The following is a 144,179-nucleotide window of genomic DNA, read 5'->3' on the forward strand; positions in this document are numbered from 1 at the left end:
TATTTTCCTCATGCTTATCTTTACGAGGCTTTTGCCATCTTAATTGGTATCCCTCGTCTTGATGAGGCTTTCATCTTCTATCTTCACCACGGGTTGTGTCGTGGGTTTGTCACGGCAGATGTCCTTGTGAAAGGACTTAGTCGTGGAGCCATCGCTATGGGTTAGCTCCAAGGGGTTAAACCGGACAAGGGGACACGGGGGTTTTATACTAGTTCGGTCCCTTCAAGGAAGGTAAAAGCCTACGTCTAGTTGTGATTGGTATTGCTAGGGTTTCGAAGGCCAGGGAGCGAATCCGCTTTGTCTGGCTCTCGAGTTGTTGTTGTCTCCCCTAAACCGCTGCCGTGTTGTCCCTTTATATACATAGGTTGGCGCTCGCCGGGCTACGGAGTCCCGCAGCCGGATCATAAATGTGTCCGGTTCGGTCTCTACTCTTCCTATCTTACAATACAAGTTACATGACTAGGTCGGTTTGTATTTACAGGCTGTAACCCGCCTTTGGGCCTTTGGCCTTCGTGAAGCACCATCATCCTTGCATCTTCATGGCCTTCTAATCTTCAAGGAGTTAACCCGACTACATAAGGCCGGTTTACCTCCAATAGTAATATCCCCAACATTAGGCCCCAGATTGGTTTGAACTTGTTCATGTCAATCTTCTACACTTAGAAAAATTCTTCCCTCATATCTTCACCTTGACCTTGTAAACCGCCGTGACGTCATACTCCCAGATTATGATAAACCGCCCTGATGTCATCTATCCGTTGATGTCGACGATTACCTTCATTTAATGTATATTCAGCCACCGATGCGACGCTTTTATTAATTGATCCATTTTTGGGCTCCTCGATTTTCGCACTTGCCGTTTTATCATTTTGCCTTATAAATAGGGGCAGAGGACCCCTTTATTTTCTTTCTGCTACCCATTCATCTCTTCTTCTTCCTCTCGACGACCCCACACTCGAGCGCCGCCGTCATCTTCGAACCTCGCCTCTGCTTCACCGTCGGCCGCTGCATCAACCTGTTCGCACCAGAGTTCCACAACGCCCTTCCGCTGCTTCCACGGTCGTAGTAAGTCCTTTCCCCCTTCTTTCCTAGATCCATTAGGGTTTCCTTGCTCTTGGCTGTTCTCGAGGTTCATCAGAGCTTTTTGGTGTTCTTCTTCCTTGGCCTATAGATGAATACTTCGTACTTATCATATCCCTTGCCGTGATGAATCTTCTGTTACCCTCACAAATCCTTATACACAAAGAACAGTTGCAGTCCTTCATAAACTGTTTCAGGTCGTACCCTTTTTAGGTCGAAATATTTTGCTTTTCTGTCTTACCTTAGATCCGAAATTTTTATACATCTCTGTGAAATTTGTTTCTCTTCACACCATCATAAGCGGTTTAACTTTGTATAATCAATCTGTACCATTAGCCCTCTGATAAACCGGAGGAGCCCTTTACCTTTACAGTTATACTCCGGTTTAACAATGTCTGAATACTCCTGTCCTAGTTTACATTGGTCTCCGGTTTACGCCATTTCACATATCAGTATGTTTCTTACTCCATTGTATCTTGCATATCATCATGCGTGATTTATAAACCGGCCTTTCCTTTTCAGCTTGTTTGTTTCGCAATGGCCAAACAATTCACTGCTTGCAACTGGGCTCGTTCCTGGGTTACTGAGACTCAGTTGAATGAGATGGTCAGCATCGGCTCCCTGCCTAAGAAAACTAAAATCAAATGGCGAGTTCCAGGAACAGAAAATCCTCCGACCCCAAGGCAGGGCGAGGTGGTGGTCTTTGTTGACCACATAAGCCATGGCTTCAAACCGCCAGGATCAAAGTTTTACCGGGATGTACTTGCCAATTTCCAACTCCATCCACAAGATATTGGGCCGAATTCAGTATCCAACCTATGCAACTTCCAAGTCTTCTGTGAAGCATACTTACAGGAAGAACCGACTGCAGAACTGTTCCGGGATTTCTTTCACTTAAACCGGCGCACAGAGTTTGTAAATGGCCCGAACACAGAACTTGGTGGTGTCTCGATTCAAAAGCAGAAAGAAGTTGAATTTCCTCATGCCAAACATTATAGCCACCCAAAGGAATGGAACCAAACTTGGTTTTATTGCAGAGACACTTCGCTTGAAGACGAAAATCCCCTTCCAGGATTTCGTGAACACCGACTTCCCAGTACCCATCCGATGCCGCAACATTTGAGCTCTGCTGAAAGGGCGAAATATTCCCCTCAACTCGCCGAACTCCGGGCCTTTATGGCCAATGGCTTAACATGTGTGGATTTCGTGCGTTGTTGGATATCTTGGAGCATCTTGGCTCTAAGCCGGTGTCCCGGTTTAATGTGTGAATATACCGGTGAGGTTGACGACCCTCAACGCCATTGCAACCTTCAATTATCTGATGAAAAAGTTACTGAAGGTGTAATGAAATTTCTGAATGAATTGGAACTGGCTTGTAGTCAAACCAGTCTGAGTCCCTTCTATGCCAAGAACAAACAGCCTGCTGTAAGCATTATACTTCCTTTTCATCTCGAATATTTTTAGTTTATGCAACCTGTAATCCTTCTTCTATGTATGTAGGGTGATGACCCCTTCTGGAAACGGAAAACTGTAGAGAAAGCGACAAAGTCGACTGGGGATAAGGTGGTCAAACCATCCCGCCCCAAAACCAAAGCCGTAAAGCGGACATCAAAACGGAAAACGGCTGACCGGATCAACATGGAGCTTGATGATGACACTGATGATCCATAAGTTGAGGTAGAACTTGACTCACTTGGCTCTCTTTTCATGCATCTCATTAACAATGATCTTCCTCGGGAGGACGCAGAGGCTAGTCAAGCTGATGATGTAGAGGTAATTACCCTTTCCTCCGGTTCAGACTCTATGCCAACACAAAAAACTCGCCAAGCAGTCCGGAAAGTAAGCTTTTCTCATCCCCTTGCTCACTTGGATCCAACATTTATTTTGAAGACTCAGCAGCATGAAGCTCGTCGGACAACCTGGCACAGTGGCCAGCAGGTCACTTCAGCCGGTTTACCTGATACCCCGGTTCGGAAGCGCCGGTCTGAGGTCTCTCCTACTTCTGACCATTCTTACCCCAAGGCAGGTTATTTCAGACAGCCTCTTAATCCGTCTGATTCAAATTATCAGGTGACACCTCCTTCATCTTCTGGTGAATCAGCAGCAACTCAACTTCCCCCTTTGAAAACTGTGGTAGGGTAAGTTGTAAAAACTTTTCCTTTCAATGCGTCATAAATCCTTTGAATAGGATGTTAATCCTCTTTTATTCTGTTTGCAGGGCCAAAGCCAGACCCAGCAAGAAAGCTCGGGTCACCAATCCGCCCGAAGACTCGGTCGCCGAAGAAGAAGAACCAAGAGGTGAACCGGAACAAACTCGTGAACCGGAAGGCCCTCATCCTGAAGCTACTTCTGATAACCCGCCCCTTGAAGGCCAAAATATTGATGAGCCAACAGATGCTGAGCCTGCTGAGCACGATGCTGAACCGACGGAACCAAACCGGGTTAGTCCGGTGAAAGATGCTGAAATTCCAATATCATCAACCAAAAACCCTGAAGGCCAAGGTGATGACGTTATTATTACTGGAATAGGCCATAGCTCTCCTGGCCATCCTGTAGTTTTGGCTCAACACAGTGCTAAGGAAGAGCAGACTGCTAGAGAAAAAGGCAAATGGAGCAGTGATTTGGCAAGTTATGCTCATCTCAACACAGAGGAGCTTCACTCTGGCTTCTTGAATCGCTTGCACACAAACCAGGATTATGAAGCCAGTTTGGTAAATTTGATGAAGGAGCGATATGAGGTATTTTCTTCCTCCTTTGTATCTTGATTCATAGCCTGAAAATGCTAGCCCAAATAGCCCCTAAGGGTCGGGTTATAATGTGAATCATAACCCGGGTCTTCGTAGCACTTTAAACCACTGATAAGAACCAGATTTACCCTTTAGCAAATAGCTAGCTTTCTGCCGCGTATCCCTCAAAGGCTGGTTTAACTCTAGCAAGTTAATCCGGGTTTTAATCCATGCATCCGTTTTTGAATCAACATACATTAGCCCCCAAGTGTCAAGGATAATGTTTACATTGTTCTGGGACTTGTATAAACTGTAGCAATTTAGAGCAAATAGGCATTAGCCCCCAAGTATGAAGTGCATAACCTGTTATGCAGTTTGTACTTAAGATATGATCTTCAATGTTTGCAGTCTGATCTGAGGAATAAAGAGACCCGAATCGTTGACTTGCAAAACAATGTGAAGTCCCAACAAGAAGAAGCCACCAAAACCAAAGAGGAGCTAACGAAAGCCCTAGCCGCCATGGAAAAACTCAAAGAATCTTTCAACAAAGACCGTGCTGAATGGGAGATCGAAAAATCCGGTTTAATAAAGAGTGCCGAAGACGCCAAGGCTTCCTTGAAACCGGTTGTGGAAGAACTGGCTGGTTTGAAACGGCAAATTAACGCCATGACTTCTGCAATCTTTGGTAAGTGTGCCCTTTATGTATTTGGTATAACTTGTGGAACCTTATCTTTGATCAGAATGCTGATGCTAAACCGTGACAGGCACCCGGATTGCTCATCTTGGTACAGATATGCGCATGAAACTCAAAGCGGCATATACATTGGTTGAACAGCTGTACTCTGGGTCTCAGCGGGCTATTTGCATGGCAGCTTATAACAAACCGGCCCCAACTATGATTAAAGAAACACTTGAGAAGTTGGCCATGTTACCAGCCCGTATTGCCAAATTGAAGAGGGCAGCTACCAGGTCCGGAGCTTTAACCTCACTTATTCGAGCCAAAGCCTGGATTCCAGACCTTGAAGCGGATGATATCATTAAAGGATATCCAGGTGTGAAGGAAGACGGTTCAAACTTTGATAACAATGACCTCCGGCGGCTGACCAAGTAGATGCGGCCAGTAGCCAGCAAACTGGCCGATGATACAGACTTGTCCCATTTTCAACCGGTTTATGCGTTGAAGGGAAAAGACAGCCGACCGAGATCCATGAAGTTGAAGAATTTGTGCCTCCGATTCGTAAGCACACTTATGCTCCTGATATTAGCCCCTCCAATCTTATCCATGAGGAAGCAGTATTTCAAGCTTTAGCTAGAATCGATTGGTCGACGGTTGATTTCCAGCGTCTGGGGAGGGATGAAGAAGTGCCCACACCAACTGACCCTCAACCATCAAACCGTCCAGACGAAGCGTCGTAAACCAGTCGCCGGTTTACTGGCCACCGTGTGCCGATCTTTTGAAAAACAATTATGCCATTGGAGCCGCTTTGAAGGCTTCTTGTAATAGGATAGACAAAACTCCATTATTTGCCATGCCATCGAGCATGTTTTGTAATGCCTCATGACAACGTGTGCCACCCTTTGGGATATATTTATGCATAACCCATGATGAATTGTGTTCCTATGTTGAACAACTTAAAAGTGTCTAGTAGTTTACCGCTAGACAGGTCAGTATATCCAGGAAGTGTACAGTACATAGATGAAATAACCAAAGTGTTTGTACAAAAAGCAATATACATAACATACCTCATTGGTTGACCAACGGTGTATACGACAAAGGTGTTAATACCAATCCAGAACGTTGATAACCCCATCTTTGTACTGCCGGTCTATATATTAAACCGGACCGGGATAACCACCGGGTTTTCTTTATAATACTGGTGATTTAGTCAAACCAGACTGGGTCAATAAACACCGGTTTATAACTGATCATATGCCAACAACTTTGAGTTGAAAAGCAAACCGGGTCAAGGACGCCGGTTTATCAAAAAATACTTATGAACTTTAACAAATAAAACTCAAAAAGGAAAATATGCAAGGCTTTTTACGAGCTGCCAGGCTCCAAATCGAGGCTTTTCATGGGCTTCCAGGCCTCTGAGTTAAACCATTTAACAAAGCCTTTTAAGATGGGCCTCCAATTAACCAATCATCATTTTAACTTTGACAAGTTCAGGGTCTATAAAAGATTGACATGTCAAACGTTCGATGGGACATACCAGGATTACCTGGACAAGAGTGGCTTACTTGATGAAGGAAGGTTGACCCGGGGTTTTAGGTGAATACACCAGGCTTCCAAGCCATGGCTTGATAGCCAATTACCAGGGTTGTTGGTGTCAAAACCGGCGGATCTCGGGTAGGGGGTCCCGAATTGTGCGTCTAGGCCGGATGGTAACAGGAGGCAGGGAACACGATGTTTTACCCAGGTTCGGGCCCTCTTGATGGAGGTAAAACCCTACGTCCTGCTTGATTAATATTGATGATATAGGTAGTACAAGAGTAGATCTACCACGAGATCAAGGAGGCTAAACCCTAGAAGCTAGCCTATGGTATGATTGTTGTGTATGGAGTTGATTGCCTACAGACTACAACCCTCCGGTTTATATAGACACCGGATAGGGTTAGGGTTACATAAAGTCGGTTACAATGGTAGGAGATCTTGAATATCCGCATCGCCAAGCTTGCTTTCCACGCCAAGGAAAGTCCCATCCGGACACGGGACGAAGTCTTCAATCTTGTATCTTCATAGTCCAGGAGTCCAGCTGAAGGTATAGTCCGGCTACCCGAACACCCCCTAATCCAGGACTTCCTCAAGGGTCCTTTCAAACTCTTCGTTGCTTTGCAAAAAGAGCCCCCAAGTAACTTTGTGAGTTGTGCTCAGTGTGTGCCCATGTTTGAGTCTGTGCTTTGTGCAACACTCTCTTTGGCTCCACAAATTTTTCTTTTGTGGCCTAAATGCCTATCAATAGGTGTAGCTATGGTGTGATAACAACCAAGCCCCCTAGTGAGATCCCTTTGTGGTTTCAAAACCTATCAAGAGGTGTAGCTATAGTTCAAATATGACCAAGCCCCCTAGTGATTTTCTTTATATCCGTGCAACTGCTAAGACCGGATTAATAAAACTCCGCTTTGTCAGTTAACTCGTATAAGGCACACAAGATGTAAAAAGAACAGATACCCCGCTTATAACGGAGGCTCTAGTTTATTATATGATATATACACTATCATAAATATGTACAGATGAAGAGCATGTGGCTTCAAGTATAGTAAGGCCGAAGGAGAGCTATGTTCCATGGCCGCTTGGTCTCCTCCTCCGATTGACGTGAGTCTTTATGCTCTCGAACATCAATGAGGTAGTAAGACCCGTTGTGCAGATTTTTGCTGACCACAAAGGGTCCTTCCCAAGGTGGGGATAACTTGTTTATATCAGTCTGATCCTGGATGAGCCGGAGCGCCAAATCGCCTTCTTGAAAGGTTCTGGTTTTAACCCAGCGGCTGTGATAACATTGGAGATCTTCTTGATAAATCGCCGATCGTGCTGCTGCAAGATCACGCTCTTCATCCAACAGGTCCAGAGAATCCTGACGTGCCTTCTCATTACCAGCTTCAACATAAGCTGTCACACGGGGTGAGTCATGACAGATATCACTAGGAAGAACGGCCTCCGCTCCATAGACCATGAAGAAAGGTGTGTAACCCGTAGACCTATTGGGTGTGGTGTTGGTGCTCCATAACACAGAAGGTAGCTCCTCAACCCAACAACCCGGTGTCCGCTCTAAGGGAACCATAAGCCTGGGTTTGATACCCCGTAGAATTTCTTGATTCGCCCTCTCTGCTTGATCATTAGGTTGGGGGTGAGCCACCGATGCTAGATAAAGCCGGATGTGCTCACGTTGACAAAATTCTTCCATCTCCCCTTTTGACAGGTTAGTACCATTATCAGTTATAATGTTGTGTGGAAAGCCAAACCGGAATATCACCTTTTTGATGAATTGAACCGCCGTGGCTGCGTCACACTTGCTGACTGGCTCTGCCTCCACCCATTTGGTGAATTTATCAACTGCTACTAATAGATGGGTCTTTTTGTCCTTGGATCTCTTGAAGGGTCCAACCATATCAAGCCCCCAAGTCGCAAACGGCTACGTAATTGGAATCACCCGCAACTCTTGAGCCAGAATGTGTGCATGGCGGGCAAATTTTTGACACCCATCACATCTCTTGACTAAATCTTCCGCATCAGCATGTGCCGTCAACCAGTAAAAACCGTGGCGAAAAGCTTTAGCAACCAAAGACTTTGAACCGGCGTGGTGACCGCAGTCCCCTTCATGGATTTCTCTCAAAATCTCACAACCTTCTTGAGGAGAAACACAACGTTGAATTGCTCCTGAAACACTGTAGCGATGCAACTCCCCGTTGAGTATGGTCATGGACTTAGAATGCCGGATTATCTGTCGGGCCAACGTTTCATCGTCTGGTAACTCGCCCCGGTTCATGTAAGCCAGGTAGGGGATTGTCCAATCCGGTATGGCATTCAGAGCTGCCACCAACTGAGCCTCCGGATCAGGAATAGCCAGATCTTCCTCGGTTGGCACCTTGACTAACAGATTATGCAATACATCAAGAAAGACATTGGGCGGGACCGGTTTACGCTGGGAACCAAGACGACTTAAAGCGTCCGCTGCTTCATTCTTCCGCCGGTCTATATGGTCCACCTGCTAACCCTTAAAGTGACCAGCCACTGTGTCCACCTCTCGCCGATATGCAGCCATGAGTGGGTCCTTAGAATCCCAGGTGCCAGACACCTGCTGAGCCACTAGATCTGAATCGCCAAAGCACTTAACCCGGCTCAAATTCAGCTGCATTGTTAGTACACGGGAACAATAAACGGAGGACATAACAAAACTTGTCACCTCGTGGGGAAGTTAGTATGACTCGAGCCCCCGAGCCCTCCAACTATCTGGACCCATCAAAATGAATAGTCCAATATGTATTATCTGGCTTCTCTTCAGGTGCCTGTAACTCCGTCCAATCATTGATGAAGTCCACGAGTGCCTGGGATTTGATCGCTGTGCGGGGTATATATTTGAGCCCATGAGGTCCAAGCTCAATAGCCCACTTGGCAATCCGGCCAGTTGCTTCTCTGTTTTGAATGATATCACCCAGAGGAGCTGAACTGACCACTGTGATAGGATGGCCTTGAAAATAATGTTTAAGCTTCCGGCTTGCCATAAATACTCCATACACCAGCTTCTGCCAATGCGGATACCTCTGCTTTGACTCAATGACCACCTCGCTGATATAATAAACCGGCCATTGAACCAGATATTCCTTGTCAAGCTCCTTGCGCTCTACCACAATGGCTACGCTAACAGCCCGGGCGTTAGCATCCACATATATTAATAATGGCTCTTTATCGATCGGCGCCGCAAGCACGGGCAGTTCAGCTAGCTGCCTTTTCAGATCCTCGAACTCTTTATCAGCTGCCTCGCTCCAGACAAAGTTATCTGTTTTCTTGAGCATCTGATATAAGGGATGGCCTTCTCTCCAAGGCGACTGATGAACCGGCTCAAAGCTGTAATCCGACCGGCCAGATGTTGAACATCGTTGATACACGCCGGTTTAGCCAAGGATGTAATTGGTGCAATTTTTTCCGGATTAGCCTCAATGCCTCTGTTTGACACCAGAAAACCCAAGAGCTTGCCTACCGGGACACCAAAGACACACTTCTCTGGATTGAGCATCATCTTGTAAACCCGGAGATTGTCAAAGGTTTCTCTAGAATCATCTATCAATGTCTCCTCCTTTCTGGACTTTACCACAATATCATTCACATATGCACGAACATTGCGCCCAATTTTCTTATGAAGGCAATTATGAGAACATCGCTGGTAAGTTGCCTGGGCACTCTTGAGTCTAAAAGGCATGGAAACATAGCAGAAGGCTCCAAAGGGAGTTATGAAAGCTATCTTCTCCTGGCCCTTAACTGCCATCTTGATCTGATGATAACCAGAATACGCATCCAGAAAACACAAACGGTCACAACCTGTCGTTGCATCAATTATCTGATCAATGCGAGGGAGAGAAAAGGGGTCTGCAGGGCAAGCTTTGTTTAAATCTGTGTAATCCACACACATACGCCAAGTGCTATTTTTCTTAAGAACCAGCATCGGATTAGCCAACCACTCTGGATGAAAGACCTCTACAATAAACCCTGCGGCCAACAGATGGGCTACCTCTTCACCAATAGCCTTACGCCTTTCTTCATTGAAGCGGCGGAGAAACTACCGGACCGGTTTAAACTTAGGATCAATGTTAAGTGTGTGCTCAGCGAGTTCCCTCGGTACACCTGGCATGTCAGAAGGTTTCCATGCAAAGATGTCCCGATTCTCATGGATGAACTCGATGAGCGCGCTTTCCTAGTTGGGATCCAGGTTAGCGCTGATGCTGAACTGTTTGGACGAATCGCCGGGGACAAAGTCAACCATCTTAGTATCTGTGGCCGATTTAAACTTCAATGCCGGATCGTGTTCCATAGTTGGCTTTTTCAAAGAAGTCATGTCTGCCGGATCAACTTGCTCCTTATAGAATTTCAGCTCCTCCGTGGCACAAACCGACTCAGCATAAGCCGCATCACCTTCCTCACATTCCAAAGCGATCTTTCTACTTCCATGTAATGTGATAGTCCCCTTATGACCTGGCATTTTAAGCTGTAAATAAACATAACATGGCCTTGCCATGAATTTAGCATAAGCCAGCCGTCCAAACAAGGCGTGGTACGGACTTTTGATTTTTACCACCTCAAACATCAATGTTTCTGACCTTGAATCATAATCATCTCCAAAAGCCACCTCTAAAGCTATCTTGCCAACAGGATATGCAGACTTACCAGGCACCACTCCATGAAAAATGGTATTTGACGATTTAAGATTCTTATCTGTCAACCCCATACGACGGAATGTGTCATAATACAGAATGTTGATACTGCTTCCGCCATCCATGAGCACTTTAGTAAACTTGTATCCCCCGACTTGCGGGGCTACCACCAGGGCCAAGTGACCCGGATTATCAATCCTAGGTGGGTGATCCTCCCTACTCCACAAAATGGGTTGCTCAGACCAGCGTAAGTACTGAGGCACTGCCGGTTAAAAAGAGTTTACTGCCCTTTTGTGAAGTTTCTGATCATGCTTACACAAACTAGTGGTGAAAACATGATATTGCCCGCTATTTAGCTGCTTGGGGTTGCTCTGGTAACCTGACTGCTGCTGTTGCTGCTGATTCCCCTGATGGTTGTAGCCTCCCTGGTTGCTTTGGTGCCCTTGATTGATGTGTCCGGTTTGGTTGCCTTGAAACCCTGAACCGGAACCACCACCTCCGTAACCCGGCCCGTGGAAACCACCTCCTGAACCGCCGGGCGGGCCATTATCATACTGGAACATATTGGAATTCTTGAAATCCCGCATGATATAACAGTCCTTCCAAAGATGCGATGCCGGCTTCTCCTTTGATCCATGCTTTGGACAGGGCTGATTTAACAGGCGCTCCAAATTGGGGCCTGAACCTCCTCCCCTCTGGGGTTGCTTGCCCTTACGGCGCTGGCCATTCTCCTGAGCATTGGTGTTAGCAACAAAGTCCAAGCTGTTGTCGGCCTTGCGCTTACCGCTGTTCCCATGGCCTGCCGGATTAGGATGCTGACCCTTGGCGTTGCCGTTCTTTTTCCCTTTCTCCGGTTTGTCCTCCTCTGAATTCAGGTCCTTGGTGTTATCTGAATCGGTGTATTTAACCAAAGCGGACATGAGCGTTGACATAACGTTGCAGTGACGTTTGAGCCTTCCTAATTTCTGTTTGATCGGCTTGAAATGGCAATTGCCCTCTAATGTTAATACTGCGGTGTCTGCATTGATATGATCTGATGAGTGCAAAATCACTGAGACCCATTTAACCCAATGGGTCGTGGACTACCCTTCCTCTTGGACACAAGCGGCCAGATCCACGATTGACATTGGTTGCTTACAAGTATCTTTGAAATTCTGGATAAACCGGTGCTTCAATTCGGCCCATGATCCGATATAGAGTTAGTTGGCAAGCTCTTCAACCAAGTACGAGCTGTTCCTTTAACATCATGGTGAAATATTTAGCACACACTACCTCATCCACATCTAACATCTCCATTGCCATCTCATAGCTCTCCACCCACGCCTCTGGTTGCAAATCGGCGGTGTAATTTGCTACCTTACGAGGTCCCTTGAAGTCCTTGGGCAGTCTCACGTTACGCAAAGCTGGGGTGAGACACGACACCCCTAAGGAACTGAACACCACACCTGGCTCTACTGAAGCCATAGGGTGAACCGGAGTATGTTGTCATGCTCCATGTCGAGCTGCCAACTCGGCCTCTCGACGTGCGCGGCCATGGTCCACAACATCCTGCACATTAGCGCCTCCCCCTGCCGGGTTGTTTCCTCGCGGTGAATTTCAGCGACGTGCACTGCTGGACACAGCCGGTTCGTCCTCCACGTGTCTGCTATAGCTCCGGCTTGGACGGGGAGTGGAATGAATCCTCTCACAACTGTGTGAATATGCCTGCTGTTGATTTAGCGCTGTTTGAAGGAGATCCCTGGCCCGACGTGCTACCACCGCAACTGGTGACTCGCCGTTGGTTGGGAGTGCTGCCAGGCGTGAAGCGGCGGCCACAATATTGTCCAACGGGTTGGAATAATGCCCGGGAGGTGTTGGTACATACCGTGGCACAATGTTGTTCAGGCGAGGCGGGTCCATCATGCGCGGCTGAACCGGCGCTCCTGTTCCTGGTGCCTCCGCCCGGTTTAGTATGGGTTGGTTGCCAGCTCCTGCACCTGGTGTGTTGAAGAGATTCTGCGGATCATAAACCGATGGGAGATGCGATCGGTACCTTCTTCTCATGACTTCCTCTGAAGCATTCTGATCCAGCCTAATCTAGTAGGCATGTGCTTCTAATTCAGCCCGCTCTGTAGCCATTCTAGTGTTCTCTGCCGCCAGGTCCGCTTTAGCCTGAGCTATCTGATCTTTCACCTTTGCAATCTCCGCATTGTGCTGATCCCTGGCTGCTGCATCCACCTCTACGGCCATCAACGTTGCCAAAGCGTCGAACAAATCAGACAGGACTTGGGCTGGAGGTGGCGTAGAGCTTCCTGCCCCTGCCAGTGTAGTCGTCGTTGAACCGGAGAGTATTGTTGCGGCGGTCGATGAATGAGGCGTTGATTGTGTGCCGGCCATGAAGATGGCGGACCGGTTTGGCAGATCAGGGGAATCCGGAATACTGTTGCCCTCGAATCCTCCATCAATCCGGCCGTCCTGCAACTGATAAAGCGATTCGATCTCTCCAGAAGATTCGTCATCAGAACAGACCATGGTTTCTCCATCGGACACCGGCCCGTCCTCGTATCTCGATCCATGGATGACACCCACGAAAACATGCCTTGCCTCGGGCTGAACCGGCGAAGAACTTGCACGCCGAGCCGTTTCGATGATGTCGGTGCAGATGTCCGGCTCAGGTGCCGGTTCGCCGATCTTGCCGATGAAGACATGAATCCCACCGAAGGGGACCCGGTACCCGTACTCGATTGAATCGGCCTCAGGACCCCATCCTGCATTGTCGATGTAGAGCTTGCCACGACGACTCTTCGTCATCCGGCCCATAGCATATCCCTTAAGTCCATCAAAGCTGCCCTTTAAGAACTCAAAACCATCGTGCGATAGCCCCACGGTGGGCGCCAACTATCGTGGGTTTGTCACGGTAGATGTCCTTGTGAAAGGACTTAGTCGTGGAGCCATCTCTATGGGTTAGCTCAGAGGGGTTAAACCGGACAAGGGGACACGGGGGTTTTATACTAGTTCGGCCCCTTCAAGGAAGGTAAAAGCCTACGTCTAGTTGTGATTGGTATTGCTAGGGTTTCGAAGGCCAGGGAGCGAATCCGCTTTGTCTGGCTCTTGAGTTGTTGTTGTCTCCCCTAAACCGCTGTCGGGTCGTCCCTTTATATACATAGGTTGACGCCCGCCGGGCTACAGAGTCCCAAAGCTGGCTCATAAACGTGTCCGGTTCGGTCTCTACTCTTCCTATCTTACAATACAAGTTACATGACTAGGTCGGTTTGTATTTACAGGATGTAACCCGCCTTTGGGCCTTGGGCCTTCATGAAGCGCCATCATCCTTGCATCTTCATGGGCTTCTAATCTTCAAAGAGTTAACCCGACTACATAAGGCCAGTTTACCTCTAGTAGTAATATCCCCAACAGGTTGTCACAAGCATAAGTTCTTTATATGCTTATTAGTAAGCTTGTGAACCCATTTGCTAGTTGTGTGTGGGAATGATAGGCCTTGCATCGTGTGCCTCATTCTTTCAAGACTTTATTGATGCTTAATGCTCATCCGCACATTAGTCTTCTCAAGTGCATTGCCTTGACTCACACACATCATTTTGGTTGAGCCCATTCTTAAGTTGCCTCTTTTACTTGTTTCTCAACCATGTGTTTGTTGCAAGTACTAGGCTTTGTTTCCTATATGCTCACTTGCACTTGTTGTAAGTTTCTATTGATTTTGGGGGAGATATGATCCTATTTTGTGCACTTTGAATCCAAATACAAATATTCTTATGTGTGCACAAATCATGGGGAGCTTCTCTAGTTTCTTTAGAACACTCCTTTGCTCATATCATAATATCCTTTATTCATGTGGCTCATAGGATCTTTGGTCTAGTGGGTTCAATTGACATCCTTTGATTGCTTGCTTCAATTGGTATCTTTTGATTGCTTGATTTCTTGTGTCTCTCTTTGTTATGTCCTTGTGGCATATCATTCTTTAGCAATCTTTGTGCCTCAATATAGTTTGTGTTCCTCCAAGTATTTACCTTTGGATATGTGTATGGCATTCCACTATCTTGTTGAGAAATACAAAATTTATGGAGGAACACTTTTTATATTGGCCTTCTAAGCTTTTCGCCCATTTTGGCAATCGATGCCAATGGGGGAGAGGTTTCAGAGAGTTTTGTGGAGAAGGTTTTCAGAGTCTTCGTTTCAGAGAGTATTGAGGAGTATGTTTTTCAGAGTCTTCTCCTTGCTTTGGTTTTGTTCCTAAGCATTTGCATCTCATTCTCCTGCATCATTGGTTGTTGCATTGCATGGTGATGCATATTTCCTTATATAAACTCTCTTGAAAGTGATTGTCATCAATTACAAAAATGGGGGAGATTGAAAGGACATGTGGTGCCTCCATGTGTGGTTTAGGTAATCGATGACATTCTCTATGGACTAATGGTTGCATTGAGTTATATTTGAAGGATTTGTCCATAGACATTTCATGAAGTACATGTGTTGGTTTCAAGGAGTTTATGAGTTGATCAAGGTGATATTAAGGAATTATCCAAATATTGGTCATAGAGTTGGAAAGAGTCAAGGTTGATCAAGACTAAGTATAGAGAGTGATTCAAGTTGATCAACACACAAAGCGTAGAAGATACACCGAGTGGGATCAAGTGATCTCATGGTATGGTAAGCATTGTCCATTGTGCTTTGTGTACTAACCCATGGTCTATGTGAGAGTTCTATGTGGGGTTAGGTACGTGTTCATGGGCTTGCGTCAAGAGGAAGATATCACTCAACCAATGGAGAGGATGACATCAAGTGGTGATCGTCATCAAGAATTCCATGCGCAAGTTCAAGTGGAGCATCACGAAGAGATCAAGTGCTTGATGCTTGACATCCATTGTGGTGTCAATGGACTTGTGAAGATGTGCCGAAGAGTGGCTCACCCATAGTGGAGTATGGGGAAGCAATCTTCTAGTCTTCATCGACCCAACGCAATCAAGAAAGGTGGTCCAACTTGAGGGAGTCAAGATCATCATCATCTAGCTCAAGTGGACTTCATGCAAGGCAAAGGTTTGCCCTTGATAGGTTTTACATTTTACCGGTATCATGGTGATAGTTTGGAGACCGGGTTATAGGATCGATAGCTGTACTATCAAGGGGGGCTCTCAAGTGAGTAGCGTGATCGTATCGTTTGTCGAGAGCTCAAACCATTGCATCCTTGCATCATCTTTCTTGATTCTTATTTGTATTTTATTTTGAGATTTTAGATCTTGTGGTTATCTTCGTGACAAGCTCTAGTACATCGAAAACGGATTTCATATGCTTCTTCTATCGCGTTTTTGGTATTGGAGGTTTTACCGGTCTTTTTCGAGGAAGGGTTCTCACCATTTTATCTTGGGCCTTTTCTAATTTCCTTCCTATTGTTAGTTCTTTCAAGATTGTGTTAGCCCTTGTCGCTAGCTTTCCAACAAGCTTGGTTTCGTTGAATTCGGAATCCGTTTGCAGAAGTTGTGGCAGTTTTGGTGTTCTGAAAAGGCTGCAGCGGTACTACCGCGGACAGGAGCGGATGTAATTTTTTACTACCGCTCAAGAGCGGTACTACCGCGGCTACTACAGTGGTAGTACCGCTCCGGACCAAAAACTCGTCACAAGTCCAGCGGTGGTAGGCATGAATGTATTTTTTAGTACCGCTCGCAAGCAGTAGTCCCGCTACCCTTTGAGGTAGTACCGCTACCCCTTGCGGTAGTACCGTGAGGTCGAGTGGTAGTACCGCTCTGTGAGGGTTGTGAGCATAACAGTTGGGTATTTCCCCACCTATAAAAGGGGGTCTTCTTCCCTAATGAACTTTATCCTTTGAGCTCGTGTTCTTCCCCCATTGTTGACCTTCTTCGAGCTTGCTAACTCTCAATCCTTGCATGGATTCTTGCTAGTTTTTGAGGGAAAAGAGAGAGGAGATCTAGATCCACATTTCCACCAATCACTTTCTCCTCTGTGTGAGGGGAACCCCTTGGATCTAGATCTTGGAGTTCTTGGTGTTCTCCTTCTTGTTCTTCCTCTCATTTTCCTCCCTAGCATTAGTTGCTTCGGTGGGATTTGAGAGAGAAGGACTTGGGCACTCCGTGTGCCCTTGCCATTGCATTTGGTGCATCGGTTTGAGCTCTCCATGGTGATACGTGGAAGTTACAAGTTGAGAAGCTTATTACTCTTGGGTGCTTGGTACCCTTGAGCTTGTTCCTCTTGGGTGCTTGGGCGCCCTACACGGTTGGTGGTGTTCGGAGCTCAATCATTGTGGTGTAAAGCATTGGGCAAGCGTCGAGGTATCCAATTAGGTTGTGGAGATCGCCCCGAGCAATTTGACGGGTACCGGTGACCGCCCTCAAGGGTTGCCAAAGTGTACGGGTTCATTGACCGCCCCCAAGGGTTGCCATTTGTATGGGTTCGGTGACCGCCCTCAAGGGTCCCTTACTGGAATCACGGCATCTTGCATTGTGCGAGGGTGTGAGGAGATTATGGTGGCCCTAGTCGCTTCTTGGGGAGCATTGTGCCTCCACACCGCTTCAAACGGAGATTAGCATCCGCAAGGGTGTGAACTTCGGGATACATCATCGTCTCCGCGTGCCTCGGTTATCTCTTACCCGAGCTCTTTATTTATGCACTTTACTTTGTGATAGCCATATTGTTTCTTGTCATATATCTTGCTATCACCCAGTAGTTTATCTTGCTTAGCATAACTTGTTGGCACACATAGGTGAGCCTAGTTAAAGCTAATTTAGCATAAAGCTAATTTTTTCCTACAACAAAGGAATATATTTTATTTAACTAGAAAGTTTGTTGAAAATTATTGAGAAGGTTCCTCCAACTCAATCCCAAAATAATAATTATAACCCAACAAGTTAATTAAGTAAAGTGATGAGATCAAAGCAATAATTCAAGTACCAGATACTCAAGATGTCCATAACCGGGGACACGGCTAACCATGATTAGTTCATACACTCTGCAGAGGTTTGCGCACTTTTCCCCATAAGACTCGATCTCCTCCGTTGAATTTCTCGCACTGCATGATCTTTGAGAAATGGATGACTAAGACATAGTCTTTCCGAAGAGGTCCCCTTAACCGATAGATAGGCCAGTACACCTACAATCCCCTACATCTGCTAGCCCATCATGGAAAGGTTTCCCATAACTTACTCAACTATGCCAGAGCCCATAATGGCTTGTGGCTGCACACAGAAGTTTCTAGCATGAATAATCTTATGATCCCTTTGAGCCTGGGTGGCTTTCCATAGGGTGATCACATGGGTACTCCGGGATCCCCTTGGGCAAGCATTGGGTTCTCCAGGTGCCCGGGCAAACCACTGGGTGCTCCAGGGTGCCCCAACCAATCCACTCAGATGTGTATTAAAGTAGCCACCTTAAGTTTCCCTTAGTTAATAACAACTCTCACATCTTTCATGAATCTCACAAACCAATCCACTTCTACGACCATAGCATAGCAGTGCAAGCATATCGCAATAGTACCCTGGGTTTGAATGCAAGACAGTAGGTTCCTACCTCATCAACTATTTCCCAATACCCACATGTTATCAAATCCTACTCATGCAATGTTTGAGAGTTGAAGCTAATGCATAAAAACTGGGTAGGAAAAGTATGATCAAAGTGTGAACTTGCCTTGTACTGTTAATGAAGATGATTCACACTCATAACTCCTGATAGTTCTACTCGTCACACTCCGGTCAATCTATCGTAAGCAATCAATAGTAACAACACATAAGCAATCATGCAAAAGAATAGAAGAAAAGATCTCAAAAAACTTCGAAGACAAGCAATTAACTCTTCCAACATAAAACAATTTCTAACAGTACCAAAATTGGGTGAATTTGGTCTTATCAGAAATTTTAGGTCAAGAGCTTCAATTAGCAAAAAGAATCAACTGAATCGGAGTTATAAAACTCAAGTTATAAACAAACGAAGTTCAAATACAAAACTGTTTGCATTCAAAATTAAAACTTTCAAAAACATCTTTAAGTTGATTAATGGATAGAGGGGATCATAACGAAGAAGTGGGCATTGGTTTCATTGAATTTGGATAAACGAGCAAGAAGTAACGAAGGTTTGAAGACCAGGGACTAATCTGTAAATAAAATATTCACGAATGGGTCCATGGCCGAAAATAAAAAGAAAAAGAAAGATCTAAACAACGAACGTGCACTACTGAACCCTAAACTATGAACACGTTCGCTCTAGAGGTTTAGACAACGAACGCTCTCTAAATAACCTAACTAAATAGTAAAACCAGTTTTAAAGAAAACCAAAGAAAACCTAAAAAATAAACCGGACCGGGGTGGTTTATTACCGGTTCGGGCAGTTTTCGTCGAAAACTGGCGGCGGCGGGCTCAGGTGTGTGCGGCGGCTTCGGCGAGTGCGAGCGACGGTGGCTGCGCGAGGCGGTGGCGTGAAAGGCGGCGGCGAGGTGCGGCGGCGGCGCGGCGACCTTCGGCAGTGAGGGATGCAGCAGCGGCGGGCGGTGAGATGCAGCGACGGCAGCGGCGTGATGCGAGGGCGGCGGCGCGACTCGGGAGGAGAGGGGCTCCAAGCCTCGCCTTTTATAGGCGGGGAGGCGTGGGGAGGAGGCAAAGGGGGCGGCGGCCGGCGGAGTCCACGTCGGGGACAACGGCGGCGTCCGGCGCGCGCACGCGAGGTAGGCGGCGGCGTCCTGGGCCGGCTGGGCCTTCAGCCCATTTCGGTCTGTGGGGAGTTTTTTTACAGATAGACAAAGAAACAAAATAAAGAGAAATAAAAACAAAATATACTATATGCATATTATATATCAAAATTTTCAGAAAAAGATTTTCTACAACGTGAACATTTTTCTAACGTCAAATAAAATCCACAAAAAATTTAGATAAAACTAAGAGTGCTACTGCAACAATAAAATCTCATAAAAATCATTTTCAAAAATACGAAAATAAATTCAAATTTATTTCACTCCAATTTTCTAATGTAGGGAATCATTTTACCCAATTTCCATATATTTTATTTTTGGAGAAAAATAATTTGAATAAAATCCAAATAACTCCAAATTGAAAATAATCTCAAAGGGACTTTAAATTTGATTCTTTGAAACTTCCAACCCATATTTCATACGATTTGAAGAAGTCATTTTATCTTCTCTCAGGAAAATCATTGAGTTGCATAAAGTTTCTGAATTTGAAATAGTTCCAAATGGAATTCAAATCTTTTCAAAACCCCTTTTCATTTATTTAAATGGAAGAAGTCATATTATCTTCACTCTAGGGTTTTGTTTTTGAAAATAATTTGAATTCATGGAGATCATAAATGCAAGATGAAAGTTTGGGAAAGTCCTTTTATTCCCTCTCATTTAACTTTCAAAAAGTTTCAATTTTCACTCAGTTTCACACAAGCAACCACACCACAATCAAACAAAAAATCAAAACTATTTATTTAATATAATACTCCAAAATTTAGAATTTTGGGATGTTACAAACCTACCACCCTTAAAATGAATCTCGCCCTCGAGATTCGGAGATGCTAGAAAGAAATAGGTTAGGTTCGGGGTCTTCTCAAAATCCATCGGTCGTCATTGGCAGTCTGGGGTGCTACCACCCTTAGAAGCATGGTTACGGTTCCATCAATACTCATATACTCCATCCTTATTCTTGACAGTGTCAGTCTCCTCGATTCTCAGGAAATTTCCTTCTCCGGCTCTTCCGGTAGTGGCATAACCTTTTCCTCAATTCTTCTGTCCTTTTATCTTGGTATGGTCCTCCTATGACTGGGTCTTCTTAGCTGACGGGTATGGCGCCAATACGAAACAACTATCGATATCTCATGGTGGTCATCAATTTATGGTTTCTCCTGGAGGAAATGGGTCTGGGCTTCATCCTCACCATATGACCTACGATTGGCAACAGTTGCCTTGTACAAGGGAAATTTTTCATACCATCCTAAGGTTTAGACAAGGTTTTGATCATCATCGCTCTACTATGGGTAAGTCACTCAGATTTGCCATCCCTTATAGTAAGGCGAATAATAAGAGTAAGTCGGTATGGTGATCAATCCATCCCGCACCCAAATCATTACCTTGTATATGGTTTAGCGAATCTCACATTCTAACACTCGGTCATCCTCACAAGCATTGCAGAATTTCTCTTCTCGACGAACTAAGTTCGGATAAATCCACGGATTCTGCTAGCCAAACAAACATCTATCGTTCCTTCACAACTCTCAGGTTTTGCGTTACTCCTATAAGATTGTCTATTGATAAAGGCATATCCTCTTCCAGGGTTTTTCCTTTAGCAAGAGTGTGCTTGCTTCTTGGCAGGTCATGGGGCCTGTGGGTTATGGCCCATCTCATCACTTGCAAACCATGAAATCATCATCGGGGCAACTGATCATTATTCCAACATCCAGCTTCCTAGCAATCTTAAATCCATCCAATTGTACTGTCTCCCTTTCATTCTATTTGTACCAAACTTAGACGTGGTTACTCAGACTCATCGTGGGGTTACACTTGCTCCATATTACCAACATTATACCTCCTTTATATCCAATAGTACTTCATCCCTTCATACTCTTGGGGTATCCCACATATCGAGATAAAACTCGTACTTACTTTGTCTGAAGTCCACTCCGTGGAACATCATTATCTTTTCCAGGGGTCAAGTGTCCTCACAGGGTACTACCATCCTTGAAATACACAAATTCTTCCATAGACCATATTTCTCATATCCTCGCTGTGACGCCTCCGATTTGACCGTACACTAATCATACACGCAAACGTGTACAATCAAGATCAGGGACTCACGGGAAGATATCACAACACAACTCTACAAATAAAATAAGTCATACAAGCATCATATTACAAGCCAGGGGCCTCGAGGGCTCAAATACAAGAGCTCGATCATAGATGAGTCAGCGGAATCAACAATATCTGAGTACAGACATAAGTTAAACAAGTTTGCCTTAAGAAGGCTAGCACAAACTGGGATACAACTCGAAAGAGGCGCAGGCCTCCTGCCTGGGATCCTCCTAATCTACTCCTGGTCGTAGTCAGCGGCATGCACGTAGTAGTAGGCACCTCCCGAGTAGTACCAGTCGTCATCGACAGTGGCGTCTGGCTCCTGGACTACAACGTCTGGTCGCAGCAATCGGGTATAGGAAAGGGGGAAAGGGGGAGTAAAGCAACCATGAGTACTCATCCAAAGTACTTGCAAGCAAGGAGCTACACTACATATGTATGCATTGGTATCAAATAGAAAAGGGTAACATATGTGGACTGAACTGCATAATGCCAGAATAAGAGGGGGATAGCTAGTCCTATCGAAGACTACGCTTCTGGTAACCTCCATCTTACAGCAGAAGAAGAGAGTAGATGGTAAGTTCACCAAGTAACATCGCATAGCATAATCCTAACCGATGATCCTCCCCTCGTCGCCCTGTGGGAGAGCGATCACCGGTTGTATCTGGCACTTGGAAGGATGTGTTTTATTAAGTATCCGGTTCTAGTTGTCATAAGGTCAAGGTACAACTCCAAGTCGTCCTATTACCGAAGATCACGGCTATTCGAATAGATTAACTTCCCTGCAGGGGTGCACCACATTCCCCAACACGCTCGATCCCCTTTGTCCAGACACACTTTCCTGGGTCATGCCCGGCCTCGGAAGATCAACATGTCACAGCCCTACCTAGGCACAACAGAGAGGTCATCACGCCGGTCTAAATCCTATGCGCGCAGGGGTCTGGGCCCATTGCACATTTGCACGTTGCGTGGGCGGCCGGAGAACAGACCTAGCAACCTCCATTACAAAGGAAGTTGTGTTACGCGGTCCAACCCGGCGCGCGCCGCTCAGTCGCTGACGTCACGAAGGCTTCAGCTGATACCACGGCGTCGAGTGCCCATAACTGTTCCCGCGTAGTTGGTTAGTGCGTATAGGCCAGTAGCCACACTCAGATCAAATACCAAGATCTCGTTAAGCGTGTTAATTGAAGTATCCGCGAACGCCGACCAGGGTCAGGCCCACCTCTCTCCTATGTGGTCTCAACCTGCCCTGTCGCTCCGCCTCAAAGTAACAGTCGGGGGCCGTCGGGAACTCAGGCCCACCACTACCTGGATGGAGCCACCTGCCCCTTCAGCCCCCACATCAGAATCACTTGCGGGTACTCAACGAGCCGACCCGACTTTAGTCACCACCTGTATAGTATGTATATATGTATGTATATACCCGTGATCACCTCCCGAGTGATCATGGCCCGGTAGTATAGCATGACAGACAGGCAAGAATGTAGGGCCACTGATGATAAACTATCATCATATACTAAGCATTTAGGATTGCAGGTAAGGTATCAACAGTTGTAGCAAGAATGACAGGCTATGCATCAGAATAGGATTAACGGAAAGCAGTAACATGCTACACTACTCTAATGCAAGCAGTAGAAAGAGAGTAGGCGATATCTGGTGATCAAGGAGGGGGGCTTGCCTGGTTGCTCTGGCAAGAAAGAGGGGTTGTCAACAACATAGTCGATCGGGGCACCAGCAGTGTCGTCAGTCTCGTAGTCTATCGGAGAGAAGAGGGGGAAGAAACAATGAATATAATGCAAACAGATGCATGTCGATGCATGACATGACAAGTAGCGGTGCTAGGGGTGCCCTAACGCGGTATGAGGTGGTATTGGTGAAGGGGGGAACATCCGGGAAAATATCCCCGGTGTTTTGTGTTTCCGGACAGATGAACCAGAGGGGAAATTTGCGTGTTCGCTATGCTAAGGATGTGTGGCGGACGAACGGGCTGCCTATCCAGATTCGTCTCGTCGTTCTGAGCAATTTTCATATATAAAACTTTTTCATCGGAATTACGGTTTATTTTATATGATTTATTGAAGTTTTAATTGATTTTCTAAGACTATTATTATTTCAAAAAAAAATAACAGTAAATCCTACGGGTACACCAAAGTGTACCCAACATGAGCACTAAAGTGTTAGTAACTAAGCCTAGACATACTAAACAAGGGCCGGCCCGGTGGCACAACCGTGAGGCTGGTTGTGCACACACGCACACACCACACACGGCCTTGGCCATGGCCGTGGCCGTGGCCACCAGAAGCAGCAGCCGGCGATTGCAGGCGGCAGTAGTAGCAGCAAAACAATACTAGCAGCAGCAGCACGCATCAGAGCAAGGAAGCAACGACGGCAGCGCAAGAGCGGCGGCAGCGACAAGCAGTGGAGCCATGGAAGGGGGCAGAGCAGCGAAGCAGCGAGCAGCCACAGCGGTTGGTGAGCAATAGCAAGCCGCGGCGAGGCCGCGCGTGTGCACAGCAGCGGCAACAACAGCGCAGGAGCATCAGCAATACACACGTACGTACATACGCGTACGCGTGAGCTCCGACAAGCTCGGGGACGGAGGCTACCGCAACGAATCGAGGGGACAAGCAAGGGGAATGGAGGAGGAGCTCACAGAGAGTTAGTGGGCGCGGTCGAGGAAGCCCGGGGTGGACCGGAGCCGTGGGAATAGTCGATGGCGGTCGGCGATGTACGCGACAGACGACGGTGATGGCGAGCGTACGGGGCCTCCCCGGTCAAACCCAACGGCATAGACAAAGGGGGCAACAGTGGTGAAGCTCCCGGATGCGTCAGCTTGGCGGGGGAAGGCCGGTCGCCACGAGGACGACGGCGGCGCGGTGACGAGGCTTCGGGCGAGCGGGTGTGGCGCAAGGAGGAATAGGGGAGAGGCAGGGGTGTCCTAGGGTTCTAGGGGGAGGGGTGTCGTGGTCTTGTACGCGAGGGGGAGCCGGCCGATGGCTGCCACCGCGGCCATGGCGCCGTGGATGGCTGCCACGGCCCCCTCCGCCTCCTGTAGCGAGAGGAAGAGGACAAGTGGGGATGGGCTGGGCCTATTTTTGCTAAATGGGCCAGGGGTCCAGTAGTTTAGGTCCCCTTTTCTTTTTACTACTATTTTCCATTTTCTTTTCTGTTTAATTATTTAGCTACTATTTTGTACTAATCCTAGAACCAAATGGCTTTTGTAAAATGTGGAGCTTTGACATATAAATACGTACTATACATTATTTAGCACCGCCACAATAAGTTTGAGGATTAAATGAATCCATTTGAATTTTGTTTAAATAGAAAGATTTATTTTGGGGATGTGTGGTCCAGTTTAAAATAGTTTAAAGGCATTTTAATAATTCCAATAATGTTGGATTATTCATGATAATTAGTTAGTAACTTTTGGAACCCAGCGAACATTTTTGTTTTACCGCTAGAAAAATAATAATTTTGACTCTATTATAATTTGAATTTGAATTCAGTTTGAAACAAGTGAGGTTAGCAAAATTTTAATTATGATGACCTGACATCATTAGCAGGGGTTTACTGTAGCTTAACTATTGGGGTGTCACACTCGAAAATGGTCAAAAATTTTCTTCATAGAGTAACTACTCATAAAATCCAAATCAGTACCGACGATGCTAACTTTATTGATTCTCACATTATTACAATCTTTTGCATTTCTCATACATGCCTCAACTCAACACCTGAATACAAAAAGAATGTTCCCACTACTACTACTATCTTTCTCACAGGCTCAACTATTTAACACAAGCCTCCTTCTCTTTGGGACAATCTCTGGCAAAGTGTCATGTTTCATTACAACGGAAACATATTACTTTTGACAAGTCTCGAGGTTTCCTTGTGATTACAAAGCCTCCTTGGGTCCTCGGCTTCCTTTTTGGGCAACCACTAAGGTAGTGCCCTGACTGCTTGCACCCGAAACAGGTGACATGACTCAGGTCCTTCCTGGAATCCAATCTATTTCTGTCCCTGGAATTTTCCGTTCCAATCAGGGCTTCTATTTCATGTGGGCCATACTCTACTTCCTCTGTTAGGAATTCTACTAGATCCCCGTTCAGACAATTCTAGGAGATGTGTCCTTCTTCTCCACATGAATAACACAACTTGGTGCAGGGTTTAATTGGGTCTTCTTTGGGTGTGTCCTCCACCTCTTCCTTCATCACATGTTCTTCTAAAATTTCCATGAGGACTCCTTTCATTGCTTCTTACTTCTGCTAGATGGTTCTTTGTACCATGGGGTAAATGTGACACTAAGTAGGGTAGTGGGTAGTCCCTTCACACAAGAAACAGGTAATCTCCCTAGTTGGGCATTCTTCCGCTGGGTGACTTCCTTCACAATTAGGGCATTCATCCTTGTGTTCTTTATGGTTGTGCCCTATTTCTCCACAAAGCTTGCATGCACAAGGTTTCTTCATATCATTTCCATAAGGCTTCAATTTCTAGGATACAAACCAAGACTTTGGCAAAGTCAACTTAAATTATTTCCAAGTGGTTACTCTTTGCCATCCATTGATGGTTTGGTACATCCTCCACCAAGTAGCAGCACCTCTTTCAAAGCACTAGAGAGCATGCTGGGCTACATCCTTTCCGTCTATAGTGTTATTCTCCATATGATCTTCCATGTTCTGAATCCATTGGTCTGTGTACAATTGACTTATCGGTCTAGAAACATGAGTTCATCTCCATTTATCCTCTATTGGGTCCATGGGTTTGGGGTGAGTTAAGAGAGATAGAGAGGGATACACACAATACAAACAATAGTTTTGAAAAGACATATTTTATTTGTGGTTGTCGGAAAAACATCAAACAAATGACAGCTCACAATCGTCGCATCTAACGTAGGTATATAACAGGGGTTTGGTCTTCTAAAGGTCAATAAATCTTTAAGGTCACCAAACTCTTAAAGTCTTGTTCATGTCTCCGATGGCTTCTTCTGATCGTGCTTGTCCTTCTCAAGTTCTTTTTCCAGATCCTCTCTGTTGACGCGAAGTCTCTCATGACATCCTTTAATATTCTGGAGTTGCATTCCAACTTCTGGGTTTCAACATCCTTGGCATGAAACATGTCCTATTGTCCTTCAGTTCCTGACGAATCTCCGATATCTCAAGGTTTTGCTCCTCCAGCTTGGCTACTTTCAGCTTTTGGGTCCCGAGTTCTTCACGAAATCTTCCTTGTCAAATATGGCTTCCTACAGGATCATCTTAAAATCCTTGATGTAATACTCCAGATCCCGGTGATACACCGGCTATGGTTAAAACTTCGTCTTTGCTGATAGGTGCTCCATTAGCCTTATACCATCCAATCCTTCCGAAGAAATGCATTCTTAACTCAGCATGTTGATAATAGCATAAGCGGGCGATAACATCATGGATAGCCGTGTTTCAGCCCTTGTCATTGCCATGAGCTATCATTCCATAGTTGATATCTCATGTCTTGGGGTTTTCTTGACACCCAAAAATTTGAGTCTTGACGTTCCAAGTTCCAATCTTCCTCTGACACTCCCTGATCTTAGGTATCGGCAGCTTCAATAGTCTGACAAGTTCCATAAGGGTAGCCTTCCTAGGTCATACAAATCTGGAAATTCTTCAGAGCCTTCAAATTCTCCTAGTCTTCGGAGTCTTCAACCATTGTAGTTTCCATTATCATAATGCACGGCAAAATCCTCTTCATTCTAAATTGGACTTAGTTGTATGATATCTTCTCGGAGTGGTCGCATCAGTTGAATCTTCGTGGGGCCAAAAGGGGAAAAGGGGTATGGTCTAACTAAAAGGGAATATTTTGATAAAGCTCAAAAAAGAAGAGAGGAAAAAGATCTTTTTGAAAATAAGGTTCGAGAGAAAAATCTTTCCTATGGGCTTGCCAGTTTCTAGGGGTCACGTCATACAGTCAACATGTGCTCTGATACCATCTTGTAGTGAACCGACCCAAATGGACCAAGTCTCTGTGCTTAAGTGTCATCCCTGGATCGGTATGCTGACGCACACGATACTCGAGGATTTATAACACAGGTAAATCACATGTACAAAGTAAAGTAAATACTATTACCTCAATCCATATAGCGGAAGTAACAACAAGGTTGTGCATTCCCATCAACACCAATGGCAAAGTTGAGTGTAGAAATCGTAACCCTAACATATCACTTACTCGTTGTAAGATTCCTACAACATGAGACGTTGCAGCCATGTAGGCCAATACATTGAATGTACTGGCAATTTCACACTATAGAGCAATGCTGAATAATGGCTATCACTACATGCATATTTGGCTGGTGGAGGCTCTAAGTTTAGTTTTGCATAAAGCTAATTTTTTCCTACAACAAAGGAATATATTTTATTTAACTACAAAGTTTGTTGAAAATTATTGAGAAGGTTCCTCCAACTCAATCCCAAAATAATAATTATAAACCAACAAGTTAATTAAGTAAAGTGATGAGATCAAACCAATAATTCAAGTACCAGATACTCAAGATGTCCATAACCGGGGACACGACTACCCATGATTAGTTTATACACTCTATAGAGGTTTGCGCACTTTTACCCACAAGACTCGATCTCCTCCGTTGAATTTCTCGCACTGCATGATGTTTGAGAAACGGATGACCGAGACAGAGTCTTCCCGAAGAGGTCCCCTTAACCGATAGATAGGCCGGTACACCTACAATGCCCTACATCTACTAGCCCATCATGGAAAGGTTTCCCACAACTTACTCAACTATGCCAGAGCCCATAATGGCTTGTGGCTACACACGGAAGTTTCTAGCATGAATAATCTTATGATCCCTTTGAGCCTGGGTGGCTTACCATAGGGTGATCACACGGGTACTCCGGGATCCCCTTAGGCAAGCACTGGGTTCTCCAGGTGCCCGGGCAAACCACTGGGTGCTCCAGGGTGCCCCAACCAATCCACCCAAATGTGTATTAAAGTAGCCACCTTAAGTTTCCCTTAGTTAATAACAACTCTCACATCTTTCATGAATCTCACAAACCAATCCACGTCTATGAGCATAGCATAGTAGAGCAAGCATATCGTAATAGTACCTGGGTTTGAATGCAAGACAATAGGTTCCTACCTCATCAACTACTTCCCGATACCCACATGTTATCAAATCCTACTCATGCAATGTTTGAGGGTTGAAACTAATGCATAAAAACTGGGTAATAAAAGTATGATCAAAGTGTGAACTTGCCTTGTACTGTTGATGAAGATGATTCACACTCATAACTCCTGATAGTTCTACTCGTCACACTCCAGTCAATCTATTGTAAGCAATCAATAGTAATCACACATAAGCAATCATGCAAAAGAATCGAAGAAAAGATCTCGGAAAACTTCGAAGACAAGCAATTAACTCTTGCAACAAAAAATAATTTAAATGGAAGAAGTCATATTATCTTCACTCTAGGGTTTTGTATTTGAAAAGAATTTGAATTCATGGAGATCATTAATGCAAGATGAAAGTTTGGGAAAGTCCTTTTATTCCCTCTCATTTAACTTTCAAAAAAATTCAATTTTCACTCAGTTTCACACAAGCAACCACACCACAATAAAAACTATTTATTTAATATAACCTTCCAAAATTTAAAATTTTGGGATGTTACATAACACTTGTGTGATAAATTACACGTGGCACCGGATACGGTATTCGGGTTGTGTGTGCGCTCCACTTAGTCTTCCCGCGCTCCAGCGAATGCTTCTCGCGCTCCACATGGGTGAATGATACGTCTCCAACGTATCTATAATTTTTGATTGCTTCATGCTATATTATCTACTGTTTTGGACATTATTGGGCTTTATTATCCACTTTTATATTATTTTTGGGACTAACCTACTAACCGGAGGCCCAGCCCAGAATTGCTGTTTTTTTGCCTATTTTAGGGTTTCGAAGAAAAAGGAATATCAAACGGAGTCCAAACGGAATGAAACCTTTGGGAATGTGATTTTCTCAACGAACAAGACCCGGGAGACTTGGACCCTACGTCAAGACACAAAATCAGAAACAGAGCCAAAACCCTAATTCCACCGCCGTAACTTTCTGTATCCATGAGATCCCATCTTGGGGCCTGTTTCGGAGCTCCGCCGGAGGGGGCATCGATCACGGAGGGCTTCTACATCATCACCATTGTTGGGGAACGTAGCAGAAATTCAAAATTTTCCTACGCGTCACCAAGATCTATCTATGGAGAGACTAGCAACGAGGGGAAGGAGAGTGCATCTACATACCCTTGTAGATCGCTAAGCGGAAGCGTTCAAGTGAACGGGGTTGATGGAGTTGTACTCGTCGTGATTCAGATCACCGATGATCCTAGTGCCGAACGGACGGCACCTCCGCGTTCAACACACGTACAGCTCGACGATGTCTCCCACGCCTTGATCCAGCAAGGAGAGAGGGAGAGGTTGAGGAAGACTCCATCCAGCAGCAGCACAACGGCGTGGTGGTGATGGAGGAGCGTGGCAATCCTGCAGGGCTTCGCTAAGCACCTACGGGAGAGGAGGAGGTGTCACGGGAGGGAGGGAGGCGCCAAGGGCTCAGGTATGGATGCCCTCCCTCCCCTCCACTATATATAGGGGCAGGGGAGAGGGGGGAGGCGCAACCTTGCCCCTTCCTCCAAGAAAGGGGTGCGGCTAAGAGGGGGGGAGGAGTCCATCCTCCCCAAGGCACCTCGGAGGTGCCTTCCCCTTTGAGGACTCTTCCCTCTAGGGTTCCCTAGGCGCATGGGCCTCTTGGGGCTGGTGCCCTTGGCCCATGTAGGCCAAGGCGCACCCCCTACAGCCCATGTGGCCCCTCGGGGCAGGTGGCCCCACCCGGTGGGCCCCCGGGACCCTTCCGGTGGTCCCGGTACAATACCGATGACCCCGAAACTTGTCCCGATGGCCGAAACAGGACTTCCTATATATAAATCTTTACCTCCGGACCATTCCAGAACTCCTCGTGACGTCCGGGATCTCATCCGGGACTCCGAACAACATTCGGTAACCACATACAAGCTTCCTTTATAACCCTAGCGTCATCGAACCTTAAGTGTGTAGACCCTACGGGTTCGGGAGACATGCAGACATGACCGAGACGTTCTACGGTCAATAACCAACAGCGGGATCTGGATACCCATGTTGGCTCCCACATGTTCCACGATGATCTCATCGGATGAACCACGATGTCAAGGACTCAATCGATCCCGTATACAGTTCCCTTTGTCTAGCGGTATGGTACTTGCCCGAGATTCGATCGTCGGTATACCGATACCTTGTTCAATCTCGTTACCGGCAAGTCTCTTTACTCGTTCCGTAACACATCATCTCGTGATCAACCCCTTGGTCACATTGTGCACATTATGATGATGTCCTACCGAGTGGGCCCAGAGATACCTCTCCGTTTACACGGAGTGACAAATCCCAATCTCGATTCGTGCCAACCCAACAGACACTTTCAGAGATACCCGTAGTGTACCTTTATAACCACCCAGTTACGTTGTGACGTTTGGCACACCCAAAGCACTCCTACGGTATCCGGGAGTTGCACAATCTCATGGTCTAAGGAAATGATACTTGACATTAGAAAAGCTTTAGCATACGAACTACATGATCTTGTGCTAGGCTTAGGATTGGGTCTTGTCCATCACATCATTCTCCTAATGATGTGATCCCGTTATCAACGACATCCAATGTCCATGGTCAGGAAACCGTAACCATCTATTGATTAACGAGCTAGTCAACTAGAGGCTTACTAGGGACATGGTGTTGTCTATGTATCCACACATGTATCTGAGTTTCCTATCAATACAATTCTAGCATGGATAATAAACGATTATCATGAACAAGGAAATATAATAATAATCAATTTATTATTGCCTCTAGGGCATATTTCCAACAGTCTCCCACTTGCACTAGAGTCAATAATCTAGTTCACATCGATATGTGATTAACACTCAAGGTCACATCCCCATGTGACTAACACCCAAAGAGTTTACTAGAGTCAATAATCTAGTTCACATTTACCATGTGATTAACACTCGATGAGTTCTGGGTTTGATCATGTTATGCTTGTGAGAGAGGTTATAGTCAACGGGTCTGAATCTTTCAGATCCGTGTGTGCTTTACAAATCCCTATGCCATCTCCTAGATGCAGCTACCACGCTCTATTTGGAGCTATTCCAAATAACTGTTCTACTTGGAGCTATTCTAAATTGTTGCTCCATTATATGTATCCGGTATCTCTACTCAGAGTTATCCGGATAGGTGTTAAGCTTGCATCGACGTAACCCTTTACGACGAACCCCTTTACCACCTCCATAATCGAGAAAATTCCTTAGTCCACCAGTTACTAAGGATAACTTTGACCGCTGTCCCGTGAGCCATTCTTGGATCACTCTTGTACCCCTTGACTGACTCATGGCAAGGCACACTTCAGGTGCGGTACACAGCATAGCATACTGTAGAGCCTATGTCTTAAGCATAGGGGACGACCTTCGTTCCTTTCTCTCTATTCTGCCATGGTCGAGCTTTAAGTCTTAACTTCATACCTTACAACTCAGGCAAGAACTCCTTTTTTTTGACTGATCCATCTTGAACACCTTCAAGATCATGTCAAGGTATGTGCTCATTTGAAAGTACCATTAAGTGTTTTAATCTATCCTTATAGATCTTGATGCTCAATGCTCAAGCAGCTTAATCCAGGCTTTTCCATTGAAAAATACTTTCCAAATAACCCTTTATGCTTTCCAGAAATTCTACGTCATTTCTGATCATTAATATGTCAACAACATATACTCATCAGAAATTCTATAGTGCTCCCACTCACTTCTTTGGAAATACAAGTTTATCATAAACTTTGTATACACCCAAAATCTTTGATCATCATCAAAGCATACATTCCAACTCTGAGATGCTCACTCCAGTCCTCAGAAGGATTGCTGGAGCTTTGCATACTTATTAGCATATTTCAGGATAGACAAAACCTTCCGGTTGTATCACATACAACCTTTCCTCAAAAAACGTCGAGGAAACAATGTTTTGACATCCTATCTGCAAGATTTCATAAATAATGCAGTAATTGCTAATATAATTCCAACAGACTCTTAGCATCGCTACGAGTGAGAAAGTCTCATCGTAGTCAACTCCTTGAACTTGTCGAAAAACATCTTAACGACAAGTCGAGCTTTCTCAATGGTGACACTTACCATCATTGTCTGTCTTCCTTTCAAAATTCATATGTACCTAACAGCCTTACGACCATCAAGTAGTTCTTCCAAAGTCTACAATTTGTTTTCATACATGGATCCTCTCTCGGGTTTTATGGCCTTGAGCCATTTATCGAAATCCGGGCCCACCATCGCTTCTCCATAGCTCGTAGGTTCATTGTTGTCTAGCAACATGACTTCCAAGACAGGATTACGTACCACTCTGAAGTAGTACGCATCCTTGTCATCCCACGAGGTTCGGTAGTGACTTGATCCGAAACTTCATGATCACTATCATAAGCTTCCACTTCAATTGGTGTAGGTGCCACAGGAACAACTTCCTGTGCCCTGCTACACACTTGTTGAAGTGACGGTTCAATAACCTCATCAAGTCTCCACCATCCTCCCACTCAATTCTTTCGAGAGAAACTTTTCCTCGAGAAAGGACCCAATTCTAGAAACAATCCCTTATTGCTTTCGAATCTGAGACAGGAGGTATACCCAACTGTTTTGGGTGTCCTATGAAGATGCATTTATCCGCTTTGGGTTCGAGCTTATCAGCCTGAAACCTTTCCACATAAGCATCGCAGCCCCAAACTTCTAAGAAATGACAGCTCAGGTTTCTCTAAACCATAATTCATATGGTGTCATCTCAACGGAATTACGTGGTGCCCTATTTAAAGTGAATGTGGTTGTCTCTAATGCCTAACCCATAAACTATCGTGGTAATTCGATAAGAGACATCATGGTATGCATCATATCCAATAAGGTGCAGTTATGATGTTCGGACACACCATCACACTATGGTGTTCCAGGCTGTATCAGTTGTGAAACAATTTCCACAATGTCTTAATTCTGTGCCAAACTCGTGATTCAGATATTCATCTCTATGATCATATCATAGATCTTTTATCCTCTTGTCACGATGATCTTTCAACTTCACACTGAAATTACTTGAACCTTTCAATAATTCAGACTCGTGATTCATCAAGTAAATATACTCAACATCTACTCGAATCATCTGTGAAGTAAGAACATAATGATATTCACTGCATGCCTCAGCACTCATTGGACTGCACACATCAAAATGTGTTACTTCCAACAAGTTGCTATCTTGTTCCATCTTACTGAAAACGAGGTTTTTCAGTCATCTTGCCCATGTGGTATGATTTGCATGTCCCAAGTGATTCAAAATCAAGTGAGTCAAAACGGTCCATTTGCATGGAGTTTCTTCATGCATATACACCAATAGATATGGTTCACAGGTCTCAAACTTTTCAAAAACGAGTGAGCCCAAAGATCCATCAATATGGAGCTTCTTCATGCGTTTTATACCGATATGACTTACGTGGCAGTGCCACAAGTAGGTGGTACTATCATTACTATCTTTTGGCATGAACATGTGTATCACTACGATCGAGATTTAATAAACCATTCATTTTAGGTGTAAGACCATTGAAGGTATTATTCAAATAAACAGAGTAACCATTATTCTCCTTAAATGAATAATCGTATTGCAATAGACGTAATCCAATCATGTCTATGCTCAACGCAAACACCAAATAACAATTATTTAGGTTTAACACCAATCTCTTTGGTAGAGGGAGCGTGCGATGCTTGATCATATCAAGCTTGGAAAAACTTCCAACACATATCGTCAGCTCACCTTTAGCTAGTCTCCGTTTATTCCGTAGCCTTTTGTTTCGAGTTACTAACACTTAGCAACCGAACTGGTATCTAATACCCTGGTGCTACTAGGAGTACTAGCAAAGTACACATTAACACAATGTATATCCAATATACTTCTATCGACCTTGCCAGCCTTCTTATCTACCAAGTATCTAGGGTAATTCTGCTCTAGTGGTTGTTCCCCTTATTATAGAAGCACTTAGTCTCGGGTTTGGGTTTTACCTTGGGTTTCTTCACTAGAGCAGCAGCTGATTTGCCATTTCATGAAGTATCCCTTCATGCCCTTGCCCTTCTTGAAACTAGTGGTTTCACCAACCATCAATAATTGATGCTCCTTCTTGATTTCTACTTCCGCGGTGTCAAACATCGCGAATACCTCAAGGATCATCATATCTATCCCTGATATGTTATAGTTCATCACGAAGCTCTAACAGCTTGGTGGCAATGACTTTGGAGAACCATCACTGTCTTATCTGGAAGATCAACTCCCACTTGATTCAAATGATTGTTGTACTCAGACAATCTGAGCACAAGCTCAACAATTGAGCTTTTCTCCTTAGTTTGCAGGTTAAGAAAGTCATCGGAGGTCTTATACCTCTTGACATGGGCACGAGCCTGAAATCCCAATTTCAGCCCTCAAAACATCTCATATGTTTCGCGACGTTTCAAAAATGTCTTTGGTGCCTCAACTCTAAACCGTTTAACTGAACTATCATGTAGTTATCAAAACGTGTATGTCAGATGTTCGCAACAACCACAGACAACGTTCGAGGTTCAGCACACTGAGCGGTGCATTAAGGACATAAGCCTTCTATGAAGCAATGAGGACAATCCTCAGTTTACGGACCTAGTCCGCATAATTGCTACTATCAACTTTCAACTAATTTTTCTCTAGGAACATATCTAAACAGTAGAACTATAGCGTGAGCTACGACATAATTTGCAAAAACCTTTTGACTATGTTCAGGATAATTAAGTTCATCTTATGAACTCCCACTCAGATAGACATCCCTCTAGTCATCTAAGTGATTACATGATCCGAGTCAAACTAGGCCGTGTCCGATCATCACGTGAGACGGACTAGTCATCATCGGTGAACATCTTCATGTTGATCGTATCTTCTATACGACTCATGTTCGACCTTTCGGTCTCCGTGTTCCGAGGCCATGTCTGTACATGCTAGGCTCGTCAAGTTAACCCTAAGTGTTTCGCGTGTGTAAATCTGTCTTACACCCGTTGTATGTGAACGTTAGAATCTAACACCCGATCATCACGTGGTGCTTCGAAACACGAACTGTCGCAACGTTGCACAGTTAGGGGAGAACACTTCTTGAAATTGTTGTAAGGGATCATCTTACTTACTACTGTCGTTCTAAGCAAATAAGATGTATAAACATGATAAACATCACATGCAATCAAATAGTGACATGATATGGCCATCATCACTTTGCTCCTTTTGATCTCCATCTTCGGGGCTCCATGATCATCATCGTCACCGGCACGACACCATGATCTCCATCATCATGATCTCCATCATCGTGTCTTCATGAAGTTGCCTCGCCAACTATTACTTCTACTACTATGGCTAACGGTTAGCAATAAAGTAAAGTAATTACATGACGTTTAAGTTGACACGCAGGTCACAAATAAATAAAGACAACTCCTATGACTCCTGCCGGTTGTCATACTCATCGACATGCAAGTCGTGATTCCTATTACAAGAACATGATCAATCTCATACATCACATATATCATTCATCACATCCTTTTTGGCCATATCACATCACATAGCATACCCTGCAAAAACAAGTTAGACGTCCTCTAATTGTTGTTTGCATGTTTTACGTGGCTGCTATGGGTTTCTAGCAAGAACGTTTCTTACCTACGCATGAACCACAACGTGATATGCCAATTGCTATTTACCCTTCATAAGGACCCTTTTCATCGAATCCGATCCGACTAAAGTGGGAGAGACAGACACCCGCCAGCCACCTTATGCAACTAGTGCATGTTTGTCGGTGGAACCGGTCTCACGTAAGCGTACATGTAAGGTTGGTCCGGGCCGCTTCATCCCACGATGCCGCCGAATCAAGATAAGACTAGTAACGGCAAGTATATTGAACAATATCGACGCCCACAACTACTTTGTGTTCTACTCGTGCAAAGAATCTACGCAATAGACCTAGCTCATGATGCCACTGTCGGGAACGTAGCAGAAATTCAAAATTTTCCTACGCGTCACCAAGATCTATCTATGGAGAGACTAGCAACGAGGGGAAGGAGAGTGCATCTACATACCCTTGTAGATCGCTAAGCGGAAGCGTTCAAGTGAACGGGGTTGATGGAGTCATACTCGTCGTGATTCAGATCACCGATGATCCTAGTGCCGAACGGACGGCACCTCCGCGTTCAACACACGTACAGCTCGACGATGTCTCCCACGCCTTGATCCAGCAAGGAGAGAGGGAGAGGTTGAGGAAGACTCCATCCAGCAGCAGCACAACGGCGTGGTGGTGATGGAGGAGCGTGGCAATCCTGCAGGGCTTCGCTAAGCACCTACGGGAGAGGAGGAGGTGTCACGGGAGGGAGGGAGGCGCCAAGGGCTCAGGTATGGATGCCCTCCCTCCCCTCCACTATATATAGGGGCAGGGGAGAGGGGGGAGGCGCAGCCTTGCCCCTTCCTCCAAGAAAGGGGTGCGGCTAAGAGGGGGGAGGAGTCCATCCTCCCCAAGGCATCTCGGAGGTGCCTTCCCCTTTGAGGACTCTTCCCTCTAGGGTTCCCTAGGCGCATGGGCCTCTTGGGGCTGGTGCCCTTGGCCCATGTAGGCCAAGGCGCACCCCCTACAGCCCATGTGGCCCCCCGGGGCAGGTGGCCCCACCCGGTGGGCCCCCGGGACCCTTCCGGTGGTCCCGGTACAATACCGATGACCCCGAAACTTGTCCCGATGGCCGAAACAGGACTTCCTATATATAAATCTTTACCTCCGGACCATTCCAGAACTCCTCGTGACGTCCGGGATCTCATCCGGGACTCCGAACAACATTCGGTAACCACATACAAGCTTCCTTTATAACCCTAGCGTCATTGAACCTTAAGTGTGTAGACCCTACGGGTTCGGGAGACATGCAGACATGACCGAGACGTTCTCCGGTCAATAACCAACAGCGGGATCTGGATACCCATGTTGGCTCCCACATGTTCCACGATGATCTCATCGGATGAACCACGATGTCAAGGACTCAATCGATCCCGTATACAATTCCCTTTGTCTAGCGGTATGGTACTTGCCCGAGATTCGATCGTCGGTATACCGATACCTTGTTCAATCTCGTTACCGGCAAGTCTCTTTACTCGTTCCGTAACACATCATCCCGTGATCAACCCCTTGGTCACATTGTGCACATTATGATGATGTCCTACCGAGTGGGCCCAGAGATACCTCTCCGTTTACACGGAGTGACAAATCCCAATCTCGATTCGTGCCAACCCAACAGACACTTTCAGAGATACCCGTAGTGTACCTTTATAACCACCCAGTTATGTTGTGACGTTTGGCACACCCAAAGCACTCCTACGGTATCCGGGAGTTGCACAATCTCATGGTCTAAGGAAATGATACTTGACATTAGAAAAGCTTTAGCATACGAACTACATGATCTTGTGCTAGGCTTAGGATTGGGTCTTGTCCATCACATCATTCTCCTAATGATGTGATCCCGTTATCAACGACATCCAATGTCCATGGTCAGGAAACCGTAACCATCTATTGATTAACGAGCTAGTCAACTAGAGGCTTACTAGGGACATGGTGTTGTCTATGTATCCACACATGTATCTGAGTTTCCTATCAATACAATTCTAGCATGGATAATAAACGATTATCATGAACAAGGAAATATAATAATAATCAATTTATTATTGCCTCTAGGGCATATTTCCTACAACCATAGCCTATCCGATGAAGTTTGAGTAGTTCACCTCAGACCTACAGGTCCATAGTTATTAGCTAGATGGCTTATTCTCTCTTTTTGGATCTCAGTACAATGTTCTCCCCCTCTCTTGTGGAGATCTATTCGATGTAATCTTCTTTTTGCGGTGTGTTTGTTGAGACCGATGAATTGTGGGTTTATGATCAAGTCTATCTATGAACAATATTTGAATCTTCTCTGAATTCTTTTATGTATGATTGGTTATCTTTGCAAGTCTCTTCAAATTATCAGTTTGGTTTGGCCTACTAGATTGATCTTTCTTGCAATGGGAGAAGTGCTTAGCTTTGGGTTCAATCTTGCGATGTCCTTTCCCAGTGACAGTAGGGGCAGCAAGGCACGTATTGTACTGTTGCCATCGAGGATAACAAGATGGGGTTTTCATCATGTTGCATGAGTTTATCCCTCTACATCATGTCATCTTGCTTAAGGCGTTACTCTGTTTTCATTAACTTAATACTCTAGATGCATGCTGGATAGCGGTCGATGAGTGGAGTAATAGTAGTAGATGCAGGCAGGAGTCGGTCTACTTGTGTCGGACGTGATGCCTATATACATGATCATACCTAGATATTCTCATAACTATGCTCAATTCTGTCAATTGCTCAACAGTAATTCGTTCACCCACCGTAGAATACTTATGCTCTTGAGAGAAGCCACTAGTGAAACCTATGGCCCCCAGGTCTATCTTCATCATATTAATCTTCCAATACTTTGTTATTTACTTTGCTTTTATTTTACTTTGCATCTTTATCATAAAAATACCAAAAATATTATCTTATCATATCTATCAGATCTCACTCTTGTAAGTGGCCGTGTAGGGATTGACAACCCCTTATCACGTTGGTTGCGAGGATTTATTTGTTTTGTGCAGGTACGAGGGACTCGCGCGTAGCCTCCTATAGGATTGATACCTTGGTTCTCAAAAACTGAGGGAAATACTTACGCTACTCTGTTGCATCATCCCTTCCTCTTCGTGGAAAAACGAACGCAATGCTCAAGAGGTAGCAGTGAATTGTAAAATCCATGCCTATTCCCTCACCGGTTTCCCGCCACCAGCTAATGTCTTGTTGCATATAACCCTAGCGGAAATGCACCTCCGCGACACTCTACGAAGATCTGGTCCTCACCCATCTACCATTAGTTATTCCAAGCATGCTAGGCAACGACCAAAGCTTCGACGTTGATGCCTACCTGTGTTACATCTTCGGCGAGGAGAACGAGCCAGAGCAGGTCGGGGAGCAAGAGCTTCATCGTCTGGTGTCGGAACCATGGCCCATCGGCAGTGGTATCGGCGTCACAGTCCTTGGGAGCACAATCGACATATTGCAGAGGAGGTGTTATAGCAGTTTGCCATCCACCGTGCAAAAGATCTAGAGCTGCTCGGTGGCATGATCGACGACCCACCCGAAGAACCATCGTCACCAGTGCTCATCGAGAGCCTGATGCCCCACAAGGAATGGGTAGAGGACCTCTGCGATTCCGTCAAGACAATGGCAGCCTGCGGCTTCATCATTGCCCGCGGCGACCGTGTCAACCTCGATCTCGATGATGTGGTGGCCAGGCTCGAGCGCATCCTTGGCGGAGTTTACATCCCCAACGAAGTAGAACATCGCCAACGTGATATCTTGAGGATGCATGTGATTGACGGAATTTCCTACCAGGCCAGAGACATGGAAATGGAGCGGTTTCGTGGAGTTTTCATGCGCATGATTGCATGCTGTCAAGCTCTTCTGGAAGTGGCCCAGCAGCCCCAAGAGCCTCCCAGCGCCAGTAGCTCCATAGGCGGAGGCAGGTTGAGACACTCGGTGTGAACGGCCGCAAGGGTGCTATGCTGATCATGGAGTCCGAGAAGGCCATCATCGGAAGGCCGCCAGCTCAGCCTTTTAGCTTATATTTTATTATAACTAAACCCGTTGCGCCAAATGGCGCAGAGACCCACTAAAGACATGTTGTCGATGAAAATAGTTTTATTTTGCAAGGACAAATTCAATATTGGTAGTAGAAAGCCCATGTGTTAAATCATGCTATATTGAAAATATGTTTATCATGCCGAGAAATATGAGGTTGAAAAAAGAATCATATTTGTGTAACGTGTATAGACCAGTTAAGGAAACATTTTTTAGTTGAAAATATGATTAGCATCCTAACACATTAACTCATGTCTATTCTTGTTTATTCAATGTTTCTATTGTTGGTTTTGTTTAGTAATAATGCTAAAAATAACATTACTTGTTGCATGGCGCAAGGTCCCATTTCAAACCAAGAGTCATTTGAAAAAAATGCTTGACAATTTGAAAATAATAAGGATCCCCTTAATAATAAAATTTGAAAGAAAAAATGAGACCAACCCAAGGGCTAACCCTCGTTGGCATTTTTTTTATAGGAGAAACTCCGCAAGCACCACGCGTCTAAGTCAGGACTTGAACTCGGGTGGGCTGGCAGCAACTTCAGCTGCCCAGCCAACGGTTCGATACGTCGTCCTCAAAATTTGAAAGGAACATAGCCTCAAACTATGCGATCAAGTTTTCAAAATGCGGGCATTCTCTACAATTTTGCTACATTTGCTCGAACTTAGGAATCCAAGTCACGCTTTGTCTCTCCCCTCTCACTTGTCTGGAACCATAGCATTTTATCCTACCCATCCCCTTTATAGGTCTGATGCACTGTAATTCCTTCATTTTTTTAAAGTAGCTGAATAAACATTGCCTTGCACAACGTTTGTCATCTCTCAGCGATTGAGCCACTCTCTATAGCCATCTCTTCTTTTTTGAAGGGAACTGGTCAAACAATTTTTATGACAAGTTTTTCTACTAATAATAGAGGTGCAAACATGAAACAAGAAATCAAGTGAATAAACAAGGACATTGTCGCAATGGATGGGCAAACCAAGATTGAAAAATACGACACCAGCAACAAAAGTTTATGACAGATATGGAAGTGACAATAAACAACAAGTTTTCCAATATTTACAATGAACAAGCGGATTTGGCTTCTTTCTCTAAAATATAAACATCTAGAGCACTTACTTGGTGACAATCCCACCAATTCAACGAGAATGGAAATATTTTCTACCCTTCACTCCTTTGCGGCTTGTAGAATCAAAGGAGAAAAGGAAACACTTAACAACAGTTCTTGCATGAATGAGTCACCTGCGGCACTGGATTCTCATGTAAGTGGTTGAATGGATTAGCAAGCTTTCTCCCGGGCGCCACACACAACTTGAATATCCTAGATGTGTTTTCCAAGTTGTAGAATCCACATCAACCATCAAGTAATCATGTGAGTCTAATATACATAAACTGTAGGCAAAATTCAGCAGCAAAGGTAACATGCTTAGTGAGAAACTGGATAACAAAAGAAATACTTTCAACCAAGTCCAGAGGAACGCATAGAATGCCCGGGAACTTTTCACTGAAGTAACAATGCAATTATTCATAGCAGGTTTGTTCTAGAACCTAGCTATTGTTTAAGCAATTGTGGAGCCAAATTTATACAAAAAAGGAAGATACTCCTAAACCTTCCTAAAATTTAACCGGATTTCATATGATAACCTAGAGGTCGTCTAAAAGCTCCCCTTATTTTTTACCATGTTGTAGAATGTACGTCCATTAAAACTACAAGATTAGCAATTCTTTTGGTCCTGAGCACATAAAGATGGCAAATAAACACACTGAAATAAGACAAAAGCAATTGTGGCATAAGGTTAAAGCTGTGGAAATATCCAATGTTGCATCAAAATTGCATTGGAGTATCTCAAAGAATAAAAATGAGTAGAACTACTAAACCTTAATATCAGCTGTCATGGTGACCTTCTTATAACTTCAAAGCCGATGAAAATAAATTGCATTGGAGGAGTATCTTAAAGAATAAAAATGAGTAGAACTACTAAACTTTAATATCAATTGTCAAGGTGACCTTATAACTTCAAAACCGATGAAAGTAAATATATTACCATCCATAAGTAAACAATCATCGATTTTGTTATTATGCAACTCAAACCTAAATAAAAACTATAAATGTGGTTTCAAAACCGTATGAATCCTGAACATGACAAGAATCAAAATTACCAAGGCCGAAAAGCCTCGGTTTTACATTTCCAAAGTCACGCAATAACAGACCAAGATATACATTGAGCAAAGCAAGTAACAAGAAAAGAAGAAATTCATTGATGCAATTCTATCAAGCATCAAGGTCACAGTGTCAATTAGTGTCCGTAATCAACAAATCAATATTTGAAACAATAAATTCACTCATGCTTTGTATAGAAGTTGGAAGTCCCTAATAAGAAGCCTCTGAAATACCATCTGGAAAATAAATGGCAAAAAAATGATGAATCTAGACAACATTGAAGTGCCAGTAGAGTCAATCAATGTTGTCAACCCATTCTTATAGCTGGGTTTTTAATCTAGACGAACAACCAACTGTTTAGGTACGCTATTCTGACAAAAATTCGAGATCGTGCATACTGGCAGTCATCCAGACGAAAATAAGTGTTGTCACAGTTCAGTTTCCTAATATGTGTACTTTCTTGTTCCCATTGATCTAGATGAGACACTCAAGATGGCCTACATACTGGCAGCCATATCTAATTCAACATCGTGCATCATAATCCATTGGATTGACAAGTTCTTCAAAAATTTCATAGAGGAGGACAAGAAAATAAAATCAACAATAAGCCACCTGAAGAAGCTAACTGGCATATGTTAATTTTACAAATAGTAAAACATAAGCATTACCATTCCTTTCAGCATAGAAAATGAAAAATAGATATTTTATTTACAACAATTAAAAATCATTGGAGCAGAGCACACTGCATAAGCTTGCAGAGTTGCAGAGTTAGAGAGAGAGGGAGAGAGGAGTGAAGAAGGATTGGGTGAAACTCACCTTGACGTGTTGACATCAGCTATAACAGTTTTTTTTCCTATCAAGAATGAACTCTACAAATAATTAGTGACATATTTTGTATATACTGCTGCCATCTCCTAAATAGAAAGGTATAAAGGTTAGCTTAGGTGTCCCAACGCAAATAACTTGAATTTATCTAGAATAATCCATGTAAAACTAAATCTTGCCCAGGGAACCATGGGAACTGAATCTCTTAACATGCATACTCTTGAACAGCAACAAAAAATACATAAATTTTCCATATCACGGCAGCTATTTAATTAAACTATTTATATCATACTCGTCAATCTCTAGTATAATAAGTGTTGCTTATGAAATATTGCTAGCTTGATGGGCTATTGTTAGAAAGATAGCTAAATATATTCAAACAATCAGTAGGCTAAGAAACATGATAGTACATACAGAAACAACCAGTAGGATAGCCAACATGATAGTACATAAAGAAAGCAGAATAGGAAGGTAGACAGAGGGGAGATCATCAAACCTTGATGAGTAAAACAGAGACGAAGCAACGAGCAGAACATGGACGCAACAACGGGCGAGATCGTACAACCTACGAAATATAGAAAAGAACCAGTCAGAAAACAACCACGGCATGCAAAGATGCAAATGCAAGCAAGAACCACTCGTGGTTGAGAAAAGGAAAAGAACAACCTATTTACCAGGGCTGGGAAGGAAGAAAACAAAGAAAACAGACTAAACCGAAGAACAAATGTTAGCACAAACGCATTTCATCGAAAAGGTTATAGGCGAGCAGAAGTGGCGTGCACAAACATGAATGCGACGGACAGAAAGACTCACGCGTCGACGTAGGCGACAACGGCAAGTCAAAACAAACTGCACATGGGCGAAACGAGCCCATATATGCGAGATTAGTAGGCGAAGCAAAGAGAGAGGTGAGGTGAAAACACAAGAAGACGAGCAGGACGAACCTGAACCAGCATCGCCCATCGAGCAAACAAGGGTCATCACTATAGATCGCAGCAGAGTACAGTCGAAGGAAGCGAGACGAGCCGACAAGAGTCCAAGCTTAAACAAGCTAGCAACATATCAATTGCGAACTAATGATGGGAAATTCAAGCGGAGGCTAGCTTCATTTGTGTCTATATATACCTGGACGTCGAACTCGACCATGGCGACGGCCGCGTGGTCGGCGGCGCGGCCAAAGGAGAGCAGTGTGTTCTCCCGCTCGCTCACGGCCCCGATTTGCCCCCCGGCGGCACCCCCATCGTGTTCATCCCCATCCCGCGGTGGCCCCCACCAAGGCCACCACCATCCACTGCTCCGCCAGCAGCACGAACGGCAGCTCCCGGGGCTTCCCTCCAGCCGTCACCAAGATCGTGGACGCGCACGCCTCATCCTCAGGGGGCCTATCGCGCGCGACCACGCCACGGCGCTCGCACGTCGGTGTGGTCGAGTCGTGCATCAGCCACAATACGCCAGCAGCGAGTGAGGGGCAGACGCACGCAGCATACACCCATCCAACAGACAAATGGGACCGTTCGTCTACACGGGCCCTTGAGCAGTGGCGTGCGGCAAAAAAATGGTGATGAAAGACCAGAAAGAATGGCAATGGCCAATGGTAAACCACAGGATGAGACAGGACCTAGCGCAGGAGTCGGCTAGGCACCAAGCAGCCCACAGTGCAGCGCAACAACTCCTTCCAACCCGGACAAAGCGACTGGACAGGGACCGAATGAATACCACTCACCAACATGTAGGACCATAGATGAACCTGGCCCACAAGTCATACGATGGAAAGAATCCGCAGGCGCAGAAGCCGGGTGCACACGCACCGGCTGACCCCTCCGCTCTATCACCACAACGCACGACGTGCGCAGGGCGTGGGGAACGACCCACCAAAAGTGGTTGACCTGCAGAAACTAAACCACACTGTGTGACATGCAGCTAATGCAGCCGATGAGCGGGACCAAGGGCAGCGTAGGCCCACCCGTCATTGGTACAACACAGCCGCGGGTGCAGAAACAGGTGCTATGCGGCTGCCAACCAGCCAAAGGAGCGAACAGCAAAAGCGGGAGCGTACGACGCGCGCACGCGGTGCATGAGGAGAGGCCACGCGAACACCCAAAAATGTTTGACCCAGCCTATCGCCCTTTGCCATGAGCCCACAAGGTCATTCGCCTCATCGTTTTCATCGGCCGGTCAAAACGAGACGTGATGCAAGACGCGATGATCCAACGGGAAGCAGCACGCAGACGACCCAGTTGACCAGCATCCGACGGCCAACGAAGGCTGAAATCGGGAGAGCCTTGTCCATGCGAGTTGGCTAGCCTCTGTTATGTTTTAAAGTGTATGCATATGTTGGTCATGAGTGTTCTCGGCCTTGCCGCATTTGGCATTTTAAATTATCCTCGGTATGTAAGACAATTATTAAGGATTATTAACCGTTTCCATTGTAAATTTGCCTCAACGGCGGCAGAGCGTGTGCAAGGATGCCAGAGCGGAGTGCGCCGCGGCCGCCTCAACAGCGAGCAACCACGTGGTCAACCTTCTGCCATCAATAAATTTTGACCTTGTTTCTCATCACATTGCAGATTACAACGCAATAAGTAATTGCAAATATATTCACACCTATCAAACTAATATGTGTTCACACTTAGCACCGGGCTATAAAAACTACCCACTCGAGAATTACTTCACAGTTCCTCTCCTCATCACCCACAAAACTGGTTTTTTCTGTCAAGTCGTTCTGCCATGACCAGTAGGAGGAGTTTAGGGTGGACATATAACCAGGCAGCAAAGACCAAGGCCGCGGAAGCACTAGAGAGGTCCCGTCGTGAAGCCGCAGCCGCAGCAGAGATGTCCCGGCGCGCCGCAGAGCCCTCGAACAAGCTCTCATGGGCACGCGAGGGCTCTCACAAGAGCATTCACGGCGTCGGCCATCGCGATGAGCCGGCGTTCCTGAAGTCCTTCGCCGGCGACGACGACATTCTCGCTGGCGTCACTACGCAGGAAGAGCTGGTCGACGGCTTGATGAAGCTGCTCAAGATCAGTGATGCCTCGGTTGACAAGGCGACCGGTCTCGTTGAGCAATTCATGGGTGACAATGCGAAGCTCCTCAAGTTGGTCACCGACAAGGAGGAGAAGGCCACCGGCTGAAAGATGCTGCATGAGTAGAACAGTGCCTCGGAGATAACACTGAAAGCTATCATCGAGGAACTGATGGGTGGCTTGAGGAAGCTCCGGCTCGAGTGCGAGCAGGAGGTGGAAGAATCTGTGGCTGCTTTCAAGCAAAGTCGTGAGGAATTGAAGACGGAGCTAGAGGATTTCGCTGCCCGGCAATCCATCGACAAGTAGAGACAGTAGCGACCCAGATCGTTGTCTACAATTTCCTGATAACCCACAAGTATAGGGGATCAATTGTAGCTTCTTTTGATAAGTAAGAGTGTCGAACGCAACAAGGAGCTAAAGGTAGAACAAATATTCCCTCAAGTTCTATCGACCACCGATACAACTCTACACACACTTGATGTTTGCTTTACCAGAAACAAGTATGAAGCTATTTTGCAAGGATAAAACTACGAGTACTTTGCGAGAATAAAACTACGGATAAATTGCAAGGTAATAAAAGGAGATAGCTTTTGTCAACAAGAAAGTCATTTGTCCCTAGGCAATCGATAACAAGTACCGGTAATCATTCTTGCAACTTTATATGAGGGAGAGGCATGAGCTAACATACTTTCTCTACTTGGATCATATGCACTTATGATTGAAACTCTAGCAAGCATCCGCAACTACTAAAGATCATTAAGATCGTGAAACAAGACCATAGCATTAAGTATCAAGTCCTCTTTACTCCCATACGCCATAACCCACCTACTCGGGTTTAAGTTTCTGTCACTCTCGCAACCCAGCGTAAGCAAATCATGAACATATTGCAACACCCTACAACGGGGGGCCCTCACGTTTGTGCGAGAATAGAAGGCACGGTAGGACAACACCATACATAAAATATACAATCATACCAACCAAGATCACGATTAACCCACAGGACAAAACAGATCTACTCAAACATCATAGGATAACCATAGATCGTTGGGAAATAACATATGGAGTTGATCACCATGTTTAAGTAGATATTACAGTGGGGAGAAGAGGTGTTACACCGCTGCATAGAGGGGGAGAGAGTTGGTGTTGACGGCAGCAAGACTGTTGATGTAGATTGTCGTCCGATCGTTGCCCCAGTGGCACTCCAGCGCCACCGAAAGCGAGGGGGAGAGAGCCCCCCCTCCTTCTTCTTCCTTGGCCTCCCCCCTAGATGGGAGCAGAGTTCCCCCTATGGTCCATGGTCTCCATAGCGGCAGAGGGGCGGGAGCCCCACCGAGATTGGATCTCCCTCTCTGTTCTCTTCTGTTTCTCGTTCCCCAGATCTGGCTGAAAACCGTTTCTTATATTCCCGGAGATCCATAACTCCAATTGCACTGAGATTTTAACACAATTTTTTTCTGGATATAAGTTTCCTTGCGCCCGAAGTAGAGGTCCAACCGACGTACGAGGTGGGCACAACCCACCACCGCGTGCCAGGGGCCTCTTGCGTGCCCCGGTGTCTTGTGACCTGTGTGGGCCTCCGTTTGCGGTGATTCCAACTCTCAAAAATCACATATATATTCCAAATTAATTCTTCGTAAAATTTTATTGCATTTGGACTTCATTTCATATGGATACTCTGCGATACAAAAAACATGCAGAAAACAGGAACTGGCACTGGGCACTGGATCAATAGGTTAGTCCAATAAATCATATAAAAAGTTGCCAAAAGTATGTAAAAGTTGTATAATATTGGCATGAAACAATGAAAAATTATTGATACGACGGAGACGTATCAGCCTCCCCAAGCCTAATTCCTGCTCGTCCTCGAGTAGGTAAATGATAAAAAGGATAATTTTTGATGTGGAATGCTACCAAGCATAAACTTGATTATATATCTATTCATGGCATGAATATTAAGACATAAGTGATTGAAAGAAATAGTCTATAATCTTACATAAAGACATCAATAATCAGGCATCCCAACAAACAATCATGTCTTTCAAAATATCAATGCTAAAGAAAGTTATGTTGGGGAACGTAGTAATTTAAAAAAAAATCCTACGCACACGCAAGATCATGGTGATGCATAGCAATGAGAGGGGAGAGTGTTGTCCATGTACCCTCGTAGAACGAAAGCGGAAGCGTTAGAACAACGCAGTTGATGTAGTCGTATGCCTTCACGATCTGACCGATCCAAGTACCGAACGTACGGCACCTCCGAGTTCAGCACACGTTCAGCTTGATGACGTCCCACGAACTCCGGTCCAGCAGAGCTTCGAGGGAGAGTCCCGTTAGCACGACAGCATGATGATGGTGATGATGATGCTACCGACACAGGGCTTCGCCTAAGCACCACTACGATATGACCGAGGTGGATTATGGTGGAGGGGGCACCGCACACGGCTAAAAGATCAATTATCAATTGTTGTATCTCCAAGGGATTCCCCCTCCCCGTATATAAAGGAGTGGAGGAGGGGGAGGGCCGGCCCTCTCTATGGCGCTCCCTAGGGGAGTCCTACTCCCACCGGGTGTAGGATTCCCCCTTTCCTAGTAGAACTAGGAGCCCTTCCAAGTAGTAGGAGTAGGAGAAAAGGAAAGGGAAAAGAGAAGAGAAGGAAGGAGGGGGCACTGCCCCTCCCCCTAGTCCAATTCAGACTAAGCATTGGGGGGGTGCAGCCTCTCCTCTCTCTTTCCCCTAAATCCCAATAAGGCCCATATACTCCCCAGCGAATTCCTGTAACTCTCCGATACTTCGAAAAATACCCGAATCACTCGGAACCTTTCCGATGATCGAATATAGTCGCCCAATATATCAATCTTTACGTCTCGGCCATTTCGAGACTCCTCGTCATGTCCCCGATCTCATTCGGGACTCTGAACTACCTTTGGTACATCAAAACACATAAACTCATAATACAAATTGTCACCTAACGTTAAGCGTGCGGACCCTACGGGTTCGAGAACTATGTAGACATGACCGAGACACGTCTCCGGTCAATAACAAATAGCGAAACCTGGATGCTCATATTGGCTCCAGAATATTCTACGAAGATCTTTATCGGTCAAACCGCATAACAACATACGTTGTTCCCTTTGTCATCGGTATGTTACTTGCCCGAGATTCGATCGTCGGTATCTCAATACCTAGTTCAATATCGTTACCGGCAAGTCTCTTTACTCGTTCCGTAATACATCATCCCGCAACTAACTCATTAGTTACAATGCTTTCAAGGCTTATAGTGATGTGTATTACCGAGTGGGCCGAGAGATACCTCTCCAACGATCGGAGTGACAAATCCTAATCTCGAAAGACGCCAACTCTATAAGTACCTTCAGAGACACCTGTAGAGAACCTTTATAATCACCCGGTTACGTTGTGACGTTTGGTAGCACACAAAGTGTTCCTCCGGTAAATGGGAGTTGCATAATCTCATAGTCATAGTAACATGTATAAGTCATGAAGAAAGCAATAGCAACATACTAAACGATCAAGTGCTAAGCTAACGGAATGGGTCAAGTCAATCACATCATTCTCCTAATGATGTGATCCCGTTAATCAAATGGCAACTCATGTTTATGGTTAGGAAACTTAACCATCTCTGATTAACGAGCTAGTCAAGTAGAGGCATACTAGTGACACTATGTTTGTCTATGTATTCACACATGTATTATGTTTCCGGTTAATACAATTCTAGCATGAATAATAAACATTTATCATGAAATAAGGAAATAAATAATAACTTTATTATTGCCTCTAGGTTATATTTCCTTCAAGTTATCCCTACAAAACCATATAGTCTTGTCACGCTCTGTCTTCTTAACACAAAGTATTTATCATGCACAACCCCGATGACAAGCCGAGCAATTGGTTCATACCTTTTAACGCGCTTCAGCTTTTTCAACCCTCACGCAATACATGAGCGCGAGCCATGGATATAGCACTAGAGTGGAATAGAGTACGATGATAGGGGTAAATATAAAGAAGACAAAAAGTAGAAAGTCTCACATCGATGAGGCTAACCAACGTGCTATGGAGATGCCCATCAATCGATATCAACGTGAGGAGTAGGGATTGCCATGCAACGAATGCACTAAGAGCTATAAGTGTATGAAAGCTCAATATGAAAACTAAGTGGGTGTGCATCTAATCCTATAATGATGAATTCCCACTAGTATATGAAAGTGACCACATAGAAGACTCTCCATATGAAAAATACGGTGCGACTTTAAATATCAAGTGTGGTAAAAGATACTAACAATTTCCCTTCTCTCTTTGTTTATTTTTTCTTTTTTTCGTTTTATATTTTTTTTTCTCATTGTCCGGAGCCTCATCCCGACTTGTGGGGGAGTCATAGTCTCCATCATCCTTTCCTCACTGGGGCACTACTCTAAGAATGAATAATGATGATCATCACACTTCTATTTACTTATAACTCAAAAGAAATAAAAATTACAACTCGATACCTATGACAAAATAGGACTCTATATGAATGCCTCTGGCAATGTACCAGGATGTGCAATGATCTAGCGTAACATGTATGAAAAATGATGAACGGTGGCTGAGCCACAACTACTATGATAGCTATATGATCATGCAAAGCAATATGACAATGAATGCTCAAGTAATCAAATAGAAGCGGTGGAAGTTGCATGGCAATATATCTCGGAATGGCCATGGAAAAGCCATAATAGGTAGGTATGGTGGCTATTTTGATGAACATATAATAAGGCTTATGTGTGATAGGGTGTATCATATCATGGGGTTTGGATGCACCTGCGAAGTTTGCACCACGTCTCGATGTGAGAAAGGGCAATGCATGATATCATAGAGGCTAGCAAATTGCAGAAAGGTAAGAGTGTGTATAATCCATGGACTCACATTAGTCATAAAGAACTCATATACTTATTGCAAAATTTTATTAGCCCCTGAACCAAAGTATTACTACGCATGCCCCTAGGGGGATATATTGGTAGGAAAATACCATCGTTCATCCCTGACCGCCACTCATAAGGAAGACAATCAATAATAAATCATGCTCCAACATCATAGCATAACGAGAGACTATACATGCATGCTTCGGGAATCACAAACCTTAACACCAATATTCTTACAACCGTTTACTAGTACCTCTGACATATTATCATCTCTATATCGCAAAACTATTGCAAGGAATCAAACATATCATATTCAGTGATCCATAAGTATTATGTAGGATTTTATGACTAACCATGCAATTGACAAATTCATGTTGACTCTCTAAATAGATATAAGTGAAACATGAGATTTCAATTCTTTCCACAAAATACCATGCTCTAATAAATATAAGTGAATCAAAAGAGCATTCTTCAAACAATGGTTTTCTATGTGAAGAGAAATAGGCAATCCAAACTTCAAATGATATAAGTGAAGCACATGAAGCATTCTATAAAGCCATACTCAAAAGATATAAGTGAAGTGCAATGAGCATTCTATAAATCAACCATGGACTATCTCATACCAGCATGGTGCATAAAAGAAAAATGAAAAACTAGAAGTAAAAGACTCTCCAAGATTTGCACATGTCACGCGAACGAAACGAAACCGAAAACATACCGATACTTGTTGAAGAAAGATGGGATGCCTTCTGGGGCATCACCAAGCTTAGACACTTGAGTCTCCTTGAATATTTACTTGGGGTGCCTTAGGCATCCCCAAGCTTGAGCTCCTGCCTCTCCTCCTTCTCCTCACATCGAGACCTCCTCAATCTTTGATCACTTCATCCACACAAAACTCAACAGAAAGTTCGGTAAGATCCATTAGTATAATAAAGCAAATCACTACTCTAAGTAATGTTGCAAACCAATTCATATTTTGTTTTTGAATTGTAGATATTGTAATATAACTTTTCCATGGCTTACACCACCGATAAAAATTGATAGTTTCATCAAAACGAACAAACAATGCATCAAAAACAGAATATGTCTTAAACAGGACAGTCTGTAGTAATATGAACATTCACCATACTTCTGGTACTCCAAAAATTCTGAAAAAAATAGGAAAAATAAAAATTTGTATAGAAAGAGAGTTAAAAAAGTTTTAGAACCGTTTGACGTTAAAGTAAAAAAATGTAAAATCGCGCACTACAGCTAAAGCTTCTGTTTTGCACTGCACAAACCAACAAGCAATGTAAACATCCTAAAGGCAAATCTAGGCACATTATTTTTATAATACAATGGAATTGTACAAGAGGATAATTATTTTGTTGAAAATTTTCTGCAATTCAAGATTCACAAAGTTTCCATGGGCATGAACAAAGTTCAAGGCTAGCTCCCGCTTCCACGGTGCTCGTTTATCTCACTTTCACCTTTCTTTTTGTGAAGTTTTAAGTTCCCCTCTATATTTTTTGTTTTAAAACTTTATAAAAGCACTCAACGTAAATAAATGACTCTCTAAAAATTCTGGGTTGTCTCTCTGGCAGTGCTTTCTTTAAAGCCATTAAGCTAGGCATAAAGTGCTCAAGTAATGAATCCACCCGGATCCCAAGGTATATCAAAGCCAATTTGAATCAACAATGATTTTGCATTCAGTAGTGAGCACAAAGCAACATATATCAAGTAATGACGAAGTCTAACTCTCTTCCTATGCATCGGCATGTCATACAAGAACAATTCATGCACATCAAATAAAGGCCAATACATAGTATAAGAAGTTTCTTGCAATTTTTTCGTGTTGGAAACATAAAGAGGTGCAGATGTAGTTCCTCTCTCATAATAATTGCAAGTAGGAGCAGCAAGCACATGCATATTATATTCATCGAAATCATCATGTGCAACGGTAAAAGGCAACCCATCAATATAATCCCTAACAAGATAAAACTTCTCTGATATAGTGTAGTTGGGAGAATTCAAAAAGATAATAGGACTATCATGTGTGGGTGCAATAGCAACAATTGCATTCTTAACATAAGGAACTATAGCAAGTTCATCTCCATAAGCATCATTCATACTGGCATCATGGACACAAGCATCATCAAAAAGGGATATTTCAAACGAATCAATGGGATCATAGCAGTTATCATGGCAATCATCCTTCCGTAAGCAGGAAGGGAAATTAAATAATGTATGAGTTGAAGAGTTAATATTATTAGAAGGTGGGCACGAGTAGCTAATCCGATCCTCCTCCTTTTGTTCTTCGCTCTCCTCATCATCTTTTTCATCCAATGAGCTCATAGCTTCATCAATTCCTTCTTCCATAGACTCCTACAAAATATTAGTCTCTTCTTGGACAGCGGAGACTTTCTCAATAAATTCATCAATATCAGAATTGCATTTATAATTATCATAGCAATATTTAAGGATAGCAAAATTTTCAGGTCTATAAACTGAATCATCAAAATCTTCAAACTTTGCAAACAAAGATTCAATTTCATAAGCACCCTTAAAAGTAACAAATTCTTCTATTCGTTCCACATAATAATAATCATATATACCTCTAGCATAAGAAGCCAAAGTTTCATTATCATTAAATTCACATGAAAAGGGAAGATGTGGAGCATTCATCCTAGAGCAACAAGTATAATCATATCTCAAGCATAGCTCCCAAGCATACCATTGCAACATATGAATTTGATCCCATAACAATTTCCCTTCATGAGTCAAGCGATAATCCCTAAAGTATTCACGTTGATCCAACATTACTCCCATTATATAGTTGAATGGGGTTTTCTCAGGATTATCAAAGTAGTGCATAATATCTTTTACATAACGAGCATTGAGGGTTTTGGGAGTTTCCCCGTCTCCATGAGTAGCAAGTACCACTAATTTTTTTGGTGTTTCGTGTTCCATATCCATAACTAAAGATAGAGAACAACTTACAACAAGAAATAAAAACTACTTAGTGATAAAGCAAACAAGCACACACGAGAATATTCACCCCACGCTATTGCTCCCCGGCAACGGCACCAGAAAAAGGTCTTGATAACCCACAAGTATAGGGGATCAATTGTAGCCTCTTTCGATAAGTAAGAGTGTCGAACCCAACGAGGAGCTAAAGTTGGAACAAATATTCCCTCAAGTTCTATCGACCACCGATACAACTCTACGGACACTTGATGTTTGCTTTACCGGAAACAAGTATGAAACTATTTTGCAAGGATAAAAGTACGAGTACTTTGCGAGAATAAAACTACGGATAAATTGCAAGGTAATAAAAGGGGATAGCTTTTGTCAACAAGAAAGTCATTTGTCCCTAGGCTATCGATAACAAGTACCGGTAATCATTCTTGCAACTTTATATGAGGGAGAGGCATGAGCTAACATACTTTCTCTACCTGGATCATATGCACTTATGATTGGAACTCTAGCAAGCATCCGCAACTATTAAAGGTCATTAAGGTCGTGAAACCCAACCATAGCATTAAGTATCAAGTCCTCTTTACTCCCATACGCCATAACCCACCTACTCGGGTTTAAGTTTCTATCACTCTCGCAACCCAGCGTAAGCAAATCATGAACATATTGCAACACCCTACAACGGGGGCCCTTCACGTTTGCGCGAGAACGGAGGGCACGGTAGGACAACCCCATACATAAAATATACAATCAGACCAACCAAGATCACGATTAACCCACAAGACAAAACAGATCTACTCAAACATCATAGGATAACCATAGATCATTGGGAAATAATATATGGAGTTGAGCACATGTTTAAGTAGAGATTACAGCAGGGATAAGAGGTGTTACACCGCTGCATAGAGGGGGAGAGAGTTGGTGTTGATGGTAGCAAGATTATTGATGTAGATCGTCATCCCGATCGTTGCCCTGGTGGCACTCCGGCGCCACTGGAAGCGAGGGGGAGAGAGCCCCCTCCTTCTTCTTCTTCCTTGGCCTCTCCCCTAGATGGGAGGAGAATTCCCCCTTTGGTCCATGGTCTCCATGGCGGCGGAGGGGCTGGAGCCCGATACGTCTCCAACGTATCTATAATTTTTGATTGCTCCATGCTATTATATTATCTATTTTGGATGTTAATGGGCTCATTTTTACACTTTTATATTATTTTTGGGACTAACCTATTAACCGGAGGCCCAGCCCAAATTGCTGTTTTTTGCCTATTTTAGAGTTTCACCAAAAAGGAATATCAAACACAGTCCAAACGGAATGAAACCTTCGGGAGCGTTATTTTTGGAACAAACGTGATCCAGGAGACTTGGAGTGGACGTCAAGAAACAATCGAGGAGGACACGAGGCAGGGGGGCGTGCCCACCCACCTGGGCGCGCCCTCCTCCCTCGTGGGCCCCTTGTTGCTCCACCGACCTACTTCTTCCTCCTATATATATCCATATGCCCCGCAAACATCCAGCAGCACCACGAAACCCTATCACCACCGCAACCTTCTATACCCAAGAGATCCCATCTTGGGGCCTTTTCCGGAGCTCCACCAGAGGGGGCATCGATCATGGAGGGCCTCTACATCAACTCCATGGTCCCTTCGATGATCTGTGAGTAGTTTATTTCAGACCTTCAGGTCCATAGCTAGTAGCTAGATGGCTTCTTCTCTCTCTTTGGATCTCAATACAAAGTTCTCCTTGATTCTCTTGGAGATCTATTCGATGTAATCTTCTTTTGCGGTGTGTTTGTCGAGATCCGATGAATTGTGGGTTTATGATCAAGTTTATCTATGGACAATATTTGAATCTTCTCTAAATTCTTTTATGTATGATTGGTTTATCTTTGCAAATCTCGTCGAATTATCAGTTTGGTTTGGCCTACTAGATTGATGTTTCTTGCAATGGGAGAAGTGCTTAGCTTTGGGTTCAATCTTGCGGTGCTCGATCCCAGTGACAGAAAGGGAAACGACACGTATTGTATTGTTGCCTCCGAGGATAAAAAGATGGGGTTTATATCATATTGCATTAGTTTATCCCTCTATATCATGTCATCTTGCTTAAGGCGTTACTCTGTTTGAGGGAGTCCTGGATTAGGGGGTCTCCGGATAGACGGACTATATCCATTGGCCGGACTGTTAGACTATGAAGATACAAGATTGAAGACTTCGTCTCGTGTCCGGATGGGACTCTACTTGGCATGGAAGGCAAGCTAGGCAATACGAATATGGATATCTCCTCCTTTGTAACCGACCTTGTGTAACCCTAACCCTCTCTGGTGTCTATATAAACCGAAGGGTTTTAGTCCGTAGGACAACAATCACAACGTACAATCATACCATAGGCTAGCTTCTAGGGTTTAGCCTCTCTGATCTCGTGGTAGATCTACTCTTGTACTGCCCATATCATCAATACTAATCAAGCAGGACGTAGGGTTTTACCTCCATCAAGAGGGCCTGAACCTGGGTAAAACATCGTGTCCCCTGCCTCCTGTTACCTTCCGGCCTAGACGCACAGTTCGGGACCCCCTACCCGAGATCCACTGATTTTGACACCGACATTGGTGCTTTCATTGAGAGTTCTGCTGTGCCGTCGCCACCAGGAAGGATGTCTCATCCCGTCTTTAAAGATGACACTATTGCTAAGGGAGCTTTGGCTATCGGCCAAACTCTCCGGCTAGGTGGTTTTCTTATGAACGCCTGTTCGGCCACTGCGCCGACGATGACTTCTCGGGTCATCGAAAGCAATCTTCACGTCAACTTGGAACTCGCCGAGCAGTTAGATCCAATGGAGCTCTCTTCCCTGAACGAGCTCTTGGATTGCATCACCGCCCTGGGGGTCGCTACAGACTATGATCAGATTGGGCCTAAACCCGATCTGAGAGAGATCAACTCTCCCCAGGTCACCAATCATGTTGTAGTGGTGGAGGAACAATGCGGCAACCACTCATCTATCTTAAGGACTAGCTATGTCCGGATTCCTGATCCCTCCAAGCCGGATACCCGCAGAGGGGAGGACGTCACTCAAGGCCTGAACCTAGAATCAGGCAGCGGGCTTGATTTATCGGAAAACATCCAAGAATCCAAACTTCCGAGTTCGGAAACTCCTTGGCCCCTAAGTCTCAAATTGGGTGAGGATTCGGATTCAATTCCATCCACCCACCCAAACATACGCGATCCATCCCAAATTAGGCAAGAGCCCAAAGAAACAGTACACCATTACTGGGCCAGATTCCTCCTGGTCATGAACAGGATAAAGGACTATCGTGAGGAAGACGCAATTTCATTCTTCTGCGATAATTGCATGGACAAGGGAATACTCAACGCCATAAGTCGCTGCGAAATTACACGCTTTGCCGACTTGGTGTCCATAGTACCAAAGTACTGTGCGATGGAAAGCGCCTAGAAAACCAAAATAAATTTTTGGGATAATCCGGCCCTAAATACAAACCCAGTCCGAAATAAAAGGGTGCATTATCACAATACACCTGGGTTAACTACCAAAAAGCAAATGCCCTCTACGGGGCAAGGAACCGTACTGGAGGGATGGCTCAATGGACCCTACAAGATTCATAGTACAGCGGATGCAATACCAACGCACAGCCTTAGAGCATGTTGGATACTCCGGCAGGTGGCCAAAAGTGGTGAGGATCTACTCCTCCCAAATACCACAGAGCACCATCCCGTGGACAACAATAGGGTGTTAACGGTCTTTGAGACGTTCGCATCAAATAATAGACGCAAGCGAACACTCCGCGGCATGGCCGAAATCTGCCACATAGCAGAAGTAAATCCTAGGAGTGACACGGCTATTACCTTCAATGCCACTAGCGAACCTAAATTCCGAACAGCCCGAGCACTAGCCGCACTGGTCCTCAGTCCAAATGTGGACGGCTTTCAACTCACCAAGGTACTCATGGACGGCGGCAGCGGATTAAACCTCATCTATGAGGAAACTCTTCAAAAGATGGAAATAGACTGGAGCCGCATTGAGTAAAGTAGCACAACCTTTAGAGGAATCATCCCCAGTCGGGAAGCACGTTGTGCTGGGAAAATCACACTAGACGTGGTATTCGGCACGCCGGATAATTACAGGTCCGAAGAAATTACATTCCAAGTGGCCCCGTTCAGCAGCGGATACCACACTCTATTAGGGCGGGAGGTGTTTACAATCTTCCAAGCCATACCCCATTATGGGTACATGAAGCTCAAAATGCCCGGGCCCAACGGAATCATCACTCTTGCTAGTGATCCGGACATAGCACTCCGCGCCAAAAATAAGATAGCTGCACTGGACCTTGAGGCACTATCCGAAGCCCTAGCGGTCGAGGAACTAACCGCACTGCACTCCACGGTGAACAGGGATGACGTGATACTCGATAAAAGATCCAAGTCCACCTCCTTTAAACCGGCGGACGAAATAGTCAAATTCCAAGTCCATCCAACGGACCCTACAAAAATAGCTTCCATCGGGGCACAATTAAACCCTGATGTCGACGCCGCACTGCGAGAGTTCCTACGCGAGAATTGGGACATTTTTGCCTAACACCCTTCAGACATGCCAGGAATCCCATGCAGGCTGGCTGAGCACAGCCTAAATATCCTAAAAGGATTCAAGCCAGTCAAGCAGGCTCTTTGACGTTTCTCCGAACCTAAGAGACAAGCCATGGGAGAGGAACTAGCCAAGCTATTGGAGGCCGGATTCATTAGAGACATAAAACATCCGGACTGGCTAGCAAACCTGGTGATGGTACCAAAGAAGGACAAATCCTGGCGCTTGTGCGTCGATTTTAAGGACCTTAACAAGACCTGCCCAAAGGATCCCTTCCCCCTCCCCCGCATCGATCAAATCATTGATGCTACCGCAGGACACGATTCATTTTGTTTCCTCGACGCATACTCCGGCTACCATCAAATTAAAATGGCAGAGCCAGACCAAGCCGCAACGGCATTCATCACACCATACGGCCCATTCTGCTTCAACACAATGCCCTTTGGGCTCAAAAACGCCGGCGCAACATATCAGCGCATGATTCAGACATGTCTGGCAAACCAGATTGGCAAAACAGTGGAGGCATACGTAGATGACGTGGTCGTTAAAACCAAGCATGTCAAAACTCTAGTAGATGACTTGAGGCTCACATTCGACAACCTCTGAACATATGACATCAACCTCAATCCGGAAAAATTCGTTTTCGGCGTACCAGCCGGAAAGCTCATGGGATTCATTGTCTCCAGTAGAGGTATTGAAGCTAATCCGGCCAAAATCCGAGCGTTGTCACAGTTGGCTACCCAACAGACCTCAAACAAATACAAAAATTAACTGGATGCGTCGCGGCTTTAAGCCGCTTTATCTCCCGCTTGGGAGAAAAGGCATTACCCCTTTATCGCCTCCTCCGGCGCACCGAACACTTTGAGTGGACGGATGCCGCCACGGCCGGACTCAACAAAATAAAAGCCATATTGGCAGCAAACCCAGTCCAGGCCGCACCAAACATTGGCGAACCAATGCTATTATACATTGCGGCAACTCATCAAGTAGTAAGCGTAGTGCTCGTCGTCGAGCAAGAAGTGGACGGACACAAATTCCCCCTTCAAAAGCCGGTTTACTATGTGTCCACTGTCCTTACTCCATGCAAATCACGGTACCCGCATTATCAAAAGATAGCGTACGCGGTATTTATGGCATCCCGGAAGCTGCAACACTACTTTCAAGAATGTTCGATAACGGTAGCCTTGGAAGTACCACTTAACAATATTATAAACAACCGCGACTCGACGGGCCAGATTGCCAAATGGGCCATTGAGCTCCTCCTGTTTGACATAACTTACAAGCCACGGCGAGCTATTAAGTCGCAAGTTTTGGCTGACTTCGTCGTTGAGTGGACGGAAGCCGAACTCCCTAAAGAGTACGACACATATTCAAACTGGATCATGCACTTCGACGGCTCCAAAATGTTGGCTGGTCTAGGGGCTGGCGTTGTTCTGACGTCCCCAACAGGAGATACCGTTCAATACGTACTACAGATAATGTATACGGACTCTAACAACGCAGCCGAATATGAGGCACTTCTACATGGTCTCCGGATGGCAGTATCCATGGGCATTCAACGCCTAGAGGTGCGCGGGGATTCAAACCTCGCGATATCCCAAATAAATGGAGACTTTGATGCCAAGGATCCAAAAATGGCAGCTTATCGCAATGACGTCCTAAACATGTCAGCTCGGTTCGAGGGGCTCGAATTTCACCATGTGGCTCGGGAAAACAATCAGGCGGCGGATATCCTCGCCCGCATCGGCGCAAAATGCGACGCGGTCCCTCCCAACATATTTCTAGAAAGGCTCTTCAAGCCATCCGTAGCATGGGAAGGGGACACCGGTAACAACAGTCTGGACCCGGCCAACATACCCGATACCGAACTCTCTGACAAAATCGGAGGCTACGCCACCGAAATAACACATTCAGCCCATGAAATAATGGCCATTATTGCCCCATGGACAGAACCATTCCTGGACTACCTAACTAGACAGGAACTTCTGGAGGACCAAAATAAGGCATGCTGCATAGTGCGGCTATCCAAGGCCTACAGGGTCCATGAGGGAGAATTGTAGAAAAAAAGCGCTACCGGAGTCCTTCGAAGGTGCATCTCCGAAGAGGAAGGGCGGAACCTTTTGGCAGAAATTCATGCCGGACTCGGTGGTCATCACGCCGCAGCCCGAGCTCTTGTAAGCAAGGCCTTCCGTACAGGATTCTATTGGCCAACGGCCCGGGCAGATGCACAGGACTTGGTCCAATCGCGCCGGTTGCCAGCTCTTTGCAAATCAAAGCCACATGCCACCCACCGCCTCCAAACAATCCCCATTACATGGCCCTTCGCGGTCTGGGGGCTTGTGAAAGCACAAGTGCTCCCTATGTGGTTTTGAAAATTGATGACAACATATCTCTTGTTGGACTAACATTTCTATCTAGCATGTTTCAGATAAGTTCAACAATGGAGTGGCATGGACTAAAGGTTGTGGGAACTCCTTCAAGATGCTAAGGACAAAGGATTGGCTAAAGCTTCAAGCTCAAGACTCTTCATTTTACATTTTAGTGATCCAAGATCACATTGAGTCCATAGGAAAATCCAATACTATCAAGGAGGGATGAGGTGTTGCTTAATGAGCCTCTTGCTTCATGTGCTTAGTGATATGCTCCAAAACCCTCAACTACTTTCCCATATCCACATATGACCTAAACCCTAAGCCACACTCGGCCCTACCGATTCTTTCTATCCAGCGCCACCGAGTTTCACTTGTCATAAGCCACTGCCAAACCCTAGCAATTCGGTTCTACCGATAGGGATATCGGTCTCACCGAGATGGGATTGCAAACTCTCTGTTTCCCTTTCGTAACTTTTCGGTCTCACCGAAAGAGCGGATCGGTCCCACCAAGATTGCAATGTAAATTCAGTGTTTCCTTTTTGTAACTTTTCGGTCTCACCGAAAGAGCAAATCGGTCCCACCGAGTTTGCCTGACCAACTCTCTGGTTAGCTTATTACCAAACTCGGTCTCACCGAGTTTGTGTAATCAGTCTCACCGAGATTACGTTATGCCCAAACCCTAACCATATCGGTCCTACCGAGTTGCATGTCAGTCCCACCGAAAATCTCTAACGGTCACTAGGTTTACCTTTTCGGTCCGACCGAGTTTGTTGATTCGGTCCCACCGAGATTAGAAAACTGTGTGTAACGGTTGGATTTTGTGTGGAGGCTATATATACCCCTCCACCTCCTCTTCATTCGTGGAGAGAGCCATCAGAACACATACACAATTCCAACTCATATGTTCTGAGAGAGAACCACCTACTCATGTGTTGAGACCAAGATATTCCATTCCTACCATATGAATCTTGATCTCTAGCCTTCCCCAAGTTGCTTTCCACTCAAATCTTCTTTCCACAAAATCCAAATCCTATGAGAGAGAGTTGAGTGTTGGGGAGACTATCATTTGAAGCACAAGAGCAAGGAGTTCATTACCTACACACCATTTGTTACTTCTTGGAGAGTGGTGTCTCCTAGATTGGCTAGGTGTCACTTGGGAGCCTCCGACAAGATTATGGAGTTGAACCAAGGAGTTTGTAAGGGCAAGGAGATCGCCTACTTCGTGAAGATCTACCGCTAGTGAGGCAAGTCCTTCGTGGGCGATGGCCATGGTGGGATAGACAAGGTTGCTTCTTCGTGGACCCTTTGTGGGTGGTTGCTTCTTCGTGGACCCTTCGTGGGTGGAGCCCTCCGTGGACTCGCGCAACCGTTACCCTTTGTGGGTGGTTGCTTCTTCGTGGACCCTTCGTGGGTGGAGCCCTCCGTGGACTCGCGCAACCGTTACCCTTCGTGGGTGGAGCCCTCCGTGGACTCGCGCAACTGTTCCCTTCATGGGTTGAAGTCTCCATCAACGTGGATGTAGGATAGCACCACCTATCCGAACCACGGGAAAAACATCCGTGTCTCCAATTGCGTTTGAATTCTCCAAACCCTTCCCCTTACATTCTTGCAAGTTGCATGCTTTACATTCCGCTGCTCATATACTCTTTGCATGCTTGCTTGATATGTATTGTGTATGTTGAAATTGTGCCTAAAACTCCACTCAAACCCAAAAGGCTTAAAAATTGCAACTTTAGCACTAAGTGTCTAATCACCCCCCCCCCTCTAGACACATCTACTTCAAGATCCTACAAGTGGTATCAGAGCTTTGGTCTCCATTGCCTTGGTTTAATCACCATTGGAGGAAGATGGATGTGTCAACCTTAGGGAGTCTTAGACATAGAGTGCCTATTCTTGATGGAGAGTATTTTCATGAGTGAAAAAATGAGATGCTTGTAATCTTCAATCAATATCATTTGAACAAGTATATTGCTAGTCCTTGTGCACCTCATATTGATCCTTTGCATCCTACCCTAGATGAAGATATTGACATGATTCGCAATCTTAGAACTATTGAGCTCATCATTAGAGGATTGCCCAAAAATTTGATTGCTAGTTTGCCTACTCTTAATTGTGCCTATACTATATGGAAATTTCTTGAGGAACGATTTCCCGATCATTCCTTGAAAACTTTGGATGAAATTCTCCATAAATCTATTGCCTTGAGTAAGATGAACTCTAGTGATCCTAGTTTTGGTAATTGTCTATTTGAACTTACCAATCTTAAGCATGCTAAAGGAGATGTTGGAATCATTAGTGATATCATATTCGAAGCTATAAGAATTCATAAAGGTGACCACTTTGATGATCATTTATCTAATGAATTACCCTCTCTAGGAAATGATGAGTCACAAGATCATGGTGAACATGGATACTATGATGATGATGATGATGATAGTGACTTTGATCTTGATGATGCAATGAGACATTTTGGTCTTATGGCAAATCTTCGGGGATATGAGTCAGGAGGAAAGGAATGGGTTCTTGATAGTGGATGTACTGATCATATGACCGGAGATGAAGAGATGTTCCGTGAGCTTGCTGAAAATGACGGCCCTCGAAAATATGTCACCTTTGGTGATAATTCAAAGGGTAAAGTGGTTGGCCTTGGTAAGGTGGCCATCTCACATGATAGTTCCATTCAAAATGTCATGCTCGTTGAATCTCTTGGCTACAACTTACTTTCAGTATCTAGACTTGCTGATTTCGGTTTGAATGTCCTATTTACTGATGTAGATTGCCAAGTATTTCATCGAGACAATCATAAAATGGTCTTTATGGGTATGCGTAGAGGTGATCTTTACATTGTCGATTTATCTAAAAAGGCACAACCTAAAACTTGCTTTGTTGCTAAATCCTCAAAAGGTTGGTTGTGGCATAGACGACTAGGTCACGTTGGCATGAGAAACCTTGACAAGCTTATTAAAGGAAATCATATCCTTGGAGTTAACGATGTCATATTTGATAAGGATAGACTTTGCAGTGCTTGTCAAGCAGGTAAACAGGTTGGAGGAAGGCATCCCGTGAAGAACATCATGACCACAAGAAGGCCACTCGAGCTACTTCATATGGATCTTTTTGGTCCCAACGCCTACAAGAGTCTCAGTGGAAATTCTTTTGGTCTAGTTATAGTTGATGATTTTTCAAGATTTACGTGGGTGTTCTTTCTTAATGACAAGTCGCAGGTCCAGAAGATCTTCAGAAACTTCGCTAGGAAGGCCCAAAATCAGTTTGACGTGAAGATCAAGAAGGTTCGGAGTGACAACGGAACGGAGTTCAAGAACGCAAATGTGGACACCTTTCTTGACGAAGAAGGGATTTCACAAGAGTTCTCGGCTACGTACACACCTCAACAAAATGGAGTTGTTGAGAGGAAGAACCGGACGCTCATCGAAATGGCAAGAACGATGCTTGATGAATACAAGACGCCGAAGCACTTTTGGGCAGAAGCGGTTGAGACAGCTTGTCACGCAACAAATCGCTTATATCTTCACAAGCTACTCGGCAAGACGGCATACGAGCTTCTCACCGGTAACAAACCCCAAGTTGGATACTTTCGAGTATTCGGCTCAAAGTGCTACATTCTTGATAAGCATCGTCGTTCAAAGTTTGCTCCTAAATCTCATGAAGGTTTTCTACTTGATTATGGCTCAAACTCTCACACTTACCGTGTCTACAACAATTTCACCCGAAAGGTTGAAGATACGGTAGATGTGAAGTTTGATGAATCTAATGGCTCGCAAGTAGAGCAATTTCCAATTGATGTAGGAGACAAAGACCCTTCAGAAGCAATCCAAGACTTGTCCATTGGCAAAATTCGTCCAACGGAGGTGAAAGAGAGTACTTCATCCGTCCAAGTGGAAGCTTCTACTTCACGACAAGGTGAATCAAGAATCGACACGGAAGCATCCACAAGTGGGACACACCAAGATGAAGAAGACAAGGAAATGCATCAAGACGAACATCAACAACCTCTTTCTCCACCACGACAAGAGAACGACGACGTCAACAATGAAGAAGGCCAAGAAGAAGAACAAGATGAAGAAGATGTTCAACGAAGACCCAAGCAAAAGCTCTCACGAGTTTGAGCGAGAATTGCCAAAGATCATCCCGTCGAGCAAATCCTCAATGATATACAAACCGGGAGAATCACTCACTCAAAAACCCGTTTAGCTAACTTTTGTGAAAACTATTCATTCATCTCTAGCATTGAACCTATGAAGGTTGAAGAAGCATTGGAAGATCCGGATTGGATAAACGCTATGCATGAAGATCTACACAATTTTGAGAGAAACCAAGTTTGGACATTGGTTGAGAAGCCCGACAACAACCACAACATCATTGGTACCAAATGGGTGTTTCGCAACAAGCAAGATGAAGATGGACAAGTGGTTCGCAACAAAGCACGTCTCGTCGCCCAAGGGTACACACAAGTCGAAGGTATGGACTATGGTGAGACATATGCTCCCGTTGCTAGACTTGAGTCCATTCGCATCTTACTTGCCTATGCTAATCACCATAATAGAACCTTGTACCAAATGGACATTAAAAGTGCTTTTCTAAATGGTGAAATAGAGGAGGAAGTTTATGTCAAACAACCTCCCGGTTTTATCAATCCTAAGAAACCAAATCATGTTTACAAACTTCACAAAGCTCTTTATGGTCTTAAACAAGCTCCTAGAGCATGGTATAAATGCTTGACCAAGTTCCTTACTACAAGTGGTTTTGAAATTGGTAAAATTGATTCTACTCTTTTTACTAAAAGGGTTAATGGAGAACTATTTGTATGCCAAATTTATGTTGATGATATCATATTTGGTTCAACTAACCCTCTCTTTAGTGAAAAGTTTGGAAAGCTAATGTCAGAGAAGTTTGAGATGTCTATGATGAGTGAACTCAAATTCTTTCTCGGTTTGCAAATCAAGCAAACTAAGGAAGGTACATTTGTCTCTCAAACAAAGTACACCAAGGACTTATTCAAGAAGTTCAATATGCAAGAATGCAAAGGTATGTCTACACCCATGCCTACTAGTGGACATAATGATTTAACCAAAGATGGTGAACCGGTTGATCAAAAGGTTTATCGCTCTATGATTGGTTCATTGTTATACCTATGTGCTTCACGTCCCGATATTATGCTAAGTGTGTGCATGTGTGCACGATATCAAGCTGCTCCTAAAGAATGTCATCTTAAGGCTGTGAAAAGGATAGTGAGATATTTAATCCATACACCAAATTTTGGCATTTGGTATCCTAAGAGGTCTTCTTTTGATCTTGTTGGCTATTCCGACTCGGATTATGCCGGAGACAAGGTTGATAGAAAGTCCACTTCGGGTACTTGTCAATTTCTTGGTAGATCTCTTGTGTCTTGGTCTTCCAAGAAACAAAACTCGGTATCCTTATGCACCGCCGAAGCGGAATACATTGCCGCTGGTTCATGTTGTGCTCAATTACTTTGGATGACCCAAACTCTTAAAGATTATGGGATTTATGTGAAACATGTTCCACTGCTTTGTGACAATGAAAGTGCTATCAAAATTGGTCATAATCCTGTACAACATTCTCGAACTAAGCATACTGAAGTTCGTCATCATTTCATTCGAGATCATGTTGCTAAGGGTGACATTAATCTTAAGCACATTCGCACCGATAAGCAATTAGCAGATATATTTACTAAACCTCTTGATGAGAAAGTATTTTGCAGGTTGAGAGGAGAATTGAACATCATTGATGCTTCGAACTTGGAGTAGAAACTCCATTGGATACATGCAAGACATGAGCTTATGACTAATCCATGATATATCTCTTATGATAACTATCTTATGTCTTGGATATATTTGCACCTTGCATGTTGTCTAACCCATGTAGGTGCTTGGTTGAATCTAATTCCATGAGATTGCGACTCACTCAGATCTTGAGCAATCTCTACATCACCAAGACTCTACACAATGGTGGTTCAAGACAAGGAAGCACAAAACCATTCAAACATATCCTTTGACAAATTCTATGTTGAGCTTCATGATTGTCATTTTTGGATACACAAGTGCTCTTCCTTGCAAGAACTAACCCATGTAGGTAGATGAACTCAAACTCCTAGTGGTGCTCCCAACTCTTGATGAGCTACATCAACCTTGAGCACCCACACAAGTTCAACTACATGAGAAAGAACCACACCACCACCCAAGGTATGTTATTCCATCTTAAAGAAGCTTACTCCAAGACATGAGTCAAAGCAACTCAACAAGATGTGAATACATCAAGATGCTTAAACGAAAAATGGTAACCCCATTTTGAGCTTAAACGATGAGTATGACCTATGATCAAGTGTTCTCACTTGACTCCTAAGTCAATATACTCTAACATAGGTGACTATGTCACCGCCCAACTCTAGATGAAGTTCTCTTGTGTTCTTTTCTGTGTTATTGCATTTGTCTCATGCATGTTTATTTTCTTTCTCTTTTTCAAAAAAAAACTTCATCTAGATCTTTCAGTTTCTTCTCTTTTCTTTCTGTTTATGTTCTGCATTTTCTGCATTTAATTCCTTGCAAATCCTTCAGGTAATTCATTGCAAATCTTTGTGAGATCCTACATGTCTAGTGAGCTGAGGTGACAAGTGTTTTTCTCTGTATGAACTCGGTATCACCGACTTGTAATTTTCGGTCCAACCGAATCTTTTCGGTGCCACCGAAACATACCACTCGGTGCCACCGACTTCGCAACAGGAAAAACAGTTTGCCACTTGTTCTATATTTCTTCTGATCTAGCTCTACTCAATGAATCTTGTCCTCTACAAGCATCACAGTTTTATCCATTGCTTTGTGCTGAGTCTCAAGGACCAAACCTATACGACGGATTCCAGAAAGCCCTTCTTGGAAATTGATGTCAAAGGGGAGAGAGAGATCACATCAAACCTTGTAGGAGGAAGAGATCACATCAAGGGAGAGAAAAAGTCTCAAGGACCAAACCTACAAGAGAGAAAGTATTAAGGGGGAGAGAGAGACTTCCAGGGGGAGAGAATACTCAAGGATCCCAGATGCTTGTTGTTCAAGAGGAGAGATGTCACATGCCTTTTTGGGGGAAAGACATGTATTTGCATTAAGTTCTATCCATTTGTATCTTTCAGCTCTGATTTTCTGTTCCCTATCTTCTCCCAATATCCCATGTAAGATTCAGGGGGAGCAAGACACCTAAGGGAAAGAAATCAGTCAAATTCATTGCATATCTTTATTCTTGGGGACATGTTGAATCCAATGTGGTACCTTGTACTCACTCTCTACATGTCATCCCAGTCTTGGTATTCTTGTGGTTTCTTTTGTTTGCTCTGGCTAGTGGATGTACCTGTGTTATCTAACTTTGTTTGTGCAGGTTCATTCCATCCTAAGCCAACTCAAGACCACAAGGTAAGTATATGCATCAAAATCATGAGTATGAGGAGTTCTTGCTTATGTACATACTGTTTGCAAGAAGGACTCATGAGCATGAAGGTATTTTCCTTGATAATCTTTTGCTCTGATGCATATGGCCAAGATACATGTAACACATTGCCTACTGTGTCATGGTTATGCTCTCACATGCCTCTATATTTCATATTTACATGAGTGCATACATGTAGGGGGAGCCTGTGCTTGTTACATGTCCTTCCAAAGCTTTACTTGATGTTCTTTATATCCTTATCTAAAGCTTTGATGTATGTTGCCATCAATTACCAAAAAGGGGGAGATTGAAAGCACAAGTGCTCCCTAGATGGTTTTGATAATTGATGACAACATATCTCTTGTTGGACTATGTGGCGACCCGACCCGAATGGATCAAGTGCTCTGTGCTCAGGTGTCATCCCTGGATCAGTAATGCTGACACCACACAGTACATCGAAGGATTTATAGGAGAGTGGCAATCACACACTTATTACATCGTTGTCTCAAAGAGAACTTATTACAATAAAAATGGCTTAAGGCCATCTAGTGTCGATAACAGCGGAAGACTTGGAAGATAAATGGGTCCATCAACTCCAACGGAATCACTAAGTATAGAACCACGACCTAAAAGCACCTTACTCGTCGTCTGAAAAGTCTGCAACATGAAAGTTGCAGCCCGAAAATGGGTCAGCACATGGAATATGCTGGCAAAGTAACACATAGAGAGTAATGAAAGGAAACAGCTATACTATATGCATATATGGCTGGTGGAAAGCTCTATGGTTACAGTTTTGCGTAAAGCCAATTTTTCCCTACTGCAAAGGAATAAATTTATTTAACTATCATGGTGGTTGTGAAACATTGAGAATGGTTGACAACATTCTCAATCCCAATTAAGTGAACAATTAAAACCCAACAACATTAATTAGAAGTAACATGTTGAGATTCACATGATATTCAAGTACTAGATACTCAAGTTGTCCATAACCGGGGACACGGCTAATCATGATTAGTTTATACACTCTGCAGAGGTTTGCGCACTTTTCCCCACATGACTCGATCGCCTCCGTTTGTTTTCTCGCACTACATGGTGTTTGACAAACGGATGACCGAGACATAGTCTTTCAGAAGCACTAGCACCTTACATGTGGGGTAGACTGTACCACCTACAACCCCTACATCTGCTAGTCCACCCCGTAAGAGTTCGCACAACTTATTCAACTATGCCAGAGCCCATAATAGCATGTGGCTGCACACGGAAGTTTCTAGCAAGAATTATCTTATGATCCCTTTGAGCCTGGGTGGCGGTCCAAAATAAAACAGGCAAGTCCTGATAGACATCAGGTGCCTCAATCCACCCAGATGTGTGTTTAAGTTGCCACCTTAGATAAACCATTAATTAACAATACTCACATCTGTCATGGATATCACTCACCCAATCCACGTCTACTAGCATAGCATGGCATAATAAGCAAACGTAGAAGTAACTCCCAAAGGTTTCATAATAATATAGGTGATAGGTACTACCTCATCTACTTCCCATCCCACAGTTTAATTAGATCCTAATCATGCAATGTGAGAGGATTGATCTAATGCAATAAAACATGGGTTGTAGAAAAGGTATGATCAAAGTGTTACTTGCCTTGCTGACGATTCGCGAGACCTAGGGATTTGAAGTAACAGGCGGCGCAATCCGGGTAATCTATCACATACAAACAACAAGCACACAATGAGTACTCATCTAATGCACAGATAAAACTCGAACAAGAGATTCAACCAGAAAGTTCAACTTAAGAACTCCGGTTGCAAAGAAAGAATGAACCGAACAAAGAAACAAAAAACAAACGGCGGAAGAAAACAATTCGGTTCTAGCAAGTTGAAACTAGGTCAAATTTTACCGGGGCAAAAACTTGTTTAAGTTGATTAGACGGAATGGCGGTTTCGAAACGAAACTCCAGGCGCTTGAATCACCTGATTCCGATAAACGAGCGAGAAGATAAACTAGAACGAAGATCGGATCTGAGATCGCGATCGCGGAATAAATCCGACGAAAGAAAAGAGACGAACGGTTAAACGAACGGACGTTCGTTAACCTAGAAGAATCTGGTGATCACGTTCATTAGGATGAACGGTCCGGCGAACGGTCCAAAGGCAACTAAATCAGAAAAAAAAACGAATCCGATCTAGGGTTTTCGGAAGAAAATCGAAACACAAACCAATCTAGAAAACCGGAACGGTTTAGAGAAGAACCGGAAAGAAAACGAATTGGAAGAGAAGAAAAGAATTGGAACGATTAGAAGAAAACGATCCGAGGAAAAGAAGAGATGCGGCGCGGGGCTACCTCCGGTGAGGTCTCCGGCGAGGGGCTCCGGCGGCGGCGTTGGGAGGCGGCGGCGTGGGCGAGGTGCGGCGGCGGCGCTAGGGCACAAGGGCGGCGGCGCGGGTGTGGGGTGCGGTGGAGGGCTTGGGGCTTGGGGCTTGGGGTTTGATTTGATGGGTTTAGAGGGGGGGATGTTGGGGTATTTATATTGGGGAGGGGAGGGGGTTTCTTGGGGTAGGGGACAAGAAATAGAGTAGGAATAGGAAAACGAAACAAAGGAAAAAAAAAGGGGCTAGCCTAGAGTCCAAGCCGGACTTGGCTTAGAGCGAGGCGGCGGCCTGGCTGGCGCCTGGCGCTAGCGCACGCGCGGGGCTGGGGTGGCCGGCCAGCTGGGCCTTTGGCCCAGGCGGGGCACTGCTCCTCTTTTTTTTAAACGGTTTCGCACGCAGAAAAACACAGAAAAGAAAATCTAAATGGGCTCCAAAAATTCTAAAGTAAATTTTCCCCGACTCCTAAAAATGAGCCGAACAAAATGAACTTTACTCCGGACCTAAAGTGCATTTTTTGAAAACACACATTTTTCCCTATCCAAAGAAAAAGCAAACAAAACACCGGAAAACAAAATTTGATCTATTTATTAAATCTTCATTTTTCCTAACTTTGGGAAAGTCATATTATTCCCTCTCTCATATATTTTGACACCGGAAAAATTATTGAAGATGAAATAAATAAATCAAATGATCCTCTTTTCAAATTTGAGAAAACTCACAAATATGAAAATAACGAAATCTCCAACTCTCTCCGAAGGTCCTTGAGTTGCGCGAAATTTCTAGGATCGGGCAAAAATGCAAGAAAATATGATATGCATGATGATCTAATGTATAACATTCCAAATTGAAAATTTGGGATGTTACAGACTAACATTTCTATCTAGCATGTTTCAGATAAGTTCAACAATGGAGTGGCATGGACTAAAGGTTGTGGGAACTCCTTCAAGATGCTAAGGACAAAGGATTGGCTAAAGCTTCAAGCTCAAGACTCTTCATTTTACATTTTAGTGATCCAAGATCACATTGAGTCCATAGGAAAAGCCAATACTATCAAGGAGGGATGAGGTGTTGCTTAATGAGCCTCTTGCTTCATGTGCTTAGTGATATGCTCCAAAACCCTCAACTACTTTCCCATATCCACATATGACCTAAACCCTAAGCCAAACTCGGTCCTACTGATTCTTTCTATCCGGCGGCACCGAGTTTCACTTGTCATAAGCCACTGCCAAACCCTAGCAATTCGGTTCTACCGATAGGGATCTCGATCTCACCGAGATGGGATTGCAAACTCTCTGTTTCCCTTTCATAACTTTTCGGTCTCACCGAAAGAGCGGATCGGTCCCACTAAGGTTGCAATGTAAATTCAGTGTTTCCTTTTTGTAACTTTTCGGTCTCACCGAAAGAGCAAATCGGTCCCACCGAGTTTGCCTGACCAACTCTCTGGTTAGCTTATTACCAAACCCGGTCTCACCAAGTTTGTGTAATCGGTCTCACCGAGATTACGTTATGCCCAAACCCTAACCATATCGGTCCTACCGAGTTGCATCTCAGTCCCACCGAAAATCTCTAACGGTCTCTAGGTTTACCTTTTCGGTCCAACCGAGTTTGTTGATTCGGTCCCACCGAGATTGGAAAACTGTGTGTAATGGTTGGATTTTGTGTGGAGGCTATATATACCCCTCCACCTCCTCTTCATTCGTGGAGAGAGCCATGAGAACACATACACAATTCCAACTCATATGTTCTGAGAGAGAACCACCTACTCATGTGTTGAGACCAAGATATTCCATTCCTACCATATGAATCTTGATCTCTAGCCTTCCCCAAGTTGCTTTCCACTCAAATCTTCTTTCCACAAAATCCAAATCCTATGAGAGAGAGTTGAGTGTTGGGGAGACTATCATTTGAAGCACAAGAGCAAGGAGTTCATTACCTACACACCATTTGTTACTTCTTGGAGAGTGGTGTCTCCTAGATTGGCTAGGTGTCACTTGGGAGCCTCCGACAAGATTGTGGAGTTGAACCAAGGAGTTTGTAAGGGCAAGGAGATCGCCTACTTCATGAAGATCTACCGCTAGTGAGGCAAGTCCTTCGTGGGTGATGGCCATGGTGGGATAGACAAGGTTGCTTCTTCGTGGACCCTTTGTGGGTGGTTGCTTCTTCGTGGACCCTTCGTGGGTGGAGCCCTCTGTGGACTCGCGCAACCGTTACCCTTTGTGGGTGGTTGCTTCTTCGTGGACCCTTCGTGGGTGGAGCCCTCCGTGGACTCGCGCAACCATTACCCTTCGTGGGTGGAGCCCTCCGTGGACTCGCGCAACTGTTACCCTTCGTGGGTTGAAGTCTCCATCAACGTGGATGTAGGATAGCACCACCTATCCGAACCACGGGAAAAACATCCGTGTCTCCAATTGCGTTTGAATTCTCCAAACCCTTCCCCTTACATTCTTGCAAGTTGCATGCTTTACATTCCGCTGCTCACATACTCTTTGCATGCTTGCTTGATATGTATTGTGTATGTTGAAATTGTGCCTAAAACTCCACTCAAACCCAAAAGGCTTAAAAATTGCAACTTTAGCACTAAGTGTCTAATCACCCCCCCCCCTCTAGACACATCTACTTCAAGATCCTACAACTTGACATGGTTGGACCCCTTAAAGGGGGAACCCACAAGAAAAAAATACTTATTGGTCATGGTGGATAAATTCACCAAATGGATAGAGGCTAAACCGGTTAAAACAGCCGAATCCGGACCGGTGATAGATTTCATATCCGGGGTTGTACACCGTTACGGCGTCCCCCACGGCATCATCACTGATAACGGCATGAACTTCACGGCCGACGAGGTAAAACGCTGGTGCAGCAAAATGGGCATCAAGCTCGATTATGCTTCAGTCTATCACCCACAAACAAACGGACAAGTCGAACGAGCAAATGGTCTTATAATGAGCGGCATTAAACCCAGATTAGTGCGCTCCTTAACGGAGTCTGACATGCACTGGGTAGAGGAGCTCGACTCCTTACTCTGGGGGCTGCGGACCACGCTGAATCGTAGTACCGGATATACACTGTTTTTTATGGTGTACGGCGCACAGGCAGTCCTGCCCTGTGACATAATTCATGACTCACCTCGAGTGCGCATGTACGAAGAAAGAGAAGCCGAGCTCGATCGGCAGGACAGTCTGGACACCTTGGAGGAAGAGCGCGACGTAGCCAAAGCCCGTTCCGCATTTTACCAGCAACAGGCTCGCAGATACAAAAGCAGAGAAGTACGGGCCAAAACTTATAATGTTGGCGAACTAGTTCTACGGCTGCCGGATAAGAAAAAGAACAAGCTCGAGCCCAAATGGGAAGGTCCCTTCATTATCGACCAAGTTCTGACCGGTGGAGCATACCGACTGCGGGATGCATCGACTAGTCGACTCTAGCCAAACCAATGGAACGCAGCCAGGCTTCGAAGATTCTACGCTTAGCACCGGACTCTATGTTAGTCCCCTCCCTTTGTCCATTTTCTGCATATGCATCATCTGTCTTGTTTCCCTTTCTTTCTTTTATTTCTCTAGGCCTTCAAGGGTCACCTTGTGCCTCACTCGTACATTACAGATGCGCTAGCCGCACTCTTCATACCTGGGGGCTTCTTTCACAGAAGCTTAAGTTATTTACCTGGGCCTCACGCCCAACACATGTGTTATACTTCCGCATGTACCTTTTTCACCATTATATGCATCGATATGACTTAAGTTTTGGCCAAGCTGGGTTGCCTGGCTCTTGTATTTATGCCCTACGTTCCCGTTAATTCGTCTAGGGCATAAGGGGAGCACCTCTGCAATTGTTACCGCCGGGTCAGCCGGACGTGTACCTCAGACTGGGTGAAGCTGAAAGCTAGCGTTCTTAAGGGAATATTCGGTCGATGAACAAAAGATGACTTTTATTATCCATATCTGCCCCCAGATGCTTTTTCTATGCTTCTTATCGTAGTCCGGACATGCACTTTAGGGCATGCTTACCCAGGGAAAGGAACCCTTAATGGAACTATTCTCCCTGAAGATGTTTCTTACTACCCATGTAATATAACATAACTAGTTGGGCACTTGTCTGATAAAGCACTAATGACCTCTGCGCCTGGTCTCCACGCATGCCCCGGTTCTTACATAACCGAGAGGGTATTCAGATACACTCCAGACTGTCGGGTCCCGAGGTTGAAGCGAAAAGGTCCGCCACGACAAATGATCTACAATCCGGCTAGAAGGCATTATACATGTCACTTTAAAATTACATAGTCAATTTGACTGGTTCAATTCCTCCTCAATACCATCCAACAGGCTATCTAGTTTACAGTCCTGTTGGGAATACTTTGCGGCTAATTCTACTTGGCCGTACACTAAGCTCACAGGGATCTCCTTCCCATCAGGCCCCACAGGTCCGACTTCGGCCATGTGGTTCGGGTCAGCCTTCGTGTACCGTGTCTTCACCATTGCCCAGGCTTTCCTGGCACCCTAACGGCAGGCCGATATCTTCCATAATCGGAAGCGCCGTTGTGCTCCCTTCAGCTTTTCTGCAAGCTCTCCAAGGCCTTCGGGTATGGGAACGGATGGCCACAAGGCTTGGGCGACGCCTTGCATCACCTGCCGAACTCGTTCATGCAACTGTGAGAGCTCGGGAAGAAGATCACCCATTGAACCGGGCATCTCCTCGGCAGGACGACCTGTTAGCATACCTACAGACATAACTCTATCAGCCAGCTTCCTTGCCGAACTCTTTTTCAAAGTTCGTTCAAGCACTTACTAAATATGCCGCATCGAAGCCGCCGATTCTCCTTAACAAAGTCTGACAGTTGGGCACGAACATCTTTTATTTCCATGCCCAGCTTGGTGTTGGCATCTAGGAGATCATTCTTCTCCTGCCTCACCCTCGTAAGCACGCTCTCACCGGCCTTCAGCTGGCGTATGAGTTGTTGCTTATCCGGATTTAATCCAGCGTCACCTGCAATTTTATCATCAGATCTGCATATATGCCGCCTTCTAATATGATACTTATCATTCGAAGGATATGTTGCCAGAGGGGGTCTCTTTGGGCTCCCCTACTGCGGCCAGTGCGGCCTGAAGTTGGGCTTTGCACTCTTCCAGCTCCTGGGATAGTTGAGTATTCTTTTCTGTAAGAACCTGCATAACAAATGATCCTTAAATCAGTTATCCTAACTGTTTCAAGTCTCAGGGGATACTGATATATATAATCACCAAATTTTCTCACCCGTATGTCTTTTACATACTACTTCGTGGCTCTGGCTAGACCATTTTGAGCGGCACGGAGGTACGCGTCTCCCAATGTGAAGGCATCCAATGCCTCTTGGGAGAAACAAGCGTCACAAAGAACAATAGGGAGACGCCTGTGGTTCATGGCACTTTCCACCTCAGAATTGGTGGCGGATAGTTTATCCGCATCCTCTACCGGAGGAGCGCCCGGCGCACGCCTCGTATTCGTTCCCGCCTCCGAATCCGGCCTTGGAGCCTGGCTGGTGGAGGCGTGATTGGTAGCCTCTCCGGGTATAGTCCGGCGAGCGCTCTTTTTCCTGAAAAGAAGGCATGGGCGTTAGTATGCCTCTGAGAATAATGTCTTGCAATAAAGACGACGCGCCGTACCGCTGCGCCGGTGTCTCAATCCGGACTGCGGGTCTTTTCCGCCTGCCTGGCCTCGTGGCCCCTTGGCTAGTTACCGCAGGCTCGACCTTCTTCCTCGAGGACCTCCCCTGCAAAACATGGCTGTTATACGGCAATCAAAAAAGCGCAAGGACGGATCCCCTTTCGAAGTGCTGGGACTTCGGTCTCAGTTACCTGTGAGGCTGGAAGTAGCCCAGGGTAATCGGCCGTAATGGCCACCAAAGCGTTGTCATTACTCGATTGGTAAAATACCCCATCGATCAGCTCCACAGATATGTCCGGATCCTCCTGGGAGGCCGGGTCAAGGGACCGTCCAGGGTCCTCGGATTGTGGAGGAGGGCTGTTTATCTCCTTTACAGCCTGGCGCAGCTCCTGCGATGAAATCGCTAGACTGAATACTTAACTATGGGAATACGAAATGGATGGGCGAGAAAAAGTCTCCGCTTACCCAGCTCGGAGGATTGTACATAGAAAATCCGCCCTGCGGGTTGACACGAAGGAATTCCTCCTATTCTCCCTTGTACAAAGTGGATAAGATCTTTATTAGATCAGCAGCCGATCCCGGCCCTTTGCGGCCGTGGCGGGTGGCATCATCCTCCCCGTTGAAATTCCACATGGGGTGGCCTCTATATTGAAGCGGCTGCACCCCCCGCATAATACATATGGCCATGACCTCGATCATGGTCAATCCGGATCGAGCTAAAAAACTTATCCGGCTCATCAGGTAAAGAATGTCCCTGTCATCTTCTTCCTGGGAGCTCCATGGACGCCAGCTCCGGCGCTTCTTCAAAGGGGCATTGTCGAACTCAGGAAGGCCGATTCTAATAGGATTCGGGAGGGGGACGTCTTCTATATAAAACCATTCTGAAGGCCAGTCTTCGGACGTCTTCTTTGGGGTTCCGGACAGGTATCCGGTCCCGGCAATACGCCACACTTCGGCTCCGCCCACTTGATATATTGACCCCTTCTGAGAATGGGGCACAAGGCAGAATAGCTTCCTCCACAGAGCCAAATGAGCCTCACAGCCCAAAACAACTCGCAAAGGGCTACAAATCCCGCGATATGCAGCATGGAGGTAGGCGTAAGGTTATGCAACTGGAGGCCGTAGAACTCCAGGAGCCCCCGGAGAAACGGATGAATTGGAAATCCGAGCCCTCTTACCAAATAAGGGACAAGGCATACCCGCTCTCCTTTGGAGGGATTGGGAAGGCTCTCCGCTTGCTCTCCGCCATTATAGGTGGCAAGCCCGGCTCGAACCGGGACCATGTACGCTGGGGGAAGAAATCCCTTGGTTTGAAGCATCACTAATTTGTTGTGTGGGACAGAACATCTCTCCCAATCTCCAGGCTTGGAGCTATGGGAGCGAGACGAGGAGCTGCGTCGACCGGCCATGATGGAATGGATCTCTGTCGGGTGCGCTCCGATGAAGGCTCGCCAAGGGAGGATGGTGTGATTTGGATCTGAATCCATGTCTTTTTAATAGGCGGCTCATTCACACAGCTAGGGGGTAAATGTGAAAACACCCTGGCTCTTCACATTCGCTCGACACGTGGAAGGTGGCCATTATTGGGCGTGGAAGCCAAGGAGTGCAACATTCACAAGAAACCGGACACTATTTCGACAGGTACACAGAATTTGGAGAGGAACCCGCCTTGCAATGCCGAAGACAATACTGCGCGCTGGACTCGTCGTCATTGAAGCCTGGTTCGAGGGCTACTGAGGGAGTCCTAGATTAGGGGGTCTCCGGATAGTCGGACTATATCCATTGGCTGGACTGTTAGACTATGAAGATACAAGATTGAAGACTTCGTCTCGTGTCCGTATGGGACTCTACTTGGCGTGGAAGACAAGCTAGGCAATACGAATATGGATATCTCCTCCTTTGTAACCGACCTTGTGTAACCCTAACCCTCTCCGGTGTCTATATAAACCGAAGGGTTTTAGTCCGTAGGACAACAATCACAACATACAATCATACCATAGGCTAGCTTCTTGGGTTTAGCCTCTCTGATCTCGTGGTCGATCTACTCTTGTACTACCCATATCATCAATATTAATCAAGCAGGGCGTAGGGTTTTACCTCCATCAAGAGGGCCCGAACCTGGGTAAAATATCGTGTCCCCTGCCTCCTGTTACCATCCGGCCTAGACGCATAGTTCGGGACCCCCTACCCGAGATCCATCGGTTTTGACACCGACATTGTTCTTATGAACTTAATACTCTAGATGCATGCTGGATAGCGGTCGATGTGTGGAGTAATAGTAGTAGATGCAGGCAGGAGTCGATCTACTTGTCGCGGACGTGATGCCTATATACATGATCATACCTAGATATTCTCATAATTATTTGTTTTTCTATCAATTGCTCAACAGTAATTTGTTCACCCACCGCAATACTTATGCTATCTTGAGAGAAGCCACTAGTGAAACCTATGGCCCCCGGGTCTATTTTCCATCATACAAGTTTCCAATCTATTTTATTTTGCAATCTTTACTTTCACACTATATAATAAAAATACCAAAAATATTTATCTTATTATTATTATTTCTATCAGATCTCACTCTTGCAAGTGGCCGTAAAGGGATTGACAACCCCTTTATCGCGTTGGTTGCGAGGTTCTTATTTGTTTGTGTAGGTATGAGGTGACTCGCGCGTGGTCTCCTACTGGAGTGATACCTTGTTTCTCAAGAACTGAGGGAAATACTTACGCTGCTTTACTGCACCACCCTTTCCTCTTCAAAGGAAAACCAACGCAGTGCTCAAGAGGTAGCAGAGCCCCTCCGAGGTTGGATCTCCCTCTCTATTCTCTTCTGTTTCCCGTTCCCCAGATCTGGCCGAAAACTGTTTCTTATATTCCCGGAGATCCGTAACTCCTGTTGCACTAAGATTTTAACACAATTTTTTTTTCTGGATATAAGCTTCCTTGTGCCCAAAGTAGAGGTCCAACCGACGTACGGGGTGGGCACAACCCACCACCATGCGCCAGGGGCCTCTGGCGCATGCTGGTGTCTTGTGCCCTGTGTGGGCCTCCATTTGCGGTGATTCCAACTCTCAAAAATGACATATATTCCTAAATAATTCTCCCCAAAATTTTATTGCATTTGGACTTCATTTGGTATGGATACTCTGCGATACAACAAACATGCAGAAAACAGGAACTGGCACTGGGCACGAGATCAATAGGTTAGTCCAATAGATCATATAAAAATTTGCCAAAAGTATGTAAAGGTTGTATAATATTGGCATGAAACAATCAAAAATTATAGATATGATAGAGATGTATCATTTCCTTCTTCTCTTACCCCCGTGTCTTCCGGGCTGTGCCGCATGTGGCATTTTAAATTATTCGGAATATGTAAGACAATTATTATCTGCGCCATTGTAAATTTGTCGTCGTATTATCCATTGCCATTTTATTCGTGGTCGTATTATCCATTGCCCTATGTGGCAATTTAAATTAGGGCAGAATACAAGTTGAAAACACGAACAAAGTAAATGTTGTCATGGGATCACAAGCAAACACCCTCCGTCTAGGTGCTTTAATTAACCCATTAATGGAGAAGTTGTGAGCGAGGCGGGCGGCGGCTCGTGCATGGAGGTCAAAGAGCTCGCTTCCTGGTGAGCATGGGCGGCCTTGCTGCTCGCACGTGTCCCGTCGAGCCTGCGAGGTGGACAGGATGCACGCGTCCCGTCGAGCCTGTGCGGCGGACTGCTCGCACGCGTCCCGTCGAGCTTGCACGGCGGGCTTCTCGCGCTTGTCCCGTCTAATCAAACAGCTACACGCACGCCACCGAGTATGGTTAAATTTTGACATGGTTAATATAATACAACCGTTTGCGATATTAACGTGTCAGTTTTTTGTTTCAAAAAGGACTTCATTGGCTACTAATGTGTGCGCCTCTTCTCAAACTGGACAATTTTTTTACCACGGCATATATGTGCCATGTCATGAAACCATGCGAAGTTTCATGTTTCTGGGTGACTTTTTGATTTACTAAGATTTAAAAACCGAGATTCTCAATGTTTCAGGACGACGCCAGGTTTGTAATTCATTCCCATTCCCTAAACGAGACCTAAACATGCACCCAATGACACATGTACGATTTCCCACCTATTTTGCTTCACTCGAACATGTGGTTGTAGTTCAAATTTGAATTATGGACTACATTAAATGCATAGAAAACTTAGTAATTAGTAATATATATAAGATGGCCAAACGAACCCTCAACAGTTTCAAATTCCAGCCCGACACTCCTGTTATTCTATGTTGCCTATACAAAACAAAGTTCAAGGCGAGAAGATGCAGCAATTATCGTTTTACCCACAAGAGGGGCATGCTTCCCTACCGAAACCACGAGGGTTGCGACAGGATCTGGTTTGTAAAAGCCTTGTAATATAGCTTCGTCCAAATTGGACAATTATATGTACCATGTAGTGACACCATGCCAGGTTTCATGATTTCCTGGTGAGTTTTGGATTTACAAAGATTTAAAAACCGAGATTCACAATGTTTGTGGACAAGCCAGGACGGCGAGACGGTTGAATTCGTTCCCATTCATTCCATGCGACCTAAACATGCACCCCAAGGGAACATGTACATTTTTTCTAGCCATTTTGGTGCACTGGAGCATGTATTTGTAGTTCGGATTTGAATTATGGACATTAAATGCCTAGAAAACTCAATGGATGGATAAAAAAGGTCAAACGAACCCTGAATAATTTCAAAGTTCAGCGCGAATCTCAAGATGTTCTGTGTCGCGTGTAGAAGAAAATACGAGGCTAGAAGAGGGAGTGATTATCGTTTGGCCCACAAGGAGACACGTTTCCCTATCGAAACCACGAGAGTTCTTGCGAAAAGCTCCAGTTTGTAAGAGGTTTGTAATAAAGCTAGGCCTAAATTGGCAATGTTTTTACCATGACATATATGTGCCTTGACGTGACACCATGCCACCTTTGATGACTTTCTGGTGAGTTTAGGATTTATGGGGACTTAAAAACCGAGATTCGAAATGTTTGACGACAAGCCAGGACACCGGTACGGTTGTAATTCATTCCCATTCCTGGCATGAGACCTAAACATGCACCCAAGGACACATGTATAATTTTTCTAGCCATTTTGGTGAACTGGAGCATGTATTTGTAGTTCAGATTTGAATTATGGACATTAAATGCCTAGGAAACTCAATTAGTGTATAAAAAGGCCAAACGAACCCTGAATAAGTTTAAATTTCAGCACGGATATCATGTCGTTCCATGTTGCCCGTGGAAGAAAATACAAGGCAAAAAGAGGCAGTGATTACGTTTCGCCCACAAGGGGAACATGTTTCCCTATTGGAACCACGAGGCTTCTTTGAGAGAAGCTCCAGTTTTTGTAAGAGGTTTGTAATAAAGCTTGGCCCAAATTGGACAATGTTTTTACCATGACATATATGTGCCATGACGTGACACCATGCCACCTTTGATGACTTTCTGGTGAGTTTAGGATTTATGGGGACTTAAAACTGAGATTCGAAATGTTTGAGGACGAGCCATGACACCGGTACAGTTGTAATTCGTTCCCATTCCTGGCATGGGACCTAAACATGCACCCAAGGACACATGTATAATTTTTCTAGCCATTTTGGTGAACTGGAGTATGCATTTGTAGTTCAGATTTGAATTATGGACATTAAATGCCTAGGAAACTCAATTAGTGTATAAAAAGGCCAAACGAACCCTAAATAAGTTTAAATTTTAACACAGATATCCTATTGTTCCATGTTGCCCGTAGAAGAAAATACAAGGTGAAAAGAGGCAGTGATTACGTTCCACCCATGAACCTATGCATAGGGGTTGGCACACGTTTTCGTCGTGATTCTCCGGTAGAAACTTTGGGGCACTCTTTGAGGTTCTATGTGTTGGTTGAATAGATGAATCTGAGATTGTGTGATGCATATCGTATAATCATACCCACGGATACTTGAGGTGACATTGGAGTATCTAGGGGACATTAGGGTTTTGGTTGGTTTGTGTCTTAATGTGTTATTCTAGTGCGAACTCTAGGGCTGTTTGTGACACTTATAGGAATAGCCCAACGGGTTGATTGGAAAGAATAACTTTGAGGTGGTTTCGTACCCTACCATAATCTCTTCGTTTGTTCTCCTCTATTAGTGACTTTGGAGTGACTCTTTGTCGCATGTTGAGGGATAGTTATATGATCCAATTATGTTATTATTGTTGAGGGAACTTGCACTAGTGAAAGTATGAGCCCTAGGCCTTGTTTCAACACATTGCAATACCGTTTATGCCCACTTTTATCATTAGTTGCCTTGCTATTTTTATATTTTCAGATTACAAATACCTTTATCTACTATCCATATTGCACTTGTATCACCATCTCTTCGCCGAACTAGTGCACCTATACAATTTACCATTGTATTGGGTGTGTTGGGGACACAAGAGACTCTTTGTTATTTGGTTGCAGGGTTGCTTGAGAGAGACCATCTTCATCCTACGCCTCCTACAGATTGATAAACCTTAGGTCATCCACTTGAGGGAAATTTGCTACTGTCCTACAAACCTCTGCACTTGGAGGCCCAACAACGTCTACAAGAAGAAGGTTGTGTAGTAGACATCAAGCTCTTTTCTGGCGCCGTTGCCGGGAGGTTAGCACTTGAAGGTATATCTTTAGATCTTGCAATCGAGTCTTTTAGTTTCTTGTTTTAGCACTAGTTTAGTTTATAAAAGAAAACTATAAAAAATGGAATTAAGTTTACCTCATACGCTTCATCTTTTTAATATCTTTTTCGTGAGTATGATGGGAAGGAAAATTGTGCCAAAGTGTTAGAAGAATAATGCATTAAAATGTTTGGCACTAAATATTTGAATGATGAGCATGATTGCAATGTTGTTAGTATGAATTCCTTGAATATCCATGATACTAATGATATGCAAAGCCACAAGCTTGGGGAAGCTATGTTTGATGAAGATGATATTTTTTCCCAAGTTTTGGTGAGCAAAATTATTATGATGAAATCATGCCTCCTATTTATGATGATTATATTGATGAAAGTGGATTTGGAGAAGTCATGACTTTATTTTGTGATGGATCCACTATTCCGGAAGAGGTTCCAATTGATTATGAGAACAAAGTTGCTATCTATGATGATTATTGTGATGACTTGTATGCTATAAAGAATAATTATATCCATGAAACTTGTAATCATGATTTTAGTTTTCAATTGGATTATGCCTCACATGATAATTATTTTGTTGAGTTTACTCCCACTATTATTCATGAGAAGAATTTTGCTTGTGTGGAGAGTAGTAAAATTTCTATGCTTGTAGATCATGAAAAGAATGCTTTAGGTGCTGGTTATATTGTTGAATTCATTCATGATGCTACTGAAAATTATTATGAGGGAGGAATATATATTTGTAGGAATTGCAATAATATCAAGTTTCCCCTCTATGTGCTTAAAATTTTGAAGTTATGCTTGTTTTACCTTCCTATGCAAGTTGATTCTTGTTCCCACAAGTTGTTTGCTCACAAAATCCCTATGCATAGGAAGTGGGTTAGACTTAAATGTGTTAGTCATATTCGTCTTGATGCTCTCTTTATGTTTCAAATCTTATCTTTTATGTGAGCATCATTGAAATCATCATGCCTAGCTAGGGGCATTAAACGATAGCGCTTGTTAGGAGGCAACCCAACTTTTTTTGTGTTACTTGATTTTTGTTCCTGTTTAGTAATAAATAATTTATCTAGACTCTATTTAGATGTGGTTTTATGCTTTTAATTAGTGTTTGTTCCAAGTAGAACCGTTGGGAAGACTTGGGTGAAGTCTTTGCGATCCTGCTGTAAAAAACAGAAACTTTAGCGCTCACAAGAATTGCTGCCATTTTTTATTGGACCGTGATATTTAGTTAATTCGTTTTGAAGATGATTAATAGACAAATTCCTCAGGTCCACCAATTTATTTGAGAATTTTATGAGTTCCATAAGTATACGTTTGATACAGATTACTATAGACTGTTCTGTTTTTGACAGATTCTGTTTTCTATGTGTTGTTTGCTTATTTTGATGAATCTATGAGTAGTATCGGAGGGTATGAACCATAGAGAAGTTGTAATACAGTAGATATTACACCAATATAAATAAATAATGAGTTCATTACAGCACCTTATGATGGTGATTTGCTTTCTTATATTAACGGAGCTTACGAGTTTTCTGTTAAGTTTTGTGTTGTGAAGTTTTCAAGTTTTGGGTAAAGATTCGATGGACTATGGAATAAGGAGTGGCAAGAGCCTAAGCTTGGGAATGACCAAGGAACCCCAAGGTAATATTCAAGGACAACCAAAAGCCTAAGCTTGGGGATGCCCCGGAAGGCATCCCCTCTTTCATCTTCGTTCATCGGTAACTTTACTTGGAGCTATATTTTTATTCGCCACATGATATGTGTTTTGCTTGGAGCGTCAATTTATTTTATTTAGTTTTGCTTGATGTTTGAATAAAATACCAAGATCTGAAATTCTTAAATGTTAGAGAGTTTTCACATAGTTGCATAATTATTTGACTACTCATTGATCTTCACTTATATCTTTCTGAGTAGTTTGTCATTTGCTCTAGTGCTTCACTTATATCCTTTTAGAGCACGGTGGTGGTTTTATTTTGAAGAAATTAATGAACTCTCATGCTTCACTTATATCATTTTGAGAGTCTTTAGAACAGCTTGCTAGTTCGCTTTGGTTATGAAACTAGTCCTAATATGATGGGCATCCAAGAAGGATATAATAAAAACTTTCATATAGAGTGCATTGAATACTAAGAGAAGTTTGATACTTGATAATTGTTTTGAGATATGAAGATGGTGATATTAGAGTCATTCTACTTGAGTAGTTGTGAATTTGAGAAAAACTTGTGTTGAAGTTTGTGATTCCCGTAGCATGCACGTATGGTGAACCGTTATGTGATGAAGTCAGAGCATGATTTATTTATTGATTGTCTTCCTTATGAGTGGCGGTCGGGGACGAGCGATGATCTTTTCCTACCAATCTATCCCCCTAGGAGCATGCGTGTAATACTTTGTTTCGATAACTAATAGATTTTTGCAATAAGTACGTGAGTTCTTTATGACTAATGTTGAGTCCATGGATTATATGCACTCTCACCCTTCCACCGTTGCTAGCCTCTCTAGTACCGCGCAACTTTCGCCGGTACCATAAACCCACCATATATCTTCCTCAAAGCAGCCACCATACCTACTATTATGGCATTTCCATAGCCATTCTAAGATATATTGCCATGCAACTTTCCACCGTTTCGTTTATTATGACATGCTTCATCATTTTTATATTGCTTTGCATGATCATGTAGTTGACATCGTATTTGTGGCAAAGCCACCATTCATAATTCTTTCATACATGTCACTCATGAGTCATTGCACATCCCGGTACACTGCCGGAGGCATTCATATAGAGTCATATTTTGTTCTAAGTATCGAGTTGTAATTCCTGAGTTGTAAGTAAATAAAAGTGTGATGATCATCATTATTAGAGCATTTTTCCAGTGAGGAAAGGATGATGGAGACTATGATTCCCCCATAAGTCGGGATGAGACTCCGGATGAAAAAAGAGGCCATAAAAAAGGAGAAAAGGCCCAAATAAAGAAATAAAAAAGAGAGAAAAAGAGAGAAGGGGCAACGCTACTATCCTTTTACCACACTTGTGCTTCAAAGTAGCACCATGATCTTCATGATAGAGAGTCTCCTATGTTGTCACTTTCATATACTAGTGGGAATCTTTCATTATAGAACTTGGCTTGTATATTCCAATGATGGGCTTCCTCAAAATTCCCTAGGTCTTCGTGAGAAAGCGAGTTGGATGCACCCCCACTTAGTTTCGTTTTGAGCTGTCATACACTTATAGCTCTAGTGCATCCGTTGCATGGCAATCCTTACTCACTCACATTGATATCTATTGATGGGCATTTCCACATCCTGTTGATACGCCTAGTTGATGTGGGACTATCTTCTCCTTTTTGTCTTCTCCACAACCACCATTCTATTCCACCTACATTGCTATGTCCATGGCTCACGCTCATGAGAACATCAAAAGTATGAAATAATTGCTTGGCTTGTCATCGGGGTTGTGCATGATTTGAATACGTTGTGTGGTGAAGATGGAGCATAGCTAGACTATATGATTTTGTAGGGATAGCTTTCTTTAGCCATGTTATTTTGAGAAGACATGATTACTTTGTTAGTATGCTTGAAGTATTATTATTTTTATGTCAATATTAAACTTTTGTCTTGAATCTTATGGATCTGAATATTCTTGCCACAATAAAGAAGAATTACTTAGAGAAATATGTTAGGTAGCATTCCACATAAAAAATTCTGTTTTTATCATTTACCTACTCGAGGACGAGCAGGAATTAAGCTTGGGGATGCTGATACGTATCCAATGTATATATAATTTTTGATTGTTCCATGCAATTATATTATCAACCTTGGATGTTTTATATGCATTTATATGCTATTTTCTATGATTTTTGGGACTAACCTATTAACCCAGAGCCCAGTGCCAGTTTCTATTTTTCCTTGTTTTAGAGTATCGCAGAAAAGGAAAATCAAACGGAGTCCAATTGACCTGAAACTTCACGGAACTTATTTTTGGAACGGAAGCAACCCGGGAGACTTGGAGTCCACGTCAAGGAAGCTTCGAGGAAGCCATGAGGTAGGGGGAGCGTCCACCCCCCGGGCGCGCCCTCCACCCTCATGGGCCCCTCGTGGCTCCCCTGACGTACTTCTTCCTCCTATATATCCATATACCCTAAAAACATCCGGGAGCACAATAGATCGGGAGTTCCGCCGCCAGAAGCCTCTATAGCCACCGAAAACCAATATAGACCCGTTCCGGCACCGTGCTGGAGGGGGAATCCCTCTCCGATGGCCATCTTCATCATCCCGCAGCTCTCCATGATGAGGAGGGAGTAGTTCTCCCTCGGGGCTGAGGGTATGTACTAGAGCTATGTGTTTGATCTCTCTCTCTCTCTCTCTTGTGTTCTTGAGGTGGTACGATCTTGATGTATCGCGAGCTTTGCTATTATATTTGGATCCTATGATGTTTATTCCCCCCTCTACTCTCTTGTAATGGATTGAGTTTTCCCTTTGGAGTTATCTTATCAGATTGAGTCTTTAAAGATTTGAGAACACTTGATGTATGTCTTGCCGTGCGTATTTGTGGTGACAATGGGATACCATGTGATTCACTTGATGTATGTTTTGGTGATCAACTTGCGGGTTCCGCCCATGAACCTATGCATAGGGGTTGGCACACGTTTTCATCATGATTCTCTGGTAGAAACTTTGGGGCACTCTTTGAGGTTCTATGTGTTGGTTGAATAGATGAATATGAGATTGTGTGATTCATATCGTATAATCATACCCATGGATACTTGAGGTGACATTGGAGTATCTAGGTGACATTAGGGTTTTGGTTGATTTGTGTCTTAAGGTGTTATTCTAGTACGAACTCTAGGGCTTTTTGTGACACTTATAGGAATAGCCCAACAGATTGATTGGAAAGAATAACTTTGAGGTGGTTTCGTACCCTACCATAATATCTTTGTTTGTTCTCCGCTATTAGTGACTTTGGAGTGACTCTTTGTTGCATGTTGAGGGATAGTTATGTGATCCAACTATGTTATTATTGTTGAGAGAACTTGCACTAGTGAAAGTATGAAACCTAGGCCTTGTTTCAACACATTGCAATACCGGTTACGCTCACTTTTATCATTAGTTACCTTGCTGTTTTTATATTTTCAGATTACAAATACCTTTATCTACTATCCATATTGCACTTGTATCACCATCTCTTCGCCGAACTAGTGCACCTATACAATTTACCATTGTATTGGGTGTGTTGGGGACACAAGAGACTCTTTGTTATTTGGTTGCAGGGTTGCTTGAGAGAGACCATCTTCATCATACGCCTCCTACAGATTGATAAACCTTAGATCATCCACTTGAGGGAAACTTGCTACTGTCCTACAAACCTATGCACTTGGAGGCCCAACAACGTCTACAAGAAGAAGGTTGTGTAGTAGACATCAATTCCCTCCCAGATGCTCGGATTGCTGGGTTTGACCTACATCAAACCTTGCATATCTCATCCTTAACTACCTTGCCTTCATGGTTGTTGTCTGTATCGAGACGTAGGCACCACATCTAAATTGTACATTATTCTATATTGAAGACACACATCACCCCTTCCCAACGTACATCATTTTGGACCGCATGCAAGAGGTGTTGGTTTTGTGGTCCCTCTCCTGTGATTTTTATGATGTTTCAATCTATTGGCCCAAGCGGTTTATCGACAACAACAACTGTCATTTGATCGAATGATAGATTCATTTGTCCGTCTTATGGTAGGTCATGGCAACATACATGTATGACCAAAGTATCGATCATTACGTGCATCCGCCCCGCTGACACGAAGTGGGAGGTGGTGGGCCAAGCATCCTAGCTAGGTGGTTGTTAGGGTGCTTTCGGGTTTGCGAGGCAGGTGCCACCAAATTTATGCAATGTGTATTTCAAGTTTTAAACATACCCAATATTCATACATATATTTGGCCAATTCCAGGTGGTTCTTGACTTCTGGCCCCTCTCATCGATCTTCAACGACGCGCCCAACCGTGGACCCGCGGGGTCAAAGTTGTGCATTGGAATTTTAAACATCACAGACCACCCTTTTCTCTCATATATATTTTGGCCACATGCTGGTGTGGCTGTCTTTTGACCCTCTCTAATGTTATTTTTTGTTGCAAAGACTCTGATGACCCTCAACGGACATGGGGTATAATATCTTAACTGTGTGCGATACAAGTGCGATGTGAATCACCATGCCTGCACAAGAGCGAGCAAATTAAGGTGGAGGTACTGGCTCAACCATGTGCGATGCAAGTGCACTGAAATCACCACGATTGTGCAAGCGCGAGCAAATTAAGGTGGAGGTACTGGCTCAACCGTGTGCGATTCAAGTGCGCTGAAATCACCACGACCGCGCAAGCGCGAGTAAAGGGTGGAGGTACTGGCTTAACCGTGTGCGATGCAAGTACGCTGTAAAACCACCACCTATGCAAGCTAAAGGCGGGTAAGTTTATTTGGAAATTTGGACGAACTGTGTGCGATAGACCAGCTAGCTAGAAATATAAAAAACAAACTACCCGCCTTGAGCATTGCAAAAATTGGCGGATCCGCGCCACTTTTCCTTATTATCATACACGCTTATTGTTATTGGACCGTGCGCGATCTTGGACACTCCCGCCCGCATCAATTCCTTTACCCAAATTTTAGTAGCTGCCATACTTAAACCGTCGCCCACACTCCCCCAGCACCGACTTATAGTAAAATTGCAATAGTCGAGGCATTTGAACCATCGCCCTCCTTCGTCCACCACCATCTCCACCCACCATTACTAAAATTTTCAATAGCCACGGCGTATCCTCAAACACCAACCCCCCTCCACAGTCCCCCACCCACCCCCTTCCCCCTTGAACCCTAGCTCGCGGCGGCCGCCAGCACCGCCGCCAACCCCTGCCAGTCTGCCCGTTCCTCCTAGCTTAGATAATAAAGTTCAGGTTACCCAGCGATTCCCATACCGTCGCCCCACTCCCCCTGAGTTTCTAGATGAGGCCTGCGGTGTCCCTCCCTGCCAGATCCACATCCCCTGCTCCAGAATGTCGCAACCTAAGCTCGACCATGTATCCCGGGGTGCCCGACGAGCGTTCGGCCAAGAAGAGGTTTATCATGGCCTCTCTGGCAGACGTTGGCGAGGTGGCCGCCGTTCGCCCCGACATGTCGATCCCGGAGCAACACGTCGCCATGGAAGCCGGCGAAGACGTTGACTATGTTGCCATGCCGAAGGCTTCATGTCAGCTGGCTAGCATATTACTGTATCTTAGGAAAGCTGGCTACGACATCAAGCTCGTCCACACCGACAGCTTCACGCGGGCCATGTCACAGGTTAAGTGGTACATCCCCAACCCCTCTGGTTCAACCGCCGTCGATCTCTTCGACGGCTCTGCCACTGATCTCCTTCGCCAAGCGGTCAAGGTTTTGCGAGATTTATACGCCATCGATCCCATTTTTCATTTCTTAAGGACACGTTCTACGGTGGCGGCTTGGAATCCTCAATTGCCAAGTCAGATCTCATCGACCACGACCACGAGGAGGGCACCCACAAAGGTTCTTCCAAGGTGAAACAGCCCATCTGTGACATTAGAGAGCGCACCATGGGTCTGTGCTCTTCCAACTAGAAGGATCCTGTCCATGAAATGTGAGGCAACATTCTATCAGTAAATCTTACCTTTTCTAGCTTGCCAACCCGTACCCTTGGTTGTAGTAGCATTTGTTGTGTGGTTCTTTAACTGTGCCGTGTTTAATTATTACAGTTATACAAAAATGTATTGTTCAATAGGTCTATGTGATGTTTAAGTATGAATTGTCCACTTCAGTTTCACGAATGGCTATATTTGGTTGTTTATAGTGAGTAGATGCCTTGTTTATCTGTATTTGGTTGTTAGGTTGGTTGGAGTGAGCATTTTTATAGCTATCGAGCAGATGCCTTGTTTATCTGTATTTGGTTCTTAGTTTGCTTGCAGTGAGCATTTGTCTAGTTATCAAGCAGATGCCTTGTTTATCTGTATTCGGTAGTTAGGTTGCTTTTTTAGCATTTGTCCAGTTATCAAGCAGATGCCTTGTTTATCTGTATTTAGTTGTTAGGTTGCCTTTTTAGCATTTGTCCAGTTATCAAGCAGTTGCCTTGTTTATCATTATCTGCTTGTTAGGTTGGTTGCAGTGAGCATTTGTCCAGTTTTCAAGCATATGCCCTGCTATCTGTATTTGCTTGTTAGGTTGGGTGCAGTGAGGCTTGGTCCAATTTTCAATGGCTATATTTGGTTGTTATACTGGTCATTTATGCCTTGTTTATTTCAGTCATTCACAATGTGTTGTTCATTATGTGCAAGTCGGAACTGTGCCGCTCGACTACATCAATACCAGTTTGAACGGCTATATTTGGTTCTAGTTATTCCTGGTGTAGTTAACGCATGCCCTTTATTTCACTTTTATACATTTATCCAGTGTGATGTTTAAGCATTACCTACGTTCTATTCATTTTCAACAATACCAACTTGAATTGCAATATTTGATGGCCGCTAAGCCTGCTGTCGGTAACATTGCCTTCCATTTTATATCTGCTTTAACAGCATGTTGAAACCAACACATTCAAGCTATCATTTGGAGATGATGTTGTTTACCTTTGCTATATTTGTTTGATGTTAAGATTGATGTACTTATCATGCCTTTCCACTACTTATGCAGGACAACAACGGGAGTGGTCACCATTTTCCGCCGAGGTTAGCTTCATCCCTCGGCTTGTACTCCCCCTGTCGTTCCATAATGTAGTGCATATAGATCCAGGCCTGGACACTAGTTAGCTTCTAATATTGACTTGTTGCTTGTAGGTACATATGCCCTTGGCAAGGATCCACGCATAGACCCTTTTTGCGTATGGGGCAATGAGATATTGATGAACAAGCATCAAGTGAGGAAACTGATAAGGATTATTAGCAAAAAGATATGAATGGTGGCAAGCAAATTATTTGTTTATGCTCTATCCAACACAACAATGAGCTGTAGGATGGTAACTACAAACTCTGCATCCTTCTCTTTTTACTGCCCATAATGAGTTGTTAGACAACAATGTCTGGATCTTTTTCGTTCCCAGTGGTTCCCGAAGCAGTTCACTCAAGATTACCTCGCAAAGTACATGATTGGTAGACACGCAATGAAGGTTAAAGTATTTCATCCAGACTACAATGAGCATCGAGAAGTCCTAAAGAAGACAGTGAAGGATGGACGGGCAGCCATCACAAGGGGTTGGCCTAGAGTCGTGCGCGCATTACGCATGGAGGAGGGCACAATATGGGCATTCCGCTTCACCTTCTCTAGCAACCAGAATGTCTTTCACCTCTCTCTTTACAGTATTTAGTACAAATGTGGTTTGTCATTATTTAATTGGTGCTTCGTAGTTCTTCAGTATATGTACCTGTGCATCGAATTATGGATTCATGGTTGAACCTATATTTGTAATAAACATGGTTGGATATGAAATAAGTGATTGCCTACTTTAAAATTCAAAACATGTGATTTTTAAATTAGGGATTAATTAGAGATTAATTAGGGATTACACTGCACATGGTTTGCAAAAGCGAAACGTCTGCGATATACGTGGAGATCAGAATCGTTTCTAGGATCCACTATGTGTGCGATCAATCTCCACTGCACACACGACTTTCTCTTGAAAATTGTTTGCGTTAGGCCACCTCGCGCAAACGTTTACCACATAAAAAGTGTGTGTGATGGACAACCTTTGCCACAAAGTTTCTTCTACGCACCGTGTGTGATGCATTCAATAACACAAACGATAAAATTATTAATATCGTGTGCAATGGCAACGCTATCACAAACGATTTAATGGGAAAAATTGTGTGTGATGTACCTGTGAACGGAAACGTTTTCCTTGGAGCGACTGTGTGGGATGTACATACGAACGGAAACGTTTAGCAGGGACTGACTATGTGGGATGTACTTGCGACCAGAAATAATTTCACGTGTATAATTGTATTTTTTAGCTCTACTGTACGTATTTCCGTATTTGAGTGCTCGCCGGTCGCACACGACCTCATTTTGCCGAGCGTGTGTGCCAGGAGGGCATATCCCCGATGGTTTCTAGGTTGTGTGGGAAGGACCCCCCTATCGCCCACACTCACTTGGTGACGGTTCCAAATGCCGTCGAGGAAAGGGGGTTAAAAATAGTTTGTATAGCACTGACGCGTACCAGTGCATATAAATAGAACAACCATTATTCTATGATTTAAATGAATAACCGTCTCGCTTCAAACAAGATCCAGATATAATTTCATGCTCAACGGTGGCACCAAATAACAATTATTCAGGTCTAAAACTAATCCTGAAGGTAGATGTAGAGGTAGCGTGCCGACGACGATCACATCGACCTTGGAACCATTCCCGACGCGCATCGTCACCTCGTCCTTAGCCAATCTTCGTTTAATCCGTAGCCCTATTTCTAGTTTCAAATATGAGCAACAAAACCAGTATCAAATACCCAGGTGCTATACAAGCATTAGTAAGGTACACGTCAATAACATGTATATCAAATATACCTTTGTTCACTTTGCCATCCTTCTTATCCGCCAAATACTTGGGGCAGTTCCACTTTTAGTGACCAGTCCCTTTGCAATAGAAGCACTCAGTTTTAGGCTTGGGTCCAGACTCGGGCTTTTTCCCGGGAGTAACAACTTTCTTGCCATTCTTCTTAAAGTTCCCCTTCTTTCCCTTGCCCTTTTTCTTGAAACTAGTGGTCTTGTTAACCATCAACACTTGATGCTCTTTCTTGATTTCTACCTCCGCAACTTTGAGCATAGCAAAGAACTCGGGAATTGTCTTATCCATCCCTTGCATATTATAGTTCATCACGAAGCCTTTGTAGCTTGGTGGCAGTGATTGAAGAACCCTGTCAATAACACTATCATCTGGAAGATTAACTCCTAGCTGAGTCAAGTGGTGATGGTACCCAGATATTATGAGTATGTGTTCACTGACAGAACTGTTCTCCTCCATCTTGCAGCTATAGAACTTGATGGAGACTTCATATCTCTCAACTCGGGCATTTGCTTGAAATATTAACTTCAACTCCTAGAACATCTCATATAGTCCATGACTTTTAAAACGTCTTTGAAGTCTTGATTCTAAGCCATAGAGCATGTTACACTGAACTATAGAGTAGTCATCAGACCGCGTCTGCCAGACGTTCAAAGCGTCTACATTAGCGGGATGGGGCTTGTCACCTAGCAGCGCATCAAGGACATAATTCTTCTGTGCGGCAATGAGGATAATCCTCAAGTTACAGACCCAGTCCATGTAGTTGCTACCTTCATATTTCAACTTTGCTTTCTCTAGGAACGCATTAAAATTCAAGGGAACAGTAGCACAGACCATTGATCTACAACATAGATAAGCAAAAACTATCAGGGCTAAGTTCATGATAAATTAAGTTCAATTAATCATATTACTTAAGAACTCCCACTAGACATCCCTCGAGTCATCTAAATGATCACGTGATCCATATCAACTAAACCATGTCCGATCATCACGTGAGATGGAGTGGTTTTCAATGGTGAACATCTCTATGTTGATCATATCTACTATATGATTCACGTTCAACCTTTCGGTCTATAGTGCTCCGAGGCCATGTATGTACATGCTAGGCTCGTCAAGTTTAACCCTAGTATTCCGCACGTGCAAAACTATCTTGCACCCATTGTATGTGAACGTAGAGCTTATCACACCCGATCATCACGTGGTATCTCAGGACGACGAACTGCCACAATGGTGCATACTCAGGGAGAACACTTATACCTTGAAATTTTAGTGAGGGATCATCTTATAATGCTACCGTCGTACTAACAAAAACAAGATGCATAAAAGATAAACATCACATGCAATCAAAATATGTGACATGATATGGCCATCATCATCTTGTGCCTTTGATCTCTATCTCCAAAGCACCGTCATGATCTCCATCGTCACTGACTTGACACCTTGATCTCCATCGTAGCGTCATTGTTGTCTCACCAACTATTGCTTCTACAACTATCGCTAACACATAGTGATAAAGTAAAGCAATTACACGGCGTTTGCATTTCATACAATAAAGCAACAACCATAAGGCTCCAGCCAGTTGCTGATAACTTTTACAAAACATGATCATCTCATACAATAACATATATCACATCATGCCTTGACCATATCACATCACAACTTGCCATGCAAAAACAAGTTAGACGTCCTCTACTTTTTGGTTGCAAGTTTTATGTGGCTGCTACGAGCTTCTAGTAAGAACCGTTCTTACCTATGCATCAAAACCACAACAGTGATTTATAAAGTTTGCTATTTTAACCTTCAACAAGGACCGGCTGTAATCAAATTCGATTCAACTAAAGTTGGAGAAACAGACACCCACCAGCCACCTTTATGCAAAACTAGTTGCATGTCTGTCGATGGAACCGGTCTCATGAACGTGGTGATGTAAGGTTGGTCCGGGCCGCTTCATCCAACAATACTGCCAAATGAAAATAAGACATTGGTGGTAAGCAATATGACTATCACCGCCCACAACTCTTTGTGTTCTACTCGTGCATATTATCTACGCATAGACCTGGCTCGGGTGCCACTGTTGGGGAACGTAGCATGCAATTTCAGAATTTTCCTACGCTCACGCAAGATCTATCTAGGAGATGCATAGCAATGAGATCGGGAGAGTGTGTCCACGTACCCTCGTAGACCGAAAGCGGAAGCATTTGCTTAACGCGGTTGATGTAGTCGAACGTCTTCTCGATCCAACCGATCAAGCACCGAACGTACGGCACCTCTGAGTTCTGCACATGTTTAGGTCGATGACGTCCCTCAAACTCTTGATCTAGCAAAGTGTCGAGGGAACGTTCCGTCAGCACGACGGCATGGTGACGGTGATGATGAAGTGACCCGCGCAGGGCTTCGCCTAACCACTACGTGAATACGACTAGAGGCGTAAACTGTGGAGGGGGGCGCCGCACACGGCTTGGAACAATTGATGTGTGTTGTAGGCGCCCCCTTCCCCATGAATATAAAGGAGGGAGGGGAGGAGGACGGCCCTAGGCGCGCCCCAAGTAGGAGGAGTCCTACTTGGGCTCCTGGTAGGATTTGCCCCCCCCCTTTCCTTTTACCGAGGGGGGAAGGGGGAAGGAGAGAGGGGGAGAAGGAAAGAGGGGTGCCGCCCCCTCTCCTAGTCCTATTCGGCCTCCTTCCTTGTGGCGGGCGCGCCACCCCTTTTTGGGCTGGTGTGCCTCCCTCCTATGGCCCATATGGCCCATATCTTCCCCCGGGGGGTTCCGGTAACCCCCCCGGTACTCTGATATGTACCCGATACATTCCGAAACACTTCCGGTGTCCGAATACTATCAACCAATATATCAATATTTACCTCTCGACCATTCGGGACTCCAAACAACAATCGTTCACCAAATCACATAACTCATATAATACAAATCGTCATCGAACGTTAAGAGTGCGGACCCTATGGGTTCAAGAACTATGTAGACATGACTGAGACACCTCTCCGGTCAATAACCAATAGTGGAACTTGGATGCTCATATTGGTTCCTACATATTCTACGAAGATCTTTATCGGTCAAACCGTAATGACAACATACGTCATTCCCTTTATCATCGGTATGTTACTTGCCCGAGATTCGATTGTCGGTATCTTCGTACCTAGTTCAATCTCGTTACCGGTAAGTCTCTTTACTCGTTCTGTAATGCATCATCCCGCAACTAACTCATTAGTCACATTGCTTGCAAGGCTTATCATGATGTGCATTACCGAGAGGGCCCAGAGATACCTCTCCGATACTCGAAGTAACAAATCCTAATCTCGATATATGCCAACCCAACAAACACCTTCATAGATACCTGTAGAGCATCTTTATAATCGCCGAGTTACATTGTGATGTTTGATAGCACACAAGGTATTCCTCTGGTATCCGGGAGTTGCATAATCTCATAGTCAAAGGAATATGTATAAGTCATGAAGAAAGCAATAACAATAAAACTTAACGATCATTATGCTAAGCTAACAGATGGGTCTTGTCCATCACATCATTCTCCTAATGATGTGATCCCGTTCATCAAATGACAAGTCATGTCTATGGTTAGGAAACTTAACCATCTTTCATTAACGAACTAGTCTAGTAGCGGCTTACTAGAGACACTGTGTTTTGTCTATGTATTCACACATGTATCAAGTTTCTGGTTAATACAATTCTAGCATGAATAATAAACATTTATCATGATATAAGGAAATATAAATAACAACTTTATTATTGCCTCTAGGGCATATTTCCTTCAGGCAAACCATTATAAACTCCCAGCTAATTAAGCATGGCATGAGTAACTATTATCTCTAATTGTCATTGCAAACATGTTTCATTCATAGTAGGCTGAATCAAGAACGATGTACTAATCATATTTACGAAAACAAGATAGGTCGAGTTCATACCAGCTTTTCCTCATCTCAATCATTTCATCATATATCGTCATTATTTCCTTTCACTTGCATGATCGAACGGTGTGGATAATAATAATAGTGCACGTGCATTGGACTAAGCTAGAATCTGCAAACATTTATTCAGAGGGAGAAGACAAGGTTAAATGGGCTCTTTTTTAGATCAACAATAATGCATATGAGAGCCAATCAACATTTTCATCGTGGTCTTCTCCTCTCTACCCCCAAAGAAAAGAAAAGAATTTCAAAGGAACACATAGAAATGTTTTTGGAGTTTTGTTTTTCTTGAAGAAAGTAAAACAAGAACGAGAAAAACTATTTACACGGGAAAGCTCCCAACAAGCAAAAGAAGAACGAGAAATATTTTTGGGTTTTCTTTTAATACTACAACTAAACATGCATGGCAAGTAAATAAACTACAACTACTTTTTTGGTTTTCTTAAGGTTTTTCAAACACACAAGAAGAAAGCAGGGAAAATAAATAAACTAACATGGATATTACAATGAAAAAGCATGAACACCGACAACTAAAATGAGTGTGTGAACATGAATGTAATGTCGGTGAGAAATACGTACTCCCCAAAGCTTAGGCTTTTGGCCTAAGTTTGTCTACGGCCACCACTAGCTTGGATGATACCTGGAATCATAGTTGGGGTCATACTATGCTGCGGCAGCTACCACTTGGCGAGCTGCCTCCTTAAGACGAGAAGCCTCCGCTGCTCTCTCATACTCGTTTACCTCCTCTCTAGTTATAAAATATCTCCCATTTTCCTGAAAGTTAAAGAAGGTAGGAGCAGGAAGGGTAACATAGACGGCACGCCATCTGTCAAAGATAAGTCGATACTGGAGGAACTATTTGTTCCTCTCAAGAAACTAGTAGCGTACCATGGCCTCATAATCTATAAAGGCAGGTGACAGCTCAATGTCATATTCTCTTATGGATACACCCAAATAATTAGCTAAACGAGTTGCATAAATCCCACCAAATAAGTCTTCATCTTTAGCATTAAGATGTAACCTCCTTGCAATAATAGCCCCCAACTTATATCGCTTATCACCTAACACCGCACATTTTAGGACACTAAGATCTTGTACACAAAGGTGGCTATGATCATGTTTACCATTAATGCATCTTCCTATAAAGAGAGCAAAGTAATGTATGGTAGGAAAGTGAATGCTCCCTATGGTAGGTTGTGTGATATTTCTAGTTTCTCCAACGGTGATGCTAGCAAGGAAATCATTATATTCATATTTGTGAGGCTAACGAAGAAGGCACCATTTGTGGAATTTTGCATGCATCACAAAAATCTTCTAGGTCCATTGTCGGTGTAGTGAAAACCAGGGCTACACTAACCGCCGGGCATGGGCCACGACTGTATGCAATTACGCTAAAGAGGATCCATCTTCACCGACAAGCGCTACATCGGCAAGCAAGACTCAAGCTACCTTCCCGGCAAGGAGCATCATGCCCTGCTAGGGAGGACAGATACAAGGCCCCGGCAAGAGGATCTTGCCGGGAAGAGACAAGGCCCCGGCAAGAGGAGCTTGCCGGGAAGGCCAACCATGGCACTTCAAGAAACTTGCCGCGATGCACCGCACGTCCCGGCAAGGTCCGGTGAGCGACAAGCTTCTGGACTCGACAAGACGATGACCCCGACAAGGTACTCGCCGGGGGCCCGCTGCCACTCTGTACCCACGCTCCAGCGCACCCACCCGCGCGACGCCATGAGGCTTCCTCAAGGGCGCGTGGCGGGAGCCTGTGCAGCCAGGGGTACGCGGTGGCAAGCGGAGATGAAGAGAAGGCCATCGTGGCAAACGGTGGCGCTCCTAACGGTCACTTTTTGCACTGTTTAGGCAACTCAGACGGGCATTCAATGACCTTGTCCCCTGCCGTCAGAGTTAGGTAGGGTGCTCTGTGTCCACAGTAGCGGTAGCTGCACCTACCGCATCCTTTTCCATTTTTACCCTTCTAGTCTACGTTGCCACCTGTCGGTGACCCCTTGAAAGTATAAAAGGAGGCCCAAGCGCAACGTAGAGGGGGTTTGGCTCATTCAAAACATCAGGAACACTCTCACGCTCGGTCTGGCAGCGTCCATCGCTCCTGAGCAAGAATTCAATACACACAAACAAGCAGCAGTAGGGTTTTACGCATCCGTGCGGCCCGAAGCTGGGTAAAACTGCTCGCGTGTATTGCCTCGATCCGCTCTTTGCGTGGCCTCCGCCCCCCTCCGAACCGAAAGGGGCCCGGTCCCCATAGGTGTTGGTGGATCAGTTTCCCCGACATCTTTGGCGCGCCAGGTAGGGGGCTTCGGCGGCAGCTGTTCCGTCCACGTCAAGGCTCAGATGTTCTTCATCGTCATGGCTCCTAAGAAGCGGGCGAGCAAAAGAACGACGCCAGTGCGGCAACAGAAAAGCTAAGTCATGCAAAACTTTAGATATTTCCTTTCTATATAAGGTTATCCGCCTCGGAGATCTTGTTCTTTGTATGGAAAACCTGTGCGCGGAGGAATCAACTCGTAGCTAGTTGCGCCCTTACTTTGTTTCGAGTCCGCTCAACAACTTAAGTGAGCTGCGACTAGTTGTGACAAGGTTTCTTGTCGGTAGCGGCACCGCCAGCAGGCTGCTGACGTCCCGCACTCAGCGCTCGCGGCTAAGGTGCCTGCGCTGACAAGTTCCCTAAAAGCGTAGGGTGGACGTACAAAGAGAGGTTGAACAGGAAGATACCATGCACTATTTATTTGAGATTTCTGCATAGACCTGTATGCCGAGGAACCTTCTCGGGGCTAGTTGCACTCCATGTTGCCTCGACTCCGCTCGGCAACTTGTGCGGTTGCGCTAGAGCCAAGAAGGTAAACCTTTCCGGGAGGCGACGTTCCCGAATAGCCGCTAAGGGCCCGTTCCCTCAAGCGCTGCTGGCTGGATCGTACGCACCGGAAAGCATTCCAGCAGGCATAGGGAATACGTAGCAGAAGTCAAAATTTGCAAGTGAGTTAAGTGCACTTCAGATGCTAATCACTTGTCATGTTTAAACGCAGTTATGGCCCGGGGGCTGGCAACGCCCTTAAGACCAATCTTCTTGGTGTCGAGAACGTCAAAGTTCTCTGCTGAAGATAAAAGCCTTCTCGGCAACAAGCTTGCCGGAAGCCGGCATCGAGAACGTCAAACTTCTCTGCTGAAGATAAAAGCCTTCTCGGCAACAAGCTTGCCGGAAGCCGGCATCGAGAACGTCAAAGTTCTCTGCTGGAGATAAAAGCCTTCCTGGCGACGTGCTTGCCGGAAGCCGGCGTCGAGAACGTCAAAAGTCTCCGCGAGAAACATAAGACCTTCCAGCAACAGCCTTGCCGGGAGCAAGAAAGGAAACAAAGCAACACTCTGGCATCGAGATCTATAGAGTTCTCTGCCAGAAAATTTCCATGGAAGTAGGCTCGGGGGTTTGTAGCTCCTTTGAGTGCAACAACAACCATGGCCCATGCCAAGCTTGGTCCCGTCTCCAGTGTCGAATTCATGAAGTTCTCCGCTGCAGCCGGGCCCGGGGGCTACTGTCGGTGTAGTGAAAACCAGGGCTACACTAACCGCCGGGCATGGGCCACGACTATATGCAATTACGCTAAAGAGGATCCATCTTCGCCGACAAGCGCTACATCGGCAAGCAAGACTCAAGCTACCTTCCCGGCAAGGAGCATCCTGCCCTGCTAGGGAGGACAGATACAAGGCCCCGGCAAGAGGATCTTGCCGGGAAGAGACAAGGCCCCGGCAAGAGGAGCTTGCCGGGAAGGCCAACCACGGCACTTCAAGAAACTTGCCACGATGCACCGCACATCCCGGCAAGGTCCGGTGAGCGACAAGCTTCTGGACTCGACAAGACGACGACCCCGACAAGGTACTCGCCGGGGGCCCGCTGCCACTCTATACCCACGCTCCAGCGCACCCACCCGCGTGTCGCCATGAGGCTTCCTCAGGGGCGCGTGGCGGGAGCCTGTGCAGCCAGGGGTACGCGATGGCAAGCGGAGATGAAGAGAAGGCCATCGTGGCAAACGGTGGCGCTCCTAACAGTCACTTTTTGCACTGTTTAGGCAACTCAGACGGGCATTCAATGACCTTGTCCCCTGCTGTCAGAGTTAGGTAGGGTGCACTATGTCCACAGTAGCGGTAGCTGCACCTACCGCATCCTTTTCCATTTTTACCCTTCTAGTCTACGTTGCCACCTGTCGATGACCCCTTAAAAGTATAAAAGGAGGCCCAAGCGCAACGTAGAGGGGGTTCGGCTCATTCGAAACATCAGGAACACTCTCACGCTCGGTCTGGCAGCGTCCATCGCTCCTGAGCAAGAATTTAATACACACAAACAAGCAGCAGTAGGGTTTTACGCATCCGTGCGGCCCGAAGCTGGGTAAAACTGCTCGCGTGTATTGCCTCGATCCGCTCTTTGCGCGGCCTCCGCCCCCCTACGAACCGAAAGGGGCCCGGTCCCCATAGGTGTTGGTGGATCAGTTTCCCCGACATCCATGGTGTAAGATTCATCATAAAGATTAAACAGGACAGTATGAGTATTACGCTTAGATGAAAATTCAAACCTCTGCACAAAGGACTCTGTGAGATAATAATATTGTAGGCACTTGTCTGATAAGAAGTCCTCAAGGTTGGCATTTTGTACGTACGCATAAAATTCATCCTTGAAACCTGCACAAAACATAAATTCATCTGATGGCCATTCACAAGGCTTCACTTGAGCTTCCCTTGGCGGTTCAAGGTTCGGTTCGCGTATCGCGAGCCTCGGTGCTTGCTTTCTATAAGAACCACCTTGGTACATTCTCCTAGACATTTTCGTTCCTCTAAAAATTTCTGAAATTTTTAGTGACTCAAAATAGAAGTGAACCAAACTCAACAAAATTGACAGCAACTACTCATACAAGTGCCTAGAGGCTATATCATGCATCAAAACTACTTTTGACCATATAAATTTGACGCGCAAGCTCAATAACATGGTCACTATAGCAGCAAAAATTTGCAATAAATAAAGCACTAGAATAAAAACTAATTGGACCATCGGAGGAGTCACATACCGAAGAACAATCCCCCAAAGCAGTTTTGTGAATGGAGCTTTGAGCAAGGAGATCGAAACTGGCAGCAAAATGAGCAAGAACATGAGTTTGAGATATGAAGTGATTTTTTCTGGAGGAAGGAGTGGATGGGTGCTGGAATAAGTGGAGGGGGCCACCTGGGGCCCACAAGGACAGGGGACATGCCTAGGGGGGTAGGGCATGCCCTCCACCCTTGTGGCTAGCTGGTGAGGCCCCCTGGTGTGTGTTCAGTGCCAGAAATTCTCAAATATTCAATAAAAATCATACTAAATTTTCAGGGCATTTGGATAACTTTTATTTTCAGGACATTTTATATTGCATGGATAATTTAGAAAATAGACAGAAAATAATATTTTTGATTTATTTAATCTAAATAACAAAAAGTAAAAAGTGGGTAGATAGAGTTAAATTCATCCATCTCATGCTCATCAAAAGGAATCCATTAACAAGGTTGATCAAGTCTTATTAACAAACTTCTTCCGAATGACATGAAACCAGTGAATCTTTGAATATCACAAGGTTACCTCAAGGGGGATATGCATGTCCCCAACAATAAGAATATCATATTTCTTTTTGACAGTAGGAAGAGGGAATTCAAAACCTCCAATAGTAATAGTTGAAAATTTTCCAATAGAATTGATACTATGAACTTGATGTTGTTTCTTCGGAAAGTGTACTGTATGCTCATTACCATTAACATGAAAAGTGGCATTGCCTTTGTTGCAATCAATAACAGCCCCTACAGTATTCAAAAAAGGTCTACCAAGGATGATCGACTGATAACCCACAAGTAGAGGGGATCAATTGTAGCCTCTTTCGATAAGTAAGAGTGTCGAACCCAACGAGGAGTTAAGGTAGAACAAATATTCCCTCAAGTTCTATCGACCACCGATACAACTCTACGCACGCTTAACGTTCGCTTTACCTAGAACAAGTATGAAACTAGAAATACTTTGTAGGTGTTGTTGGATAGATTTGCAAGATAATAAAGAGCGCGTACATAAAAAGTAGGGGATGTTTAGATGAAGACACAACTAAGTTAGTTTTAGTAAAGAGCTTGTTGTCACACAAGAAAGTTATTTGTCCCTACACAATTGATAACTAGACCGGTAATCATTATTGCAATTTTATTTGAGGGAGAGGCATAAGCTAACATACTTTCTCTTCTTGGATCATATGCACTTATGATTGGAACTCTAGCAAGCATCCACAACTACTAAAGATCATTAAGGTAAAACCCAACCATAGCATTATAAGGCATCAAGTCCTCTTGATTCCCAAACCCAAAACGACCTACTTACTCGGGTCTGTGTTACTAACACTCATGCCACCCATCATAAGCAAATCATGAACATATTGCAAACCCAACAGCGGGGATCCCTCACACTTGCGTGACACGGAGAGCACCATAGGACAGCACCAATAATAAAACATGCAACGCAAACCAGTCACGATCATCAATTAACCCATAGGACAAAACGGATCTACTCAAACATCATAGGATAACCATACATCATTGGGAAATAATATATAGCATTGAGCACTATGTTCAAGTAGAGATTACATCGGGTAAAAGAGGTGTTACACCACTGCATAGAGGGGGGAAGAGTTGGTGATGATGGCGGTGAAGTTGTTGGTGTAGATTGCGGTGATGATGATGGCCCTGGCGGCATTCCGGCGCCACCAAAAGAGAGGGGGAGAGAGCCCCACTTCTTCTTGTTGTTCTTCCTTGACCTTCTCCCTGGATGGGAGAAGGGTTTCCCCTCTGGTCCACGGCCTCCATGGCATGGGAGGGGCGAGAGCCCCTCCAAGATTGCATCTGTCTCTCTGTCTCTCTCTGTTTCCGCGTTCCCTAATTCTTCCCTTTCACCATTTATTAAATTCCCGGAGATCCATAACTCCGATTGGGCTGAATTTTGGACATGATTTTTATCCGGATATTAGCTTTCTTGCGGTAAAAGAATGGCACCAACCGCCTTACGGGGTGTCCACGAGGGCCTAGGGTGCACCTGCCCCCCTGGGGTGCGCCCCCTGCCTCGTGGCCCCCTCGGGCATCGTCTCATGTTGATTCTTGTTCCCAAAAATCACATATATTCCAAAAAAATCTCCGTCAGTTTTTATCCCGTTTGAACTCCATTTGATATGGATTTTCTGCGAAACAAAAAACATGCAACAAACAATAACTGGCACTAGGCACTGGATCAATATGTTAGTCCCCAAAATAATATAAAAAGTTGCCAAAAGTATATGAAAGTTGTATAATATTGGCATGGAACGATCAAAAATTATAGATACGACGGAGACGTATCATCGACATACTGTCATCCTTGGGAATATCAAGAATAACAAAGTCCGTTAAGATAATAACATTTCCAACCACAACAATGTTGGGGAACGTAGTAATAATTCAATATTTTCCTACGTGTCACCAAGATAAATCTAGGAGATGCTACCAACGAGAGAGAAGGAGTGCATCTTCATACCCTTGAAGATCGCTAAGCGGAAGCATTACAAGAACGCGGTTGATGGAGTCGTACTTGCGGCGATTCAAATCGTGGAAGATCCGATCCAAGCGTCGAACGAACGGTGCCTCCGCGTTCAACACACGTACAACCCAGGGACGTCTCCTCCTTCTTGATCCAGCAAGGGGAGAGGAGAAGTTGAGGGATAACTCCAGCAGCACGACGGTGTGGTGGCGGTGGAGCTCATGGTTCTCCGGCAGAGCTTAGCTAAACACTATGGAGGAGGAGGAGGTGTTGGAGGGGGGAAGGGCTGTGCCAGGGAAGGGGTGCGGCTGCCCTCCCACCCCTCACTATTTATAGGGGGAGGGAAGAGGGGGCCGGCCCCCTAGATGCATCTAGAGGGGGAGGGGCGGCGGCCAGGGGGGAGACTTGCCCCCCAAGCAAGGTGGGAGCTGCACCCTCCCCCTAGGGTTTCCAACCCTAGGCGCCTTAGGCCCTTGGGGGGCACCAGCACACTATGGGCTGGTTCCCACCCATATTCAGCCCATTAAGTCCCCGGGGCAGGTGGCCCACCCGATGGACCCCCGTACACCTTTCGGTGGTCCCCGTACAATACCGATAACCCTCGAAATCATTCCGCCAACTGAAACTGGACTTCCCATATATAAATCTTTACCTTCGGACTATTCTGGAACTCCTTGTGACATCCGGGATCTCATCTGGGACTCCGAACAACCTTCGGTAACCACATACAATTTCCCATATCAACTCTAGCGTCACCGAACCTTAAGTGTGTAGACCCTAAGGGTTCGGGAACCATGCAGACATGACCGAGACATCTCTCCGGCCAATAACCAACAACGGGATCTGGATACCCATGTTGGATCCCACATGTTCCACGATGATCTCATCGGATGAACCACGATGTGAGGGATTCAATCAATCCCGTATACAATTCCCTTTGTCCATCGATATGTTACTTGCCCGAGATTCGATCATCGGTATCTCCATACCTCATTCAATCTTGTTACCGGCAAGTCTCTTTACTCGTTCCGTACCGCATGATCCCGTGGCTAACTCCTTAGTCACATTGAGCTCATTATGATGATGCGTTACCGAGTGGGCCCAGAGATACCTCTCTGTCATACGGAGTGACAAATCCCAGACTCGATTCGTGCCAACCCAATAGACACTTTCGGAGATACCTGTAGTGCACCTTTATAGTCACCCAGTTACGTTTTATCGTTTCATACACCCAAAGCACTCCTACGGTATCTGGGAGTTGCACAATCTCATGGTCTAAGGAAACAATACTTGACATTAGAAAAGCTCTAGCAAACGAACTACATGATCTTGTGTTATGCTTAGGATTGGGTCTTGTCCATCACATCATTCTCCTAATGATGTGATCCCGTTATCAACGACATCCAATGTCCATGGTTAGGAAACCACAACCATCTATTGATCAACGAGCTAGTCAACTAGAGGCTCACTAGGGATATGTTGTGATATATGTATTCACACATGTATTACGGTTTCTGGTTGATACAATTATAGCATGAACAATAGACAATTATCATGAACAGGGAAATATAATAATAACCATTTTATTGTTGCCTCTAGGGCATATTTCCAACAGTCCCCTACTTGCACTAGAGTCAATAATCTAGTTACATTGTGATGAATCGAACACCCATAAAGTTCTGGTGTTGATCATGTTTTGCTCGTGGAAGAGGTTTAGTCAACGGATCTGCGACATTCAGATCCGTGTGCACTTTACAAATATCTATGTCTCCATCTTGAATATATTCACGAATGGAGTTGAAACGACGCTTGATGTGTCTGGTCTTCTTGGCAAGGGCAATAGCTCCACTATTGTCACTGAAGAGAGTCATCGGGCCCGACGCATTGGGACTAACTCCTAGGTCGGTGATGAACTCCTTCATCCAGACTGCTTTCTACTGCCTCTGAGGCAGCTATGTACTCCGCTTCACATGTAGATCCCGCCACAACGCTTTGCTTGCAACTGCACCAGCTGACTGCCCCACCATTCAAAATGTACACGTATCCGATTTGTGACTTGGGTCATCCAGATCTGTGTTGAAGCTAGCATCGACGTAACCCTTTACGACGAGCTCTTCGTTACCTCCATAAGTAAGAAACATATCCTTAGTACTTTTCTGGTATTTCAGGATATTCTTGACCGATGTCCAGTGTTCCATACTGGGATCACTTTGGTACCTCCCTACCAAACTTACGGCAAGGTTCACATCAGGTCTGGTACACAGCATGGCATACATAATAGAGCCTATGGCTCAGGCATAGGGGATGACACTCATCTTTTCTCTATCTTCTGCCGAGGTCGGGCATTGAGATGTGTTCAATCTCACACCTTGCAATACAGGCAAGAACCCCTTCTTGGACTGATCCATATTGAACTTCTTCAATATCTTGTCAAGGTATGTGCTTTGTGAAGGACCAATGAGGTGTCTCGATCTATCTCTATAGATCTTGATGCCTAATATGTAAGCAGCTTCTCCAAGGTCCTTCATTGAAAAACATTTATTCAAGTAGGCCTTTATGCTTTCCAAAAGTTCTATATCATTTCCCATCAATAGTATGTCATCCACATAGAATATGAGAAATGCTACAAAGCTCCCACTCACTTTCTTGTAAATACAGGCTTCTCCATAAGTCTGTATAAACCCAAACGCTCTGATCATTTCATCAAAGCGAATGTTCCAACTCCGAGATGCTTGTACCCGCCCATAGATGGAGCGCTGGAGCTTCCATACCTTGTCAGCACTCTTAGGATCGACAAAACCTTCCGGCTGCATCATATACAATTCTTCCTTAAGGAAACCATTAAGGAATGTCGTTTTGACGTCCATTTGCCATATCTCATAATCATAGAATGCGGCAATTGCTAACATGATTCGGATGGACTTCAGCTTTGCTACAGGTGAGAAGGTCTCATCGTAGTCAACCCCTTGCACTTGTCGATAACCCTTAGCGACATGCCGAGCCTTGTAGACGGTCACATTACCATCCGCGTCAGTCTTCTTCTTAAAGATCCACTTATTCACTATGGCTTGCCGATCATCGGGCAAGTCCGTGAAAGTCCATACTTTGTTTTCATACATGGATTCTATCTCAGATTTCATGGCTTCAAGCCATTTGTTGGAATCCGGGCCCGCCATCACTTCTTCATAGTTCGAAGGTTTGCCGTTGTCTAACAACATGATTTCCAGGACAGGGTTGCTGTACCACTCTGGTGCGGAACGTGTCCTTGTGGACCTACGAAGTTCAATAGCAACTTGATCCGAAGTTTCATGATCGTCATCATTAACTTCCTCTCTAGTCGGTGCAGGCACCACAAAAACATCTTCCTGAGCTGCGCTATTCTCCGGTTCAAGAGGGAGTACCTCATCAAGTTCTACTTTCCTCCCACTTACTTCTTTCGAAAGAAACTCCTTCTCCAGAAAGGATCCATTCTTGTCAACAAAGATCTTGCCTTAGGATCTAAGGTAGAAGGTATACCCAATTGTTTCCTTAGGGTATCCTATGAAGACGCATTTTTCCGATTTGGGTTCGAGCTTTTCAGGTTGAAGTTTCTTGACATAAGCATCGCATCCCCAAACTTTTAGAAACAACAGCTTAGGTTTCTTCCCAAACCATAATTCATACGGTTTTGTCTCAATGGATTTTGACGGAGCCCTATTTAAACTGAATGTGGCAGTCTCTAAAGCATAACCCCAAAATGATAGTGGTAGATCGGTAAGAGACATCATAGATCGCACCATATCCAATAGAGTGCGATTACAACGTTCGGACACACCATTATGCTGAGGTGTTCCAGGCGGCGTGAGTTGTGAAACAATTCCACATTTCCTTAGGTCCGTGCCAAACTCATGACTCAAATATTCTCCTCCATGATCTAATTGTAGGAACTTTATTTTCCTATCACGTTGATTCTCTACCTCTCTCTAAAATTCCTTGAACTTTTCAAAGGTCTCAGACTTGTGTTTCATTAAGTAGACATACCCATATCTACTTAAGTCATCAGTGAGGGTGAGAACATAACGATAGCCACCGCGAGCCTTAACTCTCATTGGACCGCACACATCAGTATGCATGATCTCCAACAAGTTGGTTGCTCGCTCCATTCTCCCAGAGAACGGAGTCTCAGTCATTTTTCCCATGAGGCATGGTTCGCACATGTAAAATGATTCATAATCATGAGACTCCAAAAGTCCATCTGCATGGAGTTTCTTCATGCGTTCGACACCAATGTGACCAAGGCGGCAGTGCCACAAGTATGTGGGACTATCATTATCAACCTTACATCTTTTGGCATTCACACTATGAATATGTGTAACACCACATTAGATATTCAATAAAAATAAACCATTGACCAGCGGGGCATGACCATAAAACATATCTCTCATATAAATAGAACAACCATTATTCTCAGATTTAAATGAGTAGCCATCTCGCATTAAACGAGATCCAGATACAATGTTTATGCTCAAAGCTGGCACTAAATAACAATTATTGAGGTTTAAAACTAACCTCGTAGGTAAATGTAGAGGTAGTGTGCCAAGGGCGATCACATCGACCTTGGAACCATTCCCAATGCGCATCGTCACCTCGTCCTTTGCGAGTCTTCGCTTATTCCGCAGCTCCTGTTTTGAGTTACAAATATGAGCAACCACACCGGTATCAAATACCCAGGAGCTACTACGAGCGCTGGTAAGGTACACATCAATAACATGTATATCACATATACCTTTGGTGTTCTCGGCCTTCTTATATGCTAAGTACTTGGGGCATTTCCGTTTCCAGTGACCATTTCCCTTGCAATAAAAGCACTGACTCTCAGGCTTGGGTCCATTCTTTGGCTTCTTCCCGACAACTGACTTATCGGGCGTGGTAACTCCCTTGTCGTCCTTCTTGAAGTTCTTCTTACCCTTGCCTTTCTTGAAACTAGTGGTCTTATTCACCATCAACACTTGATGTTCCTTTTTGATCTCCACCTCCGCTGATTTCAGGATTGAATATAACTCACGAATGGTCTTCTCCATCCCTTGCATATTGTAGTTCATCACAAAGCTCTTGTAGCTAGGTGGAAGCGACTGGAGGATCCTGTCAATGACTGAGTCATCTGGAAGATTAACTCCCAACTGAGACAAGCGGTTGTGCAACCCAGACATTTTGAGTATATGCTCGCTGACAGAACTGTTTTCCTCCATCTTACAACTGTAGAACTTGTCGAAGACTTCATATCTCTCGACTCGGCCATGATCTTGGAAAACCATTTTCAGCTCTTGGAACATCTCATATGCTCCGTGTTGCTCAAAACGCTTTTGGAGCCCCAATTCTAAACTGTAAAGCATGCCGCACTAAACCAGGAAGTAATCATCACTACACGACTGCCAGGTGTTCATAACGTCTTGAGTTGCTGGGAAAATGGGTGCATCACCTAGCGGTGCTTCAAGGACATATGCTTTCTAGGCAGCTATGGGGATGATCCTCAAGTTACGAACCCAGTACGTATAGTTGCTACCATCGTCTTTCATCTTGGTTTCCTCTAGGAATGCGTTGAAGTTGAGGGCAACATTAGCGTGGGCCATTTGATCTACAAGACATATTGTAAAGATATTTTAGACTAAGTTCGTGATAATTAAGTTCATCTAATCAAATTATTTAATGAACTCCCACTCAGATAGACATCCCTCTAGTCATCTAAGTGATACATGATCCGAATCGACTAGGCCGTGTCCGATCATCACGTGAGACAGGCTAGTCATCAACAGTGGACATCTCCATGTTGATCGCATCTACTATATGACACATGTTCGACCTTTCGGTCTCTCGTGTTCTGAGGTCATGTTTGTACATGCTAGGCTCGTCAAGTCAACCTAAGTGTTCCGCATGTGTAAATCCGGCTTACACCCATTGTATGTGAACGTTAGAATCTATCACACCCGATCATCACGTGGTGCTTCAAAACAGCGGACTTTCGCAACCGTGCACAATTAGGGGGAACACATCTCTTGAAATTTTAGTGAGGGATCATCTTATTTATGCTACCGTCGTTCTAGACAAATAAGATGTAAACATGACAAACATCACATGCAAATCATAAAGTGACATGATATGGTCAATATCATCTTGCGCCTTTGATCTCCATCTTCGAGGTGTGGCATGATCACCTTCGTCACCGGCATGACACCATGATCTCCATCATCATGTCTTCATGAAGTTGTCTCGCCAACTATTACTTCTACTACTATGGCTAATGGTTAGCAATGAATTAAAGTAATTACATGGCGTTTACATTGACTCGCAGGTCATACAATAAATTAAGACAACTCCGATGGCTCCTGCCGGTTGTCATACTCATCGACATGCAAGTCGTGATTCCTATTAAAAGAAGATGATCAATCCCATACATCACGTATATCATTCATCACATCTTTTTGGCCATATCACATCACATAGCATACCCTGCAAAAACAAGTTAGACATCCTCTAATTGTTGTTGTATGTTTTACGTGGCTGCTATGGGTTTCTAGCAAGAACATTTCTTACCTATGCAAAAGCCACAACGATGATATGCCAATTGCTATTTACCCTTCATAAGGACCCTCTTCATCGAATCCGATCCGACTAAAGTGGGAGAGAGAGACACCCGCTAGCCACCTTATGCATCAAGTGCATGTTAGTCGGTGGAACCAGTCTCACGTAAGCGCACGTGTAAGGTTGGTCCAGGCCGCTTCATCCCACAATGATGCCGAATCAAGATAAGACTAGTAACGGTAAGCAAATCGAGAAAATCATCACCCACAACTACTTTGTGTTCTACTCGTGCATAGAATCTACGCATAGACCTAGCTCATGATGCCACTATAGGGTAACGTAGTAATAATTCAAAATTTTCCTACGTGTCAGCAAGATCAATCTAGGAGATGCTAGCAACGAGAGAGAAGGAGTGCATCTTCATGCCCTCGAAGATCGCTAAGCGGAAGCATTACAAGAACGTGGTTGATGCAGTCGTACTCACGGCGATTCAAATCGCGGAAGATCTGATCCAAGCGCCGAACGAATGGCGCCTCCGTGTTCAACAAACATACAACCCGGGGATGTCTCCTCCTTCTTGATCCAGCAAGGGAAGAGGAGAAGTTGAGGGAGAACTCCGGTAGCACGACGGCGTGGTGGCGGTGCAGCTCGTGGTTCTCCGACAGAGCTTCGCTAAACACTACGGAGGAGGAGGTGTTGGAGGTGGGAAGGTCTAGGCCAGGGAAGGGGTGTGGATGCCCTCCCCCCCCCACTATTTATAGGGGGAAGGGAAGAGGGGGTCAGCCCCCCTAGATGCATCTAGAGGGGGGGCGGCGGCCAGGGGGGAGACTTGCCCCCCAAGCAAGGTGGGAGGCACCCCTCCCCCTAGGGTTTCCAACTCTAGGTGCCTTGGGCCCTGGGGGGCGCACCAACCCACTAGGGGCTGGTTCACACCCATATTCAGCCCATTAAGTCCCCCGGTGTAGGTGGCCCCACCCAGTGGACCCCCGGACACCTTTCGGTGGTCCCGGTACAATACCAATAACCCCCAAAATCATTCCAGCGACTAAAACTGGACTTCCCATATATAAATCTTTACCTCCGGACCATTCTAGAACTCCTTGTGACATCCGGGATCTCATTTGGGACTCCGAACAACCTTCGGTAACCACATACAATTTCCCATAACAACTCTAGCGTCACCGAACCTTAAGTGTGTAGACCCTATGGGTTCGGGAACCATGCAGACATGACCGAGACATCTCTCCGGCCAATAACCAATAGCGGGATCTGGATACCCATGTTGGCTCCCACATGTTCCACGATGATCTCATCGGATGAACCATGATGTCGGGGATTCAATCAATCCTGTATACAATTCCCTTTGTCCATCAGTATGTTACTTGCCCGAGATTCGATCGTCGGTATCTTCATACCTCGTTCAACCTCGTTACCGGCAAGTCTCTTTACTCATTCCCTAACACATGATACCATGGCTAACTCCTTAGTCACATTGAGCTCATTATGATGATGCATTATCGAGTGGGCCCAAATATACCTCTCCTTCATATGGAGTGACAAATCCCAGTCTCGATTCGTGACAACCCAACAGACACTTTCGGAGATACATGTAGTGCACCTTTATAGTCACCCAGTTATGTTGTGACGTTTGATACACCCAAAGCACTCCTACAGTATCCGGGTGTTGCACAATCTCATGGTCTAAGGAAATGATACTTGACATTAGAAAAGCTCTAGCAAACGAACTACATGATCTTGTGCTATTCTTAGGATTGGGTCTTGTCAATAACATCATTCTCCTAATTATGTGATCCTGTAATCAACGACATCCGATGTCCATGGTTAGGAAACCACAACCATCTATTAGGTACATGTTGTGATCTATGTATTCACACATGTATTACGGTTTCCAGTTAATACAATTATAGCATGAATAATAGACAATTATCATGAACAAGGAAATATAATAATAACCATTTTATTATTGCCTCTAGGGCATATTTCCAACAAACAGGCACATCCTCACAAATACCGATGGGTATAGCAGTTGATTTATCAGCCATTTGCAAAGAGATTTTAGTAGGTGTCAACTTATTCAATTCAAGTCTACGATATAAAGAGAAAGGCATAACACTAACACCGGCTCCAAGATCACATAAAGCAGTTTTAACATAATTTATTTTAATGAGGCAAGGTATGGTTGGTACTCTTGGATCTCCTGGTTTCTTTGGTATTCCACCCTTAAAAGTATAATTAGCAAGCATGGTGGAAATTTCAGCTTCTAGTATCTTTCTTTTATTTCTAACAATATATTTCATGTACTTAGCATAAGGAGGCATTTTAAGCATATCAGTCAAACGCATATGCAAAAAAGATGGGTCTAATCATTTCAGCAAAGCGCTCAAAATCCTCATCATCCTTTTTCTTGGATGTCTTAGGAGGAATGGGCATGGGTTTCTGAACCCATGGTTCTCTTTCTTTAGCATGTTTCCTAGCAACAAAGTCTCTCTTATCATAATGTTGATTCTTTGATTGTGGGTTATCAAGATCAACAGCAGGTTCAATCTCCACATCATTATCATTACTAGGTTCAGCATCAACATGAACATCATTATTAACATTATCACTAGGTTCATGTTCATCACAAGATTGTGTCTCAGCATCAAAGATACAAATATTATTGGGATTCTCAGGTTCACTAGCAAGCAGAGTCCTATCAGTTTTATTTTTCTTTTTATTACTAGGACTAGGTGCATCAGTATTAGTTCTCTGAGAATCTTGCTCAACTCTCTTAGGATGGCCCTCGGGATACAAAGGTTCCTGAGTCATTTTACCACCTCTAGTCATAACCCTAACAACATTGTCATTATTCTTAGTATTCAACTCATTAAGCAAATCATCTTGTGCCTTAAGTACTTGGTCTACTTGAGTTGTTACCACGGAAGCATGTTTACTAATAAGCTTAACATCATTAACTGTTCTATTCATATAATCACCCAAGTGATCAAGCATGTAAGCATTACGTTTCAATTGTCTACTAACATAAGCGTTGAAGTTTTCTTGTTTAACAATAAAATTATCAATATCATCTAAGCATTGACTAGCAGACTTATTATGAGGAATATCACCTTCATCAAATCTATGGAGAGAGTTTGCCTCTACTACCTGTGTCAGGTTATCAAGACCATGTATTTCTTCAATTGGCGGTAAATTTTTAACATCTTCATCTTTAATACCCTTTTGTTTCATAGATTTCTTTGCCTCTTGCATATCTTCAGGACTAAGAAATAGAATACCTCTTTTATTCAGAGTTGGCTTAGGAGTTGGTTCAGGAAGTGTCCAATCATTGTCATTGCTCAATATATTATTCAATAGCAATTCAGCTTGCTCAACAGTTCTTTCCCTGAAAACACAACCAACACAACTATCCAGGTGGTCTCTGGAAGCATCGTTTAGTACATTATAAAAGATATCAAGTATTTTCATTTTTCTTGAGAGGATGATCAGGGAAAGCATTAAGTAACTGGAGAAGCCTACCCAAGCTTGTGGGAGACTCTCTTCTTCAATTTGCACAAAGTTAAATATTTCCCTTAAGGTAGCTTGTTTCTTATGAGCGGGGAAATATTTTGCAGAGAATTAGTAAATCATATCCTGGGGACTATGCACACAACCAGGAGCAAGAGAATTAAACCATAACTTAGCATCACCCTTTAATGAGAAAGGAAACAACTTAAGAATATAGTAATAGCAATTTGTTTCCTCATGAGCAAATAGGGTGGCTATATCATTCAATTTAGTAAGATGTGCCACAACAGTTTCACATTCATAGCCATAGAAAGGATCAGATTCAACCAAAGTAATTAACTCGGGATCGTTTGAGAATTCATAATCCTTATGAGTAACAAAGATAGGTGAAGTAGCAAAATTGGGATCATATTTCATTCTAGCATTCAAGAATTTTTCTTTCAGCTTAGCTAATAATTTCTGAAGATCCTCTTTATCATTGCAAGCAAAGAAGTCTCTTGCAGTTTCTTCATCCACAACATAACCCTCAGGTACAATAGGTGTCGGTGTCAAAACCAGTGGATCTCGGGTAGGGGGTCCCGAACTGTGCGTCTACGGCGGATGGTAACAGGAGGCAGGGGACACGATGTTTACCCAGGTTCGGGCCCTCTCGATGGAGGTAATACCCTACGTCCTGCTTGATTGATCTTGATGATATGAGTAGTACAAGAGTTGATCTACCACGATATCGTAGAGGCTAAACCCTAGAAGCTAGCCTATGGTATGATTGTATGTTGTCCTACGGACTAAACCCTCCAGTTTATATAGACACAGGAGGGGGCTAGGGTTACACAGAGTCGGTTACAAGGGAGGAGATCTACATATCCGTATTGCCAAGCTTGCCTTCCACACCAAGGAGAGTCCCATCCGGACACGAGACGAAGTCCTCAATCTTGTATCTTCGTAGTCCAACAGTCCGGCCAAAGGATATAGTCCGGCTGTCCGGAGACCCCCTAATCTAGGACTCCCTCAATAGCCCCTGAACCAGGCTTCAATGACAATGAGCCCAGCGCACAGATTTGTCTTCGGCATTGCAAGGTGGGTTCCTCCTCCGAATACTCCATAGAACATATTGAACACAAGGATAGTGTCCGGCTCTGCAAAACAAGTTCCACATACCACCGTAGAGAGAATAATATTTTCACAAATCCAATCTGCTGACATATTTAGCAACACGACATCATGCCATGGCCCGGTCATTATTCGAACCATTTTTCTCAACTAGCCCTGCACATACTTCGAGGCGGTTTTCTTGACATGTCTTGTCGAAGCAGAGATCGTGTCCCCCTTATTACGAGATTCTCATCAATACAGACGTGGGTAACCCAATCGTGCCCGTTGGTATGACTCCTCGATTTTAGGCAAGTCCCAAACGGCCACGAGGAGGATGCTTGATATTCACCCTCTTTATAAAGAGGCCAAGGCCTGTCCTTTTTTCCTTCTCGTGCTCAATCGAATCCTTCCCCCGCCTCGAGTTCCAACACCCAAGGCTCAGATCAGGCGCTTCGGACCTTCATCCATGTTCGGATCCAACCTTCAAGGTTGGTGAATGCCTTCCTTTGTCACAGAGGAAGACATCAAGAAGCTAAGAGAGGCCAGGTATCTGACCGCCGAAATCTCGCATAGGCTGTCTGCCCGAGGGCAGGTCATCCCCACTCCTGAACCCAACGAGAGTGTTGTGTTCATCTCTCACTTCCTCTGAGGGCTAGGCCTCGCTCTGGATCCCTTTGTTAGGGGGCTCATGTTCTATTATGGGCTGGATTTCCATGATCTGGCCCCGGATTCCCTCCTTCACATCTCGTCGTTCATCGTCGTGTGTGAGGCCTTCCTCTGCATTACCCCACACTTCGGCATGTGGCTCAAGACTTTCAATGTGAAGCCGAAGATGATCGAGGGGCGTCACGCAGAGCGTGGAGGTGCCGTAATAAGCAGAAGCGCTGATGTTCCATGGACAGAGAGTTCCTTCCCAAAGGTGTCCAGTTTATGGCAGCGGGAGTGATTTTACATCACAGCTCCCTGGAGTACCAAGTGGGTAGCTGCCCCAGCCTTTCGCTCGGGCCCTCCACCACAACTGACATCATGGATCAACAAGGGGCTGAACTGGGGGCCAGTAAATGATGTGATGATATTGCAGAGTCGCATCCGAGATCTCCTCGAGAGAGATGTCAGCCTGGTCACGGTAATGCAAGTCATGCTAGTTCATCGAGTCTCGCCTTGCAAACGTCGACCCCTCCGTATGTGGGAGTTCAACCAGGAAGGACCGTGAACTATCCAACACTTCCTCGGCATGACACTCGAAGAGATGTACAAATTGTTCTTCGGACCCCAAATAAAGTGTCCGGATATCACCGATGATGCGGGTCTGAGCTGCAATCGCCCAGATACCCAAGTAAGTAATTATGTGGCCGAACACACTGTCTTTTTATTTATCATAACATCATTCTGAAAAGTCGCTCTCTGACCAAGACTGGGTAACAAAGGTGAAGATAATCAGGTGTTCGGCCCCCCTTCCGAAGGCTCGACCAATCCAGTACTAGCCAGAATGCTCGAGCCGGCGCCTTGTCAGGCGCCCTCAGGGGAAGATAAAGGGGGAATACAGAGGATGAAAGCAGGCCTCACTCATCATTCGTCCAAACCGGGGGAATTAGCGCCTCCGCGAAGGAGGACAACCAGCGAGAAGAATCTGAAATTCCTTCTCCCCAAGGAAGGAAGAGGACCACCTCTGAAGACCCGTAAACAAAGGTTTCCAAACGGGGGAAGAAATCCTCGCCAGAGGGTCCTGCCTCGGAGGGTACTCTTGCCACATAGTGCCCGCAAGGGGATCAACCCTTGACTGAGCTGTAAATAAACAAAAAGTACTTAATAGTGAAAATATCCTACCTTACTTCTGAAGACTATAACTGAAGCTTATATCTTGTAGTTCGGATCGTAGCCCTTCTCGACAGAGTTCGTCTTCGGGGGATCTTCTTCCGGAGATGATGGAGAGCGAGACCCCTCCCCATGCCACCCTGCCTCATGAGGCTGGCGACCCTGAAGTGTCATCGAGGAGGGCTTCTCATGATTCGCCGAGGCCAGAGGGTAATCCTTTGGCCACCCGAAGTCCTCACTATTCGGCTCCTAAAGAGAGCAACAGAAAGAGTTCGGAACCGTCCGGTGTGCGATCGGACACACTGAAGGATCTTCTGGAGCAAGCGGCCATCTCAGAAGCGCATCGTACGCTAATGGGTACGGTGATTGAGAGAATTTCATCCGCCGAAAGCGGGTTGAATGAAGCTTTCATGAGTATGCTGAAAGGCTTTGAGGTACGTGAAATAGTGTATGTTTTTGACAGTACCGCACATGTTAGGTGTGCCCTATGCAGATAGTAGCCCCTGAGACTCTAGTTGCCGTCGAGAACGGTGGCAAACAGAGGATCATAGTCCTAGGTAATAATCAGGCTGCCTTTATGTGTAGATGGCTGAAGGTCCGGTGGCTAGCCGGACTGGTGAGTTTGCCGAGCTGAAGTGGCAACTTGATGCGGCAGATGCCGACATCGTGCTTCTCAACAAGCGGCTCGACGAGGCACAGGGTAAGTGATTTCTCCAGTGATCAATGGTACGTCCATTTTGCATCATGCTTTTATATCGATATTTATCACATTATGGATTGTTATTTCACTCTATATCACAATACTTATGGCTATTCTCTCTTATTTTACAAGGTTTACATAAAGAGGGAGAATGCCGGCAGCTGAAATTCTGGTCTGGAAAAGGAGCAAATATTAGAGACCTATTCTGCGCAACTCCAAAAGTCCTGAAACTCCACGGAACGTCTTAAAAGAAATAAAGAAAAATCCACACCAAAGATGAAGGCCAGGGGGGCCACACCCTTCTCATGAGGGTGGGGGCGCCCCCCCCCCCAGGGCACGCCCCCCTACCTCGTGGGCCCCCGGTGGCTCTCCGATGCCCATCTTCTCCTATATAAGGTCTTTCGATGAGAAAAAAATAGGAAGGAACTTTTCGGGACGAGAGTCCGCCGTCACGAGGAAGAACCTTGGCGGATCCAATCTAGAGCTCCGGTAGAGCTGTTCTGCCGGGGGAACTTCCCTCATGGAGGGGGAAATCATCACCATCGTCATCACCAACGCTCCTCTCATCGGGGGAGGGCAATCTCCATCAACATCTTCACCAGCACCATCTCATCTCCAAACCCTAGTTCATCTCTTGTATCCAATTCTTGTCTCAAAGTCTGGGATTGGTGCTAGTAGGTTGCTAGTAGTGTTGATTACTCCTTGTAGTTGATGCTAGTTGGTTTAATTGGTGGAAGATCATATGTTCAGATCCTATATGCATATTATTACCCCTCTGATTATGAACATGAATATGCTTTGTGAGTAATTACGTTCGTTCCTTAGGACAAGGGAGAAGTCTTGCTATGAGTAGTCATGTGAATTTGGTATTCATTTGATATTTTGATAAGATGTATGTTGTCTAGCCTCTAGTGGTGTTATGTGAACGTCGACTACATAACACTTCACCATTATTTGGGCCTAGAGGAAGGCATCGGGAAGTAATAAGTAGATGATGGGTTGCTAGAGTGACAGAAGCTTAAACCCTAGTTTATGCGTTGCTTCGTAAGGGGCTGATTTGGATCCATATGTTTCATGCTATGGTTAGGTTTACCTTAATACTTTTGTTGTAGTTGTGGATGCTTGCAATAGAGGTTAATCATAAGTGGGATGCTTGTTCAAGTAAGAACAGCACCCAAGCACCGGTCCACCCACATATCAAATTATCAAAGTATCGAACGCGAATCATATGAACATGATGAAAACTAGCTTGACGATATTCCCATGTGTCCTCGCGAGCGCTTTTCCTATTATAAGAGTTTGTTCCGGCTTGTCCTTTGCTACAAAAGGATTGGGCCACCTTGCTGCACTTTATTTACTTTTGTTACTTGTTGCTCGTTACAACCTATCCTATCACAAAACTATCTGTTACCACTTATTTCAGTACTTGCAGAGAATACCTTGCTGAAAACCACTTATCATTTCCTTCTGCTCCTCGTTGGGTTCGACACTCTTACTTATCGAAAGGACTAGATAGATCCCCTATACTTGTGGGTCATCAAGACTCTTTTCTGGCGCTGTTGCCAGGGAGTGTAGCGCCTTTTGTAGGTGGAATTTGGTAAGGAAAAATTTATATAGTGTGATGAAATTTACTATCACTTGTTACTATGGAAAGTAATTCTGTGAGGGGCTTGTTCGGGGTATCTTCACCCCGACCAGTAGAGCAAAGAGTTTCTCCTCAACCTACTGAACCTATTGAAAATGAAATTCCTTATGAGTATCCTTCGGGTATGATAGAAAAACTGCTAGCTAATCCTTTTACAGGAGATGGAACAAAGCATCCTGATGAGCACTTAATATATGTGGATGAAGTTTGTGGATTATTTAAGCTTGCAGGTATACCCGATGATGTTGCTAAGAAGAAGGTCTTCCCTTTATCTTTGAAGGGAGACGCATTGATATGGTATAGGCTATGTGATGATATGAGATCGTGGGACTATAAAAGATTGAAGATGGTATTTCATCAAAAGTATTACCCTATGCATCTTATTCGTGATCGCAATTATATATATAACTTATGGCCTCACGAAGGAGAAAGCATCGCTCAAGCTTGGGGGAGGCTTAAATCAATGTTATATTCATGCCCCAATCATGAGCTTTCAAGAGAAATAATTATGCAAAGTTTTTATGCTCGGCTTTCTGAAAACAATCGCACCATGCTCGATATTTCTTGTGTTAGCTCTTTTGTGATGAAGACTATTGAATTCAGATGGAATTTATTAGATAGAATTAAACGCAACTCTGAAGATTGGGACCTCGACGAACGTAAAGAGTCAGGTATGACACCTAAGTTTGATTGTGTTAAATCTTTTATGGATACCGATATTTTTCGTAAGTTTAGCACTAAATATGGACTTGACTCTGAGATAGTAGCCTCTTTCTGTGAATCTTTTGCTACTTATGTTGATCTCCCTAAGGAGAAGTGGTTTAAATATCATCCTTCCATAGAAGTAAAAGTAGTTGCACCTATTAAAGTTGAAGAAAAGACTGTCACTTATAATGATCCTATTGTTCCTACTTCTTATATTGAGAAACCACCTTTCCCTGTTAGAATAAAGGATCATGCTAAAGCTTCAAATGTTGTTCATAAAAGCAATATTGGAACTTATACACCTCCTGAGCAAGTTAAAGTAGAACCTAATATTGTTATTGTTAAAGATCTCTTGTCTGATAATATTGATGGGCATGTTATTCAGTTCGAAGGTGAAACTGCTAGAATTGCTAAACCTTGTGATAAGGATAAACATAGACCTGTGGTAGGCGTGCCTGTTATTTCTGTTAAAATAGGAGATCATTGTTATCATGGCTTATGTGATATGGGTGCTAGTGCTAGTGTTATACCTCATGACTTATACAAAGAAATTAAGAATGAAATTGCACCTGTTGAGTTAGAAGATATTGATGTTACTATTAAACTTGCTAATAGAGATACTATTGCACCAATTGGAATTGTTAGAGATGTTGAAGTCTTGTGTGGGAAAACTAAATATCCTGCTGATTTTCTTGTTCTTACTTCTCCGCAAGATAGCTTTTCTCCAATTATATTTGGTAGACCCTTCTTAAATACTGTCAATGCTACCATAGACTGCACTAAGAATATTGTTACTGTTGGTTTGGATGATATGGTTCATGAGTTTAATTTCTCTAAATTTAGTAAACAACATCGTGAGGAAGAATTACCTATTAAGGATGAAATTATTGGTCTTGCTTCTATTGTTGTACCTCCTAGTGATCCTTTAGAACACTATTTGCTAGACCATGAAAATGATATGTTCATGAAAGAAAGAAGGGAAATAGATGAAGTATTCTTTAAACAGGAACCTATTCTGCATCACAACTTGCCTGTTGAAATTTTAGGGGATCCTCCTCCACCCAAGGGTGATCCCGTGTTTGAGCTCAAACCTTTGCCTGATAATCTTAAATATGCTTATCTTGATCAAAAGAAGATATATCCTGTTATTATTAGTGCTAACCTTTCAGAGCATGAATAAGAGAGATTATTGAAAACTCTGAAGAAGCATCATGCTGCTATTGGATATACTCTTGATGATCTTAAGGGCATTAGTCCCACTCTATGTCAACATAAAATAAATTTGTAAGCAGATGCCAAACCAGTTCGTGATCCTCAACGACGTCTGAATCCTAAAATGAAAGAAGTGGTAAGAAAAGAAATACTAAAGCTTCTGGAGGCAGGTATAATCTATCCCGTTGCTGATAGTGAGTGGGTAAGTCCTATCCATTGTGTCCCTAAGAAGGGAGGTATTACTGTTGTTCCTAATGATAAAGATGAATTGATTCCACAAAGAATTATCACGGGTTATAGGATGGTAATTGATTTCCGCAAATTAAATAAAGCTACTAAGAAAGATCATTACCCCTTACCTTTTATTGATCAACTGCTAGAAAGATTATGCAAACATACACACTATTGCTTTCTAGATGGTTATTCCGGTTTCTCTCAAATACCTGTGTCGGCTAGAGATCAATCAAAGACTACTTTTACATGCCCTTTTCGTACTTTTGCTTATAGACGTATGCCTTTTGGTTTATGTAATGCACCTACTACCTTTCAAAGATGCATGATGGCTATATTCTCTGACTTTTGTGAAAAGATTTGTGAGGTTTTCATGGACGATTTTTCCGTCTATGGTTCCTCTTTTGATGATTGCTTGAGCAATCTTGATCGAGTTTTGCAGAGATGTGAAGAAACTAATCTTGTCTTGAATTGGGAAAAGTGCCACTTTATGGTTAATGAAGGTATTGTCTTGGGGCACAAAGTTTTTGAAAGAGGTATTGAAGTTGATAAAGCCAAGGTTGATGCTATTGAAAAGATGCCATGTCCCAACGACATCAAAGGTATAAGAAGTTTCCTTGGTCACGCCGGATTTTACAGGAGGTTCATTAAGGACTTCTCAAAAATTTCTCGACCTCTAACTAATTTATTGCAAAAAGATATACCATTTGTCTTTGATGATGATTGTGTAGAAGCATTTGAAATACTTAAGAAAGCATTAGTCTCTGCACCTGTTGTTTAGCCACCTGATTAGAGTTTACCCTTTGAAATTATGTGCGATGCTAGTGATTATGCTGTAGGTGCTGTTCTAGGGCAAAGAGTTGATAAGAAATTAAATGTTATTCATTATGCTAGTAAGACTCTAGACAATGCTCAAAGAAATTATGCTACTACTGAAAAAGAGCTTTTAGCAGTTGTATTTGCTTGTGATAAGTTCAGATCTTATATTGTTGATTCTAAAGTAACTATTCAAACAGATCATGCTGCTATTAAATATCTTATGGAAAAGAAAGATGCTAAACCTAGACTTATTAGATGGGTTCTCTTGCTACAAGAATTTGATTTGCATATCGTTGATAGAAAGGGAGTTGAGAACCCCATTGCAGACAACCTGTCTAGGTTAGAAAATATTCTTGATGACCCACTACCTATTAATGATAACTTTCCTGATGAATAATTAAATGTTATAAGTACTTCTCGTAGTACTACATGGTATGTTGATTATGCTAATTATATTGTTGCTAAATTTATACCACCTAGCTTCACATACCAACAAAAGAAAAAGTTCTTCTATGATTTAAGACATTACTTTTGGGATGACCCACATCTTTATAAAGAAGGAGTAGATTGTGTTATTAGACGTTGTGTACCTGAGCATGAACAGGAACAGATCCTACGCAAGTGTCATTCCGAGTCTTATGGAGGACACCACGCTGGAGATAGAACTGCACATAAGGTATTGCAATCTGGTTTCTATTGGCCTACTCTCTTCAAGGATGCCCGTAAGTTTGTCTTGTCTTGTGATGAATGTCAAAGAATTGGTAATATTAGTAGACGTCAAGAAATGCCTATGAATTATTCACTTGTTATTGAACCCTTTGATGTTTGGGGCTTTGATTATATGGGACATTTTCCTGCCTCTAATGGATACACACATATTCTAGTTGTTGTTGATTACGTCACTAAGTGGGTAGAAGCTATTCCAACTAGTAGTGCTGATCATAACACTTCTATTAAAATGCTTAAGGAAGTTATTTTCCCGAGGTTTGGAGTCCCTAGATATTTAATGACTGATGGTGGTTCACACTTTATTCATGGTGCTTTCCGTAAAATGCTTGCTAAATATGATGTTAATCATAGAATTGCTTCTCCTTATCACCCACAGTCTACTGGTCAAGTAGAGTTGAGCAATAGAGAGCTCAAATTAATTTTGCAAAAGACTGTTAATAGGTCTAGAAAGAATTGGTCCAAGAAACATGATGATGCATTATGGGCTTATAGAACTGCATACAAAAATCCCATGGGTATGTCTCCGTATAAAATGGTTTATAGAAAAGTATGCCACTTACCTCTCGAACTAGAACATAAGGCATATTGGGCTATTAAAGAGCTTAACTATGATTTTAAACTTGCCGGTGAGAAGAGGTTATTTGATATTAGCTCACTTGATGAATGGAGAACCCAAGCATATGAAAATGCCAAGTTGTTTAAAGAAAAAGTTAAAAGATGGCATGACAAAAGGATACAAAAGCGTGAGTTTAATGTAGGTGATTATGTATTGCTATACAACTCTCGTTTAAGATTTTTTGCAGGAAAACTTCTCTCTAAATGGGAAGGCCCCTATATTATCAAAGAGGTCTATCATTCCGGTGCCATAAAAATCAACAACTTCGAGGGCACAAATCCGAAGGTGGTAAACGGTCAAAGAATTAAACATTATATCTCAGGTAATCCCATAAATGTTGAAACCAATATTATTGAAACCGTAACCCCGGAGGAATACATAAGAGACACTTTCCGGAACGTTTCAGACTCCGAAAAGGAATAGGCATGTGGTACGGTAAGTAAACTGACTCCAAAACAATTTTAAGGCAATATTTTTCTGTTTTGGAATATTTAGAAAAATAGAAAAATAAGTAGCAGTCCCGGAAGGACACGAGGGCCCCACGAGGGTGGTGGGCACACCCTACCCCCCTGGGCGCGCCCCCCCTACCTCGTGAGCACCTCGTGTGCCTTCCGGACTCCGTTTTCTTGCACATTACATATTTTGGTCGGTAAAAATTCATTATATAATCTCCCGGAGGTTTTGACTCCCGTATCACGCAAAAATATCATGTTTTTGTTTCGAGTTGTTTTTCTGACAGATCTAGGTTATCATGATGGCCCCAAGCGCCTCCAAGGACAAGTTCTTCGAGAAGGTCATCAACCCTTACCTCGCGGAGGTGTTGCGACACCCTCAAACCATTGAGTTGCGTGATGGGTTGCTGCACATCCGTGATGAAGAGGGACCAAAGGGGACCGGAAGTATAGAGACGAGGCTCAAAGCATTGGAGCAACAAGTTTTCAAGTGCTAGGGGATGGTGGAGCGTGGAATCAACTCTAGCCACACGATGCTCGCGGAGTTCACTAACAATTACAAGCCGGATGCCAAGAACACCGAGGAAGCCATCTTCAAGCTATATGAGAAGATCGAGCACCTCCAAGCCCAAGTCTATGACCTTCAAAACCAAAATTTTGAGGATGAATATAGATTCAAAAGAATGAGTTTGGCTGCAGATTTGAGGATTTCGGAGACTCGATCATCTTTCTATGATGGTGAACCTATACCTTGGAAGATGGATGACAAGCCCGCATCATCAACAACACCTCCGCCGTCTCCTCCAACAAAGAAGAATTGAGTATCTGGGTATGGGCACTCCCCTTGGCAACTGCCAAGCTTGGGGGCGGTGCCCCGGTATCGTATCACAATCACAACTCCTATCTTTACCATTTTTCTTAGTTTGATCCTATTAGTAGTATCTTGATCTAGTAGAATAAAGTTTATGGCATGATCTAGTTCTGAGTTTTGCTTTATGATCTCTCTATGTAATCGAGTCTGTGAGCTATATATAATAAAGATTAGTGTTGAGTCAAGGGCTTGATTATTTTGCCATGATCTTGGGTGAATAAAAGAAAGACAAAAAAGAATAAAAAGAAACAAAAAGTTTATATTGATCTTATTGAGAGTAATGACTTCACATAGAAAGAGTATGATGATTAAAAGTTGTTGGGAGTTGGCAGACATAGCTTTGGTCATTGTTGCAATTAATAGGAAGTAATAAGGAAAGAGAGGTTTTCACATATAGATATATTATCATTGACATCTTTTATGATTGGGAGCACTCATTAAAATATGACATGCTAAAGAGTTGATGTTGGACAAGGAAGACAACGTAATGAGTTATGTCTTTCTTATATCTGAGATAAAGTATGTTGGCATGGATCCTCTAACTTGTTGATCTTGCCTTTCCCCCTCATGCTAGCCAAATTCTCAGCACCAAGTAGAAATACTACTTGTGCTTCCAAATATCCTTAAACCAGTTTTGCCATGAGAGTCCACCATATCTACCTATGGATTGAGTAAGATCCTTCAAGTAAGTTGTCATCGGTGCAAAGCAATAAAAATTGCTCTAAATATGTATGATTGATTGGTGTGGGATAAATAAGCTTTATACGATCTTGTGATGTGAAAGTAATAAAAGCGACTGACTGCATAATAAAGGTTCATATCACAAGGGGCAATATAAAGTGACGTTCTTTCGCATTGAGATTTTATATATCCAACCATAAAAGCGCATGGCAACCTCTGCTTCCCTCTGCGAAGGGCCTATCCTTTATTATTATCTTCTACCTTATGCTAGAGTCATGGTGATCTTCACCTTTTCTTTTTCATTTTATCCTTTGCCAAGCTCAGCATGTTGGAAAGAACATGATATATATATCTAATTGGATGTAGGGGAGCATGAACCATTATTGTTGACATTATGCTTGAGGTAAAAGGTTGTGGGGTGATACGTCTCCAACGTATCTATAATTTTTGATTGCTCCATGCTATATTATCTACTATTTTGGACTATATTGGGCTTTATTTTCCACTTTTATATTATTTTTGCGACTAACCTATTAACCGGAGGCCCAGCCCAGAATTGTTGTTTTTGCCTATTTCAGTGTTTCGAATAAACAGAATATCAAATGGAGTCCAAACATAATAAAATCTTCGGAAACGTGATTTTCTCACCGAACGTGATCCAGGGGACTTGGACCCTACTGCAAGGGATCAAAGAGGTGGTCACGAGGGTGGGGGGCGCCCCCCCTAGGGCGCGCCCCCTGCCTTGTGGGCCCCTCGGTGCTCCACCGACGTACTCCTTCCTCCTATATATACACACGTACCCCCAAACGATCAGAATAGGAGCCAAAACCCTAATTCCACCGCCGCAACCTTCTGTATCCACTAGATCCCATCTTGGGGCCTGTTCCGGAGCTCCACCGAAAGAGGGCCGTCATCACGGAGGGCTTCTACATCATCCTAGCCCGTACGATGAAGTGTGAGTAGTTTACCTCAGACCTTCGGGTCCATAGTTAGTAGCTAGATGGCTTCTTCTCTCTCTTTGAATCTCAATACAAAGTTCTCCCCCTCTCTTGTGGAGATCTATTCGATGTAATCTTCCTGTTGCGGTGTGTTTGTTGAGACCGATGAATTGTGGGTTTATGATCAAGTCTATCTATGAATAATATTTGAATCTTCTCTGAATTCTTTTATGTATGATTGGTTATCTTTGCAAGTCTCTTCGAATTATCCGTTTGGTTTGGCCAACTAGATTGGTAGTTCTTGCCATGGGAGAAGTGCTTAGCTTTGGGTTCGATCTTGCGGTGTACTTACCCAGTGACAGAAGGGGCAGCAAGGCACGTATTGTATCGTTGCCATCAAGGATAACAAGATGGGATTTATTTCATATTGCATGAATTTATCTCTCTACATCATGTCATCTTGCTTAAGGTGTTACTCTGTTTTTAACTTAATACTCTAGATGCATGCTGATAGCGGTCGATGAGTGGAGTAATAGTAGTAGATGCAGAATCGTTTCGATCTACTTGTCACGGACGTGATGCCTATATACTTGATCATGCCTAGATATTCTCATAATTATGCACAATTCTATCAATTGCTCAACAGTAATTTGTTCACCCACCGTAGAATACTTATGCTCTTGAGAGAAGCCACTAGTGAAACCTATGGCCCCCGGGTCTATTTTCATCATATCAATCTCCATCACTTTTATATTGTTTTGCTATTTACTTTGCTTTTACTTTTTACTTTGCATCCTTATATCAAAAATACCAAAAATATTCTATCTATCAGATATCACTCTCGTAAGTGACCGTGAAGGGCTTGACAACCCCTAATCGCGTTGGTTGCGAGTAGCTATCGCTTTGTGCAGGTACGAGGGACTTGAGCGTGGGCTCCTACTGGATTGATACCTTGGTTCTCAAAAACTGAGGGAAATACTTACGCTACTCTGCTGCATCATCCCTACCTCTTCGGGGAAAACCAACGCAAGCTCAAGACGTAGCATGGGGTAAAACTATAAGCTCCTATCTTTCTCTGTGTCCGATTAAAACTCCGTAACCACAAGTATCGCGTGAGTGTTAGCAATTATGGAGGACTAAATGATAGTTGAGTATGTGGAGTTGCTTTTTAGCTCTGACATAGACTCTTTCCGATGTTATGATAAATTGCAATTGCTTCAATGACTGAGATTATAGTTTGTCGGAGCCCAATAAGGTTTATGATTTATACTCTTGCATTGTGAATAGATCATCACTTGAACATAAGTAATCATATGACAAAATCTATATATGTTGCTTTTATGAGAATAATCATGATGCCTTCATGTCCGTATTTTATTTTTATCGACGCCTCTACCTCTAAACATGAGGACATATTTATTGTTATCGGCTTTTCGCTTGAGGACAAGCGAGGTCTAAGCTTGGGGGAGTTGATACGTCCATTTTGCATCATGCTTTTATATCGATATTTATCGCATTATGGACAGTTATTTCACTCTATATCACAATACTTATGGCTATTCTCTCTTATTTTACAAGGTTTACATAAAGAGGGAGAATGCAGGGAGCTGAAATTCTGGTCTGGAAAAGGAGCAAATATTAGAGACCTATTCTGCGCAACTCCAAAAGTCCTGAAACTCCACGGAACGTCTTAAAAGAAATAAAAAAATCCAAACCAAAGATGAAGGCCAGGGGGCCCACACCCTTCTCACGAGGGTGGGGGGCGCCCCCCCCCCAGGGCGCGCCCCCCTACCTCGTGGGCCCCCTGGTGGCTCTCTGATGCCCATCTTCTCCTATATGAGGTCTTTTGATGAGAAAAAAATAGGAAGGAACTTTTCGGGACGAGACTCCACCGCCACGAGGCGGAACCTTGGCGGATCCAATCTAGAGCTCCGGCAGAGCTGTTCTACCGGGGAAACTTCCCTCCCGGAGGGGGAAATCATCACCATCGTCATCACCAACACTCCTTTCATCGGGAGAGGGAAATCTCCATCAACATCTTCACCAGCACCATCTCATCTCCAAACCATAGTTCATCTCTTGTATCCAATGCTTGTCTCAAAGTCCGGGATTGGTGCTAGTAGGTTGCTAGTAGTGTTGATTACTCCTTGTAGTTGAAGCTAGTTGGTTTAATTGGTGGAAGATCATATGTTCAGATCCTATATGCATATTATTACCCCTCTGATTATGAACATGAATATGCTTTGTGAGTAATTACGTTCATTCCTGAGGACAAGGGAGAAGTCTTGCTATGATAGTCATGTGAATTTGGTATTCGTTTGATATTTTGATAAGATGTATGTTGTCTAGCCTCTAGTGGTGTTATGTGAACGTGGACTACATAACACTTCACCATTATTTGGGCCTAGAGGAAGGCATTGGGAAGTAATAAGTAGATGATGGGTTGCTAGAGTGACAGAAGCTTAAACGCTAGTTTATGCGTTGCTTCATAAGGGGCTGATTTGGATCCATATGTTTCATCCTATGGTTAGGTTTACCTTAATACTTTTTTTGTAGTTGTTGATCCTTGCAATAGAGGTTAATCATAAGTGGGATGCTTGTTCAAGTAAGAACAGCACCCAAGCACTGGTCCACCCACATATCAAATTATCAAAGTATCAAACGCGAATCATATGAACGTGATGAAAACTAGCTTGACGATATTTCCATGTGTCCTCGGGAGCGCTTTTCCTATTATAAGAGTTTGTTCCGGCTTGTCCTTTGCTACAAAAGGATTGGGCCACCTTGCTGCACTTTATTTACTTTTGTTACTTGTTGCTCGTTACAACCTATCCTATCACAAAACTATCTGTTACCACTTATTTCAGTACTTGCAGAGAATACCTTGCTGAAAACCGCTTATCATTTCCTTCTGCTCCTCGTTGGGTTCGACACTCTTACTTATCGAAAGGACTACGATAGATCCCCTATACTTGTGGGTCATCAATCAACACATAGTAAGAGGAGCATGATGCTAGTATCTTTAATATGTTGTGACTGCAGATGGAGCCGCCACGTGGAGACCCTTCGGGCGGAACTTGCCCGAGCCAAGGAACAAGCCAGGGATAGTGATGCGGCCGCTCTAAAGGCGGTCGAAGAGCTGAGGGCCGAACAGGTGGCGCATTGCCAAAGCAAGGAAAGAATAGCCAAGATGGCCATTGAGTTGAAAGATGCCGCCGATCGTTACCAGCTTCTTGAAAAAGAAAAACGAGCGAAGGCGGCGGACCTAGAGAAGGCCATGGTAGCAGCCAAGGAAGCCCGCTCTAAAATCAGAGCGGCGAAGGAGGAGCTGTGTCAAGCTGGGGATATCACAGCTGGGAAGCCATTTTTGTTGCGGACGAAGTTTGGAGATCCGAAGTATGCCCCTCTGGATCAACAATGGAGTTCTATAGACGCATACGTGGACTTGGTAGCCAGTGCTACTGATGCGGCCGAGTACTTCAAAGATAAAAAAGATCGTGAAGTGGAAAGGCTATTCTGGTCACAGTTTCATATTCCAGTGCGTCCGCTGCTGTTGAATGAGTGAATGACCGAGTGGGCCGAGCTCCATAGGTTGTCCGGGCTTGCCATGAGGTGTGTTGTGGATCATCAGTGGCCGGAAGGGCCAAGGCCGAATAGTTATTTTAGTTTAGGCAACAGTTCCTTGGTGTTGTGCCGCACATCAACGCTATGAAGAGGGCGGTGTGCATAGAGGGTGCGCGTATGGCACTTGCCCGTGTCAAAACATACTAGGCAGAGATGGAGGCCACCGCTATTGCAACCCAGAGTTCGGCCGTAGGCCGAGTGTCTGTTGAGCACTACTTTGAAGAAGTCCTAGAAGGCGCTCGTTCCATAGAGGCTCAGTGCTTGAAGAATATAATGTTCTAGTGACATGTATTCCCATTGTAAAAACAATGTTTTATTGAATTATAAAGGTTGTGTTTATACTTTTGCCTGAAAGTATTATGATGCCTCCTATGCGGCCGTTTATGTATATATGTATATAACTTGAAAGTTTGCAGTCGTCGGCTTCAGCCCCCACGCATATAATGCGGGGGTGTTTGCAAAAAACATATATTCACACTTGATCCAACGTCTTGGTCCACTAAGGAGGTGGTAGCGCAGCGAACGGGGCAATCGGACTATATTGCTTTAACACTTTCACTTAGCCATAGGAGTTTGACGGTGGGACTACTATATAGCCCCTGGTACTTCCGCGCTCGTTCGAATATGGGGCGCGTACGTACATGACCGGGAAACGGCCCTTCGTTAATGTGGAGGAATCGTGAAGATTCCGCTAAGTCATCGAGTGGTTGACCAGTCTCGCGCTTTATCATGACAGTCAGTTTTCGGCTTTCTCTACTAAGGTGCTCATCCGGATGAACCAGGGCACAATCATAGTAGTTCTCCTGGTGCCGCCTTAGCCGATAGAGCAGAATGTAAGGTAGCAAAATGCGGGAGCCGGGCAAACCCAACATTTGACCAAAGACATGATTCGGAGCTGATGCATATAAGGCCAAACTCGCGACGCCGAACACTCCCTAAGGTATTCGGTCTTTATAACATATGCCGGGCTAAACAATGCCCTTAATAATAAACCCCGAGTGTCCAGGTACGTGCAATATCCTTGACGTGGCCACAAGTCAATAACGTCAGCATCCTTCTCGGTTGTATTGAGTATCCGGAGGATGTGAATCAACAAGAGACAGTAGAAAAGGTTTACGCAGGGTCTTAATCTGAAAAGAAACCTTTGAGCGGGTCCCTGCTACATGTCTGCGCCTGTATCTCCGTTGTGCCGTGTCCTGGACGGGTGTAGCACGATTGTCATCTGTAAAAGAGAAGAACTTAGGTGAAAGTTTTCGTGCCAAAAAAATTTGGTTATTCTTGATAAACCATTAAAATTCAAGATAAGTCAAGTTGAGCCGAATTAGCCCTAATTACACGCGGGAAGCCCCTGGTACCGTCTATGAGGGTTTAACCATCAAACCATTCTCAGGTATATCTAGTGATGCGCTGGACTCGTCTAACCGTGTTCGGGGTCTTGACGACCTGTCATTTATTCTAGTTGGTGAGGCCGTCTAGTGCTCGGCTATTAAAGCCGCCGCACATTCTTCTGCGCGTAGAAAATGCTCAATATTTCCACTAGCTGTGATGGTGCCACGTGGACCGGGCATCTTAAGCTTGAGGGAAGCGTAATGCGGTACTGCATTAAAACGAGTGAAAGCCGCTCTTCCGAGTAGTGCTTGATAGCCGCTTCGGAATGGAGCGATGTCGAAGGTTAACTTTTCGCTTCGGAAGTTGTTGGGGGAACCGAATACAACCTCTAGTAATAGAGAGCCCATGGAGCGGGCCTCTGGGCCTGGTATTACTCCCTTGAAGGTAGTATTACTGTGGCTGATTTTTGTCGGGTCTATCCCCATTTTGCGGACTGTGTCCGGGTATATCAGATTTAGACCACTGCCGCCGTCCATAAGGACTCATGTGAGATGGTACCCGTTTATTATTGGGTCTAACACCAAGGCAGCCAATCCTTCATTCCGGATGCTTGTCGGGTGATTCCTGCGATCAAAAGTGGTCGGGCGGGCCAACCAGGGGTTGAACTTAGGGGTGACAGGCATCGTCACGTGGATCATGTTTACTGTTTTAACCTCTGGTGGGAATTTTTTCTATCCTTCAGTGCTTTGTTGGCGAGGTTCATCCTCGTCTTCGCTTGGTGTCTCCCTCCCCTTGTGTTCGGCATTTAGCTTACGGGCCTACTTGAAGACCCATCATTCTCTGTGGGTATGATTTGCAGGTTTATCGGGGGTGCCATGAATCTGACATAGTTTGTCTAGAAACTTGTTTAGGCTGGACGGTCCATCTCTGCTGCCTTTGAAAGGCTTTTTCCGCTGACCTGGTCGGGAGCCCCTGAATCCGGCATTTACCGCCGTATTATCTGGGCTATCTTCTTTATTTTGACGCTTGTTTTTACTATGTCGTGGTTTTCCATTGTCATCCCTGACTTCGGATGTGCTTGGGTCGCTGGTGCTACTGCGGGCTAACCAGCTATCTTTGCCCGTGCAAAAGTGGGTCATGAGGCTTGTCAGGGCTACCATTGTTCTCGGTTTTTCTTGGCCAAGGTGTCTGGCGAGCCATTCATCTCGGACGCTGTGCTTGAAAGCTGCTAAGGCCTCGGCGTCCGGGCAGTCGACGATTTGGTTCTTCTTAGTGAGAAACCTGTTCCAAAGCTTTCGGGCTGACTCTCCGGGCTGCTGAATTATATGACTTAGATCGTCTGCATCCGGGGGTCGAACATAGGTCCCTTGAAAATTAGCCTGAAAAGCATCCTCGAGCTCCTCCCAACTTCCAATTGAGTTTTCGGGGAGGCTTTTCAGCCAGTGCCGAGCTGGTCCTTTAAGCTTGAGGTGCAAGTACTTGATGGCGTGGAGATCGTCTCCGTGAGCCATATGGATATGGAGGATAAAGTCCTCAATCCAGACCCCAGGGTCTGTGGTCCCGTCGTACGCCTCTATGTTCACTGGTTTGAATCCTTCTGGAAATTCGTGGTCTAGCACCTCATCGGTGAAACATAGGGGGTGTGAGGCACCCATGTATTTGGATGTATCATGGCGTTCGGACGGTTGTAGTATTTGATTTTGTGCCGGAGCGCACTTCCTAGATCCATAGATGGATCTGGTCATACTGGATTTTTGGCGCAAGTCCTCACGTAGATCGTGTATTGACTTATGTGCGGCCTTGTTAGCCGCTCTATCGCGGTCACAAGGTGGTTGATCCAGCCGATTGGCCGTTGTATTCTTCGGCTGTGTGGGCTCTAAGGCCTCATCATCGAATTCAGGTAATAGCTTGCGCTTTGGATAGCTCTTTGTGCAGTAACTTTCACCATACTTTTCTTTGTTGTCGAGCACTTTGTTCCACCTGTTGTTGAGCGTATTTTGTGCGGCCTTAAGCCTTTGCTTCTGCTTCTTCAGACTCCTCGCTATGGCAATAAGCCTTCTACGGAGGTTCTCTTGTTCTAAGTGCGTTTTCGGGATGATGTGTGCATCTTCGTCCGGACTGTTTGCCTCCCCAGAGGGGGTTTGATGAGATTTATCCTCGGCGTCGCCGTGTTCGGACATCGGATCCGTACTATGTTCGCCGTTTGCAGTTTCATCGTGCTCCGCTGCTGGGTCGATGTGGTCATCGTTTCCTCTGGAGTCAACTGGAGTGTTATTTTCTCTTGCGCCGTTATCGCTGTTTTTGTTATGGCGGGACTTAGAGTGGCGCCGCTGACGTTGGCGCTTGGGCTGCTTCTTGGAGGGGCCATCCTCCGCTGTCTCATCGCCATTGCCTTCTTTGGGTGTATCCACCATGTATATGTCATGTGATGAAGTGGCTTTCCAGCGCCCTGTGGGCACTGGTTCCTATTTGTCTCCTACATCGTCGTCCATACCGTCGATGTCTTCGGAGTCGAATTTGAGCATGTCGGTTAAATCGTCGACAGTGGCTACTAACTGGGTGGTGGGTGGGGAGCAAATTTCTTCGTCGTCCGCATACCATTTTAGCCGGACATAGTTCGGCCAAGGCTCTCCTGACAAGGAGAGAGATCTTATGAATTTAGCACATCGCCGAAAGGTGAGTGCCAAAAGATATCTGCGGAGGTAAACTCTATGATCGGTGCCCAATCGGATTTGATGGGCGCGGATGCACGCGGTTCGGAGCCCGTGGCCGGGGACGAGTCCAATGGTCCGACAACACGGCTCTCGTAAGGGGTAAAGTCAGTATCCGGCTCTATCGCCACTGAGAGTGCGGCCTCCATGGCGGGGTCTATTCCCCCGTCCTCGGATGGCCCAATTTGCTCCGGATTAGGGGCCGGAGTAGTGGCAGATGCGATCTCCCGAACACTGTCCGACGGTAGAGTTACGTCATGCTCGTCGTGATTGTGTGGCGCACCTGACACGGGCTCGAATCCGTCGAAGATCAAGTCTCCGCGGATGTCGGCAGTGTAGTTTAAGTTTCCAAACCTGAACTGACAGCCAGGGGCGTAGCTCTCGATCTGCTTCAGATGGCCAAGCGAGTTGGCCCGCAGTGCGAAGCCGCCGAATACGAAGATCTGCCCGGGAAGGAAAACCTCACCCTGGACCGCATCATTACCGATGATCGAAGGAGCCATCAAGCCTTATGGTGATGGCACAGTGGAACTCTCAATGAAAGCACCAATGTCGGTGTCAAAACGGGCGGATCTTGGGTAGGGGGTCCCGAACTGTGCGTCTATGGCGGATGGTAACAGGAGGCAGGGGACACGATGTTTACCCAGGTTCGGGCCCTCTTGATGGAGGTAATACCCTACGTCCTGCTTGATTGATCTTGATGATATGAGTAGTACAAGAGTTGATCTACAACGAGATCATAGAGGCTAAACCATACAAGCTAGCCTATGGTATGATTGTATGTTGTCCTACGGACTAAACCCTCCGGTTTATATAGACACCGGAGGGGGCTAGGGTTACACAGAGTCAGTTACAAGGGAGGAGATCTACATATCCGTATTGCCAAGCTTGCCTTCCACGCCAAGGAGAGTCCCATCCGGACACAGGACGAAGTCTTCAATCTTGTATCTTCATAGTCCAATAGTCCGACCAAAGGATATAGTCCGGCTGTGCGGAGACCCCCTAATCCAAGACTCCCTCAATAGGAAATTCATATCTAGTGGATAATCATAATCTTCAATTTAAAAATATCATCAGTTTCAGTAAGTTCATTCTATCTAACCCTAGCAAGTTGTTCATCAAGAAATTCACCTAGTGGCACAGTATTATCAAGCAGAGAAGTAGTTTGATCATAAGCATCATGCATAGAAGAAGTGGCATCATCAATAACATGCGACATATCGGAATCAATAGCATGAGGTGTCGCAAGTTTACTCAAAACAGAAGGAGAATCAAGTGCAGAGCTAGATGGCAGTTCCTTACCTCCCCTCGTAGTTGAGGGAAAATCTCGTTTCTTTGCTCTTTCAAATTCCTCATAGTGATCAGCAGATATAAATCCCAAATGACTCAGAGAATGGAGCTATGCTCCCCGGCAACGGCACCAGAAAAAGGTCTTGATAACCCACAAGTATAGGGGATCGCAATAGTTTTCGAGGGTAGAGTATTCAACCCAAATTTATTGATTCAACACAAGGGGAGCCAAAGAATATCCTCAAGCATTAGCAGTTGAGTTGTTAATTCACTCACACCTGAAAGACTTAATATCTGCAGCAAAGTATTTAGTAACAAAGTATTATGGCAATAACGACAACGGTGGCAAAAGTAACAATAGTTGTTTTGTAGCAATCATAACAATGGCAACAGAAAAGTAATTGAGCAAAGATCAATATGAAACGAGCTCGTAGGCAATGGATCAATGATGGATAATTATGTCAGATGGCATTCATCATGCAACAACTATAACATAGTGTGACACAGAACTAGCTCCAATTCATCAATATAATGTAGGGATGTATTCCGTATATAGTCATACGTGCTTATGGAAAAGAACTTGCATGACATCTTCTGTCCTACCCTCCCATGGCAGCAGGGTCCTATTGGAAACTAAGGGATATTAAGGCCTCCATTTAATAGAGTACCGGACCAAAGCATTAGCACTTAGTGAATACATGAACTCCTCAAACTACGGTCATCACCGGGAAGTGTCCCGACTATTGTCACTCCGTGGTTGTCGGATCATAACACGTAGTAGGTGACTATAACTTGCAAGATAGGATCAAGAACACAAATATATTCATGAACACATAATAGGTTCATATCTGAAATCATGGCACTCAGACCCTAGTGACAAGTGTTAAGCATAGCAAAGTCATAGCAACATCAATCTTAGAACATAGTGGATACTAGTGATCAAACCCTAACAAAACTAACTCGATTACATGGTAAATCTCATCCAACCCATCACGGTCTAGCAAGCCTATGATGGGATTACTCACGCATGGCGCTGAGCATCATGGGCTTGGTGGCGGCTCCGAATCGTAAAACGCGATGAATCCTTCTCTCTGATTTTTTTCTCCCTGAACGTGAATATATGGAGTTGGAGTTGAGGCCGGCGGAGGTCCGGGGGGGCTACAAGGATAGAGGGCGCGCCCCCACCCTTGTGTCCAGGGTGTGGGCCCTCTTCGGTTGATTCTTTCGCCAATATATTTTATTAATTCCAAAAATCATCTCCAAGAAGTTTCAGGTCATTCCAAGAACTTTTATTTCTGCACAAAAATAACACCATGGCAATTCTGCTGAAAACAACGTCACTCCGGGTTAGTTCCTATTCAAATCGTGCAAGTTAGAGTCCAAAACAAGGGCAAAAGAGTTTGGATAAGTAGATACAATGGAGACGTACGAGGCATCTCCGACGTCGACCCTCAAACTGCCCGCAACTGTCCGGATCGTGCGCTCCGGACGTGTTTTTCCATCCAACATGGTTCTGTACCCGTCCGCAGGCCGGTCTGGACATCCTTTTTCTCGCAAACTGGAAACAAATGGAGGGCTTTATGGGAATCTGTACCGTTGCCATGCTCGCTTTCGACAAACCTGGCTCACCCAAACTCCTCCCCCTCGTGCATGATATTTCCCGCCAGAGCGTCCCCACCACATGTCGGGTGATACGTCTCCAACGTATCTGCTTTTCCAAACTCTTTTGCCCCTGTTTTGGACTCTAACTTGCATGATTTGAATGGAACTAACCCGGATTGACGCTATTTTCAGCAGAATTTCCATGGTGTTATTTTTGTATAGAATAAAAAGTTCTCGGAATGACCTGAAACTTCACGGAGATAACTTTTGGAATTAATAAAAAAAATATTGGTGAAAGAATCAGTAGCAGGGGCCCACACCCTAGCCACAAGGGTGGGGGCACGCCCTCCGACCTTGTGGGCCCCCTGGACCTCCACCGACCTCAACTCCAACTCCATATATTCAATTTCAGGGAGAAAAAATGAGAGAGAAGGATTCATCGCGTTTTACGATACAGAGCCGCCACCAAGGCCTGTTCTTCCTTGGGATGGCAGATCCGGAGTCCGTTTTGGGCTCCGGAGAGGGGAATTTGTCGCCATCGTCATCATCAACCATCCTCCATCACCAATTTCATGATGCTCACCGCCGTTCGTGAGTAATTCCATCATAGGCTTGCTGGACCATGATGGGTTGGATGGTATTTACCATGTAATCGAGTTAGTTTTGTTAGGGTTTGATCCCTAGTATCCACTATGTTATAAGATTGATGTTGCTATGACTTTGCTATGCCTAACGCTTGTCACTAGGGCCCGAGTGCCATGATTCCAGATCTGAACCTATTATGTTTTCATGAATATATTTGTGTTATCCAATATTGCAAGTTATAGTCACCTACTACGTGTTATGATCCGGCAACCACGGAGTGACAATAGTCGGGACCACTCCCGGTGATGACCGTAGTTTGAGGAGTTCATGTATTCACTAAGTGCTAATGTTTTGGTCTGGTACTCTATTAAAAGGAGGCCTTAATATCCCTTAGTTTTCAATAGGACCCCGCTGCCACGGGAGGGTAGGACAAAAGATGTCATGCAAGTTCTTTTCCATAAGCACGTATGACTATATTCGAAATACATGCCTACATTATATTGATGAACTGGAGCTAGTTCCGTGTCACCCTATGTTATAACCGTTGCATGATGCATGACATCCGACATAATTATCCATCATGGATCCATTGCCTACAAGCTTTTCATATATTGATCTTTGCTTAGTTACTTTTTTGTTGCCACTGTTACGATTGCGACAAAACCGCTACTATTACTTTTGCCACCATCACCGTTACTTCCATACTACTTTGCTACTAAATACTTCGCTGCAGATATTAAGTCTTTTGGGCGTGGTTGAATTGACAACTCAGCTACTAATACTCAAGAATATTCTTTGGCTCCCCTAGTGTCGAATCAATAAATTTGGGTTGAATACTCTACGCTCGAAAATTGTTGCGATCCCCTATTCTTGTGGGTTATCATCGGGAAACGTAGTAGAAAACAAAAAAATAGCCATGCCTATGCACACCCAAGATCAATATGAAGATGCATAACAGGTTGGGATCATGACCGTTACCATCATCATGGTGCAGTGAAATAAGATCGTGTCGGTGTAGATTGTTGGGGAACGTAGTAATTTCAAAAAATTTCCTACGCACACGCAAGATCATGGTGATGCATAGCAACGAGAGGGGAGAGAGTGATCTATGTACCCTTGTAGACCGACAGCGGAAGCGTTATGACAACGCGGTTGATGTAGTCGTACGTCTTCACGGCCCGACCGGTCAAGCACCGAAACTACGGCACCTCCGAGTTCTAGCACACGTTCAGCTCGATGACGATCCCCGGACTCCGATCCAGCAAAGTGTCGGGGAAGAGTTCCGTTAGCACAATGGCGTGGTGACGATCTTGATGTTCTACCGTCGCAGGGCTTCGCCTAAGCACCGCTACAATATTATCGAGGATTATGGTGGAAGGGGGCACCGCACACGGCTAAGAGAATGATCACAAAGATCAACTTGTGTGTCTAGGGGTGCCCCCTGCCCCCGTATATAAAGGAGCAAGGGGAGGAGGCCGTCCGGCCCTATAGGCGCGCCAAGGAGGAGTCCTCCTCCTAGTAGGAGTAGGACTCCTACTAGGAGGGGTAAGGAAGTGGGGAGGGAGAAGGAAAGGGGGGGCGCCGCCCCCCTCTCCTAGTCCAATTCGGACCAGGGGGGAGGAGGCGCGCGGCCCACCCTGGCTGCCCTTCTCTTTCTCCACTAAGGCCCATATGGCCCATTACTTCTCCCGGGGGGGTTCCGGTAACCCTCCAGTACTTCGGTTTTCTCCGAAACCACCCGGAACAGTGTCCGAATATAGCCGTCCAATATATCAATCTTTATGTCCCGACCATTTCGAGACTCCTCATTATGTCTGTGATCACATCCGGGACTCCGAACTAACTTCGGTACATCAAAACTCATAAACTCATAATATAACTGTCATTGAAACCTTAAGCGTGCGGACCCTACGGGTTCGAGAACAACGTAGACATGACCGAGACATGTCTCCGGTCAATAACCAATAGCGGAACTTGGATGCTCATATTGGCTCCTACATATTCTACGAAGATCTTTATCGGTCAGACCGCATAACAACATACGTTGTTCCCTTTGTCATCGGTATGTTACTTGCCCGAGATTCGATCGTTGGTATCTCAATACCTAGTTCAATCTCGTTATCGGCAAGTCTCTTTACTCGTTTCATAATACATCATCTCGCAACTAACTCATTAGTTCAATGCTTGCAAGGCTTATGTGATGTGCATTACCGAGAGGGCCCAGAGATACCTCTCCGACAATCGGAGTGACAAATCCTAATCTCGAAATACGCCAACCCAACATTTACCTTTGGAGACACCTATAGAGCTCCTTTATAATCACCCAGTTACGTTGTGACGTTTGGTAGCACACAAAGTGTTCCTCCGGCAAACGGGAGTTGCATAATCTCATAGTCATAGGAACATGTATAAGTCATGAAGAAAGCAATAGCAACATGCTAAACGATCGGGTGCTAAGCTAATGGAATGGGTCATGTAAATCACATCATTCTCCTAATAATGTGATCCCGTTAATCAAATGACAACACGTGTCTATGGTTAGGAAACATAACCATCTTTGATTAATGAGCTAGTCAAGTAGAGGCATACTAGTGACATTTAGTTTGTCTATGTATTCACACAAGTATTATGTTTCCGGATAATACAATTCTAGTATGAATAATAAACATTTATCATGATATAAGGAAATAAAATAATAACATTATTATTGCCTCTAGGGCATATTTCCTTCAGTCTCCCACTTGCACTAGAGTCAATAATCTAGATTACACAGTAATGATTCTAACACCCATGGAGCTTTGGTGTTGATCATGTTTTGCTCATGGAAGAGGCTTAGGCAACGGGTCTGCAACATTCAGATCTGTATGTATCTTGCAAATCTCTATGTCTCCCACCTGGACTAGATCCCGGATGGAATTGAAGCGTCTCTTGATGTGCTTGGTTCTCTTGTGAAATCTAGATTCCTTTGCCAAGGCAATTGCACCAGTATTGTCACAAAAGATTTTCATTGGACCCGATGCACTAGGTATGACACCTAGATCGGATATGAACTCCTTCATCCAGACTCCTTTGTTTGCTGCTTCCGAAGCAGCTATGTACTCCGCTTCACATGTAGATCCTGCCATAACGCTTTGTTTAGAACTGCACCAACTGACAGCCCCACTATTTAATGTAAACACGTATCCGGTTTGCGATTTAGAATCGTCCGGATCAGTGTCAAAGCTTGCATCAATGTAACCATTTACTATGAGCTCTTTGTCACCTCCATATATGAGAAACATATCCTTAGTCCTTTTCAGGTATTTCAGGATGTTCTTGACCGCTGTCCATTGATCCACTCCTGGATTACTTTGGTATCTCCCTGCTAGACTTTTAGCAAGACACACATCAGGTCTGGTACACAGCATTGCATACATGATAGAGCCTATGGCTGAAGCATAGGGAACATCTTTCATTTTCTCTCTATCTTCTGCATTGGTCGGGCATTGAGTCTTACTTAATTTCACACCTTGTAACACAGGCAAGAATCCTTTCTTTGCTTGATCCATTTTGAACTTCTTCAAAATTTTGTCAAGGTATGTGCTTTGTGAAAGTCCAATTAAGCGTCTTGATCTATCTCTATAGATCTTAATGCCCAATATGTAAGCAGCTTCATCGATGTCTTTCATTGAAAAACTCTTATTTAAGTATCCCTTTATGCTATTCAGAAATTCTATATCATTTCCGATTAGTAATATGTCATCTACATATAATATCAGAAATGCTACAGAGCTCCCACTCACTTTCTTTAAATACAGGCTTCTCCAAAAGTCTGTATAAAACCAAATGCTTTGATCACACTATCAAAGCGTTTATTCCAACTCCGAGAAGCTTGCACCAGTCCATAAATGGATCGCTGGAGCTTGCATACTTTGTTAGCTCCCTTTGGATCGACAAAACCTTCCGGTTGCATCATATACAACTCTTCTTCTAGAAATTCATTCAGGAATGCAGTTTTGACATCCATCTGCCAAATTTCATAATTATAAAATGCAGCAATTGCTAACATGATTCGGACAGACTTAAGCATCGCTACGGGTGAGAAGGTCTCATCGTAGTCAATCCCTTGAACTTGTCGAAAACCTTTTGCGACAAGTCGAGTTTTGTAGACAATAATATTACCGTCACCGTCAGTCTTCTTCTTGAAGATCCATTTATTCTCAATTGCTTGCCGATCATTGGGCAAGTCAACCAAAGTCCATACTTTGTTCTCATACATGGATCCCATCTCAGATTTCATGGCTTCAAGCCATTTTGCGGAATCTGGGCTCACCATCGCTTCTTCATAGTTCGTAGGTTCATCATGATCTAGTAGCATGACTTCCAGAACAGGATTACCGTACCACCATGGTGTGGATCTTACTCTGGTTGATCTACGAGGTTCAGTAGTATCTTGTTCTGGAGTTTCAGGATCATCATCATTAGCTTCCTCACTAATTGGTGTAGGTGTCACAGAAACTGGTTTTTGTGATGTACTACTTTCCAATAAGGGAGCAGGTACAGTTACCTCGTCAAGTTCTACTTTCCTCCCACTCACTTCTTTCGAGAGAAACTCCTTCTCTAGAAAGTTTCTGAATTTAGCAACAAAAGTCTTGCCTTCGGATCTGTGATAGAAGGTGTATCCAATAGTTTCCTTTGGATATCCTATGAAGACACATTTCTCTGATTTGGGTTCGAGCTTATCAGGTTGAAGCTTTTTCACATAAGCATCGCAGCCCCAAACTTTCAGAAACGACAACTTTTGTTTCTTGCTAAACCACAGTTCATAAGGCGTCGTCTCAACGGATTTTGATGGTGCCCTATTTAACGTGAATGCGGTCGTCTCTAGAGCATATCCCCAAAACGATAGCGGTAAATCAGTAAGAGACATCTGAAAGTGCAACTATCCCTAGGTGGTTTTGGTAATTCATAACAACATATAGCTCATTGAGCTAATGCTATTCCAAGATGACTATTTCAGGAAAGCTCAATGATTGGCATGGCATGGATGTGAAAGTGGAACCCTCAAAATGCTAAGGACAAAGGATTGGCTCAAGCTCAAAAGCTCAAGACTCTTCATTTTATATTTTAGTGATCCAAGATCACATTGAGTCTTT

Source organism: Triticum aestivum, chromosome 1A (assembly GCF_018294505.1).
Source record: "Triticum aestivum cultivar Chinese Spring chromosome 1A, IWGSC CS RefSeq v2.1, whole genome shotgun sequence".
NCBI lineage: Eukaryota > Viridiplantae > Streptophyta > Magnoliopsida > Poales > Poaceae > Triticum > Triticum aestivum.